The sequence below is a fragment of the Hemitrygon akajei genome, chromosome 7, assembly GCF_048418815.1.
Source record: "Hemitrygon akajei chromosome 7, sHemAka1.3, whole genome shotgun sequence".
In the NCBI taxonomy this organism is placed as follows: Eukaryota; Metazoa; Chordata; class Chondrichthyes; order Myliobatiformes; family Dasyatidae; genus Hemitrygon; species Hemitrygon akajei.
Window position 1 is genome coordinate 105,718,629 of NC_133130.1, and position 135,181 is coordinate 105,853,809.

Here is a 135,181-nt window from a genome sequence, read left to right on the forward strand (position 1 = left end):
TCTCTGCGTAAAGAGACTTACCCCTAACATCCCCTCTGTACCTACTTCCAAGCACCTTAAAACTAAGCCCCGTCATGTTAGCCATTTCGGCCCTATGAAAAAGCCTCTGGTTATCCACACAATCAATGCCTCTCATCATCTTGTACACCTCTTTCAAGTCACCTCTCCTCTTCCGTCGGTCCAAAGAGAAAAGGCCAAGTTCAGTCAACCCATTCTCATAAGGCATACTCTCTAATCCAGGCAATATCCTTGTAAATCTCCTCTGCACTCTCTATAGTATCCACATCCTTTCTGTAGTGAGGTGACCAGAACTGAACACAGTTCTCCATGTGGTGTCTAACTGAGGTCTTATGTAGCTGTGAAATTACCTCATGGCTCTTGAACTCAATCCCACAGATGAAGGTCATCACACCATACACCTTCTTAACAATGCTATCAACCTGCACAGTAGCTTTGAGTGTCCTATGGACATGGACCCCAAGATCTCACTGATCCTCCACACTGCCAAGAGTCTTACCATTTATATTATATTCTGTCTTCATATTTGACCTATCAAAATGAACCACTTCACACTTATTTGGGTTGAATTCCATCTGTCACTTCTCAACCCAGTTCTGCATCCAATCAATATCTCGCTATAACCTCTGCCAACCCTCCAGACTACCCACAACACCCCAACTTTTGTGTCATCAGCAAACTTACTAACCCACCCTTCTACTTCCTCATCCAGGTAATTTATAAAAATCACAAAGAGGAGGTGCCCCAGAACAGATCCCTGCGGAACACCACTGGTCACCGACCTCCATGCAGAATACAAACCATCTACAACCACCCTTTGCCTGCTATGGTCTTCTGTGGTCAAGCTAATTCTGGATCCACAAAGCAAGGTCTCCTTGGATCCCATGTCTCTTTATTTTCTGAATGAGCCTCACATGGGGAACCTTATCAAATACCTTCCTGAAATCTGTTCACACTACATCAACTGCTCTACCATCATCAATGTGTTTTGTTACATCCGCAAGGAATTCAGTCAGGTTCATAAGGCACAACCTGTCTTTGACAAAGCCATGCTGATGACCCCTAATCAGATTATGTCTCTCCAAATGCTCATAAATCCTGCCTCTCAGGATCTTCTGCAACAACTTGCTTGCCCACCACTGAAGTAAGACTCACTGGTCTATAATTTCCTGCATTATCTCTACTCCCTTTCTTCAACAAGAGAACAACATTTGCAACCCTTCAATCCTCTGGTACTACTCCCATCCCTACTGATGATGCAAAGATCATCGACAAAGGCTCAGCAATCTCCTCCCCCCGCTTCCCACTGTAGCCAGGGGTGTATCGCATTTGGACCCATCGACTTATCCAACTTAATGCTTTTCAAAAGCTCCAGCACATTCTCTTTCTTTATGTCTATATACTCAAACATTTCTGTCCCATAATTGCCAAGATCCTTTTTCTTGGTGAATACTGAAGCAAAATATTCATTAAGTATCTCTGCCATCTCCTCTGACTCCATGCACGCTTTTCCACTTTGGCACCTATTCTCACATGACTCATCCTCTTGCTCTTCATATACATGTAGAATGCCTTGGGATTTTTCCTTATCCTGCTCACCAAGGCTGGCTCTGTCCAGCCCTCCTAATTTCATTCTTAAGCTCCTTCCTGGCACCCTTGTAATTTTCTAGAGCTGTAACTAGTTTCTTGAACCTTTCATAAGCTTTTTTTCTTAACTAGATTTTCTACATCCTTTGTACACTATGGTTCCTGTACCCTACCATCCTTTCCCTGCCTCAATGGAACATACCTATGCAGAATGCCATGCAAATGTTCCCTGAATATTTGCCACATTTCTGTCATGCATTTCCCTGAGAACATCTGCTCCCAAGTTTCTGCCTAACAGCATTATATCTCTCCCTACTATAATCAAATGTTTTCCCAAACTGCTCCTATCCCTCTCTAGCGTTATGTTAAAGGAGATAGAGTTGTGATCACTACCTCTAAAGTGCTCTCCCACTGAGAGACCCGACACCTGACCAGGTTCATTTCCCAATACCAGATTAAGTACAGCCTCTTCTCTAGTTGGCTTATCTACGTATTGTGTCAAGAAACCTTCCTGAACACACCTAACAAACTCCACCCATCTAAACCCCTTGCCAGTCAATCTAAGGAGATGCCAGTCAATATTAGGAAAGTTAAAATCTCCCAACACAACAACCCTATTGTACCATTCCAGAATCTGCCTCCCTATCTGCTCCTCAATGTTACTATTGGGGGGGTCTATAAAAAAACACCCAGTAGTTATTGCCCCCTTCCTGTTTCTGACTTCCACCCACAATGACTCAGTAGACAACTCCACCATGGCTTCCTCCTTTTCTGCAGCCGTGATACTATCACTGATGAGCAAAGCCTACCCCTACCTCTTTTTGCCTCCCTCCCTGTCCTTTTTGAAACATCTAAAGCCCAGCACACTCAGCAGCCATTCCTGCCCTAGATACCCAGATCTCTGTAATGGCCACAACATCATAGCTCCACGTATTGATCCACGCTCTGTCTTATATCAGTATCATGAAAGCAATTCCTGGACATTTTAGTTTTTGTATTGAATGCACCTGCAGGATATTCCCAATTGCCAAAAGCCAATTATCAAACTGGTTTCTTAGGTTGGGAAAGGGCTTGATGGGGTAGATGTAGATGGAAAATGGGCTTCTGTATTCAGAGCTTCAAAAAGCAAAAGGTTACCAGTACAATAGGTAATTCAGAAGGAACATTTCTGTGGTTAGAATAGCCACAATATGACATATGTATCCAATACAGTATATAAAATTCAGCCACCTTGTACCAATATTGTGAAAGTGATTTCTGGACATTATAATTTGAATATGACTGATTTGAAAAGGGAAAATGGGGAGCACAAGGTTCCATTCTGGGGATTTGGTGATGCATGAATCACTGGATGGATCTGCATTTTGTAAACATCATAAATTGGCCTGAAGCAACATGGATGCATGCATTTATAAAAGGAAACAAGGGAACTACAGCTGGAGGTAATTACTAGTCAATTAAGAGACTAATTGTCCTGACCTTAATTTGCAGGCATTGTTTACTATTTACATTAGGCCTCAACCCAGCAATCTCCTCATTGCCAGCTATCCACTCACAGCTGTGTAACACACACAAAATGTTGCAAGAACACAGCAGGTCAGGCAGCATCTATGGAGAGGAATAAACAGTCAGTGTTTCATACTGAGATGATTCATTAGGACTCTAATGAAGGGTCTCAGCCTGAAATATTGATTCTTTATTCTTCTCCATTGATGCTGCCTGACCTGCTGAGTTCCTCCAACATTTAGTACGTGTGTTACTCTGGATTTCAGCATCTTGTGTTTACCACTCACAGGTGTCTTCACGCTGGTGAGGGTGTGGTAAGGTAATGGTGCATGAGGTCCACTTTAACAGCAAGAGAAGTTGTACATGTGACAAAATTGCTTTGGAATTATACAGCTACATTAGGGTTGCTACTTCCCGGGGGAAATCTTCCTGGCAGTGTTTACTCATGCCTGCAACTACACCATGCCATTGACTGGCCAACATGCTCACCTTCATGAAGCCAAGGCAAACCCATATCAGAAATGGATATTATTTACTGAATAATTTTTCACTCTCTGTTCCAAGGAAAGTTTAAGGATAAAGATAAATATTTTCGGTTGCAGACACAAGAGATTCTACAGATGCTGAAAATCCAGAGCAACACACAAAACACTAGAGGAAGTCAGCAGGTCAGGAGAGATATGAACAATTGATTCTTCGGGCCAAGACTCCTCATCAGGACTGGAAAGGAAGAGGGAAGGCCAGGTTTGTGGAGGGGGAGGAGCACATGCCAGAAGGTGATAAGAAGGTGAGACCAGGTAGGGGAGAAGGTAGGAAGGTAGTTGGGGGAAGTGGAATGTTGGGAAAAGCTGAGAGATGATAGGTTTCATTTGTAATAAGGTGGAAGATTGACAGGCGTGTGTCACACCAACCTGTTTATCCTTGGCTTTCTTCATTACCGCAGAGAGGCCAAACAAAAGATGTCATTTGGCTTGGGTAGCTTACGCCCCAATGATATGAATATTGATTTTTCCAATATCAGGTAACTTAGAGTTTTCCTGCCACATACACTTACCTGAACATCGAATTTTCTTCTTCCATATTTAACCCTCACATTCCCTATCTTCCCCACCCCCCCCTCCCCCAGCTGCCAATCATCCACCTCTAGTTGGACTTTCCATATACTGTTTCAAGACAGAGAAGGCTAGCAACCAAGTGCTGGTAATTGGATTTAGGGTACATGGTTATCTAATGGTTTCCATGAAGTTCACAGACAATTAATAATAATAACTTGCTTATCGAGCTCTTTTCATACAGACAATATAGATGAAGTGCTTTATAATGGGATAAAGTGCAAACATGAAAATAAAAGACAAAAAGATGTTAGTTAAAAACAAGGTTAAATAAATACGTTTGGAGCTGGTGTTTGAACATGTCAACCAAGTCGGCATCTCTTTCAGTTTTAGGTACTGAGTTCCACAGTTTAGGAGCGCAATTCAAAAAAGGTGACCTTTTTTGAGGGAGATCATTTAAATTTTAAGACTGGCAGAGGAAAACCTGAGAACTATAAAATGAAAATAATAGTGATATACTCTGGTCCTAGATCATACAGAACTTTTAAAAACATAAAGACAACTTTTGGTGGGTGCCACAGTAGGTCGTGTAGTGGTTAGCACAACACTATTACTGCTCAGGGCCTTCAATTCCAATGCCGTACTGTAAGGAACCTCTGTTAGTCCTCCCCGTGGAATGCATGAGTTTTTTTCCCCCCAGGTGCTCTGGTTTGTTCCTACAATCCAAACATGGCCTGGGTAATCATTGTAAATTGTCCCGTGATTAGGTTAGGGTTAATCAAGGTTGTGGGTTGCTGGGGTGGTGCGAGTCAAAGGGCCGGTACAGCCTGCTCCACGCAGTATCTCTAAATAAATAAAATCTACCCTAAAAGGTAATAGCAGATGGAATACAGTGTCAGAAAGTGTACGATCATGCACTTCAGTAGAAGTGAAAGCACAGGCTATTTCCTAACTGGCGAGAAACTCAAAACTGAGGCGCAAAGGGACTTGGGAGTCCTCGTGCGGGGTTCCCGAAAGGTTAATTTGCAGACTGAGTCAGTGGTGAGGAAGCAAATGTGATGTTAGCATTCATTTCAAGAGGACTAGAATATAAAAGCAAGGATGTAATGTTGAGGCTTTATAAAGCACTGGTCAGGCCTCACTTGGAGTATTGTGAGAAGTTTGGGGCCCTTTAGATAAAGAAGAACGTGCTGATATTGGACAGAGTTCAGAGGAGGTTCACGAAAATGATTCTGGTATTGAAAGGCTTGACATACGAGGAGTGTTTGATGGCTGCAGCCCTATATTCACTGGAGAGGTGACCTCATTGAAATCTATCGAATGTTGAAAGGTCTCGATAAAGTGGACGTGGAGAGGATGTCTCCTATGGTGGGAGAGTCTAAGATCAGAGAACACAGCCTCAGAATAGAGGGACGTCCTTTTAGAATGGAGATGAGGAAGAATTACTTTAGCCAGAGAGTAGTGAATCTGTGGAATTCTTTGCCACAGAAGGCTGTTGAGGTCAAGTCAATGGGTACATTTAAGGCAGAGGCTGATAGATTCTTGATTGGTCAGGCCATGGAGGGATATGGGGAGAAGGCAGGAGATTGGGTCTGAGAGGAAAAGTGGATCACCCATGATGAAATGGCGGAGCAGACTCGATGGGCTACATGAACTAATTCTGTTCCTATATCTTATGGTCTTTTAAAGGAAGCCAATACAGAGTCATTAGGGTGGAGGTGATAACACCATCCTAACTAATGAAACCCTTATCCTGGTTTATTATAAGTCTGAATGTGTAGAATGCACTGAATTTTCCATTACATCCATTTCTAAAGGGAAATTTTAGGATTGTTGTGATGACTTGTGCATCTCCAACCAACCTGATGGGTTTTGATGACAGAGTAACCCTGAAGGTCTTTGCATTATTCCGGAATAATCAGGTACCTAGCATGGTCTCTGGAACGTAACATGTGAAATCTCAATGAACGTGCTGCCACGATGGAAGTTTGTTTAGAGTAGGGAGAATGTGTAGAAATAGAACCTTTGGCAGGCGGAGTGGATCATTACGCCCCGATTATCCACACAATACCATTAACTGCTTGTAATGAGTATGAATAAACCATACACCTATTAATAATGCAGAGCCCTTCCCATTTGATATGAGCAGACAAATCCAGTTCGTGTTGTTAGATTTCCTAGATCTGGAACAACCTCACTGAGCAGAGAAAACTTTCAGGAGATTCTAATGTCACATTAACCTATGAATTCCTAAACTCCATTTACTTCTTTTTTTGGTAAAACATTTAACATGAATATGTAGTAACAGGTAGCAGGGAGCTGATTAAAAATTAATATCATTAAATTATTTTTTTTAAATCAGCTCTTGAATGAAACAGTTTATTTATCATACCTTTAATGTAGTAAATAATAGTCAATTTGCCATTATCAAATAAATATCTGACACCCATTATAATGAATGTTAGAGCAGGTGAGCAAAAGTTAGGATAGAGAGGGGGATTTTAAGGAGTAAACAGATGTTAAGAGGCAGAAAAGTTTGTGGAGGGAATTCCAGAAGGGTATTGGCAACTGAAGGAGTGGTAGTTAATGAAAAGTGGTAATGGGCAAAAGTGGTAAGATTGAAATTGGTTTATTATTGTAACATGTACCAAAATGCAGTGAAAAGCTTGTCCTGCATATTGTTCAAACAGATCACATCATTACACAGTCCATTGAAGGATAACACAGAATATAGTATAAAAACTACCAAGTAAGTGCAGTGCTGGTAAACAATAAATTGAAAGATCATAACAAGGTAGATTGAGAATTGGGCAGTGGCAAACAGGCACACATTAATCAAGCATCGGAATCCAAAGGTCCATTTGCTAACACAATCTATTCCAGCCCCCAATAAAAAAAATTTTAAAAACAAGGTAGATTGTGAGGCCAAGCATCCATCTTATCATATAAGAGGTCTGTTCAAGACTCTGATATCTGTGGGATAGAAGCTGTGGTGGTGTTTGCTTTCAGGCTTTTGTACCTTCTGCCTAATGAAAGGAGGAGAGGACAGAAGGCCTGGGGTAAGTGGGGACTTTCATTATGCTGGCTGCTCTACCTAGTCAGTGAGAAGTATAGGCACACTCCACAGAGGGGTGGTTGGTTCCTGTGGAGTTCTGAAAGGTTTCCACCACTCTCTGCAGTTCATTTTAGTCACATGCAGAGCAGTTGCCATACCAAGCCATTATGCACCCAGACAGAATGCTTGCAATGGTGCATCGATAAAAATTGGCAGGAGTCAATCAGGGACATGCAAATTTCTCTAGTCACCTGAGGAAGTAGAGACGCTGGTGAGCTTTCTTGGCTGTGACATCAACATGGTTGGACCAGAACAGGCTAAAGGTGATATTCACTCCTAGCAATCTGAAGCTCTCCACCCTTTCAATCTCTCAACAGGATTGCAGAAGCATGGAACAATAATGGACAGAGGGACAGTTGGATCTATGGTACCCCCTCATCCTCCATCACTACAACCCCCACCTCACTAGCCCAACGGATTGTGCCACTCACATAAAGCTCCCACATGCTTAGTGCTACATCATCTTGTGTGACGGTATTGTGTTTGTTAACCTCTAAGATTTTAAGCCCTATATGATATAGATAACTATGGGTACCCTTGCTAAAGGGACTTTATGGTGTAGCCACCCACTCTTCAGAGGCTAGATCACTTCCCCGTTTATCCTCCAGAGAGTTTAAGCTGCCAACACCTACTATTTGAGTGGCGGGTCCCCCACCCCAACACTGAGAAGATATTCCCAGCTAACAAAGTATTTTAAACATAGTTCAATTACTTTTAGTGATGCATGTTTAAATTTAGATAAAATTCTTAAAACACATTTAAAACTCAGAGGATTTCTAACTTATAAAACACTTCCAAATCACAAATGATTTCTACAAAACAAAGGATTTCCAATACACAGCTAAAATTCCTACAAACTAAAAAGACATTCCAATGAGTTGCAGATGAACGAGTCATCCGTTACAGAAATCAAAGGCAGAGGAATGGATTCCAATTCATCCAGTCTTACTGTCATTCTTCTTGATGTTACTTGACCATTCCTAACGCGTCAGATTGTTCTCTTACACTTATACTGTTTTTTTGCCACTTGGTGACCACACACGTGATATTCCCAGCTGAAGGTTCCCAAAGTGTGATGAGCTCAGCTATAGTTCCAATGGAAGGAATCCTTATCTTCTGGTTTGGAATAGCATTGTGATTTCCAGTTCTCCTCCAAAGACAGACGTAAACCTGCAGTACAGTGACTACTCACCTGATGAGATGTACATGACCCTGTATATAGACCAGAGCCTCACACACAGAAAGGGGAGAAACTGTTCAAGGAAAAAAAATCTATGGAACAACATTTTCATTATGGCTACTGGTGAGGAAAATAACTAACCTTTCACAGAACATCTGCCTGGATATTTCATTCACTTTGTGTTTCTGTCCATTATCATCATCATTATTATGTGTTTGTGTTGCATGATGTGGGCAATCATGGTTTTTGACTATGACTGATCCTGGCAAACTTTTCTACAGAAGTGGTTTGCCATTGCCTTCTTCTGGGCAGTGTTTTAACAAGATGGGTAACCCCAGCCATTATCAATGCTCTTCAGAGATTGTCTGCCTGGCATCAGAGGTCACATAACCAGGACTTGATATGCACCAGCTGCTCATACGAGCATCCACTGCCTGCTCTCACGGCTTCGCGTGACTCTGATGGGGGGGGGGGGGGCTAAACAGGTGCTATACCTTGCCCAAGGGTGATCTCAGGCTAGTGGAGGGAAGGCGGGAGGAGCATCTTACACCTCCTCTGGTAGAGATACATCTCCACCCTACCACCTGGGGTGTTATTCCTTTAAAAGCCTCAATTGAAAATTGCATTCATACAATCTCCCATTTGACTTTGAACTGGCTCTAGTTATGGATCTGTAAGTCTTTGAATGAAATGCTTCAACTATTCGGTAATCCTTCCTTCTACTCAATGGTTGGCTCATTGCTACATACAAAGGCTTGAAAGTCTAACATTTAAATAGCAACTTACTCCGGCTCAGAGCATTCACAGCCAATAACGTGTCAATGTGTAAGCAAATTGCAAACTCTCCCAACAGTCACAGATCACCTTTGGAACTGTACCCTAATGAAAGAAAGCTTATGAGTTTTGATTGTGCAAGGAAATAGTACCCTGGATCTTTTGTGTAAATTGGTTTAGAACTTAGAACAGCACAGTATAGGCCCATTGTCAAAAAATATTGTACCGACCCTTTAACCTACTGGAAGATCAATCTAACCCTTCCCTCCCATATAGCCCTTCATTTTTCTACCATCCATGTGTCTCTTAAATGTCCCAAATGTATTTGCATCTACCACCAGCCCCGGCTGGTCATTTCACACACTCACTACTCTATGTGTGAAAAGCCCTCCTCTGACATCTCCCCCCCCCCCCAAACTTTCCTCCAATCAGCTTAAAATTATGCCCTCTGCGTTAGCCATTTTCACCCTGTGGCTCTCCACCCTGTCTGTGCTTCGTATCATACACCACAGGTTTGTTGGGACACTGCTTTCAATTTGTGATCCTACAACAAAAGATTTTTTATTAAAGTGCAAGGTGTGAGCTGTGCTCAGTACTTAATATTCCAAGAGCTTTCCTCCTCATATTTCAGGAGCAGCCTGTGGTACATCTTCTCCCACAGGGACTCTCTGTCAGTCCCACTTATTTAATTAGCTAATTACAACCTGCTGACATTAAACACTGAATGTGGTGTTCAGAGGAAGATCTTTTTCAATTCAAATATTATTTAGCACCAGTGAACATCTGATATGTGCTCCCTAAGGGTATTATGTGGTAATTGGTCCCTCCAACACAGAGAACCTCTTGCTAATCTGTTTTGAGCAGTGACCAAATGTTGCCATCTGTCATTATACATAGCAATGCTGTGATGAATTGACTGGGAGAGAGACGATGTCAAAGAAACTGTTTCTCTAAGTACCAAACCTTGGTGGTTTCATGGAAAGATGGGCATTCTGTCCATGTGGTGCCTGAGGCGTACATCTCTTGCAAGACAAGCACCAATGCTTGCACTCCATTAGTCAGATTAACTTCCATATAACAATTACAGCACGGAAACAGGCCATCTCGGCCCTTCTAGTCCGTGCCAAATGCTTACTCTCACCTAGTCCCACTGGCCCACACTCAGCCCATAATCCTCCATTCCTTTACTGTCCATATACCTATCCAATTTTACTTTAAATGACAATACCGAACCTGCCTCTACCACTTCTACTGGAAGCTCGTTCCACACAGCTACCACTCTCTGAGTAAAGAAATTCCCCTTCATGTTACCCTTAAACTTTTGCCCCCTCTCAACTCATGTCCTCTCATTTGAATCTCCCCTACTCTCAATGGAAAAAGCCTATCCACGTCAACTCTATTTATCCCCTTCATAATTTTAAATACCTCTATCAAGTCCCCCCTCAACCTTCTACGCTCCAAAGAATAAAGACCTAACTTGTTCAACCTTTCCCTGTAATTTAGGTGCTGAACCCAGGTAACATTCTAGTAAATCTTCTCTGTACTCTCTCCATTTTGTTGACAAACTTCATTTGTTTCTGTACATTGAAACAAAGAATGAAGTGCACAGTTTGTGTAGAATCAAGTCAGCAAGTATTGTACTGGGCAGCCCGCAAATGTTGCTATGCTTCCAGCAGCACGTAGCATGCCCATAACTCACCAACACTAACCTCTGGAATGAAAGAGGAAATGGGAACACCCAGATTTCAATGGGAATGGACAGGCAACAGCATGAATTGAACCTCAGTCGGTGATCACTGGCACTCTAAAGCAATGTGCTAACCACTACACGACCGTGGGATCCTGTCCGCTGAGTACACCGTTTCAGGCTGGCCCTGCAAGTGTCAGGGTGCTGTCTTTCAAGTACGTCTCCATCATCAATGACGCCCATCACATATGTCATGCTTTTTTCTCACTGCTGCCATCAGGAAGGTGGTACAGAAGCCTCAAGACTCACAGCACCAGGTTCAGGAATAGTTATTACCCCTCTTGAACCAAAGAGGATAATCTCACTCAACTTCACTTGCCCTCTCATTGAAACGTTCCCACCACCTTTGTACTCACATTCAAGGATGCTTTATCTCATGCTCTTGAGACTTATTGGTTATGTTGTTAGTATTTGTTTTAGTATTCACTGTTTGTTGTTTTTTGTATACTGGTTGAATGCCCAAGTTGGTGCAGTCTTCCTTTGATCTATTCTGGTTATTATTCCATTATGGATTTACTGAGTGTGTGCTCAGTAAACAAATCTCAGGATTGTATATGGTGACATATATGCACTTTGAAAATAAATTTACTTTGAACATTGAATGTGAAGCCAAAGCCCATGCCTGCTTCCTTGTGTTGACAAGAGGTCCCACAGCACAGCTTTGCAGAACACAGAGATCCTCAGAATATCCTGACCCAACATCTATTCTCAACTGACAATCTGAAATGGAATTCATTATAACATTGTTTCATAAATATTTGTGCCTTGTGCAAACTGGTTAAAATGTTGACAAGTCCAGTTGTTGCAAAGGCACCAGATAAACATGTCGATGTACATTGGATGTATAAAAATAAACATACACTGACAAAATATTATGTCACTCCTCCATCATATATCAAGAGATCAGTTTAACCTGAGGATTTGATAGAACAAGCCTTTCTTTCTCCATGCTTGGTTGAGTGGTCTAAGACACCAGAAACAAGGAATGAAATTCCTTCCGTAGAAACGCAGGTGTTCTGGTCCCCAATCTGGGGGCATAGGTTCGAATCCCATTCATGACATCTGTTGATGAAGTTATGGAGCACTGAGAAACTGGCTGTTCCCTCTCAAGTCTGTACCACACTCGGAGAGATCGCCGTCGGTCCGTACTACGGTTGGTTACGTTACCATCAGTCCGTACCACATTTGGATAGATCGCCATCAGTCTGTACTACCCTCTGTTTGATCACTGCAGACCATGAAGTTACTGACCTACTCCACCTCTGATCCTCTGATGATTACTGGCTCATGGAATCTCTGGTTCTACAATCAGTCCCTTGGTCTTACGGACATTTTGTGAGAGTTCGCTGTTATTACACCACTCTGCCAAATTTTCCATCTCCCTCCTGAATAAAGCTTCATCGTGACATTCAATACATCCCACAACAGGGTTGTCAGCAAACTTGCATATGGTTTTGGAGCTGTACTTCGCCACACAGTTGTAGGTGTGAAGCGGGTAGAGCAGGGGTCTAAGTACACATCCCTGTGGTGCTCCTGTGATTGTAGGAGATTGTAAGGGAGATATTTTTGCCAATCTGAACTGACTGGCGTCGACAAGTGAGGAAATCCATGAGCCAATCGCACAAGGATTTCACTAGTTTTAATTTTTTTTGTACCTAAACTTTTATTGATTTATATGAATTAACTCCCAAATATTTTGTTTTTGTACAGCTCTCTTTTTTATATTTATAAAGGCTTCTATTGCTGGTTTTGATTAGTATTTGCACATTTTATCATGTTGAATGCTTGCTGAGCGAGCCAGGGATTTTCTCTTTGGACCAAAGGAGAATGAGAGGTGACTTGCTAGAGGTGTACAATATGATAGGAGGCAGAGATTGAATGGATAACCAGAGTCTTTTTCCCAGGTCAGAAATGGGCAATTCAAGGTGTCCTAATGTGAAGACATCTTTAGGAAAGAAAATGGAGAATGTCAGAGTGAGGATTTTTTTAAATATAAAAACAGAGAGTAGTGGGTGTATGGAACGTGCTGCAGAGGCAGTGGTAGAGGCAGATACATTAGGGACATTTAAGAAACTTATGTAGGCACATGGGTGAATGGTAAATGCAGAGCTGTGTGGGAGGGAAGGGTTAGGCTAATCTTGGAGTAGGTTAAAGGGTTAGCATAATGTCATGGGCTGAATGGCCTAGACTGTGCTGTACTGTTCTATGAGCTCCAGTGAGACTGGAGTTTGAAGCCCAATGATTGGGGTCCCACCACTGGCGATTCCGGATTTTGAGGCGCAGTGTTCGGTAATCAGCGTGTTCTGTGATCAATGGTAAGGATTGAAGCTCACGAATGAATCCACAAATCGAAGCCCTTTGGTCAGAACAGAGTATGCAAACCTTTGCTAGACTGTTGGGAAGGTTAATGCCTGCCTGACCTCGGGTCTGTGGGAAGCCCGTCCTGCGGTTACTGGATTGTATATATGCATGGGTGGGAGGGAGGAATGGGAAATGCTTGCTCCTATCCTGAAGAAGGGTCTCGGCCCGAAATGCTGACTCTTTACTCTTTTCCATAGGTTCTGTCTGGCCTGCTGAGTTCCTCCAGCATTCTGAGTGTGATGCCTTGTTTTTCCTTTTGTTGGTTGCTCGCTCTGTCTGTGTGGTTCTGCAGAGCATTGTGGGTATGCTATGTTGGTACCAAAATATGCGGCAACACTTGCAGGCTGTCCCCTGCACCCCTTCGAGTCTGTTGGCTGTTAACAGAAATGCAGCATTTCAACATATGTTCCAATATTAACATGGCAAATAAACTTGAATCTTAATCTATGTTCTACATTCTATGTTGGTGTTTAATTTGTTTGCTAGAGTACCACATTTAAAATGAATGTTGCTTCTGTCCATAGAAAGACATTTTCCATTTGTGACTGGAGAACCAGCACAGGAGCTCCAGCTGATGTTTACTCTCCAGTGCAACCTCTGATCGAAGTGATGATCATTTTTGTGTGCAACACCAGATGTTTCACTGCTAGTTATTGCAGTTGAAATTCAGAAACATCATGGGCCTTGTAATGGCATTTATCATAGGATCTTGCAGCAGAGATTGTCAAACCAGTATCCAAGGTCAGAAAATCCCACTCCAGTTACTGTCTAGACTTTTAGTCACTCAGAATCAAACTTTGCTGAGATTAATATGTGGACTTCTCCTGAAAGCTCACACACTTCTCCAAGGTTCAGGCACAGTAGCATAGTGGTTAACACTTTACAATATAGGTGACACGGGTTCAATTGCCTGCAAGGAGTTTGCACATTCGCCCCCATGACCACATGGGTTTCCTCCAGGTGCTCCGGTTTCCTCCCACAGTCCAGGGACATACTGGTTGGTAGGTGAACTGGTCATTGTAAATTGTCCCGTGATTAGGCAAGGATTGAATCGGGGGATTGCTGAGTGGCATGGCTTGAAGGGATGGAATGGCATCTTATTTGCTGTATCACAATAAATAATAACAATAAATAACAAATGAGAGTTTCCAAGATATCGAGAGTGATGCCGCCTGGGGCTTAGCTCCTGGTAGGGCCTCCCATGCCAGTAAGGTCAAGGAGAGGTTGCAAAGATCGATCCAACCAGGATCTCAGCGGGTGAGCTGGTGGCACATCACAATGGCAGTGAAGGTGGAGGATGGCTACAGCAGTGAAGGGGTTCCCAGTCATCCTGCATTCCATGTCACTGGGCCCTGGCCCCAATCTGTCAACAACCACAGAGCGGCTACCCATGCATCAGCCTTCCTGTTATGCTTTGTAGCTCGAAAACATTAAACTAGTTGAAAGGAAAACAAGGGAACTGGGAGATAACTCATGTACGTTGAGTCTTACTTTAAGTGAGGCACCCACATATCACGTGATAGCATCATGACAGATAGAATTCACTTTTTTTTTTTAAACATACAACCCACAACTAATTATTTAAATGAAGAATGCTTAATCAAACGATGTACTTACTATATGACTGAAACATTAAATACACAACACTCACCATGTTATACAAAGCCACACACAGGTGTTCCACATTAAAGGAACAACCCCATAGGAGAACATCATATTCAAGTGATCGCACCACTAGTATTATTATAAACTCCCCAGTGAGGGATCAGAGACACCCCACAACTGAGTTAGTCCTCATGTTCGACAGCATAGCCTGACTGGTTATCATGACTATGTATCCTTCTCAACCCTTCAGTCCAGGGAAAGCAAACAAGGGAAACAAACAAAGGCTATCCAGTATCTCCTCATAACTCAAGCCCTCCATCCTGGCAAAGTTGTTAATCCTTTTCACACTCTCTCAAGCTTAATAATATCCTTCCTATAGAGCAACGACCAGAAGTAGACACAATAAGGCATAGGAGCAGAATTAAGCCATGAGTCCCAATGAGTCCGTGCCACAAATCCATCACGGCTACTTCCTGTTTCCTCTCAACCTCATTCTCCTTTACACGCCCTTACTAATCACAAGCCTCTCAACATCCACGTTAAACAAAGGAGGACTGTGTATGTGTGTGAGTGCGAGGAACGGGTCTTGTTTTGCTGTAGTTTAGTCACCTGTTGTGTTTCTGTGCCATTCTGCTAAGCATGATGAGCGTGTTATGGTGGTACCAGAACACTGGAATATGTGGCAACACTTGCGTCCTTGGATATGTTGGTTGTTAACACCAATGACGCATTCCACTACATGTTTCAACGTACATGTGATACATTTGAATCTTTAGAATTGGGGCAGAAACTAGACCCAATTAATAACTGAAAAAAGATTAGAAATAAACTCAATTGAGATAACAAAGAGACATTTAATTGCCACAAGGAGAGATACAAGACTAACAAACAGCATTATGAAGGACCCCACGCACCCCTCATGCAAACTCCTCCCTCCTGCCGTCTGGGAAAAGACACCAAAGCATGACCAGACTACATAACAGTTTCTTCCCCCAAGCTATCAGACTCCTCAATACCCAGAGCCTGGACTGACACCTTACTGCCCTATTGTCTTGTTTATTATTTATTGTAATGCCTGTACTGTTTTGTGCACTTTATGCAGTCCTAGGTAGGCCTGTAGTTTAGTGTAGTTTTTTTCTATGTCTTTTTTTTTTTTTTTTTACATAGTTCAGTCAAGTTTTTGTACTGTTTCATGTAATACCATGGTTGTGCAAAATGTCATCTCATTTTTACTGCATACTGTACCAGCAGTTATGGTCAAAAAGACAATAAAAAGTGACTTGACTAAACAGCATTTAATCTGCACATACTCTAAATACATGAACAAGGTTTACCAGTTTAAAAAAATCTCGATAGAATCTTCCACAAATTCATGATTGCCTCAGTGATCTACAGGCAATAAATAACTTTTAACTGAGTCATAGTTCTAATGCAGGAAAAGGGTCTACTAATTTATGCACAGTAAGCTCTCACAAAAACCAGTGTTGCAATGAGCAAAGAATCCGAATTCCTTTTGGCTCTGGTACGGGAATAAATACTGAACAAGATACCATGTGCATACTTCCCTGCACATCTTAAAAACAGTATGCGATACCGTTTATGTATATGTAATCCACAGCATTCCCTCAGTACCTTGACTGAAAACCAGCCTACATTTTTGTGCTCACCTCTTTGCAGTGTGACCTGAACTTCAGGTTACATCTTCAGTAACCTCATTTGTGCAAAATTACTTTAAAGGCAGTTTATTTAGGGAGGAACTTCAAGCCAATGCATTAAATTTCACCTGCTAATCCGCACAGAGCACCGTTTCAAAGTCTTTAGCGCAAATATATGAGAGGTGTTGGATATTTGGTGGTGAGGGAACACAAAGACTGTTCACTGCATGGCTATCATATTCCATATAATGGCTAACCTCTTCTTATTATAAGTAATGTGTTTTACTCTAATCCAACAGCTTTACCTTCTATTTAACCAAGAAAGGAAATAATACTGAATAAAACAGTTTGCAATGATAATTTTACATTTGAGATTCCACAATTGCAGCTGGTTCTAAAAGCATCTCAATCGCTCACCTCCAACACTGCTTTTCTTCTGTGCTAATACACCAACTGATGTGCATGGAGGATACCTTAGTAGGTCACTGATCCCTTCATTAAGAACAGGTGACATCCGATGTTTTGTGTGTTTAAATGGTTGCACCATGTATTCGGTATCATTAGATCTAATTACATCCCTAGTTAATTATAGAAGATGATTAATTACAACAGGTATTCTCTGGGTTCGCACATCTCCCAGATGTCATAGTTATCTCTGCCTTGCATCTCCTCATGTTTGAGTTTCAGAGAAAGTCAATGTAATAACATCTTACCTGCAACCTTGTACAGCGTGTACATTTCAGCCTGTTCTCGATTGCATTCGCCAGCAGCTTCTGAGAACTGATAAAAAGCAAGATGAGTTGTTTATCAGATTTATTGGAGGCTTAACGAAGGAGATTGATCCCAGGTTTTCAGTTGAAACAGATGTTTTATTAACACCCCACTACACTGGTCTACACAGCAGCTGGCTTTTAAACAATTACAGATAGTTTGGTCAGCCAAATGATGTTCCTCAGCTGCCTTGTATTTACAATCAGATCTAATTAAGGTGTTTGGAGATAAACAGGAGAATCACACTGGGATATTGATGCAATTTAATTCAGCTAGGGCCTGAGATTCTCTGTACATTAGTGGTTGACTGGTATGGAGGGAGCAGGTAGGTAAATGGATTTAATCTTACATTTTTACCCCTAACTCCAGACTTTGTGGTATCTGTGAGACATTGTCCAATCAGTATGTTTAATAGACACTTGAAAGAAAAATGGAGGGTTATGTGGCAGAAAAGGATTAGACTAATGTGGAAAGTAGGTTAAAGGTCAGCACAAAATCAGTACTATACTGTCCTGTTCTATGTTCTATATGGTATTGGCCATAGAGGAACTTAGTTTTGTCAGGTTTCCATGTGGATGAGAGGCCGCTTTCTTCAATGATTTAATTAGTTTCCCCCAGCTATTCTCAGCAGCTCAATCACTGCAACTCCATTTCCTGATCAGGCATTCCATTGCCCTTGGTCTACCTGCATTCTGAGGTGCATCGACAGCAATGATGAGATGGAGCCATTGGGTCACAAGTCAAGAAAGCTTGTAGGCAGTGTGAAAGGGAAGATAGGCAGGTGATAGAGAAGGGACACTCAGACTGATGGTTTAAGATGTGTCTATTTTAATGCAAGGACAATTATGGACAAAGTGGATGAGCTTTGAGCATGGATCAGTACCTGGAGCTATGATGTTGTGGCCATTACAGAGACTTGATTGGCTCAAGGGCAGGGAGAGAAGCAAAAAAGGTGGGGGTGTGGCACTGTTGATCAGAGACAGTGTCACAGCTGCAGAAAAGGAGGAAGTCATGGAGGGATTGTCTACGGAGTTTCTGTGAGTGGAAGTTAGAAACAGGAAGGGGTCAATTATTCTACTGTGTGTTTATAGACCTCCCAATAGTAACAGGGACGTCAAGGAGCAGATAGGGAGACAGGAGCAATCATAACAGTGTTGTTGTGTTGGAAGATTTTTAATTACCTCAAAATTGACTGGCATCTCCCTAGAGCAAGGGGTTTCAATGGGGTGGAGTTTGTTAGGTGTGTTCAGGAAGGTTTCCTGACACAATATGTAGATAAGCTTACAAGAGGAGAGACTGTACTTGATCTGGTATTGGAAAATGAACCTGGTCAAGTCTCTCAGTGGGAGAGCACTTTGGAGGTAGTGATCACAACTCTATCTCCTTTAACATAACGCTAGAGAGGGATAGGAGCAGTTTGGGAAAACATTTGATTATGGTAGGGAGAGATATAATGCTGTTGGGCAGAAACTGGGGAGCATAAATTGGGACCAGGTGTTCTCAGGGAAATGCATGGCAGAAATGTGGCAAATATTCAGGGAACATTTGCATGGCGTTCTGCATAGGTATGTTCTATTGAGGCAGGGAAAGGATGGTAGGGTACAGGAACCGTGGTGTACAAAGGCTGTTGAAAATCTAGTCAAGAAGAAAAGCTGACAAAAGTTTCAGAAAACTAGGTAATGATAGAGATCTAGAAAATTATAAGGCTAGCAGGAAGGAGCTTAAGAATGAAATTAGGAGTACCAGAAGGGACCACGAGAAGGCCTTGGTGAGCAGGATTAAAGAAAACCCCAAGGCATTCTACAAGCATCTGAAGACCAAGAGGATAAGATGTGAGAGAATAGGACCAATCAAGTGTGACAGTGGAAAAGTATGTATGGATCCAAAGGAGATAGCGGAGGTACTTAATGAATACTTTGCTTCAGTATTCACTACGGAAAGGGACCTTGGCAATTGTAGGGATGACTTACAGCAGACTGGAAAGCTTGAGCATATAGACATTAAGAAAGAGGATGTGCTGGAGCTTTTGGAAAGCATCAAGTTGGATAACTCACCAGGACCAGTTGAGATGTACTGAAGGCTACTGTGGGAGGCAAGGGAGCAGTTAGCTGATCCTCTGGCGATGGGGACAGATTCCATCATCAATGGGTACAGGAGAGGTTCTGGAGGGTTGCAGATGTTGTTCCCTTATTCAAGAAAGGGAGTAGAGATAGCCCAGGAAATTATAGACCAGTGAGTCTTCAGAAGTTGATGGAGAAGATCCTGAGAGGCAGGATTTATGAACATTTTATAGAACAGTGAATCTTACTTCAGTGGTTGGTAAGTTGATGGAAAAGATCCTGAGAGGCATAATACGATTAGGATGTCAGCATAGCTTTGTCAAAGGCAGGTCGTACCTTACGAGCCTGATTGAATTTTTTGAGGATGTGACTAAACACATTGATGAAGGTAGAGCAGTAGATGTAGTGAATATGGATTTCACCAAGGCATTTATTTGAAAAGGAACCCCATGCAAGGCTTATTGAGAAAGTAAGGAGGCATGGGATCCAAGGGGACTTTGCTTTGTGGATCCAGAATTGGCTTGTCCACAGAAGGCAAAGAGTGGTTGTAAATGGGTCATAGACTGCATGCAGGTTGGTGACCAGTGGTGTGCCTCCGGGGTCTGTTTTGGGACCTCTTCTCTTTGTGATTTTTCCAAATGACCTGGATGAGGAAGTGGAGGGATGGGTTAGTAAATATGCTGATGACACAAAGGTTGGGGGTGTTGTGGATAGTGTGGAGGGCTGTCAGAGGTTACAGCAAGACTTCGATAGAATGCAAAACTGGGCTGAGAAGTGGCAGATGGAGTTCAACCCAGGTAAGTGTGAGGTGGTTCATTTTGGTAGGTCAAATATGATAGCAGAATATAGTATTAATGATAAGATTCTTGGCAGTGTGGAGAATCAGAGGGATCTTGGGGTTCATGTCCATAAACACTCAAAGCTATGGCGCAGGTTGACTCTGTGGTTAAGAAGGCATACAGTGCATTGGCCTTCATCAACCATGGGATTGAGTTTAGGAGCTGAGAGGTTTATAGGACCCTGGTCAGACCCCACTTGGAGTACTGTGCTCAGTTCTGGTCACCTCACTACAGGAAGGATGTGGAAGCCATAGAAAGGGTGCAGAGGAGATTTACAAGGATGTTGCCTGGATTGGGGAGCGTACCCTATGAGAATAGGTTGAGTGAACTTGGCCTTTTCTCCTTGGAGCAACGGAGGATGAGAGGTGACCTGATAGAGGTGTATAAGATTGAGAGGCATTGATCATGTGGATAGTCAGAGGCTTTTTCCCAGGGCAGAAATGGCTAACATGAGAGGGCACAGTTTTAAGGTGCTTGGAAGTAGGTACAGAGGAGATGTCAGGGGTATGTTTTTTTTTGTTTTTGTTTTTTTTTTTTTACACAGAGTAGACAGTGTGTGGAATGCACTGCCAGAGACGATGGTGGAGGCGGATACGACAGGGTCTTTTAAGAGACTCCTGGATATGTACATGGAGCTTACAAAAATAGAGGGCTATGGGTAACCCTAGGTAACTTCTAAAGTAAGTACATGTTCGGCACAGCTTTGTGGGCCGAAGGGCCTGTATTGTGCTGTATGTTTCTATATCAGGCAAGTCTCAACTGCTACACTGACAACTCAGTCTTGTGCTGTTCACTGGAAGAGAATGGACTGGCCAGAGGGATTTCTATATGTATGTATGTTTTTTTTAAAAAAAAAGACAAGTGAAAAAAGTGGGCTCATTACAGTCACTATGAAATATTAGCAAGCCTAGAGTACAGTGAGAACAATGAAATGAAGGAAATCATTACCTGTACTTGGGAAGCTGGTAAACTGAAAATTAAATTTATCCTAAAGACAGGGTATTGAGTTGAAGAGTCACGAGGTAATGTCACAGCTCTGTATAACACTGGTTAGACCGCACTTGGAATATTATATTCAAATACTGTGTTTGAATATTGCATTCAGAAAGCATCCAGCCCAGACAGGATGCCTGGCTGAGAACTAAAGATCTGTGCTGATGAAACAATTGGAGTGTTCACCAATATCTTTAGCCTCTCACTTCAGCAATCTGAGGGAACCCCCCTCCCCACCACTGCTTCAAGCAGGTTTCAATTATACTGGTGCCCAAGAAGAACGTGGTAACCAGCCTTAATATCTACCATCCAGTAACACTTCCATCCACTGTGGTGAAGTGCTTTGAGAGGTTGGTGATGAAGCATATCAACTCCTGTGAGAAATTAGTTGGATCCACTCCAATTTGCCTATCAGCACAACCGATGCCATTTCACTGGCTCTTCACTCAACCCTGGAACACCTGGACAGCAAAGATGCATACATCAGGATGTTCTTTATTAAAGGCAGCTGGGCATTCTATACCATCATCCCCTCAGAACTTATCAATAAGCTTCAAGACCTTGGCCTCAATACCTCACTTACAGATCCTGGTCAGTTCAGATTGGCAACATCTCCTCAGCAAACTCCATCAGCACAAGCTTGTGTGCACTCACCCACCTGTTCCAATCAGCTCCAATACTATATTTAAATTTGCTGGAGACACCATTGTTGTTGACCAATTCAAAGATGGTGATGAATCAGCATATAAGAGGGAGATTTGTAAACCTGGCTGAGTGGTGCCACAACAATAACAACCTCTTATTCAATGTCAGCAAGACCAAGGAGCTGATTATTGACTTCAGGAGGAGAAAACCAGATGTCTGTGAGCCAATCCTCATCAGGAGATCAGAGGTGGAGAGGGTCAGTAACTGTAAATTCCTCAGCACCATCATTTTAGAGGATCTGTCCTGAGCCCAACATGCAAAGTCCAATTTCAAAAGCACAGCAGCACCTCTACTTCCCTAGAAGTTTGCACAGATTCAGCATGACATCTTAAACTTTAACAATTCCCTATAGACATGTAGTGGAGAGAATATTGACTGGTTGCATCATGGTCTGGTATGGAAACACCAATGTCCTTGAACAGAGAATCCTACAAAAAATAATGGATTCTGCCCAGTCCATCACGGGTAAAGCTCTCCCCAGCACTAAGCACATCTGAGAGGAGTGCTGTCGCAGGAAAGCAACACCCACCACCCAGGCCATGCTGTCTTCTCACTGCTGCCATCAGGAATAAGGTGCCGGAGCCTCAGGACCCACACCACGAGGTTCAGGAACAATTATTACCCCTCAACCATCAGGCTCTTGAGCCAGTGGGGCTCAACTTCACTCACTGTGAATACCTGCAATAACATGAATCTCAGGGTTGTACACTGTGACAGATACGTACTTCGATCATGTTTACTTTCAACTTTGACTTCTCGTTACCTCATTATAGGAAGGATGTGGGAGCTTTAGAGAAGGCCCAGAGGGGGTATGGTGCCTGGACTATGTCTTATAAGGAAAGGCTGTGGGTGTGAGGGATTTCCTTTTTGCAGTGAAGGAGAATGAGAAGTGACTTGATAGAGGTGTATTAGATGGTAAGAGGAATAGATCAACTGAACAGTCAGAGACTTCTCACCAGGGTAGAAGTGGTTAATAGTAGAGGGCATCATTTTAATGTATGGGGAGGATGTCAGAGGTTTTTTTAACTCGGGGTGTAGTGGATGAATGGAAAGCTTTGCGAGGATATTGGTAGAATCTGAAGCATTAGGGACAATTAAGAGACTCTTGGTTAAGAACATGGATGTAAGAAACAGGAGGACTACATGAGAGGAAAGGGTTAGATTGATCTTGCAATAGGTTAAAGGGTGGGCAGACATCTTGGGCCAAAGGGCCTGTACTGTTCTGTTTCAATGTTCTATGTACACCTGGTGCGCCAATCCTGAATATATACACCCAGTGGCCATTTTATTAAGTACACCTGCACACCTGATCTTGAATGCAAATATATAATCAGCCAATCATGTGACAGCAACTCAATGTATGAAAACATGCAGGCATAGTCGGGAGGTTAATTTGCTGCTCAGATCAAACATCAGAATGGGGAAGAAATGTGATCTGAGTGACTGATTGGTGCCAGACAGGGTGGTCTGAGTATCTCCGAAACTGCCGATCTCCTGGGATTTTCATGCACAGCAGTCTCTAGAGTTTAGAGAGACTGGTTTACAAAAACAAAAAACACCCAGTGAGTGGCAGTTCTGTGGGCAAAAGCACCCTGTTAATTAGAGCAGTCAGAGAAGAATGGTCAGACTGGTTCAAGCTGACAGGAAGATGACAGTAACTCAGATAAACACACAGTGGTGTGCAGAGGAGCATCTCTGAATGCAAAATGTCACTCACAGTGGACGGGCTACAGCAGTAGATGAGGTACCCAATAAAGTGGTCACTTAGTGTAGAGACAGAAGCTAGATATTTTGTTGCTTGAGTCTGTTTTGTTATTCAAGTAGGATCAATGTAACCTACATCTATCTTTTCCTTATTTCTCTGACTACTCTGCTGACCAAACTCTCTGATTTATTGGCCTTGCATCAAAGCCTATGTAGAAGAGAATTCAATATTTCTACTTCTCTGTGTGTACAGTGCTGTGCAAAAGTCTTAGGCACATATTGTGGCTAAGACTTGTGCATGGTATGGTATTTGTTAATGTGGAACGGAGAGCGAGTTTGTAAACCTGGCAGGAGAAAGGATGTTGGGAATGGTGGGGGTGGAGTGCCACGGGAAGTGTGTGGGACAAGTGCCAGGGGCAAGTGGGTGGAGGCTGGCATGAGTGCAGACACACCCAGCCCTGAGACACCAGGCAAGGACATTCGATTCCAAACAATTCGCTCATTGATCATGACAGAATGTCCATCTGGTGCTTCCCACATCCTCCCTTCTCCTTTTCCCAACCATGATTCCCCTCTCCCTGCCCCCTTCCCACTCTCCATTCACAATGGAGACCCGTGTCAAAATCAGCTTTATCATCACTCACATGTCATGAAATTTGATTGTTTGTGGCAGCAGTACAGTGCAATACATAAAATTACTACAGTACTGTGCAATAGTCTTAGGCACCCTAGCTATGTATATATACCTAAAACTTAAGCAAAATACTGTTAGAATTGTTTCCTACCTACTGATGAGACTGTAGTTGTAATTTTAAGCTGTGCTCTCTGGGTCCAAGATTCCACAAGCAGGGAACATCTGCAACCCACTCCATCCCGGGAAGCCAACTAAGGTCACAACCAAGGGAGAGAAATTAATGGGAATTCCTCATTGTTGATTTTTTTTTTGGAAATGTGTGTAATAATATTCCAAGCTTTTAAAATCAGATTAATGAATGAACAGAGGGACAGCTCAGTAACTGAAATATGACAGCATTGAACACAGTTTCCATTTCCAATTTTCCTTTATGATACAATCATTATCAATTATGTGGGGGGGGGGGGGAACTAGAGTGTGAAATGTGTTGGCCTCTAAGGCCTTAATGTGTTATACCCAGTGGAGTGGAGTTAATCATAAAATCATGTTTGATGTCTCACTGCCAGCTCCTCGCTGTCTAAGGGTAAAGGTTAGGTAGTGTGTGTGGCTGTTTGTGCAACATGATTACAGCTCAGGGTGTTAACAGCATCCTCTGTGCATCCTTCCCATGACCGTGTGGGTTTCCACCAGGTGCTCCAGTTTCCTCCCACAGTCCAAAGACGTACTGGTTAGTAGGTTAATTGGTCATTGTAAACTGCCCTGTGATTGGGCCAAGAGTTCTGCACTGTGTCTCCAAATAAATAAATAAATAAGCTTTATTTGTCACATTTACAGGACATTGAAACATACAGATGTGTCATTTCCAACAAATCAGCAAGGATTATGCTGTGGGGCAGCCCGCAATACTTCCAGCGCCAACCTAGCATGCCTACACTCACTACCTCTAACCTAAACTGCGTCTTTGGAGTGTGGGAGGAAACCAGCGCACCCAGAGGAAACACACGTGGTCACAGGGAGAATTTACGAAACCCTTACCGACATGGGTGGGAATTGAATCCCAATCTAAGGCCTACTGATGTAAAGCAATGTAGAAACCGCTATGCCAACATACCAGTCTCATCTAATGTTCATTACCACCACTAACTGCCCTTGGGAGGCCCATGTGGTAAAGGTATTCCCACACAGCTGCAGGAAAGCTGTTGTATGACTTAGACCCAACATCGCTGAGGAAAAGCAATCTATCAAAGGTGGGGTGAGACGGAGAGGGCAAGCAGGTAGGAAACTTTGCGTGGCAATCTTCTGCCTTGGTTATAACAGAGTACAATGCAGCACAGTATAGACCTTTCGGCCCAACATGTTGTGCCGACCTCTTAACCTCCTCTAAGATCAATTAAACCCTTCCCTCCCACATAGCCTCCATTTTTCTGTCATCCATGTGTCTAACTAAAAGTCCCTTAAATGTATCTGCCTCTACCACCACCCCAGCAGTATGTTCCACGCACCCACCACTCTCTGTGTAAAAACTCTTACCTTGGACACCCCCACGTACTTTCCTCCAAACACCTTCAAATTGTGGTTAAATTGCAGTTCTGCAGCATGCTACCCTACCACCCACACAGGAGACCCTACAATTCACCTACCGACAGAACCGGTCCACTGATGGCATCATAGCCACAGCACTACACACTGTCCTCACTCACCCGGAGAAGAGGGATGCATACGTTAGAATGCTGATCCTGGACTACGGTTCAGCATTCAACGCCATAATTCCCTCCAGACTTGACAGGAAGCTCAAAGACCTCGGCCTGCACCCCACCTTGTGCAGCTGGATCCTAGACTTCCTGTCAGATCATGGACAGGTGGTAAGGATGGGCTCCCTCACCTCTGCCCCTTTGACCCTCAACACAACTGTCCCCTTTACACCCACGACTGTGCTGCCACACACAGCTCCAATCTGCTGATCAAATTCACCAATGACACTGCATTGATCAGCCTTATTTCTAACAGTAATGAGACAGTCCACAGAGGAGAGGTTGACACCCTGACTCAGTGGTGCCAGGATAACAACCTCTCCCTCAATGTCCAAAAAAACCAAAGAGCTCATTGTGAATTACAGGAGGAATGGAGACCGGCTTGGCCGATTAACATCAATGGGTCTGCAGTTGAGAGGGTGAGTAGTTTCAAGTTCCTCGGTATACACATCACCAATGATCTCACCTGGACTGTACACACCGGCTTTGTGGCCAAAATGCACAACAGCATTTCTCTTCCACCTCAGGCGACTGAAGAAGTTTGGCATGGGCCACCAAATCTCAAGACCTTCCACAGGGGCACCACTGTGAGCATCCTGACTGGTGTATCACTGCCTGGTACGGGAACTGCACCAACCTTGATCGCTGGGCACTGCAGAGAGTGGTATGAACAGCCCAGCACATCTGTAGATGAAAACATCTGTCCATTGAGGACATTTGCAACAGCAGGTGCAGAAAGAAGGCCTAGAAGATCACCCCAACTATAAACTGTTTCAGCTGCTTCTGTCTGGCAGATGGTACTGCAGCATTAAAGCCAGGACCAACAGGCTACGGGCCAGCTTCTTTCTACAAGCCATTAGACTTCTAAATTCATATGTCTGTACATTGCGACAGAGTCATAAGGCAAAGATTTTTACTCCCTCACGTTGTGGGATGGATGTAAGATTTAAATAAATTCTAATTCCCATCATGTTAGTTGTTTCCACCCTGGTTAAAAGACTCTGGCTCTCCACTCTATCAATACCACTTAATCATCTTTTCCTTCCAGGTGCAGTATAACCCTAGGAAGTATAGCTGAGAAAACTTTCACCCATCAAGCATACCATTATCACCCCCTGCCCCCTTTTCAGTCCTGATTAGCATCTTGGCCCAAAATGTTGACGTTTTATTCCCTTCTATGCTGCCTGACCTGCTGAGTTCCTGCAGCATTTTATGTGTGTTGCTCTGGATTTCCAGACTCTGCGGAATCTCTTGATAATTCTTACAGTTGTTTTGGAAGACTGAGCTGCAGGTTCAAAGTGCAAATCATAAAATGGGCCAACAGTGACCATAAGGCACAAGAGCAGAAGTTGAGCATTCGGCCCATTGAGTGTGATCTACCACTCCAACATGGCTGATTTCACACCACTCTTAATCCCATTCTCCTGTTTTTCCCCTGTAACCTTTGACACCCTGACTAATCAACAGCCAATCAACCTCTGCTTTAAATATACCCAAAGGCTTCACCTCTACAGCCATCTATGGCAATGAATCCTGCAGATTCACCACTGTCTAGCTAAAGAAATTCCTCCTTCTCTGTGCCCTCTAGTCCTAGAGTCCCCCACTATAAGAACCATCCTCTCCACATCCACTCTATCTAGGACTTTCAATATTAGATAAGCTTCAGAGATCCCAACTCATTCTCCTAAACCACAGTGAGTACAGGTCCAGAGCCATCAAACACACCTCATACATTAACCCTTTCTGGGATCATTCTTGTGAATCTCTTCTGGACTCTCTTTAATGCCAGCACACCCTTTCTTAGATAAGGGGCCCAAAACACTTTTTAAATTCATTTACGGGATGTGCGCGTCACCAGCTAAGGCAGCATTTATTGCCCATCCCTAGCTGCCCTTGAGAAGGTGGCGATGAGCTGCCTTCTTGAACCGCTGCAGACCCTGAGGTGTAGGTACACCCACAGGGCTGCTCACTATACTCCCAGTGCGGTCTGACCAATGCATTGTAAAGAGTCAGTATTACATCCTTGCTTTTGTACTCTAGTCCTCTCAAAATGAAAGTGAACATTGTGCACAACTGAAGCCTGCTTGCCTCAGTCATTAGCATAGGTAGGAACTTACTGTGCACAGATTTTGCTTGTGTTGAAACAGTCTTCTTTGGCTTCACTGAATCTTCTGAGTTCATGAAAGCCAATATATTTGTTTTCATCTGGGTATGGATGTCGATGTGGACTATTTGGGGTGAAGGGCCTGTTCTACTGCTGAGGCTTTTCCATGGCTCCACATATAAAAGATAGAACATTACAGCGTAGTACAGGCCCTTCAGCCCACAATATTGTGCTGTCCTTACAACCTATCCTAAGTTCAATCTAAGCCTTCCCTCCTACATAACTCTCCATTTTTTTTTATCATCCTTATGCATTAGAGGCATTTAAAAATGTCTTAAATTCCCCTAACTTATCTGCTTCTACTACCATCCGTCTCTTAAAAGATCTGAAAAAAATTCACATTCAAGGCTCTGGTGATGCTGGGACAAGTGAATTTTGAAGTGGAAGTCCTTTCTCTGTGCAATTATGTCAAATAGTATGAATTGGAGTGTCCAGGGGGTAGGGTGAGCATAGTGCCTGATAACAGATGAACTAAAGTAGAGAGAGTAAAAAAGATAAGCAAGATGAAAAACCCACTAGATCCCATTCTTACACAAACACATGTCACCGTGCACCTTATCTAAACGTAGTATTGAATGTAACTGGACAAGGGGAGACATATTAAGGTATTTTAGGTATGTGAAGAGAAAGAAGATAGTTAAGAACAATGTTGGGCCCTTGAAGAATGAATTGGGTGAAATTGTTGTGGGAAACAGAGAAATGGCAGAAGAATTTAATGAGTACTTTAGATCTGTTTTCACTAAGGAAGACACAAGCAATCTCCCAGATGTATGGATGGGCCAAGGACATAGGGTAACAGAGGAAATGAAACAGATTGACATTCGGAAGGAAACGGTGATGAGAAGACTGATGGGACTGAAGACTGACAAATCCCCAGGTCCAGATGGTCTGCACCCTAGGGTACTAAAGGAGGTGGCCCTGGAAATTGCAGATGCATTGGTAATCATTTTCTAATGTTCCTTAGATTCAGGATCAGTTCCTGAGGATTGGAGAATGGCTAATGTTATCCCACTTTTTAAGAAAGGAGAGAGGGAGAGAACAGAGAACTATCGACCTGTCAGCCTGACATCGGTGGTGGGAAAGATGCTAGAGTCCATTATTAAGGATGAAATAGTGGCATATCTAGATAGCAGTGATAGGATTGGGCCGAGCCAGCATGGATTTACCAAGGGTAAATCATGCTTGACTAATCTGTTGGAGTTTTTGGAGGATGTAACCAGGAAGTTAGACGGGGGAGATCCAGTGGATGTAGTGTACCTTGATTTTCAGAAGGTATTTGATAAGGTCCCACATAGAAGATTGGTGGGTAAAATCAAAGCTCAGGGCATCGGAGGGAAGGCATTGACATGGATAGAAAACTGGTTGGCAGATAGAAAGCAAAGGGTAGCGGTGAATGGGTGTTTCTCGGAATGGCAGGTGGTGACTAGTGGGGTGCCACAGGGCTCGGTATTGGGACCACAGCTGTTTACCATTTACGTTAACGATTTGGATGAAGGCATAGAAAATAACATCAACAAATTTGCTGATGATACTAAGCTGGGTGGCAGTGTGACATGTGATGAGGATGTTAGGAGAATTCAGGGTGACTTGGATAGGCTGGGTGAGTGGGCAGATACTTGGCAGATGGCGTTTAATGTGAATAAGTGTGAGGTTATCCACTTTGGGAGTAAGAACAGGAAGGCAGATTATTATCTGAACGGTGTAGAGTTGGGTAAGGGAGAAATACAAAGAGATCTCGGAGTCCTTGTTCATCAGTCACTGAAGGTGAATGAGCAAGTGCAGCAGGCAGTGAAGAAGGCTAATGGAATGTTGGCCTTTATTACAAAGGGAATTGAGTACAAGAGCAAGGAAATCCTCTTGCATTTGTACAGAGCCCTGGTGAGACCACACCTGGAGTATTGTGCATAGTTTTGGTCTCCAGGGTTAAGGAAGGACATCCTGGCTGTAGAGGAAGTGCAGTGTAGATTCACGAGGTTAATTCCTGGGATGTCTGGACTGTCTTACGCAGAGAGGTTAGAGAGACTGGGCTTGTACACGCTGGAATTAAGGAGATTGAGAGGGGATCTGATTGCAACATATAAGATTATTAAGGGATTGGACAAGATAGAGGCAGGAAATATGTTCCAGATGCTGGGGGAGTCCAGTACCAGAGGGCATGGTTTGAGAATAAGGGGTAGGTCATTTAGGACAGAGTTAAGGAAAAACTTCTTCTCCCAGAGAGTTGTGGGGGTCTGGAATGCACTGCCTCGGAAGGTAGTGGAGGCCAATTCTCTGGATGCTTTCAAGAAGGAGCTAGATAGGTATCTTATGGATAGGGGAATCAAGGGATATGGGGACAAGGCAGGAACCAGGTATTGATAGGAATTGATCAGCCATGATCTCAAAGTGGCGGTGCAGGCTCGAAGGGCCGAATGGTCTACTTCTGCACCTATTGTCTATTAACCGACTCCAGTCATGCTGACAATTCTCGTTATCAGACAAGAGGAATCATTTATAAAATTAATCTGTTTAAGTGCTCACCTGCTGTCATTGTGAATACTTGTGTCTCCAATAACCAGAAAATAAAAAGGCACCTGACTTAAAATGCTCAGCACACAACTGAAAGATTGCCGTAGGATAGATAGATAGATTCAGATACGGCCAGTCAGCTGCACCACTGGCATGTTATCTAAATTGGGTATTTTGCATTAACAGAGCAAATGGGAGACTGTAATTTGCTTTTGTTGGTGTGGCAGTCCAACACAAATTTCACTAAGTGAATTAGGAAGATTGAAAAGTGCTAAATCAACAGAGGGAATTGGACTCCATCCCAACCACTTATTCTTTCTCTCGGCACTTCCTTTATCAGGTAAGTATCTGCTGAGTTCTTCATTCATTCAATTGACACTTGGCTCCTTAAGGCTGTCATAGCTGAAGCTTATGGAAATGAACTCCCAGTACCTATTAAATGCTCCCAATTGTAGGCATCTCAAACAGCCTCTGACAACCAACTTGGGACTTCAGCCCCTGGTCTTCACATGTGGTTTAGCTATTAAGCCCGTGGAACCATTCCTATTGTCAGGAGAAGGGGCAATGGTGGGTTACTGGTGCCTTAAAACCTGTCACTCTGGGAAGGTGGGGCATGCCAGCCGTGTTTGGCCACTGATCTAAGAGAAGGAAAACTCTGATCTCAAATCTCGCAGCTATACCCACTCACGGGGAAGGCTTCGGGAGTAAATCCTGAGCTGGATTACCTAAGGCAGTCCTAAGTTCAACACTGACTGGCAACTACTGCGATGCCGTTGGTGCCAAACTGCATCAATCTCTGCCATTCCTTTGAATTCATCAAACTGTGTGAGAGAAGGAGCCTGCTATATGGGCAACAGCTTGCTCTCCATGTCGTACTGCCTAGGTTTGTGTATCACGTAGACAGCTGGAACACAACATTCATGACTGCCCCTGACCAATGGAGGCCCACAACTCGACTAGGTGATACTACTTCTCCAGATGTTCTGTGTAGAGAAGCCAGCTCTAAACTAGTTGTCCATTTTTTAAAAAAAATCTTGGATTTCTCAACAGGATTAAGAGAGCAGCTTGTCAATAGCATTTGGCAGTGTGGTTACAGTGTGAACTGGTAAGACTCTACAACTCATCTTCTCAGTATCATTCAGTTACTTACCATTATTTGACTTTGTTTTATATTTGTGGCTTATCTTCTTTTGCACTATGGTTATTTGTCCGTCTTTGTCTGTAGTCTTGGACTGATTCCATTGTACTTCTTTGTTCAACTGTGAATGCCTGCAAGAAAATGAATCTGAGGGTTCTACATGGTTACGTATACGTACTTTGATAATAAATTTACTTTGAACTTTGATGCGTAGTTGACAAACCTTCCCACTGCAGTCCACTGGAGGCATCCTCTCTGAATCTACTCCATCTAAGTCTTTTAAAACAGTAATGAGTAGATTCTTGACGAGCAAAAGGATGAGAGGTACCCACAGGCAGGTAGGAATGAATAAATTCTTGACTAGCAAGGGGATGAAAGGTAATCACAGGTAGATAGGAATGTAGCATTGCAGTTACAATCAGATCAATCATGACTTCATTAAATGATGGAACTGGTTCAATTTACCTTTTCGGCTTCAATTCCCATGTTTGTGAATGGAGATTAGAACCAGCCTGCTTAATCTTTCCTTCCCAGAAATCAATCAATTAAATTGTTGCACTCCCTCCGATAACACTCAGCAGCCATTTCATTAGGTACACTTGCTTGTTGTTATAAATATCTAATCAGCCAACCATGTGGCAGCAATGCACCCTCTGGCTTAAGATTTTTTTTCTCATCTCTGGTCTAAATGGACGTCCCTCAGTTCTGAGGCAATGCTCTTTGGTCCTAGACATCCCCCACTATAGGATCCATCCTCTCCACATCTTTCAATACTTGAAAGGTTTCAATGATAATCTCTCTCATTCTTCTAAACTTCAGTGAGTACAGGCCCAGAGGCATAAAATGCTGCTCATATGTTAACCCTTTCATTCCTGGGAACATTCTCCTGAACTTCCTCTGGACTCCCCCTCCAGTGCCAGCACATCCTTTCTTAGATGAGGGTTACAATACTCCAACTGTGATCGGACTTGTGAAGCCTCAGCACTACATCCTTGCTTTTGTATTCAATTTCTTTTGAAATGAATGTTAACTTTGCATTTCCCTTGCTTGCCACTGACTCAACCTGCAAATTAACCTCTAGGGAATCCTACACAAGGACTCCCAAGTCCTTCTGCACCTCTGATTTATGAGTTTTCTCCCAATTTACAGAATAGTGCATGCCTTTTTTTTCCCCAAAGTGCATCACCATGAACTCCCTACATTATATTCCATCTGCCACGTCTTTGCCTATTTCCCCAATCTGCCTGAGTCCTCCTGGGATTCTTGTGCACAACAGTCTCTAGAGTTTATGGAGACTGGTGTGAAAGACAAAAAGACATCCAGTGAGCAGCGGTCCTGTGGGTGAATGAGAGTCAGAGGAGAATGGCCAGACAGTTTCAAGCTGACAGGAAGGTGACGGTGGGGTGCAGAAGAACATCTCTCAACACACAGCACATCGAACCCTGAAGCAGATGGTGCACAGCAACAGAAGCCCATGGGCATGCACTCAGTGCCACCTGTACCTAATAAGATGTCCACAGAGTGTAGATATATTGTTCCTTTGGGACAGACACTTGACCTGAACATAATATTTTGAATGTGATCTATCCAGCCACCTTTATAAAAGGTATGTCTCCTCCAATGCCCTTGCAGTGATCCCGCGAGTCGAGTATGATCTTCTCTCCTATGGGTTGTCTATCAGTGGCTCTTCAGACAGCACTAGAGGCACATCGGGTGCACATATTCTGGTGCAGTGTGGACTTCCAGACCTCACAATCCTGCCCCTACCCCTTTGCCACTTGCTGATGGCCACGGAACCTAATCTGGGATGTTAGGCTGGGTTTCCTTAATGAAGAATGCCTGTGCGTGTCTTTGTTTAACTAGGGGATGCTGATGCACTGGCAGATACTGCACGGTTTGGACAGATCAGGGTCATGGAATTCAAGATGACTGGGGACCAACGAATGCTGACATACTACTTGCCTTTCTAATTGCTTGCTGTGCCCACATGTTAACCTTGTTAACTTTCAACAATTTGGGTATAAATACACCATAGAGTCATAGAATTATAGAGCACTACAGCACAGAAACAGGCCCTTCAGCCCATCTAGTCTGTGCCAAACTATGATTCTGTACAGTCCCTTCAACCTGCACCAATCCCATAGCTCTCCATAGCTGTCCCATCTATGTACCTCCCCAAATTTCTATTAAATGTTGAATTCATACCCGCACCTACCATTACCACTGGCAATGTGTTCAACACTCTCACTATCTTCTGACTGAAGATGTTCCCCCTCATGTTTCCCTTAAACATTTAACCTTTCACCCTCAACCCACAACCAATACCTTTCAAATTCTTGACATTTAAAAAAATCCCTAATTTTTCTACCAAGTTGAATGATTTCATATTTTTCCATATTATATTCCATCTGCCATGTCTTTGCCCATTCACTTCGACTCTGGATCCTCCTTCCAATTTACATTGGTGTCATGCTCTGTATCATAAGCAAATTTATTTTACAACATAGCAGATGCTGATGATACTGGTTTCCTCTTTTGGGAGAAAGCATTCTTGCAATTCAAACATGCAAGATCTAAACAATCTTAAGAAGGATGCCCTGGGTTCACGAATCAGTCCAACATTTAGTGTTCAGGATCCTTTCACTGGTGAATAAAGAGTTCGAGGCTTTGTTTTCAGTGATTGTCGGGTCCTGGGATTTATGTCAAGGATTGAATCGAAAGTCTTGAAGATGAGGCCAGTTGGCCTGAACTCCAGGTCCACAAATCTCTGAGTCCACTGGGGTAGTTGAAGGCCCAGTGTCTGTGTGTCCAAGTTTGCTGGAGGCCAAAGAAGACCAACTGTCTTGGGGTTAGAGGGCTACGTGTGTGCTTGGATGGAAGGGAGGATCTGGGCTTGTACCGATGATCTTTCATTGCTCGTTCTGTTTTGTTGTGTTCTACCAAGCATTGAGGAAATGCTATGTTGGCACCAGAACATGTGGCTGCCCAGACTCACGCTCAGTAGTGTTGGCTGTTATTTCAGATGATGTATTTCACCATTTATTTCAGTGTATACATGATAAATAAATTTGAATCTTGAATCAGTCTTTGGTACTTGGAATGGTTGTGAGGGTAGAGACATCACATCGCATTGGGATAAACTCATTGGGTGCTATGGATAAAATGCTCTGATTCAACTGATGGCCTCTTCAACTCTCAAATTCTAGGTCAGTGCCATTTACTGTTTTACAGCAACAGCACAGTGCCAAACATTTTTAAAAAAACTACTATAAGTTACAAAAATAAATACACAGTGCAAAAGATGAATAATGAGGTAGGTTTGTTGGTTAATTGACGATTCAGAAATCTGATGGCAGAGCAGAAGAAACAGTTCCTAAAATACTGAGTGTGGAAAGTTCTAAGGTAGTGATTTTCATCAGCCTACCTCATCAGCTCTGAATGTACTGGTCTTGATAATTGGCAGGGCAACTATTATTACCAAATAATGAGGCAACAGTGCATTTTGTAGACTATCAGCAGTCACTTTTTTAGGTAAAGGAGTGGAACCCAGTGTGGTCCCTTCCGAGATGCTCTTCTGCACACCACTGTTGTAATGCATGGTTATTTGAGTTACTGGCACCTTCCTGTCAGCTTGAACCAGTCTGGCCATTCTCCTCTGACCTCTCTCATTAACAAGGCATTTTTGCTCCCAGAACTACCATTCAATGGATGTTTCTTTTTGCTCCATTCTCTATAAACTCTGGAGACAGTTGTGTGTGGAAAAACCCAGGAGATCAGAAGTTTCTGTGATACTCAAACCACCCAGTCTGGCACCAATAACTATTCCACAGTCAAATTCACATTTCTTCCCCATTCTGATGTTGGGTTTGAATGACAACTGAACCTCCTGACCATGTCTGCATGCGTTTATGCATGGAGTTGCTGCCCTGCGACTGGCTGATAAGAGATTTGCAATACATAGCAGTTGTACAAGTGTATCTAACAAAGGTACACATACTAGAGACAGCACAGTGCTTTAAACAAGGAGCAACAACAGTTAACATCAATTTGAATGAATAATGTGTGATGCTGAGATGAGAATGGACTTACTTTTTGAATGGACAACAAATATTTGGAATAATGTCAGACAGTGTAATGTAAACCACAGAATCAAACTTGTGCAAAGCACTGTAATGAAGGGAAAGGTTTGCATGTATAAAGTACTTCAAGGTCCTAAACATTTCATATTAAACAAATTGCCCTGAGGTGAAGCTAGGTTTGCCATGGCAACCAATTTGCATACAGCAGTATCGGACAAAGCCAGATGGGTTACTTCATGATGCTGTGGGATAAACATTGGACAGTAGCTCAGGAAAGTTCCATATTTTCTTGAATGAGCTTCACAGTGTATTGAATGACTAACGTAACAGAATGTACTTGACTGGCTGGATTCTCAAGAAACTCTACACCATCCAGGCAAAAGCAGCTTTTTGATTGACACACAACATTCACTCCCTCCTCCCTAATACCCTGCAACTGCACTGTGTACCCACCTTCCAACTCGGGCCACTGCGAACACACCTGTCAAACCAGACGCTTCTGCCACCAAGCAGGACAAGGGTGAACACTGCCACCTGCAGGCCCCCTCCAAACAGCACCCTGGGCATAGTGCATTGGTTCTTTACCAGCACCCGGTCCAAATCCCAGTACAGCCCAAAAGCTCAGAGTTCAGCATCACCCAAACAGCATTAACAGCTCTGAGGGTGCAGATTCACTCGAATAACTCAACAGCTCTGAGGGGTCAGCTTCACCAGAGTAACTGAGTGGTCCAAGATTCAAGATTTAGATTTGTTAGTCTCATGAACATCGCAACCTACGGTGAAATGCATTGTTTGCATTAACTTCCAACACACCCGAGGATGTGCTGGGGCAGCATGCAAGAGTGATGCACCACACTTTCTGGTGCCAACATAGTATGCCAGCAATGCTGGGCAGAAAAACACAGAACACCAGCAAAAGAAGCCACATTCCTCTCTCTCTCCCATCCACATACACAGTCCGCCAACCTCAGAGCAGATCATCTTCAGCCTTTGGGGAAGAAAGCGGCAAATGAAATACAATGCATGGTCATGCACTTTGGTAGTAGAAATAAATGTGCAGACTATTTTCTAAATGGGGAGAAAATCCAAAAATCTGAGATGCAAGGAGACTTGGGAGTCCTTGTGCAGAACACCCTAAAAGTTAACTTGCAGGTTGAGTCTTGCAGGTGAGAAAGGCAAATGCAATGTTAGCATTCATTTCAAGAGGTCTAGAGTACAATAGTAGGAATATGATGCTGAGGCTTTATAAGGCACTGGTGAGGCTTCACCTTGAGTATTGTGAACTGTTTTGGGCTCCTTATCTAAGAAAAGATGTGCTGGCAATGGAGAGGGTTCAGAGGAGATTCACAAGGAGGATTCCAGGAATGAAAGGGTATTCATCTAAATGGTTGATGGTTCTGGGTCTGTACTCGCTGGAATTTAGAAGGATGGAGAGGGAGTATCTTATTGAAACCTTTTGAATGTTGAAGGTCTAGATAGAGAAGACGTGGTAAGGATGTTTCCCATGGTGGAGAAGTCTAGGACAAATGGGCACAGACTCAGGATAGAAGGGCGTCCATTTAAAACAGATGTGGAGAAACTTCTTTAGCCAGAGGGTGGTGAATTTGTGGAATTTGTTACCACAAGCAGCTGTGGAGGCCAGGTCATTGGGTGTATTTAAGGCAGAGTCTGATAGGTTTGTGATTGGATGTGGCATCAAAGGTTACGGGGAAAAGGCTGGGAAGTGAGGCTGAGGAGGGGTAAAAAGGATCAGCCATGATTGAATGGTGGGTAGACTTGACTGGGCCAAATAGCCTAATTGTGCTCCTATGTCTTAATGTCTAGAAGCATGCAAATATAGTCAAGAGGTTCAGCTATTGTTCAGTCTAAATATCAGGATGGGGAATAAATGTGATCTAACTGACTTTGACTATGAATTGATTGTTGTTGCAAAATGGGGTGATCTGAGGATCTCAGAAACTGCTGATCTGGGATTTCCAGGCACAACATTCTCGAGATTTTACGGAGATTGGTACGACAAACAGAAAAAAAAACAGTGAGTGATGGTTCAGTGGACCAAAAGGCCCTGTTAATGAGAGCAGTCTGAGGAGAATGGCCAGACTGGTTCAAGCTGATAAGAAGTCAATAGTAACTCAAATAACCACACGCTACAACAGAGGTGTGCAGAAGAGCATCTCTGAATGCACAGCATGTTGAACCTTGAAGTGGACGGGCTTACAGCATCAGAAAACCATGGACGTACTCAGTGGCCATTTCATTAGGTACAGGAGGTCACTGAGAAAGGAACCAGAGAGTAAAAGGTGCAAAGATCGCCATCTCAAGAGATTATTGAGGCAATTCCTCCAATTCATGACTTCATTTACTTTAATTCAATTTGTAAGTTGACAACTCCCCCCCACTTCACTGATGTTACAAGCAACAATAAACTTCCATTAACGTCAAAGCTACACAGGAACAAGTCACCTGTAAATCTGCTGCAGTCATCTGATGTCCCTATGCAGCCTCCTCTACATTGGCAAGACCCATTGTAAAGTTGGAGGACCACTTCATCGAGCACCTCCGCTCCATACCCCCAAATGCCGAATTTCCCAGTGGCCAAACATTTAATTCCCATTCCAACATGTCAGCCCATGGCCTCCCCTTGTGCCAGGATGAGGCTGCCTCAGAGTGGAGGAGCAACACCTTATATTCCATCTGGGTAGCCTCCAACTTGATGGCATAGATATCGACTTCTCCTAAAAATAAAACCCCTCCCCTCTTCATCTATTCCCTACTTTAACCTCTTACCTCTTCTCACCTGGGCCTGTCACATACCTCTGGGTCCCCTCTCCTCTCGCTTCACATTCCTTCCTCTCCACCTGTCTTCACCTATCACCTTCTATCTATTTTCTTTCCCCTCCACCCACCTTTTTGTTCTGGCATCTTCGCCCTTCCTTTCCAGTTCTGATGGACGTTTCAACCTGAAACGTCAACTGTTTATTCATTTCCATGGATGATGCCTGACCTGCTGAGTTGCTGCAGTATTTTGTATGTGTTGCATTACATATAGAAAGCTGAAGGGAAGTGCCAGTGATGAGGTTTATAAATCATACCCTTAAACTGACACTAAAGCAAAAGGCAATACGTAGGTCTGGTAAACAGCAGCATGCTCAAGAATGCAAATAAAATAAACAATAGTGGTGAGGCTATGGGATTAAATAAGGGAGCACACCTGTTTAAATTTGACTTTGCAACAGGGCAAAAAATATATTCATGGGATTGAGGCAAATTAGTGAGTGGCATAGTGAGTACTGTTAGTACAACACTTGCAGTGCCAGCAAACGGGCTCAATTCCCACCGTTGTCTGTATGACCACATGGGAGGAAACAGAAGCACCCGGAGCGACCTAATGACTTACAGGGTAGTAGGTTAACTACTCACTAAATTAAATTACTGAGTTGAGTAGAAACCAGACCAAAGAGAATCTGCAGATGCTGGATATCTAGAACAACACACAGAAGATGCTCGGCGAACTCAGCAGGTCAGGCAGCATTCATGAAAATGAATAAGCACTCAACATTTCAGGCCGAGGCTCTTCATCAGGACTTTTTCCTTATAAGTATCCCTGTCTTTTTGAAGGTTAGCATTAAAGCTGCTTCTACCATTCTTTTACAAAGTGCATTCCAGATCTTGATCTGCTACCAAAAAAACTCATCTTTCCCTTAGTTCTTTTGAGAATTTCCTCTGTGTATTCCAGTCAGTGACCTTCATTCCAAAAGAACAACTTCCTCCTCATTTAGAATAACAGATACAAAATGCTGGAGCAACTCAGCAGGTTAGGCAGCTTCCACAGAAATGAATAAACAGTGAGTGTTTCAGGCCAAGAGCCTTCTTCAGGTCTGGAAAGGAAGGGGGAAGACAGCAGACTAAAACGGTTGGGGAGAGGGGAGGGGAAGGGTTAAGTGAAATCCACCCTTTCAACAAAAATAGTACAGATTCAGCTACTGTGAATCGAGTGTTATGTTTATTTTAGATAAATTAACCACATCAATCAGGTTGTACGTATGAGAACATTGCTGGAATATCAGTTCATTGCATCCTTTGTACTTTGCCTGACAGATACTCTTGGTAATTATAGATCATGGTCCAGTCTAGTGAAGGCATTGTTCTTTGCATTTCCTATTAGTTAACAATAACTGTGACCATACTTAGACTTTTAAAGTAAAATGTAATGAACATGGATGAAAGTGAGGAGTGTGATTGTGTAAGTTTGGCATTTAGTTAATTACATCTTTTGCCTCCCCAGGGTCGACGACACCTTCAAATATGCAGCTTTCACCATTACGAACCCCCAGTACCCAGGACTTGTCCTCTTCTCATCACTACCATCAGAGAGGAGGCACAGGAGTCTGAAGAGACACTCAATGTTTCAGGAACAGCTCCTGCCCCTCCACCATCAGATTTCTGAACAGACAAAACCATGGACACTACCTCACTTTTTTAAAATCTCTTTCTGCATTACTGTCCAGTTTAATTTTTATATTTATTGTAACTTAATTTTTAAAATGATTATGTACTGCAATATACTACTGCCACAAAACAAAGAATTTCAGGACATGAGCCAGTGATAGTAAACCTGATTCCGACCCATGCTCCACTATCAATGCCAAGGGAATCTTCTCCTATACTGCCACCTACAGTCAAGCTTACTGAGCTGCACCCACACGTTGGCTTTTGTTTTTACCTTTCTCAACTAACTGCCATCAATATTTATACAAGCAACACACACACACAATGCTGGAGGAACTCAGCAGGCCAGGCAGCATCTGTGGGGAAAGAGTACAGTTGAAGTTTTGGGCTGAGACCCTTCAGAAGTTAAGTCGAGTTAAAAGGTGGGTGGAGGGGAGGGAGAAGCAACAGGTGATTGGGGAAATTGTGAGGAAAGGGGTGAAGTTGAACGGTGAGGGACATACAGGGCTGGAGAAGGGCGAGTCTGATAGGAGAGGACAGAAGGCCATGTAAGAAAGAAAATGGGAGGAGCACCAGAGGGAGGCAATGGGCAGGCAAGGAGTAAGGTGAGAGAGGGAAAAGAGGATGGGGAACGGGGAAGGAAAGGGGGTGGGGTCATTAGCAGAAGTTCAGGGAATTGATGTTCATGCCATCAGATTGGAGGCTACCTAGACGGAATATAAGGTACTGTTTCTCCAATCGAAATGTGGCCTATCATGACAATAGAGAAGCCCATGGATTGATATATCGGAATGGGAATGCAAAGTGAAATTAAAATGGGTGGCCACTGGGAGATCCTGCTTCTTCTGGTGGACAGAGCGTAGGTGCTCAGTGAAGTGTTGGGTCTCACCGATATACAGGAGTCCACACCAGGAGAGCCAGACATAGTATATGACCCCAACAGATTCACCTGGAAGGACTGTTTGGGACCCTAGTGGTAGTGAGGGAGAAGGTGTAGGGGCAAGTGTAGCATTTGTTTTGCTTGCAAGGGTCAGTGCCAGGAGGGAGATCAGTGGGAAGGGACGAATGGACAAGGGAGTCGTGTGAGGAGCGATCCCTGCAGATAGCAGGAAGAGGTGGGGAGAAGGGAAGATATGCTTGGTGGTGGGATCCTGCTGGAGATGGCAGAAGTTATGGAAAATTATGTGCTGGACATGGAAGCTAGTGGAGTGGTAGGTGAGGACAAGAGGAACCCCATTCCGGTTAGGGTTGCGGGAGGATGGGGTGAGAGCAGACGTTCATGAAATGGAAAAGATGCAGTTGAGGCCAGTGTTGATTAGATAGATAGATAGATAGATAGATAGATAGATACTTTATTCATCCCCATGGGGAAATTCAACTTTTTTTTCCAATGTCCCATACACTTGTTGTAGCAAAACTAATTACATACAATACTTAACTCAGTAAAAAATATGATATGCATCTAAATCACTATCTCAAAAAGCATTAATAATAGCTTTTAAAAAGTTCTTAAGTCCTGGCGGTTGAATTGTAAAGCCTAATGGCATTGGGGAGTATTGACCTCTTCATCCTGTCTGAGGAGCATTGCATCGATAGTAACCTGTCGCTGAAACTGCTTCTCTGTCTCTGGATGGTGCTATGTAGAGGATGTTCTGAGTTTTCCTTAATTGACCGTAGCCTACTCAGCGCCCTTCGCTCAGCTACCAATGTTAAACTCTCCAGTACTTTGCCCACGACAGAGCCCGCCTTCCTTACCAGCTTATTAAGACGTGAGGCGTCCCTCTTCTTAATGCTTCCTCCCCAACACGCCACCACAAAGAAGAGGGCGCTCTCCACAACTGACCTATAGAACATCTTCAGCATCTCACTACAGACATTGAATGACGCCAACCTTCTAAGGAAGTACAGTCAACTCTGTGCCTTCCTGCACAAGGCATCAGTGTTGGCAGTCCAGTCTAGCTTCTCGTCTAACTGTACTCCCAGATACTTGTAGGTCTTAACCTGCTCCACACATTCTCCATTAATGATCACTGGCTCCATATGAGGCCTAGATCTCCTAAAGTCCACCACCATCTCCTTGGTCTTGGTGATATTGAGACGCAGGTAGTTTGAGTTGCACCATATCACAAAGTCCTGTATCAGTTTCCTATACTCCTCCTCCTGTCCATTCCTGACACACCCCACTATGGCCGTGTCATCAACGAACTTCTGCACATGGCAGGACTCCGAGTTATATTGGAAGTCTGATGTGTACAGGGTGAACAGGACCGGAGAGAGTACGGTTCCCTGCGGCGCTCCTGTGCTGCTGACCACCGTGTCAGACCTACAGTCTCCCAACCGCACATACTGAGGTCTATCTGTCAAGTAGTCCACTATCCAATCCACCATGTGAGAGTCTACTCCCATCTCCGTTAGTTTGTGCCTTAAGATCTTGGGCTGGATGGTGTTAAAGGCACTAGAGAAGTCAAGGAATGTAATCCTCACAGCACAACTGACCCCATCTAGGTGAGAGAGTGATTTGTGCAGCAAATACGTGATAGCATCCTCCACTCCCACCTTCTCCTTATACGCAAACTGAAGAGGATCCTGGGCGTGCCTGGTTTGTGGCCTCAGATTCTGTATTATCAGCCGCTCCATGGTCTTCATCACGTGCGACGTCAAGGCAACAGGTCTGAAGTCATTCAACTCCTTTGGTTGTGGTTTCTTCGGTACCGGGACAATACAGGATGTTTTCCACTGTCTGGGTACTCTTCTCTGCTCCAGGCTCATGTTGAATATGCGCTGTAGTGGTTCTCCCAGCTCAGTCGCACAGGCCCTCAGTAATCGTGGATTATGGAGGAAGGGAAGCCCCTTCCTTTGAAAAAGGAGGATATCTCCTACATTCTGGAATGAAAAGCCTCATCCTGAGAGCAGATACAGTAGAGATGGAAGAATTAAGAAAAGGGTATGGTGTTTTTACAAGTAACAGGGTGGGAAGAGGTATAGTCCAGGTAGCTGTGAGAATCAGGGGTTTTATAATAGACATCGGTGCTGTCTCCAGAGATAGAGATGGAGAGATCGAGAAAGGGGAGGGAGGTGTTGGAAATGGACCAGGTAAATTTGAGGGAAGGTGGAAGTTGGAGGCAAAGTAAATGAAATCAACGAGTTCAGCATGGATGCAGGAAGCAGCACCAATGCTGTTGTCGATGTAGCGCAGGATAAGTGGACGACAGACACCAGTGTAGGCTTGGAACATAGATTGTTTCACGTAGCCAACAGGCAGGCATAGCTGTGACCCATGCGAGTGCCCATGGGAGGAACCAAAGGAGAAATTATTAAGTGAGGACAAGTTCTGCTTGATGGAGGAGAGTGGTGGTTGTGGAAGGGAACCATCAAGCACGTCATCCATTCCCCCAACCTTCTGCTTTCCGCAGGGATTGCTCCCTATGCGACTCCCTTGTCCATTCGTCCCTCCCCACTGATCTCCCTCCCGGCACTTATCCTTGCAAGTGAAACAAATGCGACATCTGCCCCACACCCTCTCCCTCACTACCATTCAGGGCCTGAAACAGTCCTTCCAGGTGAGGCGACACTTCACGTGTGAGTCCGTTGGTATCATTTACTGTGTCCAGTGCTCCCGGTGTGGCCTCCTGTATATTGGTGAAATCCGACATAGATTGGGAGACCACTGTTTGCCTGAAGAAACAGTAACTCCCAGTGGCCACACATTTTAATTCCACTTTGCATTTCCATTCTGACATGTCAATCCATGGGCTCCTCTACTGTCATGATGAAGCCACACTCAGGTTGGAGGAACACCACCTTATGTCTGGGTAACCTTCAACTTGATGGCATGAAAATCGATTACTGAAACTTCTGGTAATGCACCCCGCATCCTTCACCATTCCCCATTCCCTTTTCCCTCTCTCACCTTATCTCCTGCGCAAAGCTGGCTCTCTTTAATTAGCCGTCGTTTTCCAGGTGTTCACAAATCCTATTGCTAAGAATCCTCTCCAGTGGCTTCCCTACCACTGACGTGGGACTCGCCAGTCTAAAGTTTCCAGGATTATCCCGGGATCCTTTCTTGCACAATGGAACATTTATTCATTTGGAACAAGTTTGTTGTGATCACGTGCAGAGCAGTTGCCATACCAAGTGGTGATACATCCAGACTGACCCCAGTCGTCAGCTGTAGATCCTGCCTGGCCTCCAGGCACTTTGTGTGTGATGCATGCAGATAGGATGTTTTGAATGGTGCATTAATGGATCGATGGGGATATGTCAAATCTGTTTAGCCTGTTGAAGAAGAGCACTAGTGAGCTTTCTTGGCTGCAGAATCTGTGGTTGGACCAGGACTGGCTATACTAACCCCATTTACAAACACGTAATCTGTACCCTTCTATGTCTCGGCAATACAAGCGCTTTTTTGAACATTTGTCGAATGTTGGGAGTCTCTGCTTCCACCACCCTCTATGGTCATACGTTTTTATCTCTAGTCACCCTCCGGATCAAAGGAACTATTTCTTTTCTCTAAACCTCTCACTCCTTACCTTAAGCCTATGCCCTCTGGTTATAGACATCTCTGGCATAGGGAAAATGTTCAGTACAGCTTACCTTTATCTATGCTCCACATAATTATGTACAACTCTATCCGATCCCACCTCAGCTCCATAGAAGATAAATAAGCCGTATTTTATTTAACACACACACACACAATGCTGGAGGAACTCAGCAGGTTGGGCAGCATCTATGGAGAGGAATGAACAGTCGATGTTTCAGGCTGAGACCCTTTATATTTTGTTTAATTTTGCCAAAGGAAAATCTGAAATAAAACTGCTAGAGAGATATGCTCAGTGGCCACTTTGTTAGGTACAGCAGTAGAACCCAGTGTGTCTTATGCTGTTGTAACCCACCCACTTCAAGGTTCAACATTTTCAGAATTCAGAGATGCACATCCTGTTGTTACGTGTGCATATCTGAATTACTGTCACCTTCCTGTCAGCTTGAACCAGTCTGGTCATTCTCCTCTGACCTCTCTCATTAACAAAGTATTGTTGCTCACAGAGCATTTTTGTTTTTAGCACCATTCGCTATAAACTCTACAGACTGCTGTACTTGAAAATCCCAGAAGATCAGCAGTTTCTGAGATCCTCAAACTGCCCCATCTGGCACCAACAATCATTCCACAGTCAAAGTCACTTAGATCACATTTCTTTCCCATTCTGATGTTTGGTCTAAACAATAACTAAACCTCTTGACCATGTCTGCATGCTTTTATGCAATGAGTTGCTGTCACATGAGTGGCTGATTAGATATTTGTATTAATGAGCAGGTGTACAGGTGTACCTAATAAAGTGGCCACCCTTTATCCAAAATTCCAAAATCCAAAATATTGTTGAGCGCATCACAAATGGAAAATACCACAAGGCACTGGGTATCTATACACCACAGGCAGTTCTAAGAAGTAAGCTCATATTTGTAATGAACAAGTTAATGAAAAATAGGAAAACACTACATAAAGTGAAAAATGAGAAACTCGATTATGTAGTGAAAGAGGAGGTTTGTCAGCCCTGGAGTGAACATGCCACTTAATGATAAGCTGATCATCAAACAAGCAAAGATCTATCAAACAAACTGAAAATTAAAGGTAATTAGAATACTCAGCAGGTTTATTTAAGAAAATGCATTAACTTTTTAAAAGATTTGTGGTGATAAAGTGTCTGCTGATCACCAAGCATCAGAGAAATTAATTGATGAGATTGCTAAGATCGTTGCTGATGAAAACATGCAAACGGCTGCATCATTATCTATGTGTGATGAACAAGTGTAAGACAAAGACTGCTTAACTGGTAGCACCTAAATTCAGTCGGAAACAATGGCGATCCCAACCTATCTCATTGTACCTTCTAAAATGTGAAACACTTCTAGCCCCAAGCATTTGAGATAAGGGGTACTCAACCTGTACTGTATACCATAGTTGCCCTACCCTCTTACATTTTATGCCCCAGCTAAACAGTGCCTTCTTTATCACTCTATCTCCTTATGCTGCCACCTTCTTATACACCAAGGTCTTTCAGTCCCTCAATACTACAAAGGCCTATCATTCATTGTACATTTCTTTGCCTTATTTGACATCCCAAAATGCATCACATCACACTTCTGGGGGTTAAATTTCATTTGTCCCTTATCAATATTATTCCATGACCCGATTATGTGAATTTTTTTTGTCATCTGCAAACCTACTAATCACAACTCTAAATCATTAATGCATATAACAGACAGTAACAGTAAGGGTTCATCACTGGTTGCAGAACGTGCAAATTTTGTCTTGAACAGGACTCATTGAATCTACAATGCCACCAGTTACCATTCTGAGACACTAAAGAGTCCTACTCCCTCCTACATAGCTCTCCATTGTTCTATCATCACGTGCATATCTAAGAGCACCTTAAATGTCCCCGATGTATCTGCCTTTACCACCAGCCTGGCAGGGCGTTCCACACACCCACCATACTCATGTTCTACCAAACAATATTATAATTTTTCACCAATTTATTTTCAAAAAAGAAAGATTAATTCAACTTGTAATTTTTACCTATCCCATTTCCCCGAAATTAACTTCTTTTTCTTTAAGATACAAATAGGTTCCAAGGTCTCCACAACCTCTCAGGTTATCCAAGCCACATCAGCGAGGCAGTTCCAGTAACAATCCATCCCTCTTGCTGAGTGGGATAGACTCAAGATTCAATGCCCTGGAAATTCCTGCCTGTTGATCCCAGGTGGGAGAGGCATGTGTGTGTGATGTGATGGCCTCTTTATTACAAGTGACCATTAACCACTGCAAGTAAGCTGGAATGCTGTACCTTCTGTGGAACTCTCCTTGGCAAAAAGAACTTTATTTTAGGGGATAAAGCATGCAACTATTGAGAATGGATTTTTGTGCTCCTTTCAATAGTCGATTGTGTAGGGTAACATCCATCAGCACCAAATGCAAGTTGGCTAGATCTGATCCATAATTGGAATTGGTTCATTATTGTCAAATGTACTGAGATACAGTGAAAAGCTTGTCTTGTATACTGTTTGTACAGATCAATTACACAGTGCATTTAACTAGAATAAGGTAAAACAATAACAATGCAGAATAAAGTGCAGCAGGTACAAAGAAAGTTCAATCAGTTAAGTCAACAGGTGCAGGATCATAATGAGGTAGATTATAGGGAACTATTCAATCATCTTTTAACACCAGAAGCCATCTTTGAGCCTGGTGGTTTGAGTTCTGAGGCAACTGGATCTTCTATTGTCTATCCATTGGGAAAGAGGAGAAGAGAGAACGTCCCTGTTGAACAAACTCTTCTCATACCAGGACTAGTAGGGAAGAGGATCATGCTCAGTATGTCCATGTGGGGAGGACTGAGTATTACTGCATTGGCCTCCATAACAAAATATCTCATTAATTCTTGCTCTAGTTTCACACAAGTAAACCTACATCCACAGACATAGCTAAGGTCCATTCCTTCAGCAGAATCACAGGCTTGTTTGAAATTCTTCATGGTATTTTTAGAAGTACATAAATATGTTGGGTTAAGACCAAGTATTCCCAGCCACACTCATTGCACAGATATCATTCCATCTGTTATAAAATTCTTTAACTTTCTGTTGCATCTTTTCAGTCAGGTCCCAGGTTTCCTCCCATTTATTTTTCCCTGGGCTTGTGTACGTCACCATATTTTCTGTGTACTGCAACAAAGACTTCAAGAATCTGCAAGTGCAAGAGCAGGATTTACTACAAAAAAAATGATTTGTTCTGTCAAATTATATATAGAGTTGTAGAGATGATACAGTGCAGCCAAAGTCTCCCAGCTCCAGCAACCAGGATTGGGTTCAGTTGCGACCTGCAGCGGTGTGAGGTTGAGTCTGCACCTTCTCCCTGTGACACAAAGGTTTCCTCCAGGTGCTCCGGATACCTCCATCCCAGAAACATTAAGCTAGTAGTTTGATTAGACACTGCACAGCAGAATCTGCAGGGAGGTTAAACAGTCTGGGGTATGGTTCATGGAAAAAGAGGGTGCCAGTTTGGACCTGAAGGGCTGTATCTCCCTGTCACTCTGCCTGCTCAGTAGTTGTGGGAGAGTTCAGGATATTCCAGACCATTATTTAAGTGTCCATTGGTCCTTCATATAATAAAGTATCCCTTAGTACTTCACACAACTATTCAAAAGGAGCAGGAGGCAGGGAGTTTACCTAGGGAAGTTTAAAGCTCAGGGTCCAAGCAATAGAAAATACTGAGGACACAGCCTCAGAATAGAGGGGCATCCTTTTAGAACGGAGATGAGGGGAATTTCTTTAGCCAGAGGGTGGTGAATCTGTAGAATTCTTTGCCACAGTTACTGTGGAGCCCAACTCTTTATGTGCATTTAAGGCAATGGTTGATAGATTCTTGATTGGTCAGGGCTTGAAGGGATATGGGATGGGGGTGGGGGGGAGGCAGGAGACTGGGGCTGAGAGAAAAATTGGATCAACCACTATGAAATGGCAGAGCTGACTCAATGGGCCTAGTTCTGCTCCGATATCTTATAGTCTTAAATATAACAACTAATACTGGTCCTCTTGTAATGACAGATAGGTAAAGGAGAGTTTTGATCCAGTTAATGACACAAATAGCAAGTTCTTCATGATCTTGCTACATATAAAATTCTCCTGCTAGGAAAGTCTCCTCACTCTACCTGAAGTTTATGTCTCACAGAGACCAAAATTAAACATTTTAAAAGCGTATAGAGATAATGGATTGTCTTTCCTCACCTTTCCGCCCCCATCACAGGGAGCAAGAGAATGGCATATCAGTAAAAAGGGGGAAATTGACTTCTTCCTCCCAACTAGATTCGGAAAACCAGTTCACTATTTTCCCTCCAAATGACGCCCCTTGCATACAGACGTCCATTTTTCCTTCGTCATCACTTGGTTGTACTTAAGACATTTCTAGGACTATAAGGAGAGCAAGACTAACGTGACTGCTCTTCCAAAGTGGGGTTGGCAAGAAAAGCTAGCTGTCCTTCTGTGCTATAAATACACTATGATGGAATTTGCTTCACTTGAGCAAGTTCAAGGAGAAAGCACATTATACAGTACTATGCAAAAGTCATAGGTGTATGTGTATATATAGTGTCTAAGACTTTTGCATAGCACAATAGTAATTTTATGTATTGCACTGTATTGCTGCCGCCAAAAAAAATTGTGACACGTGAGTGATGATAAACCTGATTCTGTTTGTGTGTGTGGGAGGGGGGTTTCGATTGTAGACTGAGAGTGGGAAGGGGGCAGGAAGAGGGGAGTATCAACATCTAGTCATCAGTTTGCATTCCAATATAAGTCATTAAAATATTAGGAGTACAAATACACAACTTCTTTTATGAAGGGTAGTGAAGAACATAGACTAATGCACTTACTTCAAGTAAATGCGGCATTCAGAAGAATCCATTTCACTTATTGTCCTTGTGTTGAGCAGTTCCACAGTTACTAGTAGAGTGATTAAGCTGAAGATGGAGTGCAAATACTGAACACTGTAAAATAAAACAGTAATTAATTCTCACTGAACACAACCAATAACTTAGCACATGCATTCATTACATTCACACCAAACTGACTTGCAAATTTTACTGCATCTTCAGAGTTGCTAGGTCAATATCTTGGAGGACATGAATATGAGAGCACTTGTATGAGGAGCATTTGATGGAGTTTAGAATGAGGGGTAAATCTCATTGAAATCTATTGAATAGATAAGAGTGGATATGGAGAGGGTGTTTCCTATAATGGGGTACACTAGGACCAGAGGGTACAACCTCGGAATAGGACATCCCTTTAGGAATCTCTAAGGAATTTCTTTAGCCAGAGGGTGGTGAATCTGTGGAATTCAATGCCACATTGGGTATGATTAAAGTGGAGGTTGATAGGTTCTTGATTAGTAAGTGAATCAAAGGTTACAGGGAGAAGGCAGGAGAATGGGGTTGAGAGAGAGATGAGAAATCAGCATTGATGGAATGACAGGGAAGACTCAATGGGCCAAATGGCCTAATTCTGCTCCTATATCTTATGTCTGCAGTATTTCAAAGATAATTTCTTCTACCACACTTCAGGGAAAAAGGGATATGTCTAAAATGCTGGTTATACCAACAAAACAAACATCTCATGAGAGAATATATTTTAAAAAAAGAGGACTTTAAAGAAATACATAATCCATTCTTTTTATTCAAAGTTGTTCAGTTAGAAGTACCAGCACATTCAGGTTATCTAGAAATAAACATCCACTGTGGTTTCATGGCTAAGTCCTAATTTGTGCCCTGAGTAATCTCAATTTTATGGAGTAAGAAACAAATGTGGAAAGTTGTCAGCAGATGTGTGTAAATTGTGTGTGCACATCTGAGTTGTTTAAATTTCCAGAACAATTACATTATAAGGCTTTACACTTATCATTTGATTAAGATGCAACACATCAGTTTGGTGATGAAGTTAAACCATGGTCTGGTGTTTAGGTCAGCAATGCAGGTCCTCCATCTCTGGCAGTGTTCAGGACTTCCTTCATCGTGTCAGTAGCTCAGTTTTCACTACAGTCAGCCATGCAAGTACCAGGTGTAGACTCAGGAACAGCTTCACACTCAGACATGCTGTTTCCATAACAATTTTGTTTTACCAGTCAGGGTCGTTAGCCCTGAGCTGAACCCCCGAACCTGGAGGACTGGTGGACCACTCTTCACCTGGCGTCTACCCTTTGACCTGTGTGGCGTGGGTGACCCTACCAAGAGCCAAAGCATAAGGCCCTGACTCTAGCCAACACAGCTCTCCGGGTCATTGAGGCACACAAGCCTCCAAACCACGACAAGGTTGTGGTCTTCTTGGAGGCATGGTCTTGAGGCTTTTGCAAAATCAAAGTGATAAGTTACTGGAGAGCATCAGCATATTGATCATAGAAAAAAAAGACAAAAAAAGCTTAGTTTCTATGCTGTTGACAGATGGCGTTTGAGTGGAGATTATGACCACACGTTTTGCAGAGGCAAGAAGGAGAGCCTTATATGCAGAGTTAGGGAGTGATTTGTGACTGTTGTGATCTCAATAGAAAAGTCATAGCAGTCAGAACTTGCTTTGCTGGTGCAGAAATCACAATGTTCAACTACAACAAATCATTCTGTGAAACGGGGGAAACGAACAAGATGGGAGCTTTGTCAGAAATTCATTCAGATGCTGGACTATTTATGAAATACCAATACACACAAGAGCCCAGGGGGTTCCATTTCCCTGAAAGGGACTTCTGAATTTCTCAGCTAGATAATTGCAACAGTTTGCAACATCGAACACTACAGCACAGGAACAGGCCCTTCAGCCCACAAAGTTCTGCTAAACCAAATAAATCAGTATCTGAACTAATCCCTTATGCCCACACAGCTTGCACATAAAGCATTTTACAGGAAACCCTCACCTGCCCAACATACGGAGATAATTGTGCCTCTGGCGCGAGCGCAGAGATTTGCTCAACCACAGTTGCTGGCGAGTCACAGCACCACTTGTCACCTGCTCTGAAACGGTCAGGCACTGTGAGACCACTTTCCGCAGCAGGGCAACCACTTCCAAAACAGTCCGAGGACAGTACAAAGTGCGTATGGAGCTGCCCAGCAGTTTAGTTACCAGGTGAAGTTGCCTGTAGTAGGAAGAACCATTCTCAGTAAAGACAATGCACTAAACACAAAGAGCTTCGGAAGGATATAACATAAGGAACTCTCATTTGCATTGTATCATTAACACTGTAGCACAGCATCCCAAGGATTATTGAACAAGGTTTCACATAGAATGGGTAAGATGGTGTCAGTGCTGCTGACCAATATTTGGCCAATGGAAGTAGCTGTTTTTGTTTAAAAAAAAAAGTAAGTGCCTTATGAGGAGGAAAAAGAGAAGCAGAGTGTTTCAGAGTGGGAATTCTGGAGCTAAGATATGTTTAGCAAACCTGGAGTAGGGAATGGGAATGTGTAAGATTCAGAATTGGAGACGTTCAGATCTGAGTGTGGTAGAGTTGGAGGGGTTACAGGCAAGACCATGAAGAATTTCAAACACAAGCCTGGGATTCAGTGAAATGAAAACTCAAAGCAGTTCTCTTTCAATTTAATCCAAGTATTAAATGGATATGGAATGAATGGGATTAAATAGAGTTCAGATACAAATCCGCTGTGATTTCGAGAACCGCGGAACAAGTTCACACAGCTGAGTGATCTATTAAGAACATAAACAGAAGCAGAAGGTTGTCCTATTTTGCCATCCCAAAAGCCCATAACGCCCTTTGAGTTTTATGTTTGAAGAACCTCAGATCCTTCTGTGGTGCAATATTTCAGTCTTACTCCATTTAAATAGTAATTTATAGTTTTATTCTTCCTTTCAAAAGTGAATAGTGTCACACTTACTCCACAACACGCACTGCCAACTTTTTGCTCACTTATGTGATAATATCCTTTTAAGTTTTGACAGAATTGAACTCTGTTTCTCTTTCCACACACTGTTGTTGACCAGCTGGGGGCTTTCTAGCAGATTTGCTTTTATTTCAGATCTTTCTCTGTGCTCATCAATTGCTAACCACATTTATATTTTTTTAAATCATAAACCAACCTGGTGACAGTACATGTGGTCTCTTCCTCCAAGTCATTAATACAGATTCTAAACAATTGAGGCCCCAGACCATCAATGGAAAAACAACTCATTTACCCTGACGTTGTTTTCTGTTTTTCTGTCAGCCATTTCTCTATCAATATTTATATTACTACCAATCCATGCATTGTGTGGCACATGGCCAAGTGGTTAAAGTGTTGGACTAGTGATCTGAAGGTCGTGAGTTCGAGCCCCAGCCAAGGCAACATGTTGTATCCTTGAGCAAGGCACTTAATCACACATTGCTCCAGTCCACCCAGCTGAAAATGGGTACTGGCAAAATGCTGGGGGTTAATTTCACGATAGATTGGCGTCCTATCCGGGGGGGCAGGGGGGAAGTCTTATACTCTCAGTCGCTTCACGCCACGGAAACCGGCATAAGCACCGGCCTGATGAGTCTGTAAGGTCTGGAACAGACTTTAACTTTTTAACTAATCCATGCACTTTTATCTTGTGCAATAACCTTGTGGCATCTTACTGAATGCCTTCTGGACATCCTTCTTATCCATTACTTTTAGCAAATTTAGCAAACTCTATTTCCCTCTCATAAAGCCACCTGCTCAATTTCCTTAATGTCCCACTCAGAATCAGAAGTGGACAGGGTGAACAATTTCAAGTTCCTGGGAGTCAAGATCTCCTAGGATTTATCCTGGACCCAACACTTCGATGCAGCTGCAAAGAAGGAATGACTGCTGATATTTCATTAGGAGTTTGAAGAGATTTGGTATGTCACCAAAGACACTTGAAAATTTCTACAGCTGCACTGTGGAGAGCATTCTAACTGGCTGCATCATCATCTGGTATGGGGGAGGCAGGGTTACTGCACAGGATTGAAATAAGCTGCAGAGAGTTTGCAAACTAAGTCAGTTACTTAGACCGTTGAAGCCAACCTGGTGTAGGAAATGGGAACGTGCAAGATTCAGAATTGAAAAACCACAGAGCAAGTTCACGCAGCCGAATGATCCCCACACACACAAGCACACACACAACACCCCGGGTTGGGATTTTTCATGTTTTATTGTTTTACAACATTGAATCACAGTTGATTGAATTTGGCTTTTTTGACTCTGGTCAACAGAAAAGACACGTTTGTGTCAAAGTGAAAGCAAATTTCTACAAATTGATCTAAATTTATGACAACTATTAAAACACAAAATAATTGATGGCATAATTACTCACCCCCTTTACAGATGGCTGTGGAGGCCAAGTTAGTGGGTGGAGCTTGATAGGTTCTTAAGTAGTAAGGATATCAAAGGGAGAAGGCAGTAGAATGGGGTTGAGAGGGATAATAACTAGCCATGATAGAATGGCAGAGCAGACTCAGTGGGTCAAATGGCCTAACTCTGTACCCGTCTTACGGTCTTATAACAGTGAAACTGCCAACAAATCCCAGGATACTTACTCCTCAGCTAACAAATATTGTGACATATTCAGTTCTTCACTATAGACTGGCTGTAGCCGCTTTATTAAGTAGGGAACAAGTTCCTTCACAAGGCAGGCAGAAATAGCTTGAGTTCTTGGGCTTGAGTACTCAGACCTGTTAGTAATGTGGGGTGGAAGAAAGGTACATCAACATTATAATCAGTAAGCTTTCTCCTTAATTTTACCACCAATTCACTTTGCGTATACTACACACACAAAAGTTTATAGATGCTGGAAATCCAGAGTAACACAGACAAAACGCAGGAGTAAATATACAGGTCAGGCAACATCAATGAAGAGGAATAAAGATTCTGATGAACAGACTCAGCCCAAAACATTGGCTATTTATTCTTCTCCATAGATGCTGCCTGACCTGCTGAGCGCCTCCAGCATTTTCTGTGCATTACCTTTCATATTCTACTTTTACATTAAAGTAATACTTATTTCCTCTGATAACAATGCTTATTATGAAGTTGTGCAGCATGGAATTAATCCCATCTCATCTAGGCTGACCAAGGTGCCTTACTGCGCTGGTACCACTTGCCTATGTGTGGCCCACATCTCTCCGGAACTACCTACATTTCTGTCCAAGCATAGAGTGTCTGTTCTCCAACTCTGCTTTACTTTCCTCTCCAAAGGATACAGTATTGTATAACGTGAGAAAAGATTACCTATTCGGCCCCTTGCACTTGCTCTACCAGAGTTAGATGATAGTTAATTTCCAGCCTCAGCACCACTTTCCTGCACAAATCCCAGATGAATAGACAAAAATCTAAGGCACGTTTGATGGAGTTTACTGTACTTGCTGGAATTTAGTAGAATGAGGAGAAATCTCAGTGAAACGTGCTGAATATTGAAAGCAAAACCCACAAAACGCCGGAGGAACTCAGCAGCCCAGGCAGCATCTACGGAAAAGAGTAAACAGTCGATGTTTCGTGCTGAGACCCTTCATCAGGAACACTGAAAGGCCTGGATAGAATGGACGTAGAGAGGATAGTTCCAATAGTGGGAGGATAAACCACCAGAGGGCACAGCCTCAGAATAGAGGGATGTCCATCTAGAACAGAAATGAGGAGCAATTTCTTTAGCCAGAGGATGGTGAATCTGTGGAATTCATTGCCACAGATGGCTCTGGAAGCCAAATCTTTGGGTATATTTAAAGCAGAGATTGGTAGGTCTTGATTAGTAAGGGTGTCAAAGATTATGGGGAGAAGAGGGTTGAGAGGGATAGTAAACCAGCCATTAACAAATGCTGGGACAGACTTAATGAGCTGAATGGTCTATGTTGCCTATGACTGAACTTCCCACAGACCACTTGGTGCTGTGTACAAAAGATTCACCACACCCTGGATGAGCAAGTAAGCATCATCTTTGTAACAAAATGCTGAGCCCTTATCCCTTATTTGAGACAGTGACACCTGGGGTGAACATCATCTCTGCACTTTGCAAAGGAGGTAAAGGCCTGCTCAACCTTGCATCTCCTGCAATGACAACCTACCATTCCGTGGATCAAATCTGGTGAACCTGGGTTTGCAGACGCTTACTGCACGCATCCCAACCCCGGCAATAACAAACTTTGGCCAGCTTGCTAATATGCAAGCTTACTCAATCAGCAGTCCATTTAGCTGTGGTGGGATCCTCATTGAAGCCCGATTCAGCCCACAAAACACAGGAGCAGAATTAGGCCATTCAGCCAATCCATCTTGGCTGATTTATTATCCCTCTCAACCCTATTCTCCTGCCTTCTCTCTGTAACCCTTGAAATCAAGAACCCATCACTTCGGCTTCAAATACACCAAATGATTTGGCCTTCTCAGCTGGCTGTGACAACGAGTTCCACAAATGCACCACCCTCATCTCTGTTCTAAACAGACGTCCTTCAGTTCTGAGGCTGTGCTGTCTGGTCATAGACTCCCTCCACTTTCCGAAACATCCTCTCCACGTCCACTCTTATCTAAGCCTTTCAGTATTGGATAGGTTTCAATGAGATCTCTTTTCATTCTTCTGAATAAAAGTGCATACAGGCCCAGAAACGTCAAACACTTAACCCTTTTATTCCCAGGATCATTCTTGTGAGCCTGATCCAGATTTCAATGTTCCAGAAGTGATCATTACTGTTGTGGGGATGACCTCGCAGGGGAATGCCATGGAGACTGCTTCCTGGCACTACGCATAGATCAGTGGTGCAGAAGGGAAAGAGGGAAAAGAGGGAAGCGGTAGTGACAGGGAACTCAATAGTGAGGGGAACAGACAGGAGATTCTGTGGACGTGAACAGGACACCCAGATGGTATGTTGCCTCCTAGATGCCAGGGTCTGGGATGTCTTTAATCGCGCCCACGACACTTTGGAGAGGGAGGGGGAGCAGCCAGATGTCTCAGGACATATTGGTACCAATGACATAGGAAGGAAAAGCAAAGAGGTCCTGAAGAGCGTATTTAGAGAGCTAGGTAGAAAGCTGAGAAACAGGACCTCCCGGGTAGTAATTTCTGGATTGCAGCCCATGCCATGTGCTAGTGAGGGCAGAAACAGGATGATGTGGCAAATAAATGTGTGGCTGAGAAGCTGGTGCAGGGGACAGGGTTTCAGGTTCTTGGATCATTGGGATCTCTTCTGGGGGAGGTATGACCTGTTCAAAAGTAAATATAGCATGCAGTCAGACCGTCAGGCAGGGCAGGGAGATCACAGGATATAATTGCAGCCAGCAGGGTGAGTATCAGTGCATTAGGGATGCAGGATCAAAAAGGGCAGCCAATACGGTACTCAAAGTGTTATATCTCAATGCATGGAGTATAAGAAATAAGGTGGATGATCTTGTTGAACTATTATAGAATGCCAAGTACGATGTTGTGACCATCACTGAATCATGGTTGTAGTTGGGAACTGAATGTTCAAGGTTACATGTTGTAACAGAGGGACAGCAAAGTCAATATAGGGAGTGGTGTGACTCTACTGGTAAACAATGGCATCAAATCAGTGAAAAGATGAGACATAGGATTGGAAGATGTTGAATCCTTGTGGGCTGAGTGAAGAAATTGCAAGGGTAAAAGGACCCTGACGACAGTTATATACAGGCCTCCCAACAGTAGCTGGGATGTGGACCACAGATTACAACAAGAAATAGAAATGGTGAGTCAAATGGGCAGAATTATGATAATCATGGAAGATTTCAACATGCAGGTCGATTTGGAAATCAGCTTAGAAATGGATCTCAAGAGAGTGAGCTTGTTGAATGTCTACAAGATGGCTTTTTAGAGTAATTTGTCTTTGAGCCTACTAGGGAATCAGCCACACCGGATTGGGTGTCATGTAATGAACCAGAGGCGATTAGGGAGCTTAAGGTAAAAAAGAGCCCTTAGAAGGCAGTGATCATAATATGATTGAATTCAACTTGAAATCTGATAGGGAGAAAGTCTGATGCAGTATATCACTGATTTAGATGATGGAATAGATGGCTTTGTTGCCAAGTTTGTTGATGATACAAAGATTGGTGGAGGGGCAGGTAGTGTTGAGGAAACAGGTAGAAGGACTTAAGACAGATTAGGAGAAGGGCAAGAAAGCGACAAATGAAATTCAATGTTGGATAATGCATGGTCATGCACTTTGGTAGTAGAAAAAAGTAGTGCAGACTATCTTCTAAACAGGGAGAAAATCCAAAAATCTGAGATGCAAAGGGACTTGGGAGTCCTTCTGCAGAACAGTCTAAAGGATAACTCGCAGGTAGAGTCAGTGGTAAGGAAGGCAAATGCAATGTTAGCATGCAAGAGGTCTAGAATACAAGAGCAGGGATGTGATGCTGAGGCACTGGTGAGGCCTCACCTTGACTATTGTGAACAGTTTTGGGCTCCTCATCTTAGAAAACATGTGCTGGCATTGGAGATGATTCAGAGAAGGTTCACAAGGATGATTCCAGGAATGAAAGGGATATCATACGAGGAATGTTTGATAGCTCTGGGTCTGTACTCACTGAAATTTAGAAGAATGAGGGGGGATCTCATTGGAACCTTTTGAATGCTGAAAGGCCTAGACAGAGTAGATATGGAAAGGATGTTTTCCTTTGTGGGAGAGTCTAGGACAAGAGGACACAGCCTCAGGATAGAGGGGTGTCCATTTAAAACAGAGATGCGGAGAAATTTCTTTAGCCGGGGGTGGTGAATTTGTGGAATCTGTTACCATAGGCAGCTGTGGAAGCCAGGTCATTGGGTGGTATTTAAGGCAGAGTTTGATGGGTTCTTGATTGGACACAGCAGCAAAAGTTACAGGGAGAAGGCTGGGGAGTGGGGCTGAGGAGGGGAAAAAAGGATCAGCCATGATTGAATGGTGGAACAGACTCGATGGACCAAATGGCCTAATTCTGCTCCTGTCTCTTATGGTCTTATTAGACACTAGTTATGTTAGGTCAGGAAAGGCGAGGTCAACAGCGGTCTAGGTGAAATTAGCTGGTAAGAACCATTCAATAGAGCTATCTGGTGAGTAAAGAATGAAGAGTCCATCCTCTGTGTGCCAAATTTATTTTGTCACAACAAAATAAATTATGTTGCCCAATATCTACTATCCCACACCCTCCTCCTCAGAGGTTAGCTGGACAGTAGCTCTCCCCCCCTCGCTCTACCCCCGAAAGTAAGGGCATCAAAGGTTATGGGGAGAAGGCAGTTGAGTGGGGTTTAGAGGGATAATAAATCAGCTATGATGGGCCTAGTACTGCTCCTACATCTGATGATCTTATGGAAAGCAATGAAACTACGAGAGTGTGAATATCAGCAAGCCCAGCGTAGGCCAAAAATCAAACGTGTTACTTCCCCTGTCGCCACAATTCAGCTACACCAGGCGCTTCCCAGCCTGGTTACAACCTTTCAGCAGCAACGTGACGTTACTAAGCTTTAATTTCCCATACTGCTGGGTTCAGGTACAGTTCTTATCCCTGAACCAGCATGGATAACTTCACACACCCCATCACTGAAAGCCACAACCTACGGACCCACTTCCAAGGACTCTACAACTCATGTTCTCAGTATTATTAATTATCACCCGCCCATCCATTGAGATGGTTCCACAACCAATGATTTCACTTTAAGGACTCTTGATCTCATTATTTTTTGCTATTTATTTATATTTGCATTTGCATGATTTGTTGTCTTCTGCACTCTGGTTCGACTTTTATTGATCCTCTTATAGCTAATATTCTATGGATTTGCAGAGTATGCCCGCAGGAAAATAAATTACAGGGTTGTATACGGTGGCATATATGTATTTTGATAATAAAATTTACTTTGAACATTTAGAATTTTGATTATTATTTTGCTTTTTTTATGTTTCATTTGCACGATTTACTATCTTTTGCACATTGTTAGCTTGTCCCATGTTACTTGGATGTGCAGTTTTCCATTTTTTTTTTTTTTCTATTTACTGTGAATGCCCTCAAGAAAATAAATCTCAGTTGTATATGGTGACGTACAGTATAGGTACTTTGATAATAAATTTGAAATTATTCTACTTATTTTCCTACCCTGGTCCTTCCGAAGCTTGCTCTACTGAGGGTCTGGGAATCTCATTCCATTTCTGTAGGCATCCGACGCAGTGTCGAAGCTGGAAGAGGAAACAGCTGAAGAATCAACACAAAGCAATGCCCCAACAACAGGCATCCAGCCAATTCATTCAATAATGAGCCAGCTCCATCTGACATCACACAAACTATGTGAGTTGCTGCCTTTAATAACTCGGGACTGCAATGAAAAACAAGAACTTCCTGCCGAGGCATTTCACTCAGTACCCCCACATCACAGTTTATGTGGCCTTGTAAACAAACTGAGACAGTACAAGGCAGACATTGATATAACTTAGAAAATTAATGGAATTTTGGAGCAAAATTTGGATTATCCTAGATAGAGTGAACGTGGAGAGAACGTTTCCTATAGTGGGGGAGTCTAGAACCAGAGGAAACAACCTCACAATAGAAAGATATCCCTCAAAACAGAGATGAGGAGGAATTTCTTTAACCAGAGCGTGGTGACACTGTGATATTCATTACCACAGACAGCCATGAAGCCCAAGTCATTGGGTATTCTTAAAGCAGAGGTGAATATGTTCTTGATTAGTCAGGACATCAAAAGTTATGGGGAGAAGACAGGAGAAAGGGGCTAAAAGAGACAATAGATCAGCCATGATGGAAAGGTGGAGCAGGCTTGATGGGCCAAATGGCCTAACTGTGCTCCAATGTTTTATGGTCTAACATACTAAATTAGTTTGAAGGTGGTGAGTGCCAAGACAGCACTGAAGCAGCTGTCTAATGAATAATGCTGACCCCTTTGTTCTCCTGCAAATATTTTACGCAACCAGCAAAATAAATACTGAATCTCTGAAGACCATTACACCTACACAGTGTTTTAGAAAATCAATCACCTTCAATTAAGTTAACAGTACAGACAGGACAGATTACACCTCTTGCCTTTGCTCCAGGCCAGTGTGCCATTATTCTGTTCTGCAAATGTCAGAAAATCTTTACAAGACTTAAATGTTGAACAGGAACAGAAATTCCTCCTGGAGGTTTTAATCTAATAAAGCAGTAGGAAAGAACTGAGTACCTGCTGTTTAAGTCTTCCAATGGGATGGAACCGAGAGCAGTACGAATCCATCGAACTGATGATCGCCTTCAAGCACTCACTTTCCTATATTCAATGAAGCACGCATCAGCCCACATCAAACGTACACATGACTGTCACTTAACAGAATGGTGAATGGAAGAATTAGCCAGTTACCGTGACATTTTCATTTCCTTTTCTACAGCAGCGATGTAATAGAACAATGGCCAGTGCTACCACGTGACTGGCCATTTCCTCAGGAAACGTGTTCAAATCCAGCTCGCCATGACTCAAGTGGTCGCGGATTCGGGGACCCTCTTGATGGTTTAAAAGATCCCAAAGGATTTCCTATATGGAATGCAAAATCATTGATATTAACCCTGTATTCTCATGATGTCTTCTCCAATACCGTCAAATCCCACTAGCCCTTCCCTAAATAGTGACAGCCTTTAATCATCTTCATAGTACTTGCCCCAAGAGGCTCCTTATCCTAGATGCCAAAAACTAAATAGAGTGGCACAGTTGCACAGTAGTTAGCAGAACTACTTTGTTAGGAAGGATGTGGAAGTTCTACAGAAGAGAATTACCAGGATGCTGCCTGGACTCAAAGACTTATCTTATGAAGATAGGTTGAGCAAGCTAGGGCTTTTTTCTTTGGAGCAATGCAGGATGAGACATGACTGATAGAAGTGTACAATGTGATACGAGACACATAGTAGATCGAGTGGACAGCCAGAGATTTTTTTCTAGTGCAGAAATGGCTAATCCAATGGGGCATAATTTTAAGGTGATTGGAGGGAAGTATAGGTGTGGATGTTAGAGGTGAATTTTAGAGGACAGCGGTGGGTGTATAGAACACCCTGCCTGTATGGGACACCCTGCCTGGGGTGGTGGGTGTATGGGACACCCTGCCTGGGGCGGTGATAGAGGCAGATTAGCGATATTTAAGAAACTCTTATATAGGCACGTGGATGATTAATAAAAAATGGAGGGTTATGTAGGAGGGAAGAGTTAGATTGATCTTAAGAGTAGGATACAAGGTCTTCACAATATTATGGGTCGAAGGGCCTTTACTGTGCTGTAATGTTCTGTGTAACAATATATCAGCATCAGAGATCACTGATCAATTCCTGCCATTGTCTTGAAAGAGTTTGAATGTTCTTTCTATGGCCGCACAGGTTTCCCATGGCTGCTCCAGTTTCCTCCCACATTCCAAGGGCATAAAGACATACAAAGTCAGTCGTGAGGATGCTACGTTGGCAACATTTGCAGGCTGCCCCCACAGTACAGTCCTCGCTGATTTGATTTGAAGCAAACAAATCTGTATGTTTTGATGTACATGTGGCAAATAAAACTAATCTTTCATTTTAATCATTCTCATCTACTTACTGGTCGCAAACAACGAGATAAGATCTTGATGGCATAATTGTAATTACTCTCTGTGGGAACAAAGGGGAACGCTGCTGAAGACACATTATACCCATCACAGGACCTACAGTTGTGATGTTACTCAGGCACAAGGTATTTGCAGGCTTGCCTCTGAGCTTTCTCACTCTGTGATGATGCACATTTGCTTCAACCAGCCCAATTTCACCACGCTCTAAGCAAACATGCCTGGAAATTGTATCGATACACTTGTGCTTTTCCCCCTTCAACCAGTGCTGTACATATTTATCAAATGCAGTTTGTCATTGTGGGACATACCACTATAGGATCTCCCAGGGCTGTTGGAAGTTGATTTGTATCACCTTTCTCTAGGTATTTCGCCAGCATCTGTAAAGAGCAACCAGTGAACCTCATTGGTTTCAGATCACTTATGAAAGCACATCACACAACGGTAACAGCTAGTCGCCATTCGATTCCACATCCATACCAGTTTAGAGCAAGCACCTTGGCTCGTCCCATTCCCCATAAAGCTACAAATTCTTCCCTTTCAGATACTGACCAACTCCTTCTGAATGGCCCAACACTACACTGGGCCACACAGAGCTTTCCTAACCAAAACCATTGTTACTATAAAATATTTCTCTACATATCACTTTTTTAATGTCTTGTTCAACCACCTCCATTCTCTGAATGTTTGTTCTTACTCTGCATATCGCTAGTGCCTTGCTTTGTAAACGCGCTCCAAATAGTACCATCCATCTTCCCTAGGCTATTCAGGAATCGTTTTAGTAATAATTTCCTGCATTCTCCTCATACAACTGGACTCAGCAGTTCAGAAAGCAAATGACATAGAACATGTCTTTAGCACAGCAGAGGCCCATAAGGCCAGATGTTCTGCTACTTCTATCCCACGTTCTGTCATCACTCTTTCTTTTGTAATACTGCAATATACTCATGTTCTGTAATGAACTAAGTGGATGGCAAGTGAAACAAAGCTTCTCAGAGTATCTCAGTACACGTGACAATAATAAACAACTACCCTGTATCTCGGAATATCTGAAACTCTTTCCTGCCCTTATTAGCTTCTCATTGCCAAACAGACTTGCAATATCTTGGCAAACTGTGACTGCAACTTAACAACCTCATTTAATGCACTTTTTGAATTAGCAATGCATTGTAGAGTAATCTTAGACTTCTCGTACACTCACAAACAAGAGAAAATCTGCAGATGCTGGAAATCCAAGCAACACAAACAAAATGCTGGGGGAACTCAGCAAGCCAGGCAGCATCTAGGAAAAGAGTACAGTCAATGTTTCAGGCCGAGACCCTTCGGCAGAACTGTATACTCTCTGTCTTGTTCTGACGCCATGATCGATATTTACTGGAGCTGATGGTTACATGGACACAATGATAATTGTGGTACTAATGTCCTTGCCATTGTGAACAGAACTATCATTAGCAAGTGGGTCAGTAGTTAGATTGAAAGTAATTAGTAAATAACCTTGCAAAGGATTTAACTCATTGGCAATGTATTACATTAAAGCCTGGTCGAAGCAGTTTCAATGTTACTTTAAAAAAGGAACTGGATATTTTTGAAGAGAAATACATGCAGTGCAGTGGTAGGAAATTGTAAAGCACAGGCTTTCGAATTTGTGCTGGCTCAATAGGCCAATGCCTCTTATCGTGTGCATAATTTTACAACTCCTCCAACCCTCAGTAGATAACTGGTTCTGAGAAGACAGTAGTTGCAGTTTCCAAATAAAGTCCAGACTTACTTCATCAAACGTGGTGTAAAGCGTTGTGGACTGCAACAAAAGAAATAGAATTTAGAATATATTTAAAGCATCAATTTTCTTGCAATAAATATGTCACACATCAACCAAAACATCAGATTCTCTAAATACAAACAAAAAATCAGGTACAGAGAGATTCACAAACCAAATGTGCAATTATACTTTGAAATAGAAAAATGGTGGAATACTTAGGAAGTGGTTTAACTGGATAAGAAACAATAACTGTTTTTCTAGCAGATACTACCCTGACCAGCTCAGAATTTCTTGATTATGTCTCACATTTCTATTACATAAAGCATTTTCTTTTACTTTAAAACTTTCCTCTTCCTTCCAGCTATCCTGTTTCAGATGTCTCCATGAGAGAATCTTTACCCTGTTCCTAGAGGCACACTAACACCAAATGGGTTCTGGATAGGGATGATGGACTGCAGAGTTTCACAGCCTCCTTTCACACCTCCCCCAACACCCTTGTGGCTATATGCAGCTTGGTAATAGACTAACAGCCCATCACGTGTATAATCATGAGCACTGTTAACCCCCTCCATCTTCTGAATGCATGGTTGACTTCACATGTCAATACATACAGTAAGCAATCACAGATTTACACCTCAATCTACTTGTTCATCTACCTCTATAGACCAAGAAAACAAAACAGGATAAAGCAAAATAAAGCAAGCCAAACCAAATATATAGCTCCATTGAGGTAAATGAAGCCAGGTAAGTGGGATGTTGGAATTTGGGTGCCTTGGTAGCATTAATATGGCTCTATTACAGCTTAGAGTGCTCTGGAGTTCAGAGTTCAATTCTGTGAGGAATCACTCTACATCATCCCTGTGGCTCCCAGGAGCTCCAGTTTCCTCCCACAGTCCAAAGATGTACTGGGTAGGTTAACTGGTCATTGTAAATTGTCCCGTGATGAGGTTACGGTTAATCAGGGTTGTGGAGTTGCTGGAAAAGCACTGCTCAAAGGGCAGAAGGGCCTAATCTGTACAGTATTGCTAAGTAAATGAATAGATACTGCACTGTGCAAGTCTTAGAGACCCTATCTATATGCCTCAGACTTTTACACAGTACTAGAAATCCAATAATCTGTGTTTTCCAAGTGCAGCAGTTAACAGGCGGGGTGGTAGCATAGTGGTTAGTGTAATGCTTTACAGCACCTGATGCCAAGATTGGGGTTTAATTCCTGCAGCTGTCTGCAAGGAGTTTGTACATTCTCCCTGAGGCCCCGTGGGTTTCCTCCTGGTGCTCCGGTTTCCTCCAATATTCCAAAGACATATGGTTAAGGTAGTGAGTTTTTGTCAGGCTTTGTTAGCCCCAGAATCATGGTGGCAATTGCAGGCTGTCCCAAGCACATTTTAGAATAAGGTGGCAAGGGGAAGGAGAACAAGTACAAGCTGGCAGGTATAGGTGAAACCAGGTGAGGCTGTGTTGGTCATCTTATCTAGATCTTTAAATTTAGCAGCTGAGCTAAAAGCTTGGCTACATACAGCTTGAGAAACTGAGTTCAAAATCCACCTACAAATTAAAAAGTTACACATCATCCTAGCTTGGAAACACATTGCCATTCCTTCATCATCTGGATCCAAATCCTGAAATTCTCATTTACTATAGGATAGCGGTTCCCAACCTGGGGTCCACGGACCCCTCAGTTAACGCTAAGGGTCCACGGCATAAAAAATGGTTGGGAACCTGTTAGAGGAACATCATCACCAGAAGGACTACAGTCGTGCCGGAAGATGGCTCAGCGCCATCTTCTCATGGGCCTTCCCAGCAATATCATAAACTGGGCAAATCAAGATTCAACATCGCTTATTGTCATTCGTCAGTACTCGGGTATAAAACTCCAGATCCAATGCAGTGTAAAAAACATAATAAGCATTTAAAAAAAGCAATCCTATAAAACACAGTGAACAACAACTGTTGAGTGTGGCCATTTATACTTTAAGTTTAGCTTATATAGGTAGATTGATTGTATGTACATAAAGTGACACTGGGTGCTGGAGTACCTGAACACAAGGAGACTCCGATTGGGTGACAAAGTAACCCTTCTAGGTAGCAGCAGGGCATAGAAGCTTGGGGTAGAAAGCATAAGAAATAAAGGTAATAAGGGCAAGTAAATAGCTGATACCGTATTTGGGCTGATTATGTTTTTGCACTCGGGAAGGTCTAGAATTTCAACATCTTTGGAAGGTTCTACAATCAGTGTTTTCACTAATGGCTTCTACAAATTGAAGATATAACACTGGAAATAATTTGCAATTGCTGTAAAGCAGCCCTTATGATCTCAGCTCTCATTTCTAACTCTGCCATGTGAGGGGTGACATACAACTCCCATGATTCCTGAGCCAATAAAGTTTTACAATGATGTTGGTGGGACTTGAGGACTTGCGTAATGGAGAAAGGTTGAATAGGTTAGGACTTCATTCCCTGAAGTGCAGGAGTATGAAGGGAGATTTGATAAGAGTTATTCAGAATTATGAGGCGTATAGATAAGACAAATGCAAGCAGGCTTTCTCCACAGAGGTTGCGTGAGACTGGAACTACGTCATATATTAGGGGTAAGAAGATGAAATATTTCAGAAAAACATGAGGGGGAATTTCTTCATTCAGAGAGTGATGTGAGTGTGGAACGAGCTGCCAGCAGAAGTGGATGGAGGTTCATTTGCAACACTTAAGAGAAATTTGGTTAAGTACATGAATGGGAGAGGTATGAGGAGGGACTACAGTCTGAGTCATTGGGACTAGACAGTTCAGCATGAATTAGAAAGGCTTAAGGACCTGTTTCTGTGCTGTAATGCTGTACGACTCTAAGTTCATGTATTTAAATAACGAGCCACAAGCACAATGCAACCAATAGACTGCTCTTGAATTGCTCTCATTCCTGTGTAAATATCCTGACATTTAACTGATTTGCCCTAAGCTCCACAGATATGAATGTATTTACCTCTGCGGTTAGAAGCCTATTGGGACAATTATTAACTACTGTGAAAAGCTTGCGGAGTCCAGTTTCCAGCTGAGGTAGTAGTAGTATTACACAGTCCGCATACCTGTGGAAACAAGTATCAGATCACTATGGACCGAATAATGCCCTGGCAACAAGAAATGCCTCCTATATTATTTGTGATCATGTGATACATAGCTAGAATGGCCAAAATGTTGCAGTTTCTGTATTTGACAAAGCCTTGCCTTGAAATAGAACATAGCAAGCACAAGCCCTTCGGTCCACCACGATGTTATGCCGACATTTTATCCTACTCCAAGGTCAACGTAACTCTTTCCTATTACGCAGCCCATGTCCTTCTTTCATCCATATACCAAACTACGAGGCTCTTAAATGTCCCTAATGTACCAATCTCTACCACCTTGCCCATTCCAAGTACCTACCACACACTGTGCAGGAAAACTATTTCTGACAACCCCCTAAACTCTCTTCAGGTCACCTTAAAAAATAAGTCATTTCACTTTTTATAATGTTCAGATTGGATGTTGCAGCAGAGAAGAACTTGGAGCTCTTGGCAATAGGTCTCCCCGTATCACGGCCAGAGTCCATTACTTGAAAGTCTCGGCAAGGGCAGAAAATGAACTGAATGGAGTTCCTATGAAAACCAAAGCAATAAATAGTTATCAGGTCAGGAAGAAAGTCTTAAAAGTTACAAGTTGAGGACCATAGAAACTACTGGATCTCCTGAACATTTCCAGAATTTTCTGCTTTGATTTCAGATTTCCAACAGATGCAGTTTTTGTTTTCAATTACTGACAGCTTGCCACAACATTTCAGGGGCAATGAGTCAACCCCATTGCTCTGGATCTGTGGTCACTCTTGACAGAGCGGATAAGGGCCCTGAATGACACAGGTGAACTAGATGAGGACATTTTTAAAAAATGGTAATCTAGAAAATAAGAAATTAGTTTTCACATTCTCCTCACTCCTACCCACCCTACAAAATGACTGAGCATTGCCTTCTGAATTTAAAGGTCAAATTTTAGAGCAACTAACTAGCAGATTCAATTTTTCTTTAAGCAACTCAGCAGTTAATGAGTTGTTGAAAGTTGATGAGGGTAAAGCAGTGGATGTTGTCTATATGGACTTCAGTAAGGCCTTTGACAAGGTTCTCCATGGAAGGTTAGGAAGGTTCAATCGTTAGGTATTAATATTGAAGTAGTAAAATGGATTCAACAGTGGCTGAATAGGAGATGCCAGAGAGTAGTGGTGGATAACTGTTTATCAGGTTGGAGGCCGGTGACTAGTGGTGTGCCTCAGGGATCTGTACTGGGTCCAATGTTGTTTGTCATATACATTAATGATCTGGATGATGGGGTGGTAAATTGGATTAGTAAGTATGCAGATGATACTAAGGTAGGTGGCGTTGTGGATAATGAAGTAGGTTTTCAAAGTTTGCAAAGAGATTTAGGCCAGTTAGAAGAGTGGGCTGAGCAATGGCAGATGGAGTTTAATGCTGATAAATGTGAGGTGCTACATTTTGGTAGGAATAATCCAAATAGGACATACATAGTATATGGTAGGGCATTGAGGAATGCAGTAGAACAGAGTGATCTAGGAATAATGGTGCATAGTTCCCTGAAGGTGGAACCTCATGTGGATAGGGTGGTGAAGAAAGCTTTTGGTATGTTGGCCTTTATAAATCAGAGCATTGAGTATAGGAGTTCAAATTATGAGGGGGATAGATAGAGTTGACGTGGATAGGCTTTTTCCATTGAGTTTCCATTGTTTCCATTCAAACAAGAGGATATGAGTTGAGACAGGGGGCAAAAGTTTAAGGGTAACATGAGGGGGAATTTCTTTACTCAGAGAGTGGTAGCTGTGTGGAATGAGCTTCCAGTAGAAGTGGTAGATGCAGGTTCAATATTGTCATTTTTTTTTTTTGTGATAATCAGTTTTCATTTTATTTTGTCATTTAGAGATACAATACAGTAACAGGCCCCAACAATTCAATGAGCCTGCACCACCAAATTACATCCACATAACCAATTAATCAACTAAACCAGAACATCCTGAGAAAATCCACTTGGTCGCAGGAAGAACATACAAACTCCTTAAAGTCAGAGGCAAAATTATGAGGAGTGATTGATAAGTTTGTGGCCTAAGGTAGAAGGAGATGATTTATACAGCTCTCGTTACATGCACATGCAACTCAACTCTGAGAGATTATGCAGAAAGCTTGAAGGTAACAACTCATCAGGGGTGATTGATAAGTTTGTGGCTTAAGGTAAGAGATGAGTTATTAACTTCAATCTTTCTGCACAATCACTCAAAGAGTTGACCTGCACGTGCATGTAGCACTGTTGACGTTTCGGGTCGAGACCTTTCGTCGGGACTAACTGGCGCACAGATGTACAATCTGTGATCACCCTTAGACTGATTTGGAATTGAATGTTGTGAAACAGTTTCACTTAACCTCATTATTAGGAGCTTCTCTACCTGTACAACTGGCCAAAATTACCAACTTAAATTTATATCCGGTGATTAAGCAGTCATTACAAATTTGGCTCCAGTTTCGTAATTTTTTTAATCTTAAAAAATTTAAACTTTTTAGTTTAATTTATCAAAATTATTTATTTAAACCTTCATTAAGTGATCGTACCTTTCTTCTTTGGAGGAATAAAGGTGTTTATTCCTTCATGGATCTGTTCCAAGATGATGTTTTTTAAAGAAATTAATAACTAAATACTCTCTCTCGTATTCACATTTCCTCCAATATCTTCAGGTCAGACACTTCTTACAAAATTACTTAAGTAATTTTCCATATATACAAGATTCTGACCTGTTAGATATTATTTTAAAAATGAATCCTTTAGTGAAGGGTTTTATTGGGAAAATTTATAATTTATTGTTACAACAGCACAATTACCCTTCACTTAAGATTAAGCAAGATTGAGAGAGAGAGCTTAACATGACCCTGATAACAGAAGATTGGTTGCGAATTTTGAAGTTGGTTAACTCTTCTTTGATTTGTGCTAATCACTCTTTAATTCAATTTAAAATTGTACATCGTTACTATTTGACAAAGGAGAGGCTGTCTAAAATGTTTCCTAATGTTGATAGTCAGTGATTTCTATCAATTTGACAGTCTCCTTACTATTAAGATATTGATTTTTTAAATTATATTAAGAATCTGGAGCTATGGTATTCTCCCTGGCTTTCATGTTGCTTACTGGTTAGGATTTCAATGTGTTGCCATATTTTAATGCTAGTTAGCACAGGAAGTTCAATGTTGGAACAAGCCCTTCTACACACCTTATCCGTTCTAATCATGATGCTAATCCAAACTAATCCCACCAATATTGTCATTTAAAGCAAAATTGGATAGGTATATAGACAGGAAAGGAATGGAGAGTTATAGGCTGAGTGCGGGTCAGTGGGACTAGGTAAGAGTAAGCGTTCAGCACGGACTAGAAGGGCTGAGTTGGCCTGTTTCCATGCTGTAATTGTTATATGGTTATATGGCAGGCCAGGCAGCACTATGGAGAGGAACAAAAAAAGCCACTGTTTCAGGCCATGAGTCTCAGCTGAAAATGGTAACTCTCTATGGATGCTGCCTGACCTGCTGAGTTACTCCAGAATTCTGTGTGCTACTCTGGATTTCCAGCATTTGCAGAATCTCTTGAGTTTTATATTTCCTTCTACATATTTAATATTATTCCATGCAGTGCTTGTTGGAAATGCTGTATTCTTGCCTCTACAGGCACAGTTCATTTTGCATAAACATCACTTCCTATACATAAACTGTTTTGTTATATCATTTCCTAACTGTGTTTATTTGCCCTTAAAATAGCAATATCTGTGGGTCTTGAGTTTTTGGTAATATTGGTAAACATTTAGTAAATATATTTTGAAGGAAGTATATGTTTAAGTTTATCATTGCGACACGAGTTTTACTCTTGCTTACACTATGTAGTTATGGAGTGCTGTGCACATGTACTACCTTGTTTAACACCAGTTGTGAGAGTAATCAATGGTATTAGTATATTCAGGTGCACAATGATTTCTATTGAATTTAATACATATTTTATTTAATTCTCTGCAGTTTCACAGAAAAAAACTACTGCGGAAAGCTTCTATTGGGTGATTTTTGGGAAGCTGTGTAGCTCGCTGCACAGCTGTGTACATACAGAGAGGACAGTAGATGCTGCTCTTCAGATTTTCTGTTCCACAGTGGGACTATTAGTGCCCTGCCAGCAATCTATCCTTCTGTGTTGGAATACAATCTTGGTAACCCCGTTTTAAATAGATTGTTCCCCCAGACTGTGATACTCTGAACACACTGTTACTACCCAGTACACTTTATTTATGACAGTTCCAGTAGCATTATATGTTGTATATTTAATTATATATCATTTTCGCACTTTACATCAGCTTCTACATCTACAGAATACTTTTTTTATTTGTATGCATAATATTATTTTATGTGGTGTTTGTGATACATGTACTGCATTTTGCACCTTGGTCCCTGGGGAACGTTGTTTCATTTTGTTGTACACATGTGTACAGTTGAATGACAATAAATCTGAACATGAGTAACAAACCCATCTGCTGGAGAAACTCAGCAGGTGAGGGGGCATTTGTGAAGTGGAAACAGTATCTTACTGTGTGTGTTTGTATATATAGATATATATATATATATATATATGTCGTTAAAAATGCAATAGTATAATGCCACTGAGCTGGAGAGGAAATGTCAGCATTTCAGGTTGAGACCCTGCACAGGACCAAGACATTGACTATTCCTCCCCCAACCCCCTACACTACAACAGATGCTGCTTGACCCACTGAAGTTTTCCAACAGATTGTTGCTCCAGATTCCAGCACCTTGTGTCTCTGTTTTATGAGTTGTTTGACTGCTTGGTGCACAACAGACTCTTCAATGCAAGTCATATGTCCCACATCCAGCTCAGTGACTACAGGGATATCGTCACTCTATTTACTTTATAACTATAGAGGCTTTCACAACCTTAGTATGTTCTACAGAAGCTTAATAGACAAACAAGCTTTACAGCTTTATTTGAAAGGGCAATGATAATAACAAGATTTTGTTTTTAAACGTCTATATTTGGAAGAATTTCCCAATTTTATTTATTAGAGGTATAGCACAGAACTGGCCCTTCCAGCCCGAGTCACACTGCCCAGCAACCCACCTATTGAGCACTAGCCTAATTACAGGACAATTTACGATGACCAATTAACCTATTAAATGGGCACATTTTTGGAACGTAGGAGGAAACCCCATGGTTCATAGTTAGGACGTACCAACTCCCTACAAACAACACTAGAATTGAACTCCGAACTCTGACAACCCGAGCTGGAATAGCATCACGCACACTACTATGTTACCATTATCTCAACTACAGTCACTGAATAACTGCTTGGGAGAGAAGACGGCACTCCAGTTTAAAATCTTATCAATAGGACTAGTGCCAGTGCAGCAAAAATCAGATTTTGTCTTCCTGCTTTTGGTGTGTTTTTTTTCCAAGAAACGATCCTTACACAATTAGCAATAAAGGACACAATTCACATTTTGTATAAATGTACAATGAATTTCAAAACTACCTTTGATTTCTGTAAGCTTCAAGTGCCTCTCTCCAGTAAGGTTGCATGATCTCCACTACAAAACCAGATTTATCAATGAAGTCTTCGGCCAAAGCAATAGCTTCCTCATTAATATCTGTTTTAGGAAAAACAACAAAGAATTTTACATCTGTATTTCAGATCATTTTGCTAGCAGAGAAATCTTCAATACCCTACTTTACTGCTTGAAATGAAAAGCAATTTTCTTCACTTGCAACAAAAGAAAGGTTAGTAATTATTCCATGTAAATTTATATAGAATGAACAAAGTCATTTTATAAAGAATAGAATGAATTCCCTTTAGAACAGAGATGAGGAGGAATTTCTTTACCCAGAGGGTGGTGAATCTGTGGAATTCATTGCCACCAAAGGCTGTGCAAGCCAAGTCATTGGGTATATTTAATGCAAAGGCTGATAGGTTCTTGATTAGTCAGAGTATCAAAGGATACGGAGAGAAGGCAGAAGAATGGGGTTGAGAGGGAAAATAAATCAGCCATGATGGAATGGTGGAGCACTTGATGGGCTGAATGCCCTACTTCTGCTCCTAAGTCTTATTCCAATCCTGATGGTCTGCCTCTGGCTCGTCAACTACTGATTGCTATGCTCCTGTGAAGCTTACCAGATGCTGGGTAATATTTTTTGAAAGTAGCAAATTGAGTACCAGTTCAAACAACACTGATGAATTGGAAAATCTGCTAGTCTAGTACCATCATGAATCTTATACAGGCTGGATTAACAAGAGGGGCAGAGGATGAACAGGCTTGTATTATGTATAGCAATCAAGCCTGGTCTTCTGACACCATGGTAAATCGCTCTTGCGACTTCAGAAAATGCATTTTAGGAATATTTTCAACACCTTTTGCTGAACTGCACATTATCGGCAGCTAATAGGGAGACAGCCTCAGGGTCGTGTAAAAGGTCTGCTAGGTGTCTGGCAGGAAAATTCGAGTCCCAGCACAGTGCTAGACTTCGAATGTGTACCAGCAATTGTGGTAGACAACTGGATCACATCACTTTTATTGAAGTACTGTTTCTGAAATTAATTGCTGGCATACTGCTAGTGTCTTTCATGACGCAAAATACTCAAGTTTGTCCACCATTTCTTTGTCTCCCATTACTCTCTCTGCACCATCATTTTCCAGTGGTCCGATATCCACTCCCCCCTCTGATTTACTCTTTAAGTATCAGAAAAAAAACTTCTGGTATCCTCTTACTGGCTTGCTTACCTTCATATTTCATCTTTTCTTGCCTTATGACTTTTTAGTTGCCTTCTATTGGCAGTTAAAAATTTCCCAATTACCTAACTTCCCACTGGTTTTTGCTATAATATATCCCCTTCTCTTTTGCTTTTATGCTGTTTCTGACTTCAGCCAGGTTGCCTCTACCCTGTGCCTTCCAAACTGCCCGCAGAAACTCTAGCCATTGCTGTTCTGCCATCATCCCTGCTATGTCCCCCTTCCAATCAACTTTGGCCAACTCCTCTCTCATGCCTCTCTAATTCCCTTCACTCTGCTGTAATACTGATACATCTGACTTTATCTTCTCCCTTTCAAACTGCAGGGTGAATTCCATCAGATTACAATCACTGCCTCCTTTACCTCAAGCTCCCTAATCAATACACAACACCCAATCCAGAATTACCTTTCCCCAAGTGGCTCAACCACAACGGCCATCCACAAACTGAAATGTACCTGCTCCCAGTAGAGAAAGTTTGAAGAGGTTAGGACTTTATTCCCTACAGCACAGGGGAATAAGGAGAAATTTAATAGAGGTATACAAAATTATGAGGAATATAGATAGGGTAAATGCAAGCAGGCTTTTTCCATTGACGTTGGAACTAGAATGAGAGTCATGGGTTCTGGGTGAAAGGTGAAATGTTCAAGGAGAACAGGAGGGGGAACTTCTTCCCTCAGGAGGTATTGAGAGTGTGGAACGAGCTGCCAGCAGAAATGGCAGATGCAGCATCGATTTCAACATTTAAGAGAAATTTGGATAGCTACATGGATGGAAGGGGTATGGAGGGCTCTGGTCTGGGTGCAGGTTAATGGGACTGGGCGTGAACCAGACAGGCAGAAGGGTCTGTGTCTGTGCTGAACCGTCCTGTGTCTCGGGAAGACCGGAGCATTCCCCATCTGACATCCTTCCCCTTCACCAGCTCGACAAAGAGTTCCAAAACTAATTTCCTGCTTCAATTTGTGTTGCTTACCAGGAAATACAGCAAGTTCTTCCAACTGTGACAATCTGAAATAAGGTCGATGTAGGGGCGTGGATTCTGTCTGCAGTATCTGCCCTAAACCAGCTGTCAGCAACAGCAGCATAGAGGTGTACCTAGCGATAATGGAACAACAATGAAACTCGTACTCGTTTTAAATGTTCAAAGTAAAACATATTATCAGAGTACATACATGTCACCACATACAACCCTGAGATTCTTTTTCTGTGGGCATACTTAGCAGCATGCTATCAATGTGACTTTAAAAAATTAGAACAAAGTGCAATAAAAGTGTTGGAGATTTTAGATCAGGAGCTTATGTACACAACACGATGTAAACATTTCATCATAACTGGAGGATGTACCACAGACATAGTTTCAAGTACAGGTTGAGTACCCTTTATCTGGGGCAGGAAGTGTTTCATCTTTTGGAATATATAATGAGATAGCCTGGGATCACCACCATTCCCAATTCTGAATCTGTACACTACCGATAACCAGTCTTTGTCTTACACTTGTTCATCACACATATGATGCAGCCGTTCAGCATGTTAAGATTTTCAACAGTGACGACCTTGGCAAATCCATGAATGACTTTTTTTTCTTTGTGATCAGCAGGCACTTTAAAAATTGAATTCTGTGCCTTGTATGGAGGGATATGGTCCAGGTGCAGGTCGGTGGGACTAGGCATAAAAATGGTTCAGCACAGCCAAGAAGGGCCAAAAGGTCTGTTTCTGTGCTGTAATGTTCTACGGTTCTAATGGTTGTAAATCTGATCAGCTTCATCTTGGGCATTAGCCTATGAAGTACCCAGGACATCTTCAGGGAGTGATGTCTCAGAAAGGCAGCGTCCATTATTAAGGACCTCCAGCACCCAGGGCATGCCATTTTCTCACTGTTACCAGCAGGTAGGAGGTGCAGAAGCCTGAAGGCAGACACTCAGTGATTCAGGAACAGCTTCTTCCCCTCTGCCATCCGATTCCTGAATGGACATTGAACCCTTGGATCCTCCCTCACATTTTTTAAATATATGGTATTTCCATTTTTTGCACTTTTTAAAAATCTATTCAATACACATATAGTGTAATTGATTTACTTATATTTTTCTCTCTTCTATATTATGTATTGCATTGAACTGCTGCTGCTAAGTTAACAAATTTCACAAAACATGCCAGTGATAATAAACCTGATTCTGATTTATGGAAATTTAGGGTATATATTTATCCAAGTTCCATCCATGAATTCCCTTCCATTGGCATCAAAGGTGTCCAAGAGCCCAGATTCCCTAGCACTTAACGTGTTCCTGGTTTTCCTTGAGTAGGTCACAGGGTGCTTTCCATATCATAAATTCAGCACCAAAACAAAAAAAAATTATTTCAGATTTTTTTAATTATTTTTAATATAGCACTGTACTGGCAGTACATCATGTTAAAATGAGGGCTGGTGACACCCTAGGTTGGCAAGTCCAGAGTTTGGGCCCCATCATTGTTGAGTACTGGGGTCGATAATGAAGATCAAAACCCGAATGTTGAAGACCAAAGTCGGTGAGTCAAGGCTAAATGGCCAGACTTCTGGGTCAGCAAGTCCACTGGGGAAGTTGGAGGCCCAATATTTGCCAGTCCACTGGAGGTCTATCTGTATGTGAGTGGGTGGGAGGAAGAAAGGAAAGGGTCTTGGTTTGCTGCTGGTTTATTTTTGATGTTGCTGTTGCTTGTGTTCTGAACATAGTGGGCATACTTTGCTGGTGCTGGAATGAGTGGTGACACTTGCAGGCATCCCCCAGCACATTCCTAGGATGTGATGATTGTTAACACATTTCACTATATGCTTTGATGTCCATGTGATAAATTAATCAATCTGAATCTGAAATTATATCAGACCCACTGCTCACTGTTCTACCAGTTTCTCTTCATCTGGATCAGTGTCTTCAACCCCTCAGGTATCCTTTTTGGAACATCAGCTCTAAACCCCCAGTAGCTGAGTTCTGAATTATTCATTTCTAAAAATTCAGCACCTTGAGTTTCAAATTCTAATAACGGAAACAGTGGACTTGCCAACATTGGGCCTCCAACTTCCCCAGTGGACTTGCAGACCCAGGGATTTGGCCATTTGGCCTTGATTTTAATAATTAAATAAAAGCCAAGAATTAAAGAGAAGTGCTAGTTTCAGTAATGGTGACAGTAAGGTTGCAGTAAAAATCCATTTGGTTCACAGAACATACAACAGCACAACACAGGAAGAAGCTCTTTAACCCAGCATGTTGTCAATCTAACAAATCCCATATTCCTGTATTTAGTCTGCAAACCCTACTTTCTACCTGTTTATATAAATGATTTCTCCTGGTAGAGCATTCCAGGCACCTACCATAGAAACTTGCCTTGTAAATCTTTAAAATCATTCCCCTTCCTACCTTAAGGCTATGCCCTCTAGTATTTGACAATTACATCCTTGGGAAAAGACTCTATCTTCACCTCTCAATTCTAAATGCTTTTATCAGGTCAAGAGGCCCTCAGACCCTGATGCTCCAGAGAAAACTATCCAACTTTATGCGACCAGCCCTTACAGCTAATACTCTCCAATTCAGGCAACATGCTGGAAAAACTCTACAAAGTTATATATGGATAGGTATATGGTATATAGATAGGTATATGGACAGGAAAGGAATGGAGGGTTATGGGCTGAGTGCAGGCCAGTGGGACTAGGTGAGAGAAAGTGTTCAGCACAAACTAGAAGGGCCGAGATGGCCTGTTTCCATACTGTAATTGTTATATGGTTATAAGTTATAAAGTTACTATATCCTTCCTGAAGTTTGGTGACCAGAAATGCCCTGAAGTTGTAATGTGATCTAAATAAGTTCTATACAGCTGTAGTCTGTGCAAAGTCCACCACTCCCCCAGCCTCCTTTACCATTGTATCCACTTGCATTTATTGTTAAGTTTCAGGGTATAAAAATCTGCCTGCTTGCACAATGTCCAGTCAGTAATTCTGCTACCCTCCAAGTTATTACAGATGGCCTTGGTAACAACACTCGCTTCCTACATCAAAAACATACATCAAATAAAATCCTTACATGGGTGGAATTTCTCCAGGCGCTGCAAATCCGTGCCACAAGATATTGCGGAGATTTAAACTTTGAGGTGATCCCAGGAACACACGCAGAACATTCATCTGTATTTGAGCAAAACAAACCAATCATTTACTGCAATAAAAGCTAATAGACACATCACACAGAGTATTAAAGCCAGTCAGGCAAAGTTAATACACACTTTATATCTGCATGCCTAGTTGAAGGAGAAAAAAAAATCTTGCTTTTACTTCACCAGCAAACATCAGCATGAAAAAAAAACACATTCTTACCACATTTTGTCCAAACACCGTAGCCAGCTCTCGTGAGGCCAACAGGTCTCTCAGCAGAAAAGGACAATCTTTGCCAATCATGAGAAATACCTAATACACAGGAAAATCAGCCTACTATTAACAGCCATTCTTAGAAATGACATCTATCCAGAACAGATCTGCAGCTGGATCTTTTGTTTGAATTGACAGGCATTAGAAACAGAGTCCTAGAAAAGTACAGCACTGGAACAGGCCCTTTGGCCCATCTAGTCCGTGCCGAGCCATTGAAACTGCCTACTTCCATCAACCTGCATTGGGACCATTGCCCCAATGATCCATGTACCTATCCAAACTTCCCTTAAACACTGAAATCAAGCTTTCATGAACCACTTGCACTGGCAGCTCATTCTACACTATCACAACCCCCTGAGTGAAGAAGATTCCCCTCACGTTCCCCTTTAAAATTTTCACCTTTCAGCCTTAACCCATGACCTCTAGTTGCAGTCTCACCCAACCCCAGTAGAAAAAGCCTGCTTGCATTTACCCTATCTTTACCCCTCTGTTAAATCTCCACTCAGTCTTCTACGTTCCAAGGAATAAAATCCTAACCTATTCAATCTTTCCCTATAACTCAGGCCCTCCAGGGATGGCAAGATTTTATAAACTCTCTGTACTCTTTCAACCCTATTTACATCTTTCCTATAGGTAGGTAACCAAAACTGCACACGATACTCCAAATTAGGCTTCACCAATGTCTTATACAACTTCAACATAACACCCTGTCTCAGAATCTGTGATATTGTCTCACAAGTCTTCAGTGCATGCAGACACACACACCCATAACCATTTGCTCAACATTGGTAACAAGGTACTGAGAAGGAACAGACAAACCAGTTATAAGTTTGACAATGAGGTTTACCCACTTTTTGAACTATAGGCTTATGCAGAAGGAATTTCTGGAGAAGACCCATCTACACTGTAAATCATTTATTAATTGGCCTTGCTTTCAGCTGCCAAGGCCCAAGACTTTCAGCTTACATCTTCATATCTACATTTTTCCTCCTTCCTTTAAATTATTCCTGAAAACTCTACCACTTTGACGTATTTTTTAGCTAGAAGTCTCTATTACTTTGTGTATTTTGTGTCAAACCTGCAGACTTGTGTGAAGCCACGTGGGATATTTCACCACCTTAACTATTCTGGATGCAGGTTATTGTTTAATAGGGCTATACTACAACCTATCCTGTCCCTTGCAAACAGCATTTATCTTTGATATTGCACACATTAACTTCAACGCACTGCAATTTACCTACCACTAAAACAAGTCTACAGGAGACTTCATCTCCCTGGACCTATTCTGCAGCATCTGGCCAGTAAAGATACCTACACTAGACAACTGGTTATTGGAAAAGGATCTATGCTTTCCTGGCATACATGACGAATAAATTCTTCTTGGGCTTCCAGCCGGGCATAGGTATCAGTTATAATTGACATTTTGATGACAAGCTCTGCCATCTTTTGCAGGGATGATGCCTTGAATAATAAGATTCCAAGGAAATTCTTCTCCAAACTCCCACACCTGGGACTCTTTGCAAATTGATCCTTGACCTTCTGACCAACAGTCTAGAACCATTAAGGATAGGCAACAACACCTTCACTATGATTACTCTGAATACTGGTGCCCCACAAGTATGTGTCTTCTACTCCACTCCCTGTACATTCAAAATAGTGTGGCCAGATTTTGCCCAACTCTATCTACAAGTTTGCAGACAATACACCATACTGGGTCATAACTCAAATAATAAGTTAAAGTACAGAAAGGAGACAGAGACCTTAGTAACATGGTGTCATGACAACCACCTTTACCTCAATGTCAGCAAAACAAGATCTGGTTATTAACTTCGGGGGGCGGGGGGGGTGTACACATGCTCCTGTCAATAGTGTTGAGATTGAGAGGGTAAACATCACCAAGAGTGTGTCCTGGTCCAATCACATTGATCTCGCGCCAAGAAAGCTCAGTAATGCCCCCACTTCCTCAAGAGGCCAAAGAAATTCAGCATGAACCCTTACTAATTTTTTAATCAATGAATCATAGAAAGCATTTTATCTAGTATCTAGATGCCTAAAGGCTTGGTATGGAAACTGCTCTGTGCGTGACCACAAGAAGCTGCGAGAGTTGTGGACACAGCTCAGCACATCACGGAAACCAGTCTCCTCTTTCTGGACTCTGTCCATACTTTCTGCTGCTTCAGTAGTAAAGCAGCCAGCATAATTAAAGACCCCATCCTCCCCAGACATTCCTTCTTTTCTACTCTCCCATCGGCCAGAAGATACAAAAGCCAGTGAGCTTGCACCACCAAGCTCAAGGTTACTCCCTACAAGGTGAAATCAAGCGACACAGGTGACAAGGTTACGCTTTCAGCGGAGCTCAATACCTTTTATACTTGCTTTGACCATCAGAACATGGAGGCACTTTCATAAACTCCCACAGCTCTGCCAACCCTGTGATTCCAGGTCTCTCAGGCCAAAGTGAGAGCATCCTTCAGGAACCTGTGCTAGTCAACTGACTGGAGGGTTCACCAATATTTAACTCTATGTTTGGCAGAGTAAGAGTATCAGTGCCTAAGAAGAACATGGTAACATGCCTCAATGACTATCATTCAGTAGCAATTACATCCACTGTGATGAAGTGCTTTGAGAGATTGATGATGAAACATCTCTACTCTTGCCGGAGGAGCGACTTGGATCCACTCCAACTTACTTACCATCAAAACAGGTCAACATCATTGGCTCTTCACTCAACCCTGCAATATCTGGACAGTGAAAATGCATACATCAGGATGCTTTTCATTAACTACAACTCAGCATTCAATACTATCATCCACTCAAGACTAACCAGTAGACTTCAAGAGCTTGGCTTCAATACTTCCTTCTGCAGTTAAATCCTTAACTTCCTCACCTGCAAACCCCAGTCAGTTCAGATTGGCAACATCTCCTCCACAATCACCATCAGTACAAGGCTACTGCTTTCCTCACTTTACACTAATGAACGCGAGGCTAAGCACAGCTCTAATGCCATAGTTACGTTTGCTGCTGATGACACCACAGTCAATGGCTGGATCGAGGGTGTGTGATCAGTATAGAGGGAGATATAAAATCTGGCAGGAGAATGGGGTTGAGAGGAAAATTGGATCAGCAATGATGAAATGGCAGAGCAGACTCAATGGGCCAAATGGCCTAAATTGACACCTATACCTTATGTTTTTTTTAATTTACAGTGAATACCTGGTAGAAAATGAATCTCATATATAGTGACAAGTATGTACTTTGACAATAAGTTAACTTTGAACAATTATCAGAAAATTGAACAGACTTCTTGTACATTAAGATGGACTCTTGACCTCAATCTAGTTCACTTTATTCTGCATCATTATTCTTCTACCTCAGGAGAAGGAAGGGAAATGGGCAACCAGTGCAGAGTCCCCCTGTGGCTGTTCCCCTCAGTAGTACGTATACCACTTTGGATACTGTCAACCTACCGTGGGGAGCCACGGGTCTCTGGCACGGAGTCTGGCTCTGTGGCTCAGAAGAGCAGAGAGGTGAAGAGGACTGCAGTGTGATAGGAGATTCCATAGTCAGAGGAATAGAAACGAAATGCTGTGGACACGATAAAGACACCCGGATGGTGTGTCGTCTCCCAGGTGCCAGGGTCAGGGATGTCTCGGATTGGGTCGACAGCATTCTAAAGAAGGAGAGTGAGCAGCCAGGTATCTTGGTACATATTAGCACCAATGACATAGGTAGGAAAGGTGAGGAGGTCCTGAAGAGAGAATTTACGGAGCTAGGTAAACAGCTGAAAAGTAGGACCATCAGGGTATTAATTTATGCCATCCACCAACAAAGGCAAGAATAGGAGCATTTGGCAGAAGAATGTGTGGCTGAGGAACTGGTGCAGGGGGAAGGGTTCAGATTTCTGGATCATTGGGATCTCTTCTAGAGAGGGTACGACTTGTACGAAAGGGACAAGTTACACCTGAACACGAGGAGGAGCAATATCCTGCGAGCAGGTTTGCTTGAGCTGTTCAGCAAAGTTTGTACTACTTTGGCAGTGTCATAGGACTGAGGATGGGGTAGTTGGTTTACAAACAGAGGAAGTGTGTAGTGAGACTGCTAGCAAAGACAGGCTGATGACGGAACACAATTGCAGTCAACGGGATGAGTTGCAATGTAAAAGGGAACAGAATCAAAAAGGGAGAATACAGGACTGAAAGTGTTATATTGGAATGAACACAGTATATGGAATAAGGTTGATAAACTTGTAGCACAGTTACAGGTTAGCATGAATGATGTTGTGGGCATCATTGACTCTTGGCTGAAAGAAAATTATAGCTGAGACGTTAATGTCCAAGGATACACATTGTATCAAAAGGACAGGCAGGTAGGTAGGTAGAGGGGTGGGGTGGCTCTGTTGGTAAAAAATTAGATCAAATCCTTAGAAAGAGATGACATAGGATCATTAGGTGAAGAATTGTTGTGGGTAGAGCTAAAAAAAAAACTGCAAGGGTTAAAAAGACCCAGATGGGAGCAATATATAGTTCTCCAAACAGTGGCAAAGATGTGGTCTACAAATTACAACAGGAGATAGAAAATGCTTATCAAAAGGGTAATGTTATGATAGTCATGAGGGACTTCAATATGCAGGCAGATTGGGAAAGTCAGTTTGGTGCTGGATCCCAAGAGGGGAGTTTGTAGAATGCCTACAAGATGGCTTTTTAGAGCAGCTCATGCTTGAGCAGACTAGGGGATCAGCTATTCTGAATTGGGTGTTGTGCAATGAACCGGAATTGATTAGAGAGCTCAAGATAAAGGAACCCTTAGCAGCCAGCAATAATAAAATGATAGAATTCACCCTGCAATGTGAGAAGCAAAAGTCAGATATATCAGTATTACAGTAACATAAAGGGAAGTATAGAGACATGAGAGAGGAGTTGGCCAGAATTGATTGGAAAAGGACAGTGGCAGGGATGATGGCAGAGCAGCAATGGCTGGAGTTTCTGGGAGCAATTCGGTAGGGACAGAATAGATACATCCCACAGAAATCTTCTAAAGGCGGGATCATGCAACAGTGGTTGACAATCAAAGTTAAACCAACATAAAAGCCAAAGAGAGGGTATATAATAGAGCAGAAAAATAGCGGGATGTTGAGAGGATTGGGAGGCTTTTAAAAACAAACGGCAGGCAACTAAAAAGTCAATAAGGAAAAGATGGAATACAAAGGTAAGCTAGCAAATAGTATTAAAGAGGATACTGAAACTTTCTTTAAGTAACACAAGTGTAAAAGAGAGGCAAGGGTAGATATCGGACCACTGGAAAACAATGCTGGAGAGGTAGAAATGGGGGACAAGGAAATGGAGAATGATCTGAATAAGTACTTTGCATCAGTCTTCACTGTGGAAGACACTAGAAGTATGCTGAAAGTTCAAGTGTTTTGGGGGCAGAACAGAGTTAAGTTTCCATTACTAGGGAGGTACTTGGGAAACTGAAAGATCTAATGGTCTACACCCAAGCGTTCTAAAAGAGGTGGTGAAGAGATTGTGGAGGGATTAGTAATGATTTTTTAAGAATCAATGGTTTCTGGCATGGTTTTATACGACTAGAAAATTACAACCGTCACTCCACTCTTCAAGGGAGAGAGGCAGAAGAAAGGAAGTTAATGGCCAGTTAGTCTGACCTCAGAGGTTGGGAAGGTGTTGGGGTCTATAGTTAATAGATGTGTTTTTGGGGTACTTGGAGTCCCATGATTAAAAGACCGCAGTCAGCATGGTTTCCTGAAGGGAAAAACTTGCTTGACAAATCTGTTGAAATTCTTTGAGAAAATAACAAACAGGATAGACAAAGGAGAATTGGTGGATGTTGTCTACTTTGATTTTCAGAAGGTGCCACATATAAGGCTGCTTAGCAATATATGAGCACATGGTATTACAGAAAAGATACTAGCATGTACAGAGCATTAGCTAATTGGCAGGAAGCCGATCAGTGGGAATAAAGGGAGCCTTTTCTGGTTGGCTGCTGGTGACAGGTGGTTATCCACAGGGTCTGTGTTGGGGCCGCTTCTTTTTACATTATATGTCAATGATTTGGATGATGGAATTGATGGCTTTGTGGCCACATTTGCTGGCGATATGAAGATAGGTGGAAGGGCAGGTAGTGTTGAGGAGTCAGAGAGGCTACAGAAGGACTTAGATGAGGAGAATAGGCAAAGAGATGGGAAATGGAATACCGTGTTAGGTAGTATTTGGTCATACATCTTCACAGAAGAAATAAAAGGTGAAGACTATTTTCTAAATGGTGAGAAAATTCAAAAATCTGCAACATGAAGGGACTTGGGAGTCCTCGTGCAGAATTCTCTAACGGTTAGTTTGCAGGTTGAGTCAGTGGTGAGGAAGGCAAATGCAATGTTAGCATTTGTTTTAAGAGGACTAGAACTAATTCACAAGTTCAAACTCCACTATAAACTTTCTCAGGGAATGAAACCTCCTCACATTATATTCAAGTTTGTTTCTCCACTGTACCAAGTGACTCTTAATTAGTTTCTAAAATGATCCAGCTCACTTCAAATGCAATTGGAAATGGGGTATAAGTGACAACCTCGGGAACAAACCCATATTTCCTTTAGATATCGAAAAGAATGAGCATCAAAAGGCCAATGTTTCCCGCAACCTTTTTAACTGCACCTTAGTCAGAAAAACTGGAAGTACAGTGGATTCTGGTTAAGTGGGCCACCGGATCATCAGGGCAAGCACTTATTTGGGAGAACTCTTAAAGAAAAGAACAAATCAAGAAAATTGCCTGGATTATTTCATTTATTTAGGACACTATGCCACTTAATTGGGACAGGAGACTTTGCTGAAAAGTTTACAACCAGAGTCAGATACATGCACTTGAGTGGCCATTAAACGCTACATCGTGCTTAGAGTGAACAGTTTTTAAAATAGTGTCGGTTGCATGTGTTAGTGTTCAAAAAGCAGTGACCTTTGTACTGACAGTTGGTGAGAAATAAGCAGAAGACAATTCAGAACTGTTTTGCTCACAGCAGTTTCAAGCATTCAGGCTTGGAGATGCCAGAAACGGCCAGGAGCAAAAGTGACAAAGATTTGAAGGTATTGACAATCATCTTCGGGTGTGATACTCAGTTCTCACGTGCAGCTCCAAATAGCTGTTAGCATGTGACAGCGCCCACATCCGGCACACCGCTTCAACAGGCAGGCTAAACCAGGTGAGGGTAGCCTGTGGGTGTCATTTCCCAGTGAGATAGGGCCATGCCTGTCCTAGCATGCAAAGTCAGCTATGGTAGGCTGGGTAGATGAGATCTACAGCCAGGAAAGGAACTCTGCAATGCACTGTGCAGAGCAAAAGGGTACAGAAGTAGTTATGGTCATCCACGACAACCAGGAAGATTCCAGTTGTGACATCTTCTGAGATCCAGAGTAGAACTGACCCAGTGTAACGTTGATTCCTCTTTAACATCCGCCTGCGTAAATTCCCTGTCATTGTTAGATAAGACGGATAACCACCAACAGCATTCTAATTTGTTCTGCGTGTCATTTAAATGCATGATTCAAATTCAGTTACATGGCAATTTGTCCTTTTTAAAAATACCTTTTTAACTATTTATTGACGACTAAGACTGAGACTATGGGCCTACTCCGGCTGCTCTCAGCTTCCGGTTTATGGACTCAATTTCACTCTGAATGGTGACACTTGCTTTATGACTTGATATAATTTGTTTTTTTTCCCTTTTTCTCCCTCTCTGTCTGCACGTTGGGGATTGGTCTTTTTTATAAATTGGGTTTTCAGGTTTCTTGCTTTGTCGCCTGTTAAGCAGAAGAATCTCGAGGTTGTATAATTTATACATACTTTGATAATAAAAAGTACTTTGACTATTTCCATGAAACTTCAGCTAATTGGGGCAGCCACTTAATTGAGCCAAAACATACTGGTCCCAATTACCTGGAATCAACTGCACTCTTATCTCTACAATAGAAAAACAGCTTAACATTGCTACTTACATTGCCCAAGGCTCGTTCCAGGCATGCTGTCAATTTCATCAAACCGAGAGCTATGGCTGTGTGTTGTGAACTCTTGATGGCCTCAAACACTTCAATAAACAACTGCAATCATGAAGAAAAGAGCAATGCTGACGACCATTTAATGAAATCCATTTGCCAGTGTTATGTATGCGAGGAGCAAGAATGACACAGAGTATTATTATTAAACATTTTTACTGAGTCATGTTAGTAACAGCATGCACTGGACAAGCTACAATGTGGGAGATATGAACTGGGCCCGACAAGACAAAACACATGCACACTTGAAAGTCTTTATGAAAAGAGATGGAAAACTTTTGAGTGTAAGAGGCCCAACTGTTTCACTGAGCAATCAAACAACTGTGTGCACACTTATACGTTCTCAGTATCCTTCACCTTTCCTGCCTATCCCCTCCCCTTAATCTTTCCCCTTACTGGTTTTTCACCTGGCACCTACCAGCCTTCTCCTTCCCAAACCCTTTATAGGGCCCCTGCCCCCTCCCTCTTCAGTCCTGACAAAGGGTCTCGGCCTGAAACGTTGACTGTTTGTTTCCACACATGCTACCCGACCTGCTGAGTTCCTCCATGTTGTATGAGTTGCTTTGACCACAGCATCTGCAGAGTATTTTGTGTCAAACGATACCCTGTAGCCAGTTTGAAAGTATCAAGGCTATGATATGTGGGAGCAACTACTTATACTACACATAGAAACAGAGAAGGAGAAAATGGAGATTATTTTTCTATGAAGGCTTTAACTGAGTATCATCAGCCATGATCATTTTGAATGCAGAACTGGCTTTCAGGGCCAAATAAGAACGAGAAGAATGTAGGATTAGTCAAAGGCCATCAGAATGCAGGAAAACGAAGGGAGATCTTCCAGAGGTATACAAAATTTTGAGGATATAGACAAGGTGGATGCAAGCAGGCTTCTCCCCGCTTCCACCCCTCAGGGTAAGCAAAAATAGAACTAGAGGTCAGAGGTTTACGGTGAAAGGTGAAGGGCGAACTGAGTGGAAACTGAGGGATTGGTGCGAGCTACCAGTGCAAGAGGTGGATCAGGTTCAATTGTTATATTAGGAGGAGTGTGGACGGTACATGGATGAGAAAGGTATGGGGGGCCATGGACCAGATTCAGGCAAAAGAGTCTAGGCAGATTAACCGACCACACGGGTCGCAGGGCCTGTTTTGGTGCTGTCGTCTCTATGTCTATGAATTCCCTTAGAAGGGTCCAAAAATATCAATACTATTCAGGGAGTGGATTCTAAACCTATAATGGTGTCTGTGCTCTGCCATTTTTCCCCCAACCTTTCTCTTCTCATCAACCACAATGCAGCAGCTCGAGCAAGGCACTGGGTAAAAGGAAGCCATTTCAATAATACAAATTAATAGTCAGAATAACCCAGCAAAGCAAGAAACAAGATCAGGAAGGCAAAGAGCTGACCCACAAATACACCATCGTTCAACTAATGGGAGATATTAACACTTGAAGGCAGTCATGAAAATATCACCAAGTCATTGGCTTTCTCTACCTCTGAGTTGTCCGTCCACGTAAACCAAACATCATACTGGTCTTTGAATTGCTTTGCGCTGAGTGAGAGTAGATATGAATGGACAGATTTACAAACAGGTCCCAGTTGTCTCACACTTTCCACATAATTCAGATTATGCTCTTCTGTAACAATAGTCAGAATGGAATTATCAGTTTTCCTCAGAGTCATTACAAAGTTTTGCAAATTGTAAATATGCAAGAGGCTACCTGTGTCTGACATGCATAGTGTACTGGTAATTGTCTCCCAGCAGACTTGCCCAGATACGGTCACGACATGGCCCAGATCTGCACCGTCTGCCCTCTCGAAGCCAAGCTGACAAACAATGTGATGCACTGCTTCAGAAAGGCAGGTTGTTAGATGCTCAGCAGCTGCCATTGGAGCCAAGCACATGTTCTCACTTCCTAAATCCTTCAAAAGAACCTTTAAAAAACATTGATTTAGTTTGTGAGATGGGTGAAAAGACCAATAAAGTAAATTTATAATCAAATAAATTCATTATCAAAGTACATACTTAGCCATATTTAGCCACACAGCAGAGTAGGCCCTGCTGGCTCTTTGAGCCCTGTTGCCCAGTAACACCTTGACAAACTGATTAATCCTAATCTAATCACAGGACAATACACCCCGAGCTGTAATAGCGTTGCATTAACTGCTACACTATCGTGGCACCCATGCTACCCGCAGATTCATTTTCTTGCAGGCATTCACACTTTAAAAAATACAATAGAATTAATTAAAAGCTGCACACTAATAACTGACATACAACCAATGTCCAAAAGATAAACTGTGCAAATACAATAAATAATTTTTTTTAAAAGACTCTGAGAACATGTGTTGCAGAGTCCTTGAAAGCGAGTCCATTGATTGTGAAATCAGTTTAATACAGAGGTGAGTGAAATTACAGCAGCCTGATGGTCGACGGGTTAGAACTGTTGCTGAACCTGATGGTATAAGACCAAAGGCTCTTGAACCTCCTTCCTGATGGCAATAGCAAGAAGAGCATGGCCTGGATGGTGGGGGCCCTTGACGCTACCTTCTTGTAGCAGCGCCATTATTGTGGAAATAATGTGACAATATTTCCAATTCTAGACATTACAACAAAGAACAGAGCTCTTAAATCAGCAGGCCCATATCAGGTAAAGAAACAAAACAAGAAGTTTACGTTTCCCTACTGTTCTTCAGAGCCTTGGGGCATTTCAAAATACTTTAAGCAATGACCGACTTTGGAACCTTGAACCTCTATGAAATGAAATGAAGCTTCAATTTTTCCAAAGAGATGGCCAAAACCAGTAATAACTAAATAAGTCAGTTGTTGCCCTTTTGATTTTAGGATAACCATCAACAAGCATAGCTGGCTTAATTCCCTACTCGCCTTTGAGATGATCAAATCAAATCTTGACATTCCACCACATCCCCAACATCACTGCCAAGGGTCAAGAGTCTAAAGTTTAACCCTTCTTCCTTGAGGCAGTGGTTTCTGAGCAGTGAAAAGAGATTGGCATCAGTTGTCCCATGTACATCAACACATACAATGAAATGCTTCGTTTTGTGTAAACATAAGGATGTGCTTGTGGCAGCCTGCATTTGTCAACACATTTCCGGAGCCACTGCTTACTAACCCTAACCTTGGAACATGGATGAAAGCCAAACCTGGAGAAAACTCCCATATGCTAATAGGGAGAATGTACAAACTCCTTACAGAAAGTGATGAGAGTTGAACCCCAATCGATGATCACTGGCACTGACTACTGCTCACTGTTCACTGCTGAGTTCATTCCCCACACCGGGACAGATCTGCAAACAGTCCACCTGCCTCAAGACCATTAAGAAATAGGAGCAGAATTAGGCCATTTGGCTCAGAATCTGCTCTGCCATTCCATCATGGCTGATTTATTATCACGATCAATCTTTCTCCTGCCTTCTACCCACTTCTGACACACTGACTAATCAAGAACCTATCAATCTCTGTAAGAAATATACTAAATGATTTAGGCTATGTTCACACTACACCGGATAAATCCGTAACTGAAGCTTTTTCTCTTCATTTTTACCCTCCGTCTACACTAAAACAGCATTTTCGTCCCCCGAAACCAGAGCTTTTCAGAAACGCTGTCCGAAGTGTGTATTTTTGAAAACGCCAGATTGGCCGGATCAGTGTGAATGGGGTAACTGGAGACTTCTGAAAACACTGTCAGACAGCAGCGCGCTATTTCATTGTTTTCTTGAACGCAACCTAACAATTTCAGAAAAGACGGCAACAAAACTGACGCCATTAGAGTTAGAAATGTACTCACCAAATACTTTGACCCATAACTTACTGAATAAATAAGTATACTCACTTTGCCCTGTTTTCTGTCCTTGCTCGTATGAAGGTGGTTTACCTATTTATGCAAGTACTTCTCTGACAATAGATGTGTAACAGCCTAATGTAACATTGTATGGAAATACAAGATAACACTGATGCAGACATGTTTTATACATTTAACAAGGTGCTTTATTAATGCAACAGAGTTAGTCAGTTTTTCAATGTTCGTCGTCAGCGGGTCAATCTGTCCGTGAACTCCCTGTCCGTTGCCTCCGTACGCTCCAGTATTTTTTTTTACTTTTAAGTTCTCCTACGCGAAAGCCAACAGCTGTCCGTCATTTTAAGTTTTTCTAATCTGTAACTACACAAACGCGCACTTTTACGGCGAGATTCAACACCAAGCATGTCGCTTGTTTTCGGTAGATGTGTCCTGCGCATGTGCAGGAGGAGGAGATTCGCCAAAATCTCCGTTTCAATGTGGATAGAGATATTTTTAAAAACCCATAGTGTGGACGCCTATTGTTTTTACGCAAAACCGGCATTTTCAAAATTATCTGGTCTAGTGTGGACGTAGCCTTAGCCTCCACAGCTGTCTGTGGCAATGAATTCCACAGATTCACCACCCTCCCACTAAAGAAATTCACCCCTCCATGTGCTACTATTCGGAGGCTGCACCCTCTAGTCCTAGACTCCTCCACTATAGAAAACATCTTTAAACATCTACTATATCTAGGCCTCAATATTCAAAGGTATCAATGAGATCCCCTCATTCTTCTAAACTCCAGTAAGTACAGGCCCTGAGCCATCAAACACTCCTCATACATTAACCCTTTCACTTGTTACGAAACCCGTAACTGGGTCACTTACCAGCAAAGATAGAGAGGTCCACTGAAGTCTGATGATACTATTTTTAACAGTATTTATTGGTAAAAATACACAAAAATAATATCAATGCAAATATACAGATAATATACGTCGTCAATACTAAATCTAAAAGTGCGGGTATAATAATAATCAATAAGAAATAAGCTCTATCGTTGTCTAGGGGATAATGTATTGTCCGATGGAAATATAAAGTTCACTCAGTTCATGCAGGCTGCAGCCTTTGGGGACCACTGGGGTTGCAATGGTTGGAGAGAGAGAGGGATTTGGGAGAAAAACTTGCTGATTTTCCTTTTATGATTTCGATCCGTCAGAGTCTCGTTGGTGTGGTCGTTCACTTGTGGCCTCTCCTTTAGCTAAGCCGTTCTTCCGTGGTGAGCCCACCAACCCAGGCAAGGGAAGGACGCACACGAGCCCCCCACCAGCTGTCGCTATTAAACGCTGTCACGGGATTTCTAGCGTTTCTCCTGGTGCGTCTAAAGGGGTTGTTCCCCAGACCCTCTTTTATCCTTACTCACGGGGTCTCAGATGTCAATTAGGTTGGGATGATGCAATCCCTCAACCAGCCCACTCTGGTCGTCCCGAGGGGTTTCAATGAATAGTACAGTACTCAATACACAATTCCGTCTCCAAGAGACAATAGCCGTTATCAATGGTTCCATTTTTGCTGAGGCCAGGACACATTCCAAACCTTGTGGATTCTGCGTGTCTCTCTCTCATTTCCTGGGTCCCAGACCCGAATTAATAGCGATCTTGCGATTCTCAAAAAGGAGGGGGCTAACTTTGTACCCTTCGGCCCCTCAGAGTTGCGGCACATTCGTAACACAGTCCCAGAATTATTCTCCTGAACCTCCTCTGGATCTTTTCCGATGCCAGAACATATTTTCTTAGATAAAGAGCCCAAAACTGCACATAATACTCCAAGTGCAGTGTGGCCAATGGCTTATAAAGAAAGTCTCAGCAGTACTTCCTTGCTCTTATATTCTAGTTCCCTCGACATGAATGGTAACCTTGCATTTTGGTTCCGCGCCACTGACTCAACCTGCAAGTTCACCTTTAGGGAATCCTGTACAAGGACTTCCAAGTCCTTTTGCACCCCTGATTTTTTAAATTTTCTCCCCATTTAGAAAGTCTACGCCTTTATTCCTTTTACCAAAGTGTATGACCATAGACTTCCTCACACTGTATTCTATCTGCCACTTCTTTGTCCATTTTCCCAATCTGTCCAAGCCTTCAATTCTGTCATCCAAAATCATTAACAATGTCAAAAGAAGCAGTCCCAACACAGAGCCCTAAGGAAGACCACTGGTCACTGGCAGCCAGTCAGAAAGACCCCTTTATTCCCATCTGTTGCCTACTGCTAGTCAGCCTAACCACTGAGGTCAGGCTATGAGGCCTATCATTTCCATTCTTCTGCCTCCTTCCCTTCTTTCAGAACGGGGTGACATTTGGAATATTTCAGTCCTCCGTGAGAACTCTGGAATCTAGCAATCCTTGAAAGATCACTGCTCCACAATCTCTTCAAGTACCTCATTCATAACTCAGGGCTGAGTCAATCTGGTCTAGATGACACTGCAACCTTCAGATCTTTCAATCTCCCAAGCACCTTCTTCTTTGTAATAGCAACGACACTCACATCCACCCACTGACACTCTCAAATTTCTTACATTCTGCTAATGTCTTCCACAGTGAAGACTCAACCCCAATTACTGCCTCTTCAGCGTCATTTTCCAGCGGCCCGACATCCACTCTCACATATAATTCTCCGTAACTTCCGCCACCTCCAACGGGATCCCACTACCAAACACATTTTTCCCTCTCCCTCCCCCCCCCACCTTTCTGCTTTTCGCAGGGATCGCTCCCTACGCAACTCCCTTGTCCCCCCCCATCCCTTCCCACCGATCTCCCTCCTGGCACTTATCCTTGTAAACGGAACAAGTGCTACACCTGCCCTTACACTTCCTCCCTCACCACCATTCAGGGTCCCAGACAGTCCGTCCAGGTGAGACGACACTTCACCTGTGAGTCGGCTGGTGTGGTATACTGCGTCCGGTGTGGCCTTTTATATATTGGTGAGACCTGACGCAGACTGGGAGACCGTTTCGCTGAACACCTACGCTCAGTCCGCCAGAAAAAGCAGGATCTCCCAGTGGCCACACATTTTAATTCCATGTCCCATTCCCATTCTGATATGTCTATCCATGGCCTCCTCTATTGTCAAAATGAATCCAAACTAAGGTTGGAGGAACAACACCTTATATACCGGCTGGGTAGCCTCCAACCTGATGGCATGAACATTGACTTCTCTAACTTCCGTTAATGCCCCTCCTCCCCTCCTTACCCCATCCCTGACATATTTAGTTGTTTGCCTGTTCTCCATCTCCCTCTGGTGTTCCCCCCCCACTTTCTTTCTCCTGAGGCCTCCCGTCCCATGATCCTTTCCCTTCTCCAGCTCTGTATCACTTTCGCCAATCACCTTTCCAGTTCTTAGCTTCATCCCACCCCCTCCGGTCTTCTCCTATCATTTTGCATTTCCCCCTCCCCCCACTACTTTCAAATCTCTTACTATCTTTCCTTTCAGTTAGTCCTGACGAAGGGTCTTGGCCCGAAACGTCAACAGTGCTTCTCCCTATAGATGCTGCCTGGCCTGCTGTGTTCCATCAGCATTTTGTGTGTGTTGTTGTTTGAATTTCCAGCATCTGCAGATTTCCTCGTGTTTGCTCTTTAAATCCACTCTCACCTCTCTTTTACTCTTTATTTACCTGAAAAAAAACCTTCTTGCATCCTCTTTCATATTATTGTCTAGTTTACCTTCATATTTCATCTTTTCTCTTGTTAAAACCTTCTGCTGGTTTTTAAAAGCTTCCCAATCCTCTATCTTCCCATTCATTTTGCTATATTATATGCCCTCTCTTGTGCCTTTATCTGGTCTTTGACTTCCCCCGTCAGCTCAGTTGCCTTGCCCTCCATTCAGAATATTTCTCCTTTGGTATGTATCTATCCCGTGCCTTCCAAATTTCCCCCAGAAACACCAGCTACTGCTATTCAGCTGTCATCCCTGCTGCCGCCCCCTTCCAGCCAACTTTGACCAGCTCCTCTCTCATGCCTCTAATTCCCTTTACTCCACTGTTGTTACTGACACATCTGACATTAACTTCTCCTTCTCAAATTCTATCACATTATGATCACTGCCTACTGAGGGTACCATTGCCTGAAGCTCTCTAATCAAATCTTGTTCATTACATAACACCCAACCCAGAATTGCCTTTTCTCTTGTGTACTCAACCACGAGCTGCCTTAAAAAACCACTTCATGGGCATTCTAGAAATTCTCCCTCTTGGTATCCAGCATCAACCTGATTTTCCCAATCTACCTGCATATTGAATTCCCCCACGATTACCATAACATTGGCCTTTTCTACTCCATTGTAATTTCTACCCTTTGGAGACCTGTATATAACTCCTGTCAGGGTCTTTTTATCCCTGCAGTTCCTTAACTCTACGTCTTCTGATCCAATGTCACCTCGCTTTGGATTTGATTTCATTTTTTAAACAACAGAGGCAACTCCACACCCTCTGCCCACTTGCCTGTCTTTTCAATATAATGTGTACCCTTGGACGATCATAGCTCCCAACTATGATCTTCTTTCAGCCAATCTCTAACCATGCTGCAAGATCACCAACCTTATTCTGCATGCTACATGCATTCAAATATAACACCTTCAGTCCTATATTCATCACGCTTTTTGATTGTACCCCGATGTTACACTCCTACTCATCCCTCTGACTGCAGTTTTGCCCTGTCATGTATCTGTTTTCCCTCACAGTCACACCGCACACTGCATTGACTTGTATACCAACTACCCCATCACTCTGGTTCCCATCCCCTTCAAAAATCACAGAAGAACATTGTTCACAGAACCTTGTGGCAAACACATTTCAAGCTCACATCTGTAAAATAGAAGGGCATCGGACAAAGTGGAAACAATTGGATAATTTCTACATCAGTCAGACTTAATAACCACCTGGCTTCAAGTGATTGAGACTGACTATACAGATAACTTTATATGCCACACTTCATCAGTGATGTAGTTCCACACTGACACTTTCTGCTATAAATTCATCATTTGCTGTGACTTATGATGTGGGCAATCATGGTCTCATGACCACTATTGTTCTTGATACATTCTTCTACAGAAGTAGTTTGCCATTGTCTTCTTCTGGGCAGGGACTTTCCAAGACCAGTGACACCACTTATTATCAATAATCTTCAGAGATTGTCTACCCGGCATCACTGGTCACATAACCAGGACTTGTGATTTGCACCGGCTGCTCATATGACCATCCACCACCTGCTCCCATGGCTTCACATGACCCTGATCTGGGGGTTGTTAAGCAACTGCTACATCTTGTCTGCTTTACACCTCCTTTGGTAGAGACGTATCTCCACCCCACCATCAATTGCTATAAATTATTCTACGTTTATTGGGAGAAAATTGTGTTGAGTGGGTTTCCATTGCAGTTTGAATACTTTCTCAGTGAATCAACTTGGTTTACTGTTGGATGTCTCAAGCTCTAGCTGATGGAGGGTTACCAATAAATTACCTTACGTCTATTTAGAGATACAGTGCAGAACAGTCCCCTGCAGCCCAGTCAGATGCACCATCCAGCAACCCACCTATTTAATCTGGGACAATTTACAAAAACCAATTCACGTACTAACCGGTTCATCTTCAGAATGTGGGAGTAAACCAGAGCAGCCAAGAAAATCGACATGCTTACAGGAACGACGTTGAAATTTCTTACAGACAGCGCTGGAATTCAACTTCGATCTCCCAACATCCTGCACTGTAATAACATTGTGCTGTTACGCTACTGTGGCACTGTTCCTCATTCCCAGAGTATTTTTTGCTCAAAACATCAGGATTCCGAAGATTGAGACACAAGACTGAAATCTCCCTTGCCTCTACATAACATTACCTAACTGACAACAAGCAAGATACCCGTACTCTGTAGCGATGTCTTTGAGATTGTGTGGTTTCAGTAGTCAATGTAACAGCTTACAATAGGCTACCGCTCCTCAGAGTTAAACCATTCATACAGCCAGAATTCTCTCAGTAACAAAGGCCCAGTACGACCTAACTCCCAGTATATATGATCAGAGGTGCATACCTGATCTGGCAAAGGCCCAGTACGACCTAACTCCCAGTATATATGATCAGAGGTGCATACCTGATCTGGCAAAGGCCCAGTAAGACCCAACTCCAAGTACACGGTCAAAGGTGAATTCTTAATCGTTAACCTTGCTCTTATCTCCCACAAGTTTATTTATCCTATACACTGGTTACAGTACAAACTAACTTGATCTTTCCTCAACAGTTCTGGCAGAGAATCTTCTATCTGAAATTTTGACTATTTTTGTTTTACCTGATGCGATACATACAGCCAACATATTAAACTTTAAGATTTTCAGCATCTGCTGATATTAAAAGTTGTGTTCTGTGTACAACACACCAGCTAAACAGAGAGAAGCCACTTTCAGTAGTGATTTGTTCAAGGACAAGGAAATATAACTTACAATTTTCTGACCTGAGATAAAAAATTTAAATTTCATTATTTTACACAGATATGTCCTAAAGGTTTTGTTGAAGCAAAATCAATTGGGTTTTTTTTTAATGAATTAGATATGGAGATGAAAGATTATTTATTCAACTAGAGAAATGAAGTAGGGATTTTAATGGCAGGAAGGCACAGAGTCGACTGTACTTCCTTAGAAGGTTGGCGTCATTCAATGTCTGCAGTGAGATGCTGATGATGTTCTATAGGTCAGTTGTTGAGAGCGCCCTCTTCTTTGTGGTGGTGTGTTGGGGAGGAAGCATTAAGAAGAAGGACGCCTCACGTCTTAATAAGCTGATAAGGAAGGCGGGCTCTGTCGTGGGCAAAGTACTGGAGAGTTTAACATCGGTAGCTGAGCGAAGGGCGCTGAGTAGGCTACGGTCAATTATGGAAAACCCTGAACATCCTCTACATAGCACCATCCAGAGACAGAGAAGCAGTTTCAGCGACAGGTTACTGTCGATGCAATGCTCCTCAGACAGGATGAAGAGGTCAATACTCCCCAATGCCATTAGGCTTTACAATTCAACTGCCAGGACTTAAGAACTTTTTTTTTTTTTTAAAGCTATTATTAATGCTTTTTGAGTTAGTGATTTAGATGCATATGATATTATTACTGAGTTAAGTATTGTATGTAAGGAGTTTTTGCTACAACAAGTGTATGGGACATTGGAAAAAATGTTGAATTTCCCCCATGGGGATGAATAAAGTATCTATCTATCTATCTATCTATCTAATTTCAGAAATAAGCACAGCGAGAAGGAAAGTTAACATTTTTGAAACAAAAAGATTTCATTACATTGGGAAAGCTGAGAAGTAAACAACTTTACATATGCAAATAAGGGGAAAGGAACAAACACGAGGAAATCTGCAGATGCTGGAAATTCAAACAACACAAAGTGCTGGTGGAACACAGCAGGCCAGGCAGCATCTATAAGGAGAAGCACTGTCGACGTTTCGGGTCGACGAGGGGTCTCGGCCCGAAACGTCGACAGTGCTTCTCCCTATAGATGCTGCTTGGCCTGCTGTGTTCCACCAGCATTTTGTGTGTGTTGTTTAAGGCGAAAGGAAGATCACTTTGAAAAGCAGAGATCTGAAAACAAGCACAAAGTGGGACTCTCAGATAACTGGAGAAGTTACTGGCGAATAAAGGTCCAACAACCAGCCTGACTGTCAGATACTCCTGCCAATTGACAAGAGTTTTCCGACAGAGTGAGATATGCCGTTGACAGCGTCTCCAGACCTACAACCCGGTCTGAGGGGCGGAAACCTCCGGCCCATTCAGCTTCACTGTTCACACGATGGAAGGCAACGGCGCGGCACCTGCCCGCTGCATTTCCATTGGATACCCGTTCGTCCGGGATAGCCAATCAGGAGAAAGGGAATTTCTTTCCCCCCTCCCATTCGCCCGACCTATGTGACGACCATTGGAGGGCGGGGAAAATGCGTCAATGATCACGTGGTTTGATAGGCCCTCTCATTCCATTGGTCCAACGATTCTAGGGGCGGGTTTTAGGGATTGGCGCATTGGACGTACCTGTGGGCCAGATGGGGCCTTTTGGAGTCGTAGCGAAGAAGGGCGTATCTACCGACACAGGGGAGTCAGAATTGGACGAGCTCAAGGCCAGCGTACCTGTGGGCCGGATCGGGTTGTCAAGCGGACGAAGCTGCCCAGCGTGTTCAAGGAAACCGCCTCGCCTGAGACTGCCGCACGTGACCCCCGCTGTCAATCATCTCAAACCCCGCCTTCTGTTGGTCACGTGCTCCGCGTTCCTCGGATTGGGTGGCTTTGGTATCATGTGATGTCTCTCCACTTGCCTTCACACCTGTGTTGGTGTTTCGGAATGGTGCAAATACGGTCCTTCGGCCCATCGCCCTCGGGCTACCATCTGTAGCTGACAATCCCAATTCAAGTATACATCCAGTGGCTTCTTAAATGTGCTGATGGTCTCTACCTCCACCACCCATTCACGCAGCATGTTCCCATATTGAGATACAGATTTATTTATCACATATACATGCTGTGAAATGCATCTTAACAGCCAACACATCCAAGAATGTGCTGAAGGCTGCCTGCATCTGTTGCCAAACATTCCAGCAGCAACAAAGCATACCCCTAATGCAACAACAAAACAAAGTACATTTCCCATCCCTCCACTCATCCAGCAGTTCTCCAACCGTCAGACAGGCAGCCTTTGGACTTCCCCGGTCAACTGTGGCCCTATGATTCCTTTGGGCCTCTACTTTCAGTTTTCTACCTCTGGATTCCAGGCACCCACTGTGTAAAAAACAATTGCCTCACTTCCCTCTTCTCAGCTCAGCCTTTGCCCTCTTGTTGTTGTCATCCCCACAGAGACGGCTGAAATTTACTGTATTCCCAAGCCAGAATTGGCTGCCACTTATTCCCTGGTTCAGTGCAGGTCAGATTGGCGGTAGGAGGAGGAAAGTGATCTGATTGATAGACAAGTCATACTGAGGAGGAATGGCATGCTTCACTCCATGAGGAGCTGATGAGCAGATTTGTGTCTTTAATTCATTTTCTGGTTAAGGAGGTCAGTGAGAAGGCCAACTTGTATTGCCCATGCTTAATGAAACCTCTTGATGATTCAGTTCCTTGAACTATGACAGTCCTTAGTGAAGTGTTGTGTAGTGGTTCCAGGGAATTCTCTACCCTCTGATTGAAATATTTCTAATTATTCCATTAATAGATGGCAGGCAGCTTATTTCACAACTGCTTCTCAGTACTGCAGCAAGAGAAAAATCACTGAGGTGGAAATTGTAGGATTTAAATTCAGCAACAATCCAATAATTTCATGGTTACCACCACTAATGTTTCATTCCAGGTTTCAAAGTCAAAGAAAATGCTTATAGTACCACGAGTCTGTTCTAGTGACATACTTTTGTTTGGTTTTTTTTCCCAGTCTGGGAGCTTTGTAGATTATGTGATCCTCTATGCTTTTTTTTCTTTGAGTGGCATCTGCCTCCCACAGCCTTTAAAGCAGTGGGTTCCAGGCCTTTTGAACAACAGGTTATTTCCTTAGACTGGGGGCTGGGGGTCAGGTCTCTTTAACTGTGAGCTCAGTGGGCAAGGAAAATTCCAACTTGAATCTTTATTCCTTTGCTATTGTTCTTGTGATTTTGGAAGTTGTGTTCCTGCATATTAGTCTAAACCTTTGGAAACCAATACAGACTTCTAAACATCTCAATGCTATCTTTTATTGTAAACTTTTACCTGCTGGTCTGAAAATGGCTATGTTACCTAACTTTTTAGATATTCGTATACTTTGTCCTCATGCAGACATTCTCTTTATTCTCTCCATTCTGCCTCCTCTGCAATTTAGAACAGATTTATCTTCTCACTGTCACAGTTCTGAAGGGTCAATGACCTGAAATATTTATTCAACTTGTCTCTCCACGGATGCTGCCTGCCTTGTTGAAAATATCCAGCACTTTCAATTCTTCTCCATGATTTTGGAATATCATTCCCAGTGGGGGTAATCTCGGGATTTCTCTTTTTGGGTATATTCCCAGATGTGCTTTCACATAACTTTTGCCTTAAACTGTACTGTCTCCAAACTTCCATCTTTTTGTGACTCTGATGCCCTGTATCAATGTAAACACAAATAGGTTCGTTGGCAGATCGGATGATCGTTAACTCTTAGAGAAACCTAGGGTTATCTGAAAGATCAGCTTAACTTTTCACATGTACAGAGAAAGTACAAAAGAACCAGCTCAGTGCAGGGATGTACAGGGGCAGCTTGCAAGTGTCGGTATGCTCCTGGCACCAACATTGCATACGCACACCTTCTAACCCAGGGATTCCCAATCCTCTTCATGCCATGGACCAATACCATTAAGCAAGGGGTCAATGGACTCAGGTTTGGAATGTGGGAGGAAACTGGAGCAAGTGCCTCTGCTTTGTCTCCGTGCTTCCCTCATCTATGGAACCAGTATGCTCATTGTGAGCACCAGTTTCCCGCTGCTGATTGATTTTTCACTGTCAATCAGAATTGCCTTCTCTCACAGGTCTCAAGTCTCAGAATAAGTGGTTAGACATTCTGGACTGAAATGAGAGGGAACTTCTCCATGTGTAGGGCAGAGAATCTTCCGAGGGATATGAAGGCTCACATTCAGGGAATCACAGGATGTGGGTGATGCACCATCAATAACTCTCGGAGACGTGAGGTGAACGATAGGCTTTTATTAGCAGCAAAAGGGACCACGACATCTTGGAGACTGAGGGAGGAGCAGTGTCTCCAATCGCCTTTATACCGGGGTCTGTGAGAGGAGCCACAGGAGCAGTCAGCAGAGGGGCGTGTCCAGACAGGTATACATAGTTTACCACAGTGGGATTAGTGTCACTGGTTAAAAAAGTTTGCCATGACCTTATGAATAGAACAGTAGGCACAAGGGTTTGAAGGATTTATTCACATTTCTTTCTTTAATGTTCCTGCTGGTAAAGAGTTACAGTTTAAACAAAAAAATGACCTCCCCCCAAATCAGGACTGAGAGGAAGTGCTGATGTTTTGGATCGAAACCCTGTTCAAGACCTGATGCAGGATCTCTACCTGAAAAGTTGTCGGTTCCTTTCACCCCCCCCCCCCCCCCAGATGCTGCTCAACCTGCAGATAGTTTGTTGTTTCAGCCTTTCACTTAGATTTTTGCTTTGAATCCACGTAAAGTAGACTCCACTCATTCCCCCATTTGTCTGTCTGTCTCTCGTACACAAGGAGAAAACAATGTCTTTATATTGATCTGATGCTGAGATGCATCCTCGAATGCGCTGGGACGCATCATCAGTGATGTGACCTGAGGTCATCGGGTGTTTCAGGTCATTCAACACCAGACACTCTCTCTCAGCTGACCCAGCCAGGGTTGATCAGGCCCTGGCTTGTGTGCCAGCAGCATTGGTCAACGGGTCACACCTCTTGATCCACAGACATCTTAAGGCTTGCTCAGCAGCTGATGGTTCTTTTCTTTGCAGCCCACATAAAGCCAAGGAGAGAGTAGGTTCTGTACAGTGAGCAGCCAGCAAAACTTTTACAGCTCATAACTATAGGCTCACGTTGTGCCCTCCACCTGTTGTTCAGTTGTTTTTCATTTACAGGGCAGTCAACTTAACTGTTTCCATTGTTCAGACAATATACTGTGAATTTAGGAAGTACTGTAGGTAGGATTTCCCTGTTAATCACTCCACTAGCAAATTTGGCTTGTTACAATGCTTGTGTAAAATAATCTTTGCATTATATTAAATTGAATGCAATTCTGCTTGTATTCACTCATTTTTCTGTAATACACTCAATTATCAGCCATTTTCAATACTTCATGTGAATAATAAATGCCTACCTGGCATTGTGGTTCACACAATGCTGTTACAGCTCGGTGGGGGGGGGGGTGGGGGGTGGTTGAAGTTCGGAGTTCAATTCCGGTGTCATCTGTAAGGAGTCTGATTGTCCTCCTTGTAAGATGCATGGATTTCCCCAGGTGTTCCGGTTTCTTCCCACTTTCCAAAGACATACCAGTGAGTAGGTCATTGTAAATTGTCCTGTGATTAGGCTGGGGTTAAATCGGTGGGTTGCTGGTGGCACTGCTCGAAGAGCCAGAACAGCCTGTCCCATTCTAAACAAAATTAAATAATAGGCAAGGTAGCATTCTGGATAATCTAATTACTAACAACTTTCTTTCTGAATGAGGTTTCACGAGATCTTAAAGGAAAGGCACCATCCTTCAAGTTGTACACACTGAAGAGAGTGAATTGGAAGAAGAAGATGTTGATGTCTTTAAAGAACCTTCAATAGGGAGATCTACTCTGGTGAAACAAAAATTAGCTAATACCTATAAAATGGGTCCAGATTAGAAATTTGATTTTGCAAAAAAAGTAGATGAACTTCTGGTGGTAAAGTAAACCATAGTATAATCTTGAAAAAAACTGTGAGGTTTATTAAATCTGATTTACTGTGTTGGAAAGGAAGCTGTTTCTCTGATGTTTGGTCCTCTTGTTTGCTCCACATTTTACTCCGTATCACTTTCTTGCCCTAACCCCATACCCCCAAACTCTTGATTCCCCTGATACCTGAATCAAATTCAGGTTTAGTATCACTGTCATATGTCAGGAAAACCTCAAAGGGAAATCTTTCTTATTTTGAAACTAATAAAGCACTTCATGATTTTAATTAGCCATTTGAAATGTTATACATGTGTTTTAGAGCAGCAGTTTAGAGAAACAACTGAGAGTTATACTGTATAGTTAAATGCAGCTGAGGGTTCTGCCTTAATTCTGCAAAAAAGCATCTTGCAATCACACCTCAAATTTAACATTACACCAAGAATAACACAATTCCCTGCAGTTATAGCCCAGAATGAAACTTCAACAAAATTACAGCCATGCATTTTCAAAAACCTCTCTTCCAGTTAGGGGAATGTTAGGTAAAGGTATTGTCTCAAAACCACTTTTCATGTGTTTGTATTGATTACATAAATAAAGAATACTTTGAAATTAATGGTGTTCTAGCTATTAAGAACTTACACTTAATCATTGAGTATTTAGATAATTAAAAGAAGCATTATTAATGAAATGAAATAAAGCAGAATTTAATATTGTAGATTGATGAAAAGGGATATAACTCCTTCGATTAAATTTAATTTGATTAAATATTCAAAAATAAAAGGACTCTACAGCATGTGTCATTCCATCTAGAGAGCAGTTAGAATTATAGAACACTACAGCACAGTACAGGCCCTTCAGCCCTCCATGTTGTGCCAACCCATATAATCCTTAAAAAAAGTACTAAACCCACACTACCCCATAACCCTCCATTTTTCTTTCATCCATGTGCCTGTCCAAGAGGCTCTTAAATACCCCTAATGTTTTAGCCTCCACCACCATCCCTGGCAAGTCATTCCAGGCACTCACAACCCTCTGTGTAAAAACTTACCTCTGATGTCTCCCCTAAACTTCCCTCCCTTAATTTTGTACATATGCCCTCTGGTGTTTGCTATTGGTGCCCTGGGAAACAGGTACTGGCTATCTACCCTATCTATGCCTCTCATAATCTTGTAGACCTCTAATCAAGTCCCTTCTCATTCTTCTACGCTCCAAAGAGAAAAGTCCTAGCTCTGCTAACCTTGCTTCATATGACTTGTTCTCCAATCCAGGCAACATCCTGGTAAATCTCCTCTGCACCCTCTCCATAGCTTCCACATCCTTCCTATAATGAGGTGACCAGAATTGAACACAATACTCTAAGTGCAGTCTCATTAGAGATTTGTAGAGTTGCAACATGACCTCTCTACTCTTGAAATCAATCCCCGTTAATGAAGCCTAGCATCCCATAAGCCTTCTTAACTACCCTATCAACCTGTGCAGTGACCTTGAGGGATGTATGGATTTGAACCCCAAGATCCCTTTGTTCATCCACATTCTTAAGTAATTGACCATTAATCCTGTACTCAGTCTTCTGGTTTGTCCTTCCAAAATGCATCACCTCACTCTTGTCCGGATTGAACTCCATCTGCCATTCTTCTGCCCAACTCTGCAGCCTGTCTATATCCTCTTGTAACCTTCAACCACCTACAGCTCCATCCACAACTCCTCCAATCTTCGTGTCATCTGCAAACTTACTCACCCATCCTTCCGCCTCTACATCCAGGTCATTTATAAAAATCACAAATAGCAGGGGTCCCAGGACAGATCCCTGCAGCACTCCACTAGTCACCAACCTCCAGGCAAAATACTTTCCTTCCACAACTACCCTCTGCTTTCTTCCTTTAAGCCAATTTTTTATCCAAACAGCCAAGGTTCCACTTATCCCATGCCTCATGACTTTCTGGATGAGTCTCTCATGAGGGACCTTGTCAAATGATTTGCTAAAGTCCATGTAGACCACATCCACTGCCCTACCCTCATCAATTTCTTTTGTTACCTCTTCAAAAAACTCAATCAGGCTCATGAGGCATGATCTTCCCTTCACAAAGCCATGTTGACTATCCATGAGTAGACTGTACTTCTCCAAATTCTCATAGATCCTATCCTTAAGAATCCTTTCCAGTAGTTTGCATACTGTTATGCCTGTGCCCCAACTCTGAGGGGCCGAAGGGTACAAAGTAGCCCCCTCCTTTTTGAGAATCGCAAGATCGCTATTATTTCAGGTCAGGAGACCCAGGAAATGAGAGAGAGACGCAGAATCCACAGGGAATTTGGAATGTCCTGGCCCCTCAACAATACAAAGCCACGGGAAACGGCCATTGTCTCTTGGAGACGGAATTGTGTATTAAGCACTGTGCTATTCATCAACGCCCTCAAGGAATGAGCAACGTGGGCTGGTTGGGGGGATGGCATCATCCCAACCTGATTGACATCTGAGACCCCGTGAGTAAGGATAAAAGAAGGTCTGGGGAACAACCCCTTTAGACGCACCAGGAGAAACGCTAGAAATCCCGTGACAGCGTAATAGCGACAGCCGGTGGGAAGCCCACGTGCATCCTTTTCCATTTGCCTCAGAATTGGTGGGCCTCACCATGGAAGAACGGCTTTAGCTAAAAGGGGAAACCAGCCCCAATGACATTTCGAAGGATCGACATCATAAAAAGGAAACTGGGCAAGTTCTAAAAAAATCGTCTCTCTCTCTCTCCAACCAAAAGCTGCAGCCTGAATGAACTTGAGTGACTTTTATATTTCCATCGGACAATACATTATCCCCTAGACAACGATCGAGCTATTTCTTATTTATTATTATTATACCCATGCTTTCAGATTTAGTATTGACGACATATATTATCTGTATGTTTGCATTGATATTATTTTTGTGTATTTTTATCAATAAATACTGTTAAAAATAGTACCATCAGACTTCAACGGACCTCTCTATCTTTGCTGGTAAGTGACCCAGTTACGGGGTTTGTAACAACTTGGGGTTCTCGTCTCGGGATTTGACACCAAATTGGGAGGCCAGTGAATCGGACTTGTAAGTCCAAACTTGAATCTGGTACGCGGGTAGCCAGATGGGAAACCAGCAAAGATGGATGTGGATGAATTTATAGAAAACCCGACTCTGGAGGCGCTAGAGGCGGCCACCAAATCGGACTTGATAAATATGGCGAAGAGACTAAACCTCGCAGAGGTGAGGTTGTCAATGAAAAAGCGGGAGGTGTGAAGGGCCATAACTCAGTATTATATTGGGAAGAATGTGTTTGCAGCTGAGGTATTGGAAAATATCCCTGAAAAGGTACCAGCTAGTGGGACGGCTCAGTTAGAGTTGGAGAAATTAAGGTTGGAACATGAAATGGAAGCAGCTGAGAAAGAAAAGGAAAGAGCCGAGAGAGAGAAAGAAAGGGCCGACAAGCAAAGGGAGCATGCGCTCCAGCTAAAGGAGTTGGAGGTGAAAAGGGAGCAGGACAGAGCTGAGAAGCAAAGAGAGCATGAAATTCAGGTAAAACAGCTGGAAGCAGCTGAGAAAGAGAAACAGAGGCAACATGACTTGGATATGGAGAAGTTAAGGCAAGAGCAAAGAATTCAAGGGTCAGACCGAGAGGAGCAGTTTAATGTTAGTCAGGAGTTGAGGGTAGTACCTCCGTTCGAGGAGACGGATGTTGATAGTTATTTCTTGCTTTTTGAAAAGGTGGCAGTGAATCAGAAGTGGCCCAAAGAGCGGTGGGTGGCGTTGTTACAAAGTGTGTTAAAAGGGAAGGCACAACGGGCATATGCGGCGTTGTCCATGGAGGAGGAAGAGGCGGAGAATTATGACAAAGTAAAGGAGGCCATTCTCCGGACTTACGAATTGGTACCTGAAGCGTATAGACAAATGTTCAGAAATTTAAAGAAAGGGTGGAATCAGACGTATACCGAGTTTGCCTATGAGAAGGGTGTGCTCTTGGATCGTTGGTGTACATCAGAAATAGTGGAAGAGGATTTTTGGCATCTCAGGGAGTTAATTCTGATTGAGGAATTTAAAGGTTGTGTTTCGGAGGATATCCGGATGTATTTGAATGAGAAGCCGAATAAGTCCATCTCCGAATTTGCTAGGTTCGCAGATGAATATGCCCTAACCCACAAGACAAAGTTTTCCTCGAATAAAAGTTACCAGAGAGACCGTGGGAACGATAGAGAAAGCCCGCCGGCTGAGGCAGAGGTCCCACCGGGAGCTAGTGGTAAGATTGGGGAGGAGAGGCAAGACGGAAAGGGATTTCCGTGCTTGACCTGTTTTAATTGTGGAAAGGGGGAACATATTGCATCTAGGTGCTTTGCTCCGAGGAAGGAGACAGGAAAAGGGAAAGCAGCAGTCCCTATAGGATGTGCCGTGGTAATCAGTAAATCGACAAGAGAGCCCTGGGTAGACAGAGTACAAGAAGGGTCTGAGACTTGTATGTCAAACGGAACCGTGTCTGTGAGAGAGGGAGACCCACCAGTTCCCGTGCAGATCTGGAGAGACACGGGCGCTGAACTGTCATTGATTAGCAGTAAGGTATTGGATTTTGGTTGCAAGATGGGAATGGTAGCTGTGAAAGGAATAGGAAAAGGGACGGAAACGGTACCCTTGCATAGGATCATTATGAATTGTGAGCTAGTATCTGGACCAGTTGAAATGGGGGTGCGATCAGAATTCCCGAGAACTGACGCGGACGTCCTTCTGGGTAATGATTTAGCCGGTGGTAAGGTTTGGTCAGCAATGAAGCTGACGAGACAGCCAGTGGAGGTCCCATCCCTAGATTCCAAGATCTATCCCGCATGCGCGATCACTCTCAGCATGTCGAGAAAGGCAGCTGAGAACGAGAGCAGTTTAAATCCGGCCAGTATCGATTTGGCGGAGACGTTTTTACTGACCCTGTACCACGAGGGTTTAGAGGGTGGTAAAACGAAGAGTAGTAAAGTGAAAGAGAGTAAGGGAGAGGAGGTAGATCTGCAATTAGTGAGGAGAAAAGTTCTAGAGGCACAAAATAAAGATGAGAAACAGATAAAGCTGTTAAAAAGTCCAGGGTTGGACATGGATGATCTGTCTGGTTTGGCAGAACTGTTTGAAGAAGTGGAAAATTCTAAAGGTGTTCCCGATAATGAAATGAGGGCAGTCCTAGATGAAAAGGGTGCCCTTACCTTGAAGAAGTCTGCTGGGTTGGCAGATGAGGTTGTTTCAGCCTGCGGGGTTGAGTTTACTCCGGAAGGGAGTTGCCCAGAGAGTAGCTGGGAGGAGCGAGGGAATTTGGAATCTGAAAAAGGTACGGGTATTGAAAGCCTGGAAGAGGCAAATGTCCCGTTTGAGTGTGTCCAAGATGTGGATGCACGTGGTACTGAACCTAGTAATGGAGCTCAGAAAAAGTCTGAGGTATTTGATTCAGTTGAAAAGGAATGCAGTCCTTGTGGGTCAGATGGACTTGGTTCAGTGAAGAAAGGGTTAACCTTGGTAATAGTGGGAAGTGAGAGTTCCCAGGTGTGTTAAAAGTTAGTGAGGAGATCAAAGGTGGTGAGGTGAATATTATTATTGAAGGAAAAGGGAAATGTGTAGTTCCCAAATTGAATGAAGAAAATTTAAAGGCTGGACTGATATCAGAAGCAGCAACCAGGCTACAGAGACAATGGCTTGGTACCACAAACCCTGTGAATCAATTACAGGTTGAGATGGAAGGTAAAGGGGCCCCACACGCTATTGTTATTCCAGAGTGTGGTGTGAAAAGGCAGAATTTGAAATGCTGTTTGAACAAAGAGTTTAAACTGAAAACTTATAGCCTGAAGGGTCCTGAAGAGAAAACTAGCAACTTACGTAAAATTAAAGAATTGTGTGGAGATTCGGAAGATGGTCTAAGTTTGGAACACATTGTTGATAAAATAACTCCTATGAAAGGAGCGGGCGAAAGCCTATTTCACCAGGGTAAAAGAGGCAAGGGTTAATGGGACGCCATTTTTAAATAGCAGAAGCCGGTTTTAAGGGATTTCGACAAAGCATGTGAATAGTAAAGACAACCCCCCCATGGAAGCTTGACTGTTAAGTTTGAAAGTAACATAAAGACTAGTATTTTGCATGAACTTTTGTAGTATACACGTAAGCTAAGATCACAACTCTTTAGTTTTTGTTTGCTGAAGGATAGAAAATAAAGAAATTTTAAAAAGGTGGTTATTAAATTGAAGTCTGATGCTACAAGACTTTAGTAAGGTACAAGATGTTAAGATATTAAAGGAAGTGATAACGTAATCGTTAACTGTTTAGATGCTGAATTGAATGTTTAACTGTATTACTCTGTAGTGGAAAAAAAACACTTTTGTATTGTGTTAGATTCTAAAATCCTGTAAGACTCTGTATTACTTCGTTTTTTACCGATGGTAAAAAACACGTTGAAGAAAGGGGGTGTTACACCTGTGCCCCAACTCTGAGGGGCCGAAGGGTACAAAGTCGCCCCCTCCTTTTTGAGAATCGCAAGATCGCTATTAATTCAGGTCAGGAGACCCAGGAAATGAGAGAGAGACGCAGAATCCACAGGGGGTTTGGAATGTCCTGGCCCCTCAACGATACAAAGCCATGGGAAACGGCCATTGTCTCTTGGAGACGGAGTTGTGTATTGAGCACTGTGCTATTCATGAATGAGCAATGTGGGCTGGTTGGGGGGATGGCATCATCCCAACCTGATTGACATCTGAGACCCCGTGAGTAAGGATAAAAGAAGGTCTGGGGAACAACCCCTTTAGACGTACCAGGAGAAACGCTAGAAATCCCGTGACAGCGTAATAGCGACAGCCGGTGGGAAGCCCACGTGCGTCCTTTTCCATTTGCCTCAGAATTGGTGGGCCTCACCACGGAAGAACGGCTTTAGCTAAAAGGGGAAACCAGCCCCAATGACATTTCGAAGGATCGACATCATAAAAAGGAAACTGGGCAAGTTCTAAAAAAATCGTCTCTCTCTCTCTCCAACCAAAAGCTGCAGCCTGAATGAACTTGAGTGACTTTTATATTTCCATCGGACAATACATTATCCCCTAGACAACAATCGAGCTATTTTTTATTGATTATTATTATACCCACGCTTTTAGATTTAGTATTGACGACGTATATTATCTGTATGTTTGCATTGATATTATTTTTGTGTATTTTTATCAATAAATACTGTTAAAAATAGTACCATCAGACTTCAACGGACCTCTCTATCTTTGCTGGTAAGTGACCCAGTTACGGGGTTCGTAACAATACCACTGATGTAAGACTCACCGGTCTATAGTTCCCAGATTTCTCCCTATTACCTTTATTAAACAAGGGAACTCCATTTGCCATTCTCCAGTCCTCTGGCACTTCCCCTGCAGCCAAAGAGGATTCAAAGATCATGACTAATGCTCCTGCGATCTCTTCTCTCAATTCCCACAATAACCTGGGGTGTATCATATCCGGCCCTGGGGATTTATCAATCTTAATGTTTTTAAGAAGATCCAGTCCTTCTTCTTCCTTAATCTCCACACTGTGCAGCACACCGGCCTGCTCTACTTCAACCTCATCCTGATCAAAATCCTTTTCACTTGTGAATACTGAAGCAAAGTATTCATTTTGGACCTCCCCAACCTCCTCCGCCTCCAAGAACATGTTGCCCTCTTTATCCTTTAGCGGTCCCACCTTCATTCTCATCATCCTCCTATGCATAGAACGCCTTGGGGTTCTCCTTAATCCTACACGCCAAGGCCTTCTCATGCCCCCTTTGAGCTCTCCTAAGTCCTTTAGCTCTTTAGCTCCTTCCCAGCTACCCTATATTACATTCCTTGACTTCTCTAGTGCCTTTAACACCATCCAGCCCAAGATCTTAAAGCACAAACTAACGGAGATGGGAGTAGACTCTCACATGGTGGATTGGATAGTGGACTACTTGACAGATAGACCTCAGTATGTGCGGTTGGGAGACTGTAGGTCTGACACAGTGGTCAGCAGCACAGGAGCGCCACAGGGAACCGTACTCTCTCCGGTCCTGTTCACCCTGTACACATCTGACTTCCAATATAACTCGGAGTCCTGCCATGTGCAGAAGTTCGCTGATGACACGGCCATAGTGGGGTGTGTCAGGAATGGACAGGAGGAGGAGTATAGGAAACTGATACAGGACTTTGTGATATGGTGCAACTCAAACTACCTGCGTCTCAATGTCACCAAGACCAAGGAGATGGTGGTGGACTTTAGGAGATCTAGGCCTCATATGGAGCCAGTGATCATTAATGGAGAATGTGTGGAGCAGGTTAAGACCTACAAGTATCTGGGAGTACAGTTGGACGAGAAGCTAGACTGGACTGCCAACACAGATGCCTTGTGCAGGAAGGCACAGAGTCGACTGTACTTCCTTAGAAGGTTGGCGTCATTCAATGTCTGCAGTGAGATGCTGAAGATGTTCTATAGGTCAGTTGTTGAGAGCGCCCTCTTCTTTGTGGTGGTGTGTTGGGGAGGAAGCATTAAGAAGAAGGACGCCTCACGTCTTAATAAGCTGATAAGGAAGGCGGGCTCTGTCGTGGGCAAAGTACTGGAGAGTTTAACATCGGTAGCTGAGCGAAGGGCGCTGAGTAGGCTACGGTCAATTATGGAAAACCCTGAACATCCTCTACATAGCACCATCCAGAGACAGAGAAGCAGTTTCAGCGACAGGTTACTGTCGATGCAATGCTCCTCAGACAGGATGAAGAGGTCAATACTCCCCAATGCCATTAGGCTTTACAATTCAACTGCCAGGACTTAAGAACTTTTTTTTTTAAAGCTATTATTAATGCTTTTTGAGTTAGTGATTTAGATGCATATCATATTATTACTGAGTTAAGTATTGTATGTAATGAGTTTTTGCTACAACAAGTGTATGGGACATTGGAAAAAATGTTGAATTTCCCCATGGGGATGAATAAAGTATCTATCTATATTTCTCGAGCCCCTCCTACTTCCTGCTTCTTATATCTAACATATGCTTCCTTTTTCCTCTTGATCAGTTGCCTCACATGTTTCGTCAGCCGCGGTTCCCTTTTCCTACCATTTTTTCCTTGCCTCAGTGGGACAAACCTATCCTGAACCCAGCTCAAATGGTCCCTAAACTTCTCCCACATTACTTCTGTGCTTTCCCCTTTGAACATCTGTTTCCAATTTACTCTCGCTAGTTCCTGCCTCATCCCTTCAAAGTTAGCCCTTCCCCAGTTAAGTGCTTTACCATTTCGTCTGATTTTATCCCTTTCCATAGCTATGCTGAAGCTAAGGGATTTGTGGTCACTGTCACCAAAATGCTCCCCCACCAAGAGGTCTGTCACCTGACCAGGTTCATTACCCAGAACTAGATCTAGTATAGCCTCTCCTCTTATCTGCCGGTCCACATACTGTGTCAAGAATCCTTCTTGAACACACCTGACAAATTCAGCCCCATCTATCCCCCTTGCACTCAGGAGGTGCAAGTCAATATAAGGGAAGTTGAAATCACCCATAACTACAACCCTGTATTCACTGCACCATTCTAAAATCTGTCTGCTTATCTGCTCCTCGGTGTCCTGAGGGCTATTTGGGGGCCTATAGACTACTCCCAGCACAGTGATTGATCCCTTCCTATTTCTGACTTCCACCCAGACTGACTCCGTGGACACTCCTTCTGTAGCGTCCTCCCTTTCTACAGCCGTGATACTCTCCCTGACCAGCAATGCCACTCCCCCCCTTTCTACCTCCCATCCTATTCCTTTTAAAACACCTGAACCCCAGTACCTGCATCGGCCAATCCTGCCCTTCGTCCAACCAAGTTTCAGTAACGGCCACAACATCATAGTTCCATGTACTAATCCATGTTCTATGTTCATTCTCCTTGTTCCTAATACTCCTAGCATTGAAATAGACACATTTCAACCCCTTTAACTGGCTACAATTATGTTTCGTCCCCTGCCTGTCCTTCCTCATCAACTCAGAACTCTTAGCATCATGCCCTTGTCCTTCTACCTTAATCCCTGCACTCACATTCTGATTCCCACCCTCCTGCCAAACTAGTTTAAACCCTCCCCAACAGCTCTATCAAATCTGCCCACCAGGATATTGGTCCCCCTGGGATTCAAGTGCAACCCGTCCTTTTTGTACAGGTCACACCCGCCCCAAAAGAGGTCCCAATGAACCAGAAATCTGAATCCCTGCTCCCTGCTCCAATCCCTCAGCAACGCATTTATCCTCCACCTCATTCTATTCCTATTCTCACTGTCGCGTGGCACAGGCAGTAATCCCGAGATTACTACCTTTGAGGTCCTGCTTTTCAACTTCCTTCCTAACTCCCTGTAGTCTTCTTTCAGGACCTCTTCCCTTTTCCTACTTATGCCTTTGGTACCAATATGTACCACAACCTCTGGCTGTTCTCCCTCCCACCGCAGGATATCTTGGACACGATCAGAAACATCCCAGACCCTGGCACCTAGCAGGCAAACTACTATCCGAGTTTCTTTCCTGCGTCCACAGAATCGCCTGTCTGAACCCCTGACTATAGAGTCCCCTATCACTACTGCCTTCCTCTTCCTTTCCCTACCCTTCTCAGCCACAGGGCCAGAGGCACGGCCACTGTCGCTTGCCCCAGGTAGGCTGTTCCCCCAACAGTACTCAAACAGGAGTACTTATTGTCAAGGAGTACACCACAGGGGTACTCTCTGATACCTGACTCTTCCCCTTCCCTCTCCTGACTGTGACCCATTTCTCTGCCCCCGTGTCGTGAAATGTTGATTAGGAAATGTCGTGAATAGCTTCATGCTAAAACTGGTATTCCTGCATTTAGTTCGCGATAACAATCAATTGCATTTGTTGCTAGTTGATTTGATTTCCTGCAACAATTCAGGGAACAATAATTACAAACAAATTTTCATTACTTAACCCTTTTAGCAGCCTTTTTAATAATGAGCATTGCTAGACCTGAAATCACATTGGTAATCCATTTTCTGTTCAAACCAGAAACAGATCAATATTGAAATTCTGCAAAAGTTACCTTTTACTTTGAGAATCACACCCATGAATTTGCCCGTATCTATTTTCACAGTTTTCAAACAGGATCTGCCATGGAATTCAGTGTAATTTGGGCACCACAATGGCTGCCCGATGCTACTGGAAGAGTTAGGATATGATCCTTGAACTTCTGGTTGCATGATGATTACAGGATAGTTATGGCCACAAGTCTCAATCTATTGGGACTCAGCTTCATGCAACTTACAAATGTATGAAAATGGCAGAAGAGGAAAATGATTCCAATGCCAAAAATGTGGATGTTACAACTACCGGTGTTGGAGAAAAGAGTGATGAATGCTGAGCTCTCTTCGCAACATGGCTGGCAAAGTTGCAGAGCTGATGAAGGAATTTAAACACCACAAGGTATAGGCTTGGGAGCCATTCAGCCCATCGAGTCTGTTCTGACATCTTATCTCCCAATACATTAAAATTTACTTCAATGGGGATGTGGGATTGTGTAGAGATAGAAGCAACAAATTTCACATGAATTAACATTTATGGGGCATCAGTGGACCAAAATGGAGAAAAACTGAGTAGTCAAAGTGATAGCCGTCTAGGTTTAGTAACCATTTTTAAAGATTTATCTGATGCATTTGAGAAGGGCAGTAGAAGTTTGATTAGTTACAGCCTGCTTAGCCAATGTTATTGGCAACAAATGTCACACTTCCTCTGCCAAACATTAAAAAATGCACTGAGGAAAATGCTTAATTTTGGCTTTGATAGAAAGAAAATAAAATTGCTCTAATTTTTATTCATTAAGGAACAAAACATATTTAGAATTGAGAAAAGCCAATATTCGTTTTTATTTCTTTTTCCCTAAAAGGACAAACTAAGAAATAAGGACCTTGATAGTAAACACTTTAAGGCAATGACTCTTTCCCTTTCTGATGATATTAAATCTATAGCAAAAGAATTGGCACCTGAACGATATAAACTAATTTAAAAAAAAGATGCCTGGAACTGTACCTGAAGAGCTAAGGCTCGAGATTGAGTACTGAAAAGAGAGATTAGACATGATTTTCCCCAAAAATCAAGTTGCTATGTTTTGATTTGAGTTGATGATTAGTATACCAGTATGCAGAGCAAAATTACTATATCTGAAAATAGCAAAAATGCATTTGTGGGAATTGAATTCAAGCAGGTAGATTGGTAAATGAAATTTAATGTTGGGGAGTGTGAAATGATGTATTTTGGTAGAAAGCACAAGGAAAGAGCTCAAAAGTAAAGGCTGTCGGCAGGAGAGAAACCTGGGTGTGTATGTGGTTGGACCCTTCGAGGTGGCTAGGTTGCAGAAGTGATCAGTAAAACACATGAAATCATGGACTCCTTACAGATGTGTAATTCAGGCCAGAACATTAAATATTGATCCTTGATGTGATCACAACAGAAATTACATGAAGGACCAAGAAAAAAGGTCCTAAGGTGGTTCTAAGGTGAAGGGATATCAGTTACTAAGACAGACAAGAGAAGCTAGGGAGTTCTGCTTGGAGCACACAAGGTTAGCGAAGATTGGTAGAGATGTGCAAAACTAACCAGAAGCCGTTCAGTTGACTGGACAGATTAATAAAGTGAGGATGGATTTGAAGTTCAAGCAAAAGGTCGAGGGGTGGTGCAAGGATAAAGATTTTATAGAGTGAGAAATTATTATCTGGAATGCACTACCTGATAGTGAGATAGTTGGAAATGTAATCGTGTAATTAAAAAGGAATCAGACACACATTTAATACAAAGATGCAGGGCTTGGTGGTGATGGTTGATTATGGGAGGGGAATTGGGAAATTGAACAAGTGGATTGTTCTCCAAAGAGCAAGTACAGAGTCAATAATCAACGTGTCCTCTTCTTGTGCTTTTAATTCTATTTTTTGTGTTTAATTCAGAATGCAGTATTGCTTGTTTGTAATGATTGCAGATGCCATTCTAACAGATTTTACTTTAATTCCACAGATTGCCAGCAGATTTCTCTGGAATCCAGAATCTGATAGCTGGTGTGAAAGCCGATTTCAAGCCACTTCATTTTTTGTAGTGGGGTAGTGTATGCTGTATATTTTGAATAGCTTTACTGTAATGTTTGCCATTTACTTTATAATTTAAAGAGAGTTTTAAGAAGTAAATTGTAGTTTGTTGAAGAAATTAAACCTAGAATTCACAAAGTATGCAAGCATGAAGTATAAAATTTTCACTTAATCCAAAATTTTACCTGCATTTTCAGTTTTAATAAGTATCTAGTACATGCTTTGTGTACAAATAAATTTACATAATTTTAAACTATCATTAGTTAGCAATAATATCACAAATCAATGTGAAGTAAATAACTTTACCTAATGCAAGAAGCCTGCCCTGACATTTCATATGACATTTCAACTTCTCTTCGAAGATCAAAGTAAGATTTATTATCAGAGTACATACATGTCACCACATACAATCCTGAGATTCTTTTTCTGTAGGCATACTTAGCAAATCTATAGAACAGTAACTGTAAACATCAGGAACTATAAACTTTAAGTAAACTCTGCAAATGTAGATATAAATAAACTGAAATACTTACAAGTTTGAAGTAACAGTATAACAGAGTCCTTAAATGAATGTAGTTAACCCCTTTTGTTGAAGAGCCTGATGGTTGAGGGGTAGTAACTGTTCTTGAACCTGGTGGTGCGAGTCCTGAGGCTCCTGTACCTTCTACCTGATGGCAGAAGCGAGAAAAGAACCTGGTCTAGGTGGTAAGGATCTTTGATGATGGATGCTGCTTTTCTACGGCAACAGATCATGTAGATGTGCTCAATGGGTGGGAGAGTTTTACCCATGATGTACTGAGCCGAATCCACTACCTTTTGTAGGATTTTCCACTCAAAGGCGTTGGTGTTCCCATACCAGCCTGTAATGCAGCCAGTCAGCACACTTTCCACCGCACGTCTATAGAAATTTGCTAAGGTTTACAATGACGTGCCGAACCTCCACAGACTTCTGAGAAAGTAGAGGCGCTGTCGTGCTTTCTTTGCAATAATATTTAATGATGGGCCCTGTACAAGTCCTGTGAAATTGTGACACCCAGGAATTTAAAGTTACTGACCCTCTCCACCTCTGATCCTCCGATGATTACTGGCTCATGGACCCCTGGTTTCCCTCTCCTGAAGTCTACAATCAGTTCCTTGGTCTTATTGACATTCAGTGAGATGTGGTTGTTATTACACCGCTCAGCTAAATTTTCAACCTCCCTCCTGTATGCTGATTCATCACCCCCTTTGATACAGTGGTGTCATATGCAAATTTGCATTGGTGTTCGAATTGTACTTAGCCACACAGTCCTAGGTGTAAAGCGGGTAGAACAGGGGGCTAAGTACACATCCCTGTGGTGTGGTGTTCCTGTGATTGTAGGAGATTGTAGAGGAGATGTTTTTGCCAATTCAAACTGACTGGGGTCTACAAGTGAGGAAAATTAGGATTCAATTGCACAAGGGGGTTTTGAGGCCCAGGTCTCAGAGGTTATTGATTAGTTTTGAGGGGATGATGGTGCTATAATTGATGAAGAGCATCCTGATGTATGCATCTTTGCTGTACAGATGTTCCAGAGTGGTGTGAAGAGCCAGTGAGACAGCATCTGCCGTAGACCTGTTCCTTCAGTAGAAGAATTGGAGCAGATCCAAGTCACTGTTCAGACAGGAGCTTCAACACCAGCCTGTCCAGACACTTAATCACTGTGGATGTAAGTGCCACTGGGCGATAGTCAGTTAGGCAGGCTACCACACTCTTCTTGGGCGTACAATTCAACCGGTACGATTGAAGCCTGCTTGAAGGAGTTGGGTACCACATTCTGCCAGAGCCAGTTGGTCATTACAGCTCTTCAGTACTTGGCCAGGTACTGTATTCTGAGCTAGTTCTCCATTATCCTCAACTCCTAGATCTATTTCAAAAATTTACCTATTTCCATTTTAAATATACCTAATAATCTGGCCTTCACCAACTCGAGCAGGGAATTCCCAAAATCCACTGCCCTCTGAGAGAAGGAATTTTTTCACAACAGTTTTAAATCACCTTATTTTGCAAAACTGTCCTCATGTTCACAATTCTCCCACTAGTGAAAATAAGTCAATATCTGTTCTCACAAGACTCCTGGGATCGTGCAAGTTCAAATAAGGGCACCTCTCATTCTTCTAAGCTCCAAAAATTACAGTCTACCCTTGTCACACCGTGATTTAAAAAATGTCTGCTCTCTTGATAGAACAATCCTTTCATTCAAGAAGTTAACCTGGAATGCTTCTAATGCTACTGGATGCTCCTTCATGAGTAGAAGCAAACTGTTCACAGATATGGCCTCACCAACACTCTGTTCTGTACAACTGTAACAAAACCTCCTTATTCTTAAACTCCATTCCCTTTGCAATAAAGACAAAAATTCTGATTAGATTATTGGACTAGCCTGCAAACATTTTGTGAAGTAGATCATAAGATATTGCAGCGCCGTAACATAGTCCCTCGACATCGAGAAGAAACCAAAACTTGGCATCAGTGTCGTGCAAACAAGCGAACCTTTCGTTCATTTCTCTGTGAAGACGGTCGAGTGTTCCTTTCATGACTCTTTCTATTTCCTCCTAAGTCTGCTCTGCCATTTTATCATAGTTGATTTATTGTTCCTCTCAATGCCATTCCCCTGCCTTCTCCCTGTGTTTGATTCAGTTAATTGGAATTTTCTTTACGGAGTTTTACATAGATTTGGTTTCCATGACAATTATTAAAACTATACAGGCAGTATATGACAACCCTACTGCTAGGATTAAAATCAATGGATATTTATTAAATAGTCTTACCCTAGAAAGGGGCACGAGACAGGGTTGTGCATGGTCACCGCTACTCTTCGCATTATATCTGGAACCATTAGCTCAATACACCAGACAAAATGAAGATAACAGGGGAATTACTATTAAAGGGACAGAACATAAACTGGCTTGTTTCGCAGATGACATTTTGATCTATTTAGGGCAACCAACATACTCTTTACCTAAATTGATGCAATTGTTTGAACAATATGGTCAATTATCAGGATACAAGATCAACATAGATAAAACCCAATTACTTTCATATAACTATAGCACACCAAGAGAAATTGAAAGTAGATATCCCTGGGCATGGTAAATAGAGTCTTTCAAATATTTGGGCATCATTATGCCACAGGTTTACAGTCGGGGGTCAGGTTGGCGAACAGCGTTGGGGGAGGGATCTTGAGGGTGGAGAGGCTGCAAGTGGTGTCAGTAGCGCACATGTGGTACTCATAAAGGTTTTCCCCTCACCAGAGAACCCACTCCTGTGGATTAACTAAGTGACTACCACACCTTCGTAGTCAAATGGAAACAAACTCACCCTCACGGGATACTTAGAGAGAGGGTCCAAACATTGATCTCTTTGTCACTAGGTTTCTTCTGTTTCAAACCTTCCTCTCCTCTCTTCTCTTCTCGGCAAACTTCTTCTAGTTGCAGCAAACTTGTGAGAGTCATTTATCAATACTCTGGATCGATCTCAACTCACCCTTTTGGGCGACTGAAAGTTTAAACCAGCGACCAACTCACTGGTCTCTGTGTTACCCTTTGTCTGGGTGTGGTAGTTCACTGAAGAAAGGCACCCCTCTGGCAAATCACTGTTCGAGTTATTTCGTATGTCGTGGAACTGGATAAGTGGCTATCACGTTGTGTGATTGGGGTAACCTTGTGGAATCTACCAGTGTGTCGACCCTTGCCTGGTGGTGGTTCCCTTGAAGATGGTCCCCTTTTTGTGATAAGCTACTGTTGGTGATAATCCATACGTCTCATAAGTTGTTCAGACCAAACATCAGAATGGGGTCAAAATGTGACAGAGTAACTTTTTCTGTGGAATGATTGCTGGTGCCAGATGGGGGTTATTTGAATATCTCAGAAACTGCTGATCTCCTGGGATTTTCACACAACAGTTCCAGAATTCACAGAGAATGAGGTGAAAAACAAAATAAAACTTCCAATGAGTGGCAGTTCTGTGGGTGAAAGCACCTTGTTAATGAGGGAAGTCAGAGGAGAATGTCCAGACTTGTTCAAGCTGACAGGAAAGTGACAGTAACTCAATTAAGCACTCGTTTTTAGCAGTGGTGTCCAGAGGAGCCTCTCTGAAAGCGCAACACATCGAATCTTGAAGTAGATGGCCTATGAAAACACAGTGGCCACTTTATTTGGTACAGGGCAATGACTGGGATGTCTTTTTCTAACTGGCTGAACCTGTTAGCTTCACAGAGGATTCCACTGGAGAAAATTTTGATCCCATACCTCCCTCATCAGTTACAAGAAGATCTGTAGGATATGCAAATTGTTATATTTGTTCAAAGTTATCTGCACAAACAACTCAAGCACAGCAAGAGTTTTATGCAAATTTGAGAAGACAAAATTAAGCTCCAGATGGTACTCCAATTACCACAAGACAAGTGGAGTCTCATGTAAGGCTCACTGAGGTAAATATGCATGTATTTTCAAAAGCAAAAACATGCTATGGTACCTGCAAAGATGTTAAATGGGAAGTTTTCAATGGGCCAACAGATTTTTTTTCCATTAAGAGAGCCTGAAACTAAAAAATTCTTTTGTGTATATGTTGTGTACAACTTCAAATTGTTTCCAAAGGGAAAAAACCCTCAAACACTCTATGCTTTGAGAGATAGGGTTGTGAGGAAGGTGAGGTGGGTGTAGGAGCTACATATCTGTTCTCTATTTGCTTTGTATTCTGTGTTGGGTGATTATTATGGTAACTAGTTACATGAGTGTTATATGTTTGTAATGTGGTTTCTTCTTTTGTGGGGTTTTTTGTGTAAGGACGTTCTTTTGTTACTGCGCATGTTAATCAAAATGGCTTCTTTGTTTTGTTAAAAGTAGGAATGCTTTTTTGTTATGATAAGTGCTTTCTCTCAAAGTTTGTTTGGGTTTAGAATTTACTGATAATGAGAATTGTATTCATTTGTTAACCAATTGGGATGATAATGAGAATTGTATTCATTTGTTAACCAATTGGGATTAATGTTATTCTCTCTCTTCTGAGTCTGTAAACTATTGTTGGCGAGGAATTGGGCGGTCAGCGTGAAGGGGTGAGAGAGAGAGGATGTGATGCTGTAAACTGGGTGACGGAACGGACCCTGAATGGGGGTCCGAGGCCAGGAGGTTCGGCAAGGAGAGGAGACGAAGACAGACGTGCCGGGGTGCTTGGTTGATCACTTCGGGTGGTCCTGAGCTGCGAGTCGAGGAGGTCTGAGGGGATCAAATGGTGGCCAGAAGGCTTTGTTAATTGAGCTCCAATGGTTGTGCATGAAGTGGTTTGGACTTTGATAAGTTTTGGTGCCGTTTCTTTATTTTCTTTTCCTTCATATATACTGTATCATTATTAATCACTTAGTTATAGTAATCTCTATAAAGTGTAATCATTTAATCGCATATGGTGTACTGTCTGTTAATTGGCAGGGTGGGGACATCACACAGCATCCACACAAGCTGATTACCCAGTTCGGCGGAGCTGAAGGCTGCTCCCCCTAGACGGAAGAGAGCTGAGCGAGCCTGAGGTGTGCCGGGGGGTTACATGTTATATGTAACTATGTGGTTTTGTGTAGGTCTTGTAGCTTTAGTTTTTGGTTTGTTGGGTGGTAGAGTTGGTCTCCTGACTTGGTGTGTCTGGGTAGTCTTGTTTTGTCTGGTGGGATTGGAGCTCCTTTCCAAGGAATGCGCTAAGACGGTAGTGCGATATTAATACGCAGCAGCCTCTCCGGACTCTGGATTTGGGGATTACCAAACGTTATGTGGATTTTCTGGTGTAGTCTGTTTTGTCATATGCTTTTGTGATATCGTTCTGGAGGGACGTTGTCTCATTTTTTAACTGCATTGCATTTGTGGTTTCTAAATGACAATAAACTGAAACTGAACTGAGTGGGGACGTGGTAAATGCAAAGGAAGTAAGTTACATATTCTTGCTTATTTTATGGCAGTTTGCACCTTGGGACCAGCAGAGGTCATATCTTTTGCTGTCCGCTGAGATAATGCAAAATAATGCTTAGCTTACACTTGGATACATTTAAGTTCATCATTCAAGATGATGTTCATCAAACAAGATTCCATGTTTGGTAATAAAGGATTGATTACAGCATTCGACTTTTGGAGCAATAATTGGACCTGGGGGTGTGTCATGCAAGTATATCAATTCAGTAGCGGTCACTGGCTAGCAGGGGCACATCTACGGAAAATAGCGCCTATGACAAGCACTGAAATTGCGCCCCTGTCCAAACATCTGACACCCATCTTTTAGATAACTTTACCATAACATCAGCTCAAAAATACAAGTCAAGCTCGTTAATCTTTTAATTAACAAATTATGGCACTACATGAAAATTATAACTGCACCTTCCTTGCTTTTACTGATGCAATTTGGTCTATGATGTGATCAAAGTCAGTTTTTTCAGTCTCTTCTCTTTCTATACTCAGCAGAGCAAGATCACAGAGTCTGCCTTGACCCATGGAGGCTCTCAAATACGAAAGTATTAGTTTTAACTTGCTGAATGATCTCTCACAGCTGGCGATGGAAACTGCGATGGTTAGCATTATCTGAATAGCAATGTGAAGATTGGGGAAGACGCTCTCATCTCCTTACTGAACAATAAATTCAAGAAGCTCTTGAGACCTTGATATTTTCATGTTGACCTGCCTTGATAGCAACATTCTGCAATCCAAAATTTCTTCATATAGCTGCTGTCCATCAACATCAGAGCTGTACAATTCGCCCAAATTTTCTCACTTCTTCTTTAGGTCATTACTGTTGTTACGAAGGATGAACAACTCTGATGGGCAGAAGGGTGCAGAGTCGCCCATGCCCCTCCCCCTTTTGGAGAATCGCCAATCGCTACTATTTCGATGCTGTTATCAAGGAAGTGAGAGAGACAAAGGAAAGCTGCCAGGGCCGTTGTTATTGATAACAGCTCATGAAAGTTAATGAGAGAGAGACACACAACTGACAAAAGAGGAGCGGAACCATTGATTACTGCAATTGTCTTTTGGAGAGGGATTGTTTACTTGGTACTGTTCTATTCATTGAAACCCCTCAGGGGGCAACCAGAGTGGGCTGGTTTGATGGGTTACATCATCCCAACCTGATTGACACCTGAGACCCCGTGAGTGGGGATAAAAGTGAGGTCTGGGGTAACACCCCTCAGACGCACCAGGAGAAACGCTAGTGAGCATCAGAACCCCCACGAGACAGGGTGGGAGATCGGAGACTGAACGAAGGGCCGGTAAATTTTAACTCACAGTGTTTTGTAGCGAGACCGGTGGGGGCTTGTGTGTGTGTCCACCCTTGCCTGGGTGACGAGTCCACCATGGAACAGTCTAGCTAAAGGACGGAGGGGTCATATGTGAATGGCCACAGCAACAACGCATCGACGGATTGAAATCGTAAAGGAAGGTTGGCAAGATAATAGCTGTTACTGTTCACACGTTTTCTCTCTCTCTCTCTCTCTCTCCAACAATTGCAACACATCGACAAACAACTACCACAGCCTGCATGAACTGAACTGAACTTTATATTTCCATCTGACAATTCATTATCCCCTAGACAACGATAGAGCTTGTTTCATTAGTGGTTATTATTATCTCGCACTTTTAGGTTTAGTATTGCTAACGTATATTCTCTGTATATTCGCATTGATATTATTTTGTATATTTTTGCTAATAAATATTGTTGAAAATAGTATCACCAGACTCCAACGGACACTTCTATCTTTGCTGGTAAGACACCCAGTTATGGGGTTCGTAACACTGTCAGCGCCATAACATAGTCCCTCGACATCGAGAAGAAACCAAAACTTGGCATCAGTGTCGTGCAAACAAGCGAACCTTTCGTTCATTTCTCTGTGAAGACGGTCGAGTGTCCCTTTCTTGACTCTTTCCATTTCCTCCTTAGCTATTAACCCAGCACCTCTCGAGTTCTCATCAGATATCCATTTCTTTCACCTCTGACATCTTTCAACTTCAATATTCTATTCTTGAAAGAGACTGACTCCTTCGTCGAGTGACTCACTGACCAACACTTCTCTTTCATCATAAAAATGATCTTGGAGGGCTTTCAAATCCAAGGCAGCATCATGGAAGTTCATGCTAGGATCCTGCAGCCTCTTTTGAACACGGTCAATGCAAATGAGTTCTTTGTTCCAAAATCCTAACAAAATCAGAAAATCGTAACTCAACATGCAGTTGTACAACTGCCTTGCATCACTTCTTGTTTCACTGATCTTGTTTTCATTGTCTATCATGTCCTGGAGAACTTGAAGTATCTCCTCAAGGTACTTGTTGACGGGTTTCACTGTTTCTGTCCTTGCACTCCACCTGGTTACGGACTCCGACTTAACAACCACAGGCACGGAGTTTTTGAGTCTTTTCCAGCGTTGTGTTGAACAAGAGAAAAACATGTAAAGAGCTTCGATGGTTCCAAAAAAGGTGACCATGCTTGGCTGCATGTACACCCACCAAGGTGAGTGACTAATTTTTGCAATTCCCAAACACTGCGAGGTTGTTCAACTCACTTATTCTTTGATGAACATCACTTCTGTGTCCAGCCATCACAGCAGCGTTGTCATAGCACTGTGACCGACAATCTTGTAGCTCCATTTCGTCCTTCTCTAGCTGTTTCAAGATGTCTTCAACCAAGCTCTCAGCATCCTTCTGGCTTATCTGGATAAAACCAAGGAAGGACTCTCTAACACGGACTGTTTTCCTCTCAAAATCAACTTCCACATACCTCACTACTTCTGACATCTGCTCATGGTGTGCCTGATCAGTAGTCAAGTCAAACATACTTGGCTTCACGAATGCTTCTCAGTAAACTCTGGCAAACAGTGGATGCCATGATGTGGATGAATTCATTCTGGACACCCAATGAAAGATAAGACATGGATCCAGGATGACTTTCCAAATGAGTGAGGTGTTCTTTTATGACAGGGTCAAAGATGGCCAGTAGTTTCAGTAAGCCAAGGAAATTTCCCACATTGGAGTCATTGTGTAGCTGAATTGACTCCCGGTGTCCTCGCAAAGCCAGGTTCTGAGTCGCAAGGAATTTTATGCAGTGAAGGATTCTCATCAAGATATCACGCTGCTTCTCCTTTTCCTACTCAATCTGTGACTGAAATACCTTGTCAATAACTCCTCTGTTTCCAGCTGAATTTCTTTCCATTTCTTTCCACTGTATGAAGCATTCCCGATAATTCTTGGCATTTTCATGAACACTAATCCTTTCTGGTGCTTTCCACTGGTTGAATCCACTTTCCTGCTCCAATGAGGATTGATGGTCTGACCGGGAATAGAGAAGACAACAGATACAAAATGCAGACCTTTTAGAAAGGGAATAGACCAGCCATAAGTGAGTCACTTCCTCACCACGACCATTTCCTAATTTCCTCTTGAACCAAGTTTTGTTCATTGGGTGGTTATTTGTTGGTAGGAAAGGCCCCTCACTGTTCTGCAAATACTTCAAGCCCAGCTTTATTATCTCTGTTCTCAATGCATCAGGCAGTATTGCTTTTCCAGTATCCTTGTCGAACCTCAGAAGTCCAATGTCATGCTGTTCAATCACTTCTGGTATGACAATTTGAAGGCTCTTTCACACCATCCAGTTCACTAGGTTCAGTGTTGTCAGGTTCAATCTCGTCAGGTAAAATCTCCACAATAAACTCAACATCGCCACCAGCACCATCGTCTTCCCCTCCTGTCATGTCCACATTCTCTGTGGCAGCCTCACTCTTAATCTCATCATACTCAAATTTATCTGACTCGACTTCCTCCGCGGCTTGTGACACATTTGTACTTGATCCACCTTCGGATTCTAGCAAACTTGTAGCAGGTGCAGGCAACTCCATGGAATGTGTCGAACTACTTGTTCCGGGCTTTTCAAAGAAGGACATGAAGAACTTGCTCGACTTCTTGGCTTCCTCTGCCTCCAACTTTTGTCTCGTCCATCCTTCAGCTCCACTTTCCTTCTTCGTGAAGAAACATTTCATGGTCTTCTTACACAATGCTCTGAAATAAGGCCATCCTAGTGCTTCTCACCCATGATAGTCAAAGAGATCATACATCTGAAGAAAATTCTTTTTTCACTATCCAAGGATGGCTTGTCTGACTTTAACAGAAACTGCTCAGTGGCACCCAGGCCACATGCCATACCTGCCATACACCACTGCTGGCTAGTGGCAATTGTTTTTTGTTTTTAGTTCTTACTCCGACAGATTCTCTTTTTAGTTCTGACAAAGCTTGTCTCTCATGTCCACTCTAGGTTTTTCTATATTCAATAGGATTCAATGAGATCCACCCCTCGTTCTTTTAAACTACAGCGAGTACAGGCCTAAGGCCAAACAAATGCTCCTCATATGCTAACCCTTTCATTCCTGAGATCATTCCTGTGACCCTCGCCAACGTCAGCACATCCTATCTTGGATAGGGAGCCCAAAACTGCTCACAATACTCAAAGTGCAGTCTGTCTGATGCCTTATAAAGAAATTCTCAGCATTACATCCTTACTCTTGTATTCTAATCCTCTCAAAATGAGTGTTAACATTGTATTTACCTTCCTTCCCACAAACTCAGTCTGCAAGTTAACCTTTTGGTCACCGAATTACAGGAAGGATATTAATAAGGTTGAAAGAGTGCAGAGAAGGCTTACAAGGATGTTGCCGGGACTTGTGAAACTGAGTTACAGAGAAGGGTTGACTAGGTTAGGACTTTATTCCCTGGAGCATAGAAGAATGAGGGGAGCTTTGATAGAGGTATATAAAATTATGATGGGTATAGATAGAGTGAATGCAAGCAGGCTTTTTCCACTGAGGTTATTGGAGAAAAAAAAACTCAGAGGACATGGGTTAAGGGTGAAGGGGGAAAAGTTTAAATGAAACATTAGGGGGAGCTTCTTCACACAGAGAGTGGTGGGAGTGTGGAATGAGCTGCCAGATGAAATGGTAAATGCGCGCTCACTTTTAATATTTAAGAAAAACTTGGACAGGAACATGGATGAGAGGGGTTTGGAGGGATATGGTCCAGGTGCAGGTCAGTGGGACTAGGCAGAAAAATGGACATGCATCCCAATGTTTGGGTAGGGTCTGGGTCACCATCTAGGATCAAAATGGGAAATTAGATGGTCAGGGGATTATTTCCAGTAAATTGCAGGAAATACTGATGCACTTGTTGGACGAGAAGCAACGTTGTAAAGTCACTGCATTCATAGATTCACCCCTCCTCCCCCAGTGTCAGCTGCCAGATTTAAAGCTTGGAATACTCAGTTATACCGCTTTTTAAAAAAGTATCATTTAAAATAAAGCAATGATACTTCCAGCTAGAAGACCAATTATGTAGATCCATTTCCTTTTCCAAGCTTTATACATTCACACAGAAAACCTACAGCACAATATAGACCATTCGGCCCACAATGCTGTGCCCAATATTTACTTATGTTAGAAATTACCTAGGGTTACCCATAGCCCTCTATTTTTCTAAGCTCCATGCACCTATCCAGAAGACCCTATTGTATCCGCCTCCACCACTGTCGCCACTCAGTGATGAGTCTCAGTTGTACAGTGGATCTATTTATTATTCATCACTATTTAAAATTCTCCACCCTTTGTAGCCGCAAGTCGTCAAACTCTAGCTGGGGTAGAATGAGGGTTGTGCAGGTCGGTCGGTTCAAGAAAGAGGTGGTTGCAGGAAAGTCGGTGTTCCCGATCCTGAGGTGCAGTGGCAGCCCTGGCAGTCCAGAGTGATGGTTCAGAGGGCAAGGTCGCCTGCGGCTCATCCCAGTGCACCGTTAATGACAATGTCTCCAGCTTCTCCTTGAATTAAAACCTGGACCTCACCTTCCATGGTCTTGTTCAATGTACTGCTGGTTACTCTAATCCTCGATTCCTTAGTATTCTTTTTGTGAAAGGCCTTATGATATTTTTATTAGATTACATTAGTGATACGGTTGTTGTTGGGAGCATCAATTGGCACTAAAACCTTGCATGGAAGAATGAGACGAACTAGAAATCTACAAATAATCTCCATAACATCACAAAGTGAAGTTTGAGTTTGAAAACAGGGACATTTGTGAAAGGCAGACAGAGAATTAGGCCGAATGCAGACATTTACTTGCCATTTTTAAAGTGTATTACTTTGTCTTTGTGTTTGTAATGATACAAACCCTTTCAAATTAATAATGGAAATATCATATTTAAACAAGTCAGATCACAATTATAATTAATTACTCCAAGCAACTTTCAATGTTGTGTCAGGTCAGACTCTACAGCACATTAATATTTGACACTAATTCAAATGTTGGGAGAGGGAGAAAGATAGGTGAGATTTCACTCTAATTTCCGCTCAGGAACACAACTCAAAGCTGTGATGCATTTGTTCACCTCTGCACAGGAATGCAAGCGAGGGGGAAACAGTTTTTCCAAGACTCTTGGCTTAAGCTCATCGGGTTACTATTGGAGAGGATACCATTGGAAAGGACAGCATTTACCAGTATTTGAACTACAGCTTAGAAAAATTCCCTCAGAAGGTGAAGAGAGTATTCTCTCATGTTCCCCTTAAACATTTCACATTTCCCTTACTCCCTGACCACCAGTGCTAGTCTCATGCATTCTCAGTGGAAAAAACCTGTTAGCATTTACCTTTGACTTTTCACAGCCAGCGGGTCACACTGGAGACGTGAAATCTCCTCCGTTGCTGACTGTCCCTCTCAGAGGTCGGCTTGCAGTCCAGTCCGGCCGACTCAACTGTGGTCATTGCTTCTTCCTTGGAGGTGCGGGCACCTCGTTCTGTAAGCTTTCTACCATGGAAATGTCACCTCTGGCGTGAACCTTTCAGCAGAGGTGTCGGGCAGAGCCTGAGACTGACGGATCATCCATCTGTTTCACATCCTTTTTGACCGCTTTCAACGTGTCTTAAATCACACTGGTGTTTGCCAATGAGAGAGTTTCCTCTGTTACTGGCAGTGCTTCCTTGGAGGTTCCTGGCTCCTTTTTCTCTGCACCTTCCCCTGCAGATATCTCCAGCTCTGGCCTGCGGCTCTCAGCTTGGGCATCAGGGATAGCCAGCGTCTGGCAGGAGGATGTGGTTGAGTCCGACTCTCATACAATGGGCAGCCTCTTTCAGTGCCTCTCAGATAATGCTGGTCACCACAGCGTTTGCCCATGGAACCATTCTCTCTGCTGTTGTCTCCTGCACATTTTCTCACCTTACCTCCCTTCTTGGACATCTTTCTGCCATATGGCAATTTCCTCAGAGGCACACACGGTTGTTCCATAGGAACTTCAGTTGGTGCTGACCTGGGTTTGCCTTCCCCTTCCCCGGGGTTGGTGACTTTGTCCAATGATCTTTCAATTCGCCGCAGATCAGGGACTTGCGGTGGTCATCACGTGGTCTTGAATGGGACGATTTTGCCTGGGAATGTGTCTGTTTTTCTTTGACTGATAGTCAGGGTTAGACTTCTTTATCACCCTGTTCTTTGGGGACTGTACACGTACAAGCTGCTGAAGCCCAGGCGGTGATGGCTATCTTGCTTTCTCCAGCACCGCCCATCTTACCGGAAGAAGAGAAGGACAAAGTTAACTTAGTTCAGCCTGTCAAACAAATACCGATTAACAACACTGAACAAGAACTCTGTGCATTTCTGGTGTAATCTGTGATCATTTCATACAAAATGAAAGGTGCATCATATAAAACAACCAGGAATAAAACGCCTCCAAGCTACTAAAACACTACCCAACACACTGAGAATTGTCAATCTCCCCCCCAAATCGGTCAAGGTTTCGATTCTCCTTTAATTTGTCCGACGAGACCCCCACACACGGGTATGACCAATATGACGAGGCATCTGGCTGAAACATCCATTAATGTTCAGAGATACAAGAAGCTGCCAAGAACAGTGGATTCAGCCCAGTACATCAGTGACACCCCACCCCCCCACCGTCAGAAATACCGACCGGGACACCCCCCTCTCCACAGTCAGAAATACCTACCCGGACACCCCCCTCTCCACAGTCAGAAATACCTACCCGGACACCCCCCCTCTCCACCGTCAGAAATACCTACCAGGACACCCCCCCTCTCCACAGTCAGAAATACCTACCGGGACACGCCCCTCTCCACCGTCAGAAATACCTAGCGGGACACCCCCTATCCACGGTCAGAAATACCGACCGGGACACACCCCCCCACCGTCAGAAATACCTACCGGGACACCCCCCCTCTCCACCATCAGAAATACCTACCGGGACACCCCCCTCTCCACCATCAGAAATACCTACCAGGACACCCCCCTCTCCACCGTCAGAAATACCTACCGGGACACCTCCCCCACCATCAGAAATACCTACCGGGACACCCCCTCTCCACCATCAGAAATACCTACCAGGACACCCCCCTCTCCACCATCAGAAATACCTACCAGGACACCCCCCTCTCCACCGTCAGAAATACCTACCGGGACACCCCCCTCTCCACCATCAGAAATACCTACCAGGACACCCCCCTCTCCACCGTCAGAAATACCTACCAGGACACCCCCCTCTCCACAGTCAGAAATACCTACCGGGACACCTCCCCCACCATCAGAAATACCTACCGGGACACCCCCTCTCCACCATCAGAAATACCTACCAGGACACCCCCCTCTCCACCATCAGAAATACCTACCAGGACACCCCCCTCTCCACCGTCAGAAATACCTACCAGGACACCCCCCTCTCCACCGTCAGAAATACCTACCGGGACACCCCCTCTCCACCATCAGAAATACCTACCAGGACACCCCCCTCTCCACCATCAGAAATACCTACCAGGACACCCCCCTCTCCACCGTCAGAAATACCTACCGGGACACCCCCCTCTCCACAGTCAGAAATACCTACCAGGACACCCCCCTCTCCACAGTCAGAAATACCTACCGGGACACCTCCCCCACCATCAGAAATACCTACCGGGACACCCCCCCCCCCCCCACCGTCAGAAATACCTACCGGGACACCCCCCTCTCCACAGTCAGAAATACCTACCCGGACACCTCCCCTCAGTCCACTATCAGAAATACCTACCGGGACACCCCCCCCCCCCACCGTCAGAAATACCTACCGGGACACCCCCCCTCTCCACAGTCAGAAATACCTACCAGGACACCTCCCCTCAGTCCACCATCAGGAATACCTACCGGGACACCCCCCCCTCTCCACCGTCAGAAATACCTACCGGGACACCCCCCCTCTCCACAGTCAGAAATACCTACCAGGACACCTCCCCTCAGTCCACCATCAGGAATACCTACCGGGACACCCCCCCTCTCTCCACCATCAGGAATACCTACCGGGACACCCCCCCTCTCCACAGTCAGAAATACCTACCGGGACACCTCCCCTCAGTCCACCATCAGAAATACCTACCGGGACACCCCCCCTCTCTCCACCATCAGGAATACCTACCGGGACACCCCCCCTCTCCACAGTCAGAAATACCTACCGGGACACCCCCCTCTCCACCATCAGAAATACCTTCCGGGACACCCCCCTCTCCACCGTCAGAAATACCTACCCGGACACCCCCCCTCTCCACCGACAGAAATACCTACCGGGACACCCCCCCACTCTCCACCATCAGAAATACCTACCGGGACACCCCACTCTCCACAGTCAGAAATACCTACCGGGACACCCCCTCTCCACAGTCAGAAATACCTACCGGGACACCCCCTTTCCACAGTCAGAAATACCTACTGGGAAACCCCCCTCTCCACCGTCAGAAATACCTACCGGGACACCCCCCCACTCTCCACCGTCAGGAATACCTACAGGGACACCCCCTTTCCACAGTCAGAAATACCTACCGGGACACCCCCCCCCACCATCAGAAATACCTACCGGGACACCCCCTTTCCACAGTCAGAAATACCTACCGGGACACCCCTCCCCTCTCCACAGTCAGAAATACCTACCAGGACACCCCCCCTCTCCACAGTCAGAAATACCTACCGGGACACCCCCTCTCCACAGTCAGAAATACCTACCGGGACACCCCCCTCTCCACAGTCAGAAATACCTACCAGGACACCCCCTTTCCACAGTCAGAAATACCTACCGGGACATCCCCTCTCCACAGTCAGAAATACCTACCGGGACACCCCCACCCACCATCAGAAATACCTTCCGGGACACCCCCCTCTCCACCGTCAGAAATACCTACCGGGATACCCCCTTTCCACAGTCAGAAATACCTACCGGGACACCCCCTTTCCACCATCAGGAATACCTACCGGGACACCCCCCCTCTCCACCGTCAGAAATACCTACCGGGACACCCCCCTCTCCACCGTCAGAAATACCTTCCGGGACACCCCCCTCTCCACCGTCAGAAATACCTACCGGGATACCCCCTTTCCACAGTCAGAAATACCTACCGGGACACCCCCTTTCCACCATCAGGAATACCTACCGGGACACCCCCCCTCTCCACCGTCAGAAATACCTACCGGGACACCCCCCCTCTCCACCGTCAGAAATACCTACCGGGACACCCCCACCCACCATCAGAAATACCTTCCGGGACACCCCCCTCTCCACAGTCAGAAATACCTACCGGGACACCCCCCCCTCTCCACCGTCAGAAATACCTACCCGGACACCCCCCCTCTCCACAGTCAGAAATACCTACCGGGACACCCCCACCCACCATCAGAAATACCTTCCGGGACACCCCCCTCTCCACCGTCAGAAATACCTACCGGGACATCCCCCCCCTCCACCATCAGAAATACCTACCGGGACACCTCCCCTCAGTCCACCATCAGAAATACCTACCAGGACACCCCCCTCTCCACAGTCAGAAATACCTACCGGGACACCCCCCTCTCCACCATCAGAAATACCTACCGGGACACCCCCCTCTCCACCATCAGAAATACCTACCGGGATACCCCCTTAACACAGTCAGAAATACCTACCGGGACACCCCCTTTCCACAGTCAGAAATACCTACCGGGACACCCCCCTCTCCACAGTCAGAAATACCTACCGGGACACCCCCCCTCCACAGTCAGAAATACCTACCGGGACACCCCCCCACTCTCCACCATCAGGAATACCTACAGGGACACCCCCTTTCCACAGTCAGAAATACCTACCGGGACACCCCCTTTCCACAGTCAGAAATACCTACCGGGACACCCCTCCCCTTTCCACAGTCAGAAATACCTACCGGGACACCCCTCCCCTCTCCACAGTCAGAAATACCTACCAGGACACCCCCCCTCTCCACAGTCAGAAATACCTACCGGGACACCCCTCTCCACAGTCAGAAATACCTACCGGGACACCCCCCTCTCCACAGTCAGAAATACCTACCGGGACACCCCCTTTCCACAGTCAGAAATACCTACCGGGACACCCCCCTCTCCACAGTCAGAAATACCTACCGGGACACCCCCCCTCCACAGTCAGAAATACCTACCGGGACACCCCCCCACTCTCCACCATCAGGAATACCTACAGGGACACCCCCCCCCCCACTCTCCACCATCAGAAATACCTACAGGGACACCCCCTTTCCACAGTCAGAAATACCTACCGGGACACCCCCTTTCCACAGTCAGAAATACCTACCGGGACACCCCTCCCCTTTCCACAGTCAGAAATACCTACCGGGACACCCCCTTTCCACAGTCAGAAATACCTACCGGGACACCCCCTTTCCACAGTCAGAAATACCTACCGGGACACCCCTCCCCTCTCCACAGTCAGAAATACCTACCAGGACACCCCCCCTCTCCACAGTCAGAAATACCTACCCGGACACCCCCCCTCTCCACCGTCAGAAATACCTACCAGGACACCCCCCCTCTCCACAGTCAGAAATACCTACCCGGACACCCCCCCTCTCCACCGTCAGGAATACCTACCCGGACACCCCCCTCTCCACAGTCAGAAATACCTACCCGGACACCCCCCCTCTCCACAGTCAGAAATACCTACCGGGACACCCCTCTCCACAGTCAGAAATACCTACCGGGACACCCCCCTCTCCACAGTCAGAAATACCTACCGGGACACCCCCTTTCCACAGTCAGAAATACCTACCGGGACATCCCCCCTCTCCACCATCAGAAATACCTACCGGGATACCCCCTTTCCACAGTCAGAAATACCTACCGGGACACCCCCCCTTTCCACCATCAGAAATACCTACCGGGACAGCCCCCCTCTCCACCATCAGGAATACCTACCGGGACACCCCCCCTCTCCACCATCAGGAATACCTACCGGGACACCCCCCCTCTCCACAGTCAGAAATACCTACCCGGACACCCCCCCTCTCCACAGTCAGAAATACCTACCCGGACACCCCCCCTCTCCACAGTCAGAAATACCTACCCGGACACCCCCCCTCTCCACCGTCAGAAATACCTACCGGGACACCCCCCTCTCCACCGTCAGAAATACCTACCGGGACACCCCCCCTCTCCACCGTCAGAAATACCTACCAGGACACCCCCCCTCTCCACCATCAGAAATACCTACCAGGACACCCCCCCTCTCCACCATCAGAAATACCTACCAGGACACCCCCCCTCTCCACAGTCAGAAATACCTACCGGGACACCCCACTCTCCACAGTCAGAAATACCTACCGGGACACCCCACTCTCCACAGTCAGAAATACCTACCGGGACACCCCCTCTCCACCATCAGAAATACCTACCGGGACACCCCCTCTCCACCATCAGAAATACCTACCGGGACACCCCCCCTCTCCACCATCAGAAATACCTACCAGGACACCTCCCCTCAGTCCACCATCAGGAATACCTACCGGGACACCCCCCCTCTCTCCACCATCAGGAATACCTACCGGGACACCCCCCTCTCCACCGTCAGAAATACCTACCCGGACACCCCCCCTCTCCACCGACAGAAATACCTACCGGGACACCCCCCCTCTCCACCATCAGAAATACCTACCAGGACACCCCCCCTCTCCACCATCAGAAATACCTACCAGGACACCCCCCCTCTCCACAGTCAGAAATACCTACCGGGACACCCCACTCTCCACAGTCAGAAATACCTACCGGGACACCCCACTCTCCACCATCAGAAATACCTACCGGGACACCCCACTCTCCACAGTCAGAAATACCTACCGGGACACCCCCTCTCCACCATCAGAAATACCTACCGGGACACCCCCTCTCCACCATCAGAAATACCTACCGGGACACCCCCCCTCTCCACCATCAGAAATACCTACCAGGACACCTCCCCTCAGTCCACCATCAGGAATACCTACCGGGACACCCCCCCTCTCTCCACCATCAGGAATACCTACCGGGACACCCCCCCTCTCCACAGTCAGAAATACCTACCGGGACCCCCCCCTCTCCACCA

At 43.3% G+C, this 135,181-nt stretch overlaps 1 protein-coding gene across 3 annotated transcripts; it reads right to left on the bottom strand.

The window, feature by feature from the left end:
- Positions 1-46,039: 46,039 nt before the first annotated feature.
- LOC140730760 (endoplasmic reticulum membrane-associated RNA degradation protein-like) lies at positions 46,040-98,522 on the bottom strand. 3 transcript variants are annotated; one of them, XM_073051617.1, is made up of 18 exons: positions 98,343-98,522; positions 88,210-88,335; positions 87,983-88,125; positions 86,436-86,537; positions 78,388-78,477; positions 78,101-78,198; positions 75,025-75,146; positions 72,802-72,916; positions 67,180-67,282; positions 64,215-64,244; positions 62,758-62,826; positions 61,231-61,401; positions 61,057-61,140; positions 59,982-60,061; positions 54,458-54,592; positions 51,842-52,060; positions 49,818-49,931; positions 46,040-48,133 (listed from the first exon to the last, which is right to left on the bottom strand). In XM_073051617.1, the coding sequence occupies exons 2-18, from the start codon at positions 88,220-88,222 to the stop codon at positions 47,956-47,958; spliced, it is 1,866 nt and encodes a 621-aa protein (XP_072907718.1). In that variant the 5' UTR covers positions 88,223-88,335; positions 98,343-98,522; the 3' UTR covers positions 46,040-47,955. The 3 variants fall into 3 exon arrangements, with proteins under 3 accessions (XP_072907718.1, XP_072907716.1, XP_072907717.1); XM_073051615.1 differs by having other exon boundaries at positions 88,210-88,423; XM_073051616.1 differs by lacking the exon at positions 78,388-78,477 and having other exon boundaries at positions 88,210-88,423.
- Positions 98,523-135,181: the final 36,659 nt, after the last annotated feature.

Bases quoted from the DNA above. Each gene is read 5' to 3' on its own strand.
- LOC140730760 (XM_073051615.1), bottom strand. From the start codon at position 88,393: ATGTGCTTGGCTCCAATGGCAGCTGCTGAGCATCTAACAACCTGCCTT. The intron at 86,538-87,982 runs GTAGAGAAAGCC...TCATGATTGCAG, and splicing joins CGTGGACGGACAACTCAGAG to TTGTTTATTGAAGTGTTTGA. The intron at 62,827-64,214 runs GTAAGTCTGGAC...TGCTCTTTACAG, and splicing joins TTTACACCACGTTTGATGAA to ATGCTGGCGAAATACCTAGA.